Genomic DNA, 113,080 nt, shown 5'->3' on the forward strand with positions numbered 1-113,080 from the left:
CCCAGAGTTAAGTCTCAAATCCAGAAATTGGCCACTGGAGATGTGCGGCTCTGCCCACACCACATTGTGTCGCCTGGTGAATGGAGTTGAAAGAGGATTTCTTTTTTTTCTGTACTTTGAAAAAAAAAATACAAGTCAAAGTCTTTGATGGGAAACAAAGGAGGGGGGGAATTGGAAAACTTTGATTAATGAGGTTTATCTTTTGAATTTCAACGTTTCTTATAGCAGATAATTAATCCGACACATTCATTTGGGATAATTAAAATATGAAGTCTATTTATTAAACCCTAAAACCCGTCAATTTGCCAAAGTTATTGGCTATTACAGTTTGGGTCGTGGGTTATTTTTCCTCGTGAGGAATCGTTCTGTAGATTTTAATAAAGTGCCTCATCTTCCGGATTTTCCACAGAGTGATTAATTTGGTCACAGCTCATAGAGAAGTTGAATCATTTAGGCTGGTATATAACATTTTAATGGATTCTTTATATTCTCTGGAAGCTGAAGATTTATTTTGTCTTCACATCATGTGACATCTATGTTCCTACATCAGCTCTTTCAGGGTGTAGTAGAGAAGTGTGAGCACAAGGGGGAGCTATTAGATTGAATATGAAAACGACAAATATTGCCAGTGAAACATTTGTGACTTTATTTTACTTGGTGGAAATACAAGAGTTGTAAAATGTCCATATTCAAATATGATTTTTCGCAAATTGAGCGTATTTATTTTAACACAGCTTTATCCCTATAGGAGCTTTTCCTTTTGAGGACTTTTAGAAGCTTGAAAATAGTCAAAATGTCCAACTCTTCAAATGAGAAATCATTAGAGTAAAGGAGAAAGGAAAGAAGATAGAAGCGATTCACAATATTACTTATTATTTAAATGTAACAGGAATATAAATATTTTAAGGCTATTTGCTGAAGAACGTGAAGAAGAGCAAACATCAAGTTGACAGGGAATCAAATAAGAACATGAAAACGAATGTGAATGACAGGAAGCTACAGAATAGGTTCAGGTCCACGTCACATGATAGTTAATATCTTTGGAAAAGGATTTAAAAAAGCAGCAGGTACATTCTGCTCATCATTATCCAGATTTTAGATATATGGACAAATAGATATTAGAATTCAACAGCTAGAATGTTAAAATATTAATATTAATGAATCCCTTGGGGGGTAAATTAATCTGTCAATGCAGCAGCCGGCAAAGAAAGTAGAAAAGCGTTATTAAAAATGAGGCCTTCAAAGAAGTCATGTAAAAATATCTGTGGGAATCCCAGCAGCTGGGTGAGAGTCGGACAAAAGCTTAAAGCTGGTACGACTTTTATTCTTTCCAAATCTTAGTGTGTTGAAAATGAGAAGATTTTATAATCATGAAACATTCGTAATGTGAATGAAAGATAAACAGACGGCACAACTTTTACTAAAAGACGTAACAGTTTGAGCCTCAAAATGAACTTTAACTTCCCGTAGCAAAAACCTGCCTGACTGTACTTTGCACAATCCAGATTCTAGTGTTTACTTACAACATATTGCACAGTCCCTCCCCTGCTGCTTATAGTATTCAGTTTGTGTCCTATTTCCCGATTTTGTATATTTATACTTGCACAAATACACCACAGCAAATTCATATGGTGCATGAGATGCATTAAAAATACAAAGTCTACTAAAGGATATAAAAGATGCAATATATAGTGTGATCGTGTTTTAACTCAAGCTTCAACTTCTGACTCGTTTCTGAGCAGCCTGAACCCGAGAATCAAAACTGTAGAGACAGATAAACCCATTATGAAGATTAATAAATTCATTCATTCTTTAAATTCAACCCTTGAATTCTGTGGTGGCTCAGAGCTGAGCTCTCAGTACGAGTCTGGGTCATAGTAGAAAAGCCTTTGTAGAGGTCAAAGGTCCAGAGTCTGAGATGATTGTGTTAAAGGAGCAGGAACATAAACCTGTTCAACTCTCTCGCTCTTTTCTTCCTATTCTTAGTTCCCCTCATCTTCATTCCTCCTCTGGCCCACGTCAGTGAGTAGAAAGGCTTTGTGAGGAATGCGCTGTAAGGAGTTGGTGGAGTTGTTCCGTGGATGAAAGACAAAAGAGCATCTTGTAAAAGATCGTCACGGATGTTTCCCTCCTGCTCTTTACTACCTGCTGTTTGACTTGGCTGATGAAGGTGTGATCACATGATCACCTCCCTGCAGTGACTGATGACATGTGTCAGATGACTGTTTTTCTCTCAGACACTAAAGAGCTTTTATAAGAGTAATTATAAGTTTGTGCCAAGACTCTGCATCAATATATGACCTAGTTTGACGGCGTACATGTTGTGTAATATCACGCAAGAATATTGTCCTTCATATGCAGCTTTTGAACAAATAGAAAGTAAAAACACGTGAAGTTTAACTAAAAACTTTTAAATAAGCTGAATTTCCTGACTTCTACGACACATGTGAAAGTGTTGAAGTGATCACAACAAAGTGTCATTAGATAAGTTTAATCAAACAGCAACAAGTGCCACAGCAGCATCTAAAGTCTGATTCCTCAGGTGACGCACTGTAGAATCCAAACTTAGGTGTGACTTTCTTTTTTTAACCTCTTATGACTGATCCCTTTTTAAACTGTTTCTTTGTTAAACAAGTCCGACTTGTTAGAACCAAGCTCTTATTTGACCACACGACACAAACAGGCTCTGAGAGTTTTCAGTTCATAAGTGGAAACAGCAAACGCACCAATAATTATCTTTGCAGCCAAATGAATCACCTCTAGGCCAAAGAGAACCTCGTGGGATTTGTTTCCCACGTGTATTTCCAAGCAGACTTTTCTTATATGTTCCGTTAAAAACAGCTTTTAAATGTGAGTAGGACACAAAACTTTGAGATTAAATCAATGATATAACTGCATTGAAAAGAACAGTTTTCCCTTAAATTCTTCACAGAAGAATAGAAACACTGTTGTTTCAGGGATATTATCATATTTGACCATGTTATTAAGTTAACTGCTCCACTTAATGTCATAAACACTCTCCTGACTGGCAACAACTGAGTCAGTAACTTCCCTAAAGTCGAAGCTATCAAACATACTTTGATCGTATTGCTTTACATAATTTGACCTGATTCAAGTTTTTATTATATTAACGCGGGTCCTGCTTATATTTTTTGAGTTTTTATTCTTTTATTCTTATTTATTCTTTTATTACAGTTTTTTTACATTTTTTTTACGTAAATTGTTTTAGTATTCTAACTTGTTGTATTTGTGAAGCTCTCGGTATCTCAGCCTGGATGTGATTCTTATTTAAATGTGTGTCTTGCTCTCTCTCTCTTCTCCCATCTAGGAGGAGGTAACATCAGAGGGCAACAAGTGTGTTATCCCCCCACACACCCCACCCCCCCCTCATCATGTGACCTGCATGACCTGAGACAGAGGCTCTAAAACGGCAACAATACAAACAAGCGCAGCAACGAGATGTGGTATGCAGCCTGGTGGAGACATTATCTGCTGTGGAATGTGGAGCCGAGGGGGGCGGGGGGGTTTAGTTTATTGGGGGGCGGAGGTGAGGTCAGATTTGTGTTATATAATGTGTTGTACATGTGGTGTGCATATGTGAAACTAATGCATATTCCCTTGTGTTGTAGTGTGATGTCATCGATGGCTCTGATAGAAATGTTTTGTCTGCAGAGGTGTGAAGGGAGCGAGCGGTGAGCCGGGTGCTGTGGAGGCTCCTCAGTGTGTGTGTGTGTGTGTGTTTCGCCATCGAGGTGACCAAAACACATCCTCACAACACATTTCACAAAGTTATAGGAAACAGACACACATTTAAATGGTCATCAGGGATTCGCTGCAATAAATACACACACATCAAATACACAAGATGGATTGAGTTTGCTGCCATTGTAAGATATTTTCAAATGATGTATTTCCACAGAGTTTCAGTACAAACTAAGAGGACACGTCGGTCCCGTAAACAAGTCTGATTATTTCCCATCTAGATCCATGATTTTTCTCTTGATCTCACCAAGTTTCATGGACATCTGTCTCGTAGTCTGTGCGTAACCCTGTGAACAATCAGGCACCGACAGACACACACAGCCTCCCTGGTGGAGATAATAAAAGAGAATAGCTTCTGTGATTCTATTCAACTCCTCCTCCTCCCCTGAAACTAAAAGCCTGACCATAATGACGGCTCCCAGCAAACCGTCAATTAGAGGTGAAGCCGACTTCAAACCAGACTCCAGACCCTGTGACCACGCCCCTGCCGGTCAGAAACGAGGGGGGATACATCCTTCCTGTGCTCGGAGCAGATGAGTGAAGGTGTAATGACAGGGAGGTGGCTGATAGATAACACTGGAGGAGAGTGAGGCTGGTTTAAAGGGTCAGTGGGCAGCGTCGGGCTCGGCTGCAGGTTTCTCTCTGTGTTCTTAACCAGGACAGTTTGTGGAGGCGACTCTCTCTGAGGCTCAGAGATGAATCGAACCACAGCCCACTTGGGTGGGACAGGGTGGGGGTGGGGGGTCTGGAATTCCTGAGTATGTTTAGGGGAAAGATGTATCGAGGCAGAGGGCTCAAAAAAACATTTGTTGGAGTTTTCCTAGCGGCTGTACGAGAGAACGCTTTCAGACATTTCGGAAACTTTTCTTGCCAGGCCCTTATAAAATTTCTGGAAAATATCAGAGTGAGCTCATGAGAGATTACAGCAGGAAAATGTGACTATGTTGGTAAAGGTTCTGACGTGACGGACAGAAAAATAGGAATAAAGATATCTCAGGATGAAAAAGAGGAGCGGTACACGTAGAAGACAAGGACGTTGACTTGGAAAGACGTGAGATTCGAGAGCTTTTGGTGAAAGCAGAGTTTATTCGTCATGTCCTTCCTCCTCTTGCTGATCTTCTCAGCTTGTTGTGTGAACTGAATAACCTCCTGCTGCATTCTTCATATGTGAAAGAAAAAAAAAGTCTCCAATTTTACTGACATTTTTCCACAGCTCATCTCTGAAAACAGCTGCAGAGATAAATATATCGTTATTTGAAAAATGTAAGTTAAACCCAACCGGTTTTTGAAGACATAAAGTTAAGTTATATAATTTCATTGTTGGCTGAAATGGAAAGTGAATAATAAGTTTACAGGTTTTGTCCTCATGAGCTCGTGGTTCACACACGTGTCCAGAAAAGGGACGAACACACAGAGATGCAGACAAACAACAAGAAGGAGATAAGAAGTAAAACTGGTGAAAAGCTTTCACTCCTCCTCTTTGTGAGGAGAAGCTGCAGAGAGGTGGAACAAAGAGCTTCCAGGTGTCCTCCTGTCCTCCTCTCCTATTGTCCTCCTCTCCTCCTGTCCTCCTGTCCTCCTGTCTGACAATGTGTTTCTAACGCCCTGAACACCCTGTTTTTATGTTTTATTTCATTATCTATTTGCTAATCATGCAAACAACCTAGTTCTTGTCTCATTGTGGAAAACCCTGCAGATGTTACCAGATGTGAAATTCACTGCGGACCCCCCCGTCCTGTCTGTTTCCTGTCTGGACTCTGTGATTAGAACAAGGCACTTCTCAGAAGAGGTGAGGTTGAAGTACACACAGTGTCGCACACAGTGTCGCACAAAGCTGCTAAACACACTTGTATTTGTAGCAGGTTTCACTTTGGAAAGAAAACAGCTGCTTCATGTCGACTGTGACTCGCTAGAGACGTGAAGACGATTTCATTAAATAAGATAAAAAGTGCTTTAGTAACAAATTACCAACCCTGCCTATAAAATAACTACAGCTTTCCAAATGTACATCTTTAAATATGCACATACGTGATATATATATATATAAATATATATGCAGTGGTATGATGGATAAACAATGTTGTTCACCAGCACTCAGACAAACTCTTATATTAACCTTTAACCTCCGATGGACATGACCTTCAGCTCCCTGCTGCTGGGTTCACTTTTTACAGCCTCCCTCTGTTTTTCCTGCAGGAATTGAAAGTAAATAAGTCTCTTGTTGTTGAAGTGCATTTTTAAACAGTAAAGAATAAAATTGTTTCATTAAAAGAAACATACATTTTGGCAAAAGCTGCATGAATGTGTTTTTGAAAAAAGAACTTCTAGTCCCTTCTATTCTTACTTATCCGTTTATGATAAGATGTACTGTGTATTTTCCATGTGAGACAGGGCTGTGTGTGTCTGTGTCTATGTGTGTGTGTGTCGGCAGTGTGTGTGTGTGTGTGTCTGCAGTGTGTGTGTATGTCTGGTTGAGGCTGCTGGCAGTGGTGGAGCAGCAGTGGAATGAAAGGGGATAGTTTCTTCTTCCCTGGAAGAGTGGGGGTGGGATCGGGAACTGCAGTGAGCTAACACACATTTCAAGAATGCCACGCAGTCTGGGAAATGAGCTCAGCCCACCCCCACCCACACACACACTGCAGACACACACACACTCATACACTCACTTTAGCCCTGCAGGGAGATGGGGGGGTGCAGGGCGGCACAGGCAAACATGAAGGGGGGAACAAACATTCATTCATTCATTTGAACTTCAGGTTTTACAGCTCCTGCCTCAGGGATCGAACTCCTGACCAAATAAAGTGGCGGATAGCAGTTAGCAAAAAGTGCTGATCAAATATCTTCAAGTCAGTGGATTTAAACAAGTGTCATTCTGCACGTTAGAAAAACATGTAACTGGGTTTTGCTGCAGAAAACAAGTTAGTTGCACGTGAGCAAGTTGGTGTAAAGAGAAGCAGTGACTTTCTAAAAGGTGCTTCAGTCGACTCGTGTTTTATTTACAAGCGGGTTATGATTCCCAGTTGCAAGCCAAAAGTTTAAGATAGCATGTTTTAGTGTCACCATCCGAGGAGCAGGTATTTGAAACCCAATCTAAAACATTGAAGGAACACGCCATTCATTTCACATATGAGGATCTGCACTTCTATTTGAATGCACACGGCTATTTGTGGCACAACCGAGTGCAGCACGATGAAAGTCTTCCTTCCTGAGATTTCAGAAAAGTATGGAAACGGCACAGGCTCCATTTTGGTTTGAAATCGTCTGGGATGATCTGGACAGGAAATCGTGGAGACTTCTAGGAAACCATAGTGAATATCCACTTACTCCAGGTATCCAGATCTGAAGCCAGATCATACCAGATGCAAACGCTGCCAAATTTTTCGCCATTCGGAGCCAGAGTCTGAGCAGTGGTGACCGGGGGGGGGCGGTGCTACGGTATCGAGGTCCTGCTGATACAGACTCTTGACCAATCACAAGTCAGTCTCAGCTTTGATATTCCACCTTGTTTTCAAATCATCAATCGATAAGAACTACCTAAAACGACAAAAATCGATCTATCCATGGAATATAATTATTTAACGTGTACTTCTACTAGTTAGCCATGGAGGAGGTGTGGTGTGTTGCCTTCACTGCAGCCAGCCACCATCTTTATTTACAGTCTGTGATGGAAACAATAACAGAGACGTTCCTGAAGCGTCGAGTGATGTTCATTTTCAGTCACGTTAGCATCAACACAGATTATTTCTGATGTGGAGCTAAAATGTTTTTCTCTACTGAGGCTGTTTTTTGAAACAGTTTAAAAACATGTTGGTGTGGACGTGGCCCAAATGTTTGGATTCACTGAATTCTGCTGCTTTCCATTCAGACCACAAAAAGCCCCAAAGTTCATGAAACTCACGTATAACTTTAGATATGAAGAAATTACACCTCTTGTTTTTCTACATCTTTGTCTCTAAGTGTGTGTGGAGCTCATGTGGTGAAACCGCTGTGAATGACGACAGATGTCTGCAACAACTGGACTCACGCTGAGTCATAGCTGTGTGTGGGGGGGGAAAGGGTTCAAAAACAGCTGCTGTTGCACGGCCGGTCTGCTGGGGGCGCCGTGGAGTGTGGCTTGGGCCCATGGTGTGGGCCGACCCAGATACACTGTGACTGTTGTGAGTCAGGAACCTAAATCTGAATGTACTGTCTTAAAAAGCAGATCCTTTCACAGTAGAAGGAGAAGAGCCCGGGAGGAAAACTCCAGTTTGAGCTGGATCCTCAAATTATTACATCAAAAGTAGTGGAAATTAACTAAAACCAATTATGAAGAGATGAGTTTAAGACAAGAAAATGCAGCTCAAGAACAAAAAAGAACAATTCCAATTGTTTAGTAGTAGTAGTTGACATCTTCATCACTGTCTAGTAAATGCTTGGCTCCTCTTCTCATCCTGACATATTTGTATTCTTACATAGGAAACATGTTTTAAAAACAGATGAGATGTTTCAGACGAGGACGAGGTCGTGTCAGTGACTTCATCTCGCAGCTTTGTCTTCTTTTCCACCACATCACTTCATCTGGAGCAAAACAAATGAGCCGACGGCAGGAAAATTCAATATTTACTCTGCAGTTCACGGGCTGCAGCTCGAGCAGTTACCAGAGGGAGTTTGGCTGAAGAGGAACAGAGAAGTGTTTGCTGGTGAAAGGTTGTGAAATGATTACGTAAAATAAAACGTTGAGTTGTGGTGAAATAAACTTAAGACTAACACGTTAGCGGTTGTGAAATATAAATTATCACGGTGCCAAACACTCCAGATGATTGTTCATTTGTTCTTCTTGTTGAAAAACAGGAGATGAGTCTTGTATTGTAGTTGTGAGGCGACGGTTGTGTGTCTGGAATTTGAAATGTAAAAACTGTGACAGCCACACGAGACCTTATCAGCTCTTTTATTGTGTTTTCCTGCTCCTGCATGTTTCCTCTGTTCGCCCTTTGTCCCGGTGATAAGTCCCTCACAGCTGGCTCGTTCCACATGTACACTCACTCTTATCGCTGCTCAAACAGCAGGGGGGGGGGGGGGGGACCTACGCTCTCATCAAGGTCACGCACACACTCAAACCTTCTCCCCGTTACACTTGTTGACGAGAGGTGACGGCAAACGGGAGTTTTTAATGTCACAGCGTCAAATGTCAGTGGGTCCAAGTTCAAAGTGACTTGTCACATCGTCAGACCAGCTGAGGATGAAAGGATCGAATCACCCGCCGACCCAAATACACGTGAAGTGTAGAAGTACACACTGGTTTTACAGGAGAGGCCTCGGAGGGAAACAACAGGAACTGTTTGACTGGACAGAATGTATCCCAGGAGCACCGCTCCTGGGATTTGAAGTCATGTCGGTAGTTGCATCAATTTTTCTGTGATTGTCACGAAGCTAAACTGACTTCATGGCTTTTTATAGTTTATGAATCATTTAAAAGTTGTTCAAAGAGCAGCAATATTTATACTATGTAGATAACTGCTCCTCACAAGTTTTCCCCCCATATCCTAATTTCATTGGTTGGCCTCTAAAGTTATACATCATTGTTTATGGATGTTAGTATAAACTCTTGAGGCTCTGGACTTTACCGGCACTTTTCCTTTCACACATGCACAGAGGCATTCACAACCGACAGAGACAGGAAGTGACACATTCACTCAGAAGCTGCAGGTCGTCCTCCAGGGAAAACACAGAATATCTGTGGAGTTCAGTGTGTCTGAGAGCAGCTTCAGTTCAGCTTCACTGAGCAGCAGCTGCAGACCTTTAGTTTAAAGTGTACAATTATATATCTGAACAGTTGTTCCTTCTGTCAGTCTCTGTACAGTTTAAAGTTTCCACCTGATAGTGGCTCTATTGATCTGTGACTCGTCCACCTGGTCACTGCAGGAATGTCCCACGTTAACACACAACAAGCTGGGACAGCTCAGGGCTGTTTGTTGCTTCACAAGCAGTCAGGTCTGATGAAAACACTTGAAAGATGTAATTCCACAGAGGAATTATTGGACTTAGACACGTGCACGTCTGTCTGTCAGTGCACTGTGACCGTGAAACTGCCTTTAAACTTAGTGACCCAGCTGAGCAGAGACCAGAGGCTGTGCTTCGTACTGAAGCTGAACTGCAAGAGAAACTTTACCAGAACGTTCCGACCTCCGAATTTGAATTAAAGTGCAGTTCCAGTAAATTCCAAAGCCGAGTCGATTGAATGATATGAGGAGAGATTCAGGACGAGCACTTTAAATCCCTCTGATCTGCTCCCAAACAGAGTTTTCTGCCTTCAAAGGGAGAATCGGCCACGTAGGAGAAATCCGAGTGATTCATGTTTCTCCTCCAGCCGACAGGCTGCCTCTCGCCGACCTGCCACATGTACAGGAAGGGAAACCATGGCAATGGAGCCCTGGGTCATGTGTGACGCCAGCAGCCTGCGTTAGCTTCTACCTATTAAATGTCACCGCAGGACGCCTCTGGTAACCTGCCGCCACACAAGGGCTCAGTGTTTCTTATTAGATTTGAATGAATGTGTATTTTCATTACTTAGTTTTGTTGCTTTGTTTGGCCATTCATCAAATAAAGTATTTTGGAAAAACTATAATTTATATGTTTCCCCACTCTGAAGTGATTTAGACTTTTTGAAATGTTATTTTCACAAATATTTAATTCGACCCTACATCTGACTTTGAGATTTGAGCAAACAAACATGATTTTATCATTATTGTTTGAAAGATGCTATTTAAATTAAGTTTAACTGATTGGTTTTGTGACATCACAGCTCATTTAAGTGATCTAATATGTACGTTATACACTAAAGTTGTTTTTTGACATGTGCCAGACCTTTTCTCTCCCTGAAGGACGCAGCAGGACATTGTCCAGGTGAGTCGTGTTCAGGAACATGACGTAAACATTTAGCTGAAGTAAACATGTTTACAGAACATTGACTCCTGCGTCGGTTCCTTATCGCCGAACGCTCTTGAATGTTGCCGTCTTTTCAAGTTGACATCTTCATGTGTGTGTATTTGTAGATTATCATGAGGTAGCAGACATCTTCTGTCCAGACGTTAAACATTTGAAATACATAACATTTACGTATTTGTGAATTCCGACACCTGACCTATTAGTGAGAATGAAACTTGATGTACTTCTTAATGTATAAGTTGTTTGTCTCTAAACACCCAGAGGCCTCTCCTGTTGTACACCTTTACTTTTGGACTGCACGCTCCTGTCTTTCAGGAACACATCTGACTCCCATCAGCTGCTCCCTCCGCTGGCTCTGGCTCGGTGCTTCATCACCACACCCTGGACCGACTGACCTTCGTTGCCGGTGGTAACCAAGGATAGCCATCTCTCTCCCTCTCTCTCTCTCTCTCTCTAGCTGCCACCTTGACTATGGATGGTGTGCGTCTGTGTTTGGGCACACAGCGGCATGTGTGCGTCATGGATCACATCACGGCTCGTCTCTTGTTCGCACACACATTAAAGTTGTGATGCAGCTAAGAAACGCCTGACGTGATTCCGACAGGATGTTTGTGATCATTGTTTTCTTTCCGTTGTCCTGAAAAGAAGGAGAGGAGGAGGAGGAGGCGGCTGAAGATGAACAGCCTGTTGATGGATATCTGTTTCTCCTGTATAATGATCTGCTGCTTGTTAATGAGCGTTTGGAACGTTGGACATCCAGAAAAACAAGTTGGTCACAATGATTCAGCTGAGAGTGGAAACACACCTTCCTCCTCTCTCTTTAACATGCATGTCACCGACAGACGTCAGGACAGATGTTGTTTTGTGGCAAATAAAAGGATGATGACTCACTTTTCCAGAGCTGAATCATTCATAAAGTGTCCTAAATACCAAGGCTAGCCCCCCCCCCCACCCCCTCTTTCACAGCTCAGCCAATCGTTAGCCTCTTAATAAAGAGGGCCCCATGGGGAAGGGGGTAATTTTCATTCCTCACTTGGGTCAGGTGACCGAACGGCCCTCGAGGCTCTTTCAACTGCAGCTTGTGTGTGACCCCCAACTCCCCCCCCCCCCCCGGCCGACCCAACAACACCATTAGCATTCCCCCCCACATGAGAAACCTGTCACATGAGCCACGTTTTGCGTCTCTCGCTGCCTTGGCCTCTTGTTTGCGTTTACACCTGACTCACTTTGTCCTGAACTCCTGTTTGATCAGCTGCTGGAGTCACACCCGTAAAGATGAGTTCGATGGTTGAACACTTTGATGTTTCTGATAAATCCGATTCTCCTTTTTGTTTTTTACTTTAAATGTACGTTGTGAGCGCAGGGTTTGTCCGAGCAGCTCGAAGGTTCCAGCTCTGAACCTGGATTTGCGTTGAAGCGGCAGCTGCCAGTGTAGGTTTAGCAATCCTCTTTATAATACTGCTGAGTGTGGTAACCTGAGACCTGCAGTCGGGTTTATCCAAATCCATGCATAGGCGACGACAGTGTCATATTAGCGTGACAAATCTGCCTCTAATTTGAGCTTGAACCTTGACATCCACCACCACGCTGGTGTCGCACTGGTTTACAGTAACATGCTGATCTGGAGCCTGTCTTCATTAAGTGTGAGGCCACAATAATCAATACAAAATACAATCATAAGGTCACAAAATATCTCACATGTCAGATTTGGAAATTGAAGTAGAGCAGCTCATAACTGTCGGATGATTTAAGCCCAGAGAAGATGGTAAAGAGCATTTCCAGATTCCAATCATCACCGGATTGCACAAAATCCAAACTGTGGCACTTCCACATCCTTCAGCTCATGATGCATCCCAGCACCAAGCTGTCTGAAGTGGGTTTTGAGTAAAAGTCGTTAGGCTCTCTCACACGATGTCAGTACATGACCAGGTCGCTTATGGCAGGTCCAGGGTCAGTTTTCTGTACCTGAAAACACAACGTTATTATACATTCAGTTTTTTTGGTATATAATTATCAATTCAGAGGCAGAGAGCGAAGCTACTGCACAGATGAAAGTATCTTACATGCAGAGAAGGGAGAGTTCGATTCCCAATCTGATCAATGTGGAGAAAGTTCAGTTTGAAGACCTGTCACTCACTAGCTGCTGTAAAGTCCGGGCAATTTCCTCAAATGTTCCTGAGAAGCTGTATGTGGGTTAGTCAGCTGCTTCGGACATTTTCCAGATCTTTTCCTGCCATGTTTTTGGTTAAAAAAGACGAATTCTAACCAATGGCAAGTTCACCTTATTTAACATGTGGTGTCCATAGATGACGTCTCGTTGGTGCACAGCTCAGCATGAGTCACTTTTGTTTTTCCAATGACAGTATTATTGAATATACATCTTAAAGGTGCCTTCCAGAAGAGAGGAAATCTTTCGGGTACTTCACTGTCAACATTAGCAGCTACGTGTAAAATCCCCTCTGATGATTTCCCCTGGGTTTCACGTCAGAGTTCTACAATAACTTTTCTGTTAATCTCGTATCAGCAGGAAACACTTATTGTGAAGAACTTGGTGAGAAGGTAACATAAGAAGTAGAAGTGAAATGGCGGCAAAGAGGATGTAAGGATTGAAGCACACACACACTCACAGACACACACAAACACTCACAGACTCACACAGACACACACACACACACACACACACACACTGAGCAGTAACAGAAGTGAATCAGTTGTCCTGAAATGACCCAGAATCTACCACCTGAAATTGAAAGCGCCGGCTCAGCAGATATTTCTCAGTTTTGGCTCCACAGCTGTCAGGAGGTTTGAGTCTTTGCTGTGGTTTCGCTGCTACGAGACAGGAAGCTGCAAATTTCTCTCTTGTTTTTCAGGTCGGTTGAAGTGAAACTACGTCAAAGTTTGCTGTGGTTTCATTCAACCTACCACAGGAACACAAAACTGTGAAGTTACAATTCCCCTCCAGCCTCTTCTAGGTAATTTCTGCAGTAGTGACACCAACCCCCGAAAACTCAAATGCCCACAACACCTCGGAGGTTTGTAACCAGTCACCGGGACCTGCAGCTGAAAGACATGAAGACGAAACCCTGCTGAGTTAAGACCACTTGAATCAGAGCTGCATCTTAAACCTGATCTAATCAGCTCTCATGACGACAAGAGCTCGGGGGGGCTTTTGTCCACTGGGGGGGGTCGAACCAATCCCAGCTTTGTGAACCTTAAAAGCAACTTGTCTCCTGTAACAGGCCGAGTGAAACCTCTTTGTCATGAAAAGGACAGTCCTCCGGGGAAAGGTATACCCCCCCCCCCCCCCTCTGTCCTCTTTTCACAATACATACACTGACCTATTTCTGTTGGGGAGCTGAAGGCTGGACTGGTCTCAGGTTCGAGTCCCAGGAAACTCCCCAGTTCCAGTGGAGGTGTTGTGTGACTGCTTCCCAGAAAGGCAGCGCTGGGCTGGCAGAGGGACGATGAAGGAAATAAACACTACACATGTACGAGCTCAGATCACCAACCAGGAAAGTTGACGATGTTGTTAAAAAGGAATGATGTAATGAGACAAATACATTTCTTGTACTCACCTGTTTTGGGGGAGATTCTTCTAATAAACTGACCTTTGACCCTTCAAACTGAACCGAGAGCTCAGTAGACACTCAACATTCAAATTACAGTCGTTTGAATATTTAAAACTGCCGATATCTCTCACATCAGGAGGAAACTGGTAATTTTGTTGACGTTTTTAAATTGTGAGATTACAGTGATTTGACTAACGGTAAAAACTGAGGTGTTTCTCGTAAGTGTTGTTTGTTTTTGTCCCGAAACCGACGAGTGCCGGGTAGCTAGATTAGAACATGTTTTCATAACGGATTCACGGTTATGTAGACGTTAACTTAATCTAGTCTGTAATTTATCAGGTAATATTATCCATTCAAGGGATTTTTCTACATAAATGTTTTCGTGTGCATTTATTTTACAACTTCTCAGATTTCTTCAGTCTTGGTGGAGGGAAGGAGCCTGAGAATAATCCATTAAACTTTGGTGTGGTTGTAGTTTAAGGGGCAAATCTTGGATTCTTTTTACTTTTCAATATTTGGTGCACAGATCTGGATTATTCACCATCTGGGGATAATGCTGTACGATTAATTCTGGTTATCAGAAGTTTTTACATCAAGTGTAAGATCAAGAAAATAATATGTTGATTTCAGCGATGTTCATGTTGTTGAGCCCATTGGAGAACAAACCTAAAAATGAGTGGCACAAGGAGACGAGATGCAATGCAAAAAGTTTTTTAATGCAGTAAATAGACTACAAAGAGAGCGGCAAACAAATTAGAAGATAGCGTTTGTATATGCAGACAATACAATGACTCCGAAGCTGAGTATACAAATAAATAATATATATTTAAATGATCGGTCCCCACCCCCCCCCTTACAAATTTACAGGAATACTGAAATCCACCCACATGTCATCTTTGAGTGACAAGATTTGTAATAAAAACCTTAAAGATTCTCTGCGGTAATTAAGTGGAGGCTAAACTAAGCAGTCATAAACTCCATATCCCACAATTCAATGCAGTATCAGTGGTACAGACCTGCTGTAATACAAGGAGATTATGTGCTTAACTGTAGCCTGGATGTATATGTGTGAGCAGGTTGAGCTGCGTCCATGTTACAATGAAGCCTGGTTTGCTTTAGCTGTAGTGGATGAACACTACATGATAGGCAGGTATATTCTAAGTTGTTGGGCTGACGGGTGGATTCAGACACTGATAAGTTGGGGGAAAAGTTCATTGGCGAACATGTCTTCCCAGGAGCTTTCTGAGCACAAGGGCGAGGACATGTCGCTGAAGGGGGACGGGGGACCCTCGTATCCGGAGTCACTGTAGGTGTCCGCGAGGCAGGGCTCCTTCTCCAGGCCGCCGAGCGCCGGGGGGGAGCACGTGGAGAAGAACTCATCCAACACACTGTGATCGTCACAGCTGGGGATGACCACTTCCTCCGGCTCGTCTTTGATGGAAACTGTCTCCTCCTCGACCTGGACATCAGGGAACGCCGCCTCCTGTTGGACATCGATCTTCTCCTCTTCGTCCATCTCCTCCTCTTCGTCGTCGTATTCGTCGCTCTCCGAGTCGTTGCCCAGCCCGTCGCTCACCTCCTCCACGGGCTTGGTGTAGATGTGGTCAAAGTGGATCAGTTCATTAAGGGCCTCCAGCTTAACTGGTGCGGCCCCCAGAGGCGCAGGTGAGGCGGCAGGTACTGGGTGCCCCCCTCCGACCAGCAGCACCTGCGGCTCCTGGCACTCCTGCTCACAAGACTTGAGGAAGAGCTCTGGGTCAAGGATGTCCAGAAAGCCCATGAGCAAATCAGACTGAGAGGGGAGGAGGGGAGGAGAAAAAAAAGGAGATTAGCCAGGTAACCCAATGACCTGACTGGTGTTATAGCAGCTTGGAAACGGGATTAAACCATTTTTTGGGGTCAGACACTCACCTCAGTGTCTGTAGTGTCAGGAACATGTGTATCCATTGTGAAGTCTTCAGATTTAGGGAGTGCTGGGCCTGCACCTGCTGCGGAGGCACACGTAGCCTGAGTGCTGCGGACTCAGAAGACCCGACCCCTAAACCTGCGTCGTTCACAGTGGACAACTGGACCTGAACCTGGGAGAGGAGGAAGAACAACGGAAGTTAGGCTCACTTCAAAAACTAAAAAACTCAAAGTTCCAACCCCCCCACCCCTGCAGCTCCATCTCACCTTTTCTTTGGAGTCGAGGGTGTCCAGCCCAAGTCTCTGTCTCAGCTCCTCGTTTTCTGTCAGGAGGCCGCTGGACTTTTCCCGGAGCAGCCGGTTCTCGATGTGAAGTTTCTGATTCTGCAGGAGGGGGGAAAAAAATGAACAGATGTTTAAAAAAAAACAACTCTTAACTGCAGATGAAACTGCACTGTGGGAGGGAAAGAAAAAGAGAAGTCCATCACGGGACAACCCCGACAGAGAAAGACATTTTCCACGTGCACACACATGTCCTCAAGGAGAAGATTCCTTGCTTACGTGTCATATCCTCTACACTCCCTGCTTTTCCAGTCAATACTTTCACAATCAAAAGGCAAAATGCCAAAACAAGCACATTAAAATGATCTTAGAGACCAAACTAGTGAACATCCTGTTTACAGATGACTGTAAAGATAATCACCTCCAGCTCCATCTCCAGGACCTGCTGCTCCAGTTCCCCCATCTTGGCCTTTTTCCTGTCTCTGGCTGTCTGAGCTGCGACCCTGTTCTTCAGCTTCCTGCAGGGACAGACACACAGACGAAGGGTTAAAAGACAGACAGCAGAAAGAGGAATTCAAACCCACACCCCGGGAGCCATGTTGGTGCCACGCAGGCAGTCCCGCAGAGGCTGCTGGGCCGGGCGGGTTCACCCGGTGCACCCGGTCCTGATAGCGGGTCCACGGGATCAAGGTACACGGACCCGGAGACATTATCGGGACATTAACACGAACTCAAAGGTCGTTTTTAACAGATAAGATAACACGGGATCATTGTTAGATGTGATATTAATACAAATGTGTGGTGATTTAATCTAAAGGGCAGATTCGATCCACATTGTCCCCGGAGAGGATCGATGTCTTAGGGCGTGTCCCCCGGAGCTGATTCCCGGAACAATGGCGGTATCCCTTCCCCCTGATATGTCCCCGGTAAAGACGTCGTGTTTTTGGGACTCAAACTGACCTGCGAAGCGCCTTCTCCTCCGGGGACAGGTGGGTGAGTCTCTGCCTCTTCCGGACCGGAGGCCCCGCGGACGAGTTGGACTCCGAGTCCGAGGAGGACGCGGGGCTGGAGGCCGGGAGGACGAGGGACAGCGGCCGGCTGTAGCTCGGCTTCCCGGAGATCAGGAGCACTTTGTGGGTCGCCCCGGCTGCCACGACCACCATGATGGATCCGGTAGAGAAGCTGCGTGGAGAAGAAGTGACCGGTGATCCGGGTTTAGTTCAGCCGGATCCTGTGTGTGTTTCTCCGGGTGCGATGATCCTCGGGTCCCGGTGACTCTCAGCTGCCGGACGAGGGGCGGAGGCCAGCGTTTTCTACTATCGTGGGAAAGCCTGATTGGCTGGTGGTGGCTCTGACGTCAAAGCTTTGCTGCCTGTGATTGGTCGACCTGCTGATGTAATTTGCATTTAAAGTTGCACTTGGTTCCTGGTAAACTTCATTTCCCATCATCACCAGTTTGTAGTTTGTTTACTTTCCTGTTGCACATATTTCACTGCAGCCTTTTTCTCTTTATCAGGTCATCAATCAATTTCTTATTTTCATAGCCAATGTTCACAAATCACAATTTGTCTCATAGATGCAACATCAAGTTTCAAGTTGTATTTGTCATATTGCAAGAAAACACAGGGTCACACAGCTGGATGAAGAAGTAAAAAAAAAAAATAATAATAATAATAAATATAAGCTAAAAAAGTAGACTATAAAGAAAAGTCAAATACAAGACAATACAAACTATATACATTCAATCAATCAATCAAGTTAAACCCTATTATCGGGGGGGGGGGTAGAATCCTCAGAGAGAGCCACGGCAAAATAACCGAGGATATACTTTGAAAGCTGCAGTGGTTGACATTGGTTGAAAGTTTAGTTACAACTTGAACTGCATGGAGTGTGTGTGAATAGTTATTGCACCGTGTGTGTATCAGTTGTTTCACATATTTCCGAATCAAGTGCAAACCGGCAGGAAACCAGATGTGCAGAGGCTTGTTGGTCATGACTGCAAGTTTAGGAGTTGATGGTAGAAACGGGCCCTCTGCCCTCAAACCTCAGGAACTATCAAATAAAACACTACAGAGAAACCCAGGAAGAACTGCATGTACTATAAGGTTGCAGAATGGGTTAGGTGGATACAGGAATATTTAACATTGTGAGGTTGGGTGGTTTTTTGTAAACATTTTCCTTGATTCCATCAGACAAGTTTAGGAAACTGATATTCATGAGTGTGTGCTATAAGGTGCAGATCAAACTTAAAATCTGGATGTAGTGAATTTAATGTTTTCTTGTTAAGGGACTGCCCTGGGGAAGTTTGACATTCTACAGTTGACCTCTTTTGGGGGAATGTCATACTCCCTGTTCTCGATCTGTTATGTATTATTTCCTCATTCTTAACTGTACCTGTCCACTCAAACAAAACCAGCTGGGCCACTCTGAAAGCTTTCCCTGAAACGATCATTTCCTTTTTCCAGTAAAGAAGTGTTGATGAAGTATTTGACAGCTTCTCCTTTGTCAAATGAGGCCTTTCAAATTTCCATTCCTCTTCAAAGAAGGTTTTCACACCTTTAAGAAGCAATCAAAGCAACAGGGAGCAGCTGACAAAATCACAGATTATTATAAACGATCCATTGATGCACATATGATGGAAAATGATCATTTTTGTTTCTCTCAGTCATTAAAAAAACTCACTAAACATGGTAAAAAATACAGTTTTATTCATTTTTGATATGAAAAACTAAAGAGTGAGTTTTTAATACACTAAGAAATCAAACAAAAAGAACATAACATATACCAAATAAAAGTTATAGAAATAAGGAGAAAAAAAGATATGTTTACATTGAAATCAATTTAAAGAGACTATATGGTTTATTGGACCCACAATGAATTACACATAACGTACTTATGTCAAAGTACTTGACATATAACAAAATACCAATGGATATGCAGATAGCAGCGGTCATAAACCACTCCTATGTGAACTTTGAACACAGCAGGGGACTGCTTCAGCTTACAGGAGACCCTCAATATAAGTTTATGGACATGTATGCCATCGCACAAAAACTGTTTGCTTTGAGGACTTAGTCCACAAACCGTCTCTTTGGTCTCAGGTGAAGGTGTCATCCGAAAGTAAACAGGCCTCAGTCGCAAACTGTTGAGAAATGAACGTATCAAGCACGTTGCCAGTCTCCTCTGTGCCTTCAACTCCTCTTTGTCCTCAAACAGGAATCCAGTCACAGTCTCCGGTCACCGTGGTTGTTTACAGCTTTGTAACCATGTTCCCCCTGTGGTCCGTCACCTCAGGAGCAGTAACTGCCGCAGCCAGAACAAACACCGGCCTGTTTGCAGAGCTTTGCTGAAGAATCAACATCTGAGAAAGTGAGAGCAGGGGTTTACGACAGTGTCACAGTGGAGTGTAGCACTGAAGAACAGGATTTGAATACAGGATGTACTTTATTTCCAGGAATACGTCTAACGGGTCAAACTCTGAAACGACCCAGTTTTAATCCCTGTCCAAACTAACGCTGCTGAAAACTCATATCACTTTGATACCAATGAACACAGGAAGCATTCGTGTCTCCACAAGCCCGGCAATAAAAAAGGAAATACCGGCACCACTGCACTTCCTCATGACTACTTTCTAATGTCAGGTTTCTTTATGTCTTTATGAGAGAGAGAGAAAACAGGCAATGAAACATTTATTTGACACTCTACCCTTTAGCCATATTATGAAACAAAGTTATTTTTGCCTTGGAATGTCACATGGGGGGGGATGTCACGTCGCGGTGAGACAAGTGTCATACTTGCTGTCGGGGAAGTGACCTCCCACATTTGAATAGCTCTCATGGTTTGTGGGATAAAGGTTTTGACAACTCGAAAGAATTCAAAAACTCTCTGTAGAACAGCCAGAGGGTTTTTTCCTCTGGTCTTTCTGCTCACTGTCACTGTTGAAATGTGCAGGGTGACGGCCAAAAGTCAAATAACTGCCTTTGTTCAGCTAAAATGCAAATCCAGTGCCCCACAGACTCATGATCCACCTGTAGTTGAAAGAACAAAAGGTCGTGACTTCAGAGTTATGCTCTGTAAGTGCTTAATGGAATTGTGCTTACAGGTGGAACAACACAATGTACGAGAAAACTCTTAACGCTCTCTGAATACAAGTGTCACAGGAGGTGATTGAAGACACTGGGATGGTTTTGCTGCTTGACTGGTTTAAAAGTCTCTGAGCACACTCGAACTCACCCTGGAACAACACAGACGAGAGCCGGGCGCTTCCTGGAACGTCTTATTTATTCAAACCAACTGTTCCGAAGAAGAAGAGACAGAGTCGGCAAATAACCACACGCAAAAACATCATCAAATATGCCAGCGAGCTATAGGACATATTAATATGTGGCCAGTTACCATAGTTTAGTCAATTTAGCTTACTCCAAGGTTGTATAATTTTAGTTCAATGCTCCTCAGGGCCAATAATTTCCCAGTGCTTCTAATATGAATTCTAAACAATGCTAACACAATGTTTAGCTGATGTGTAAGTGCCAGATACCTCGGTTCTCTCAAATGACCAGCAGGGGGCGACACCACTGATTGCAAAAATAAGTCAGTTTCTATTTGAAAAATCACTTGATTTATCACGTCATTAAATTATTGAAGATAATAATGCCCAGTATGCGTTGGTGTGGATACTGTGTGATGGACAGATCGTACGGCTCCACCCCCTAGTCCTCCATATATGGTTACTTTTTTTTTAAACAAGATGGAGCCGATGCCAAACTCGAGGCTTCAAAATGTCGGTTCACAAACCAACGCGTGTCACCTTAGGGTTCAAGACATTAGAATATATATCTTTTCAGAGAAAATCCTTTAACTTTGTGTTCTTTCTCCCTGACATGTGGAAGCTTGAGTAGTTTGGGATTGATTTAAGTTTTAGCATAGAGAGTCGTGTGATTTTTTTTAGGGATATAAAGCTGCAGCACAACTTAGCTAAATGACAACTAAAGTTAAGCATTTAAGCATCTGGCCTCAAAATGAACCCCAACTGCTCTTTTATTGCTGTAGGGAAGGAAGGAAGATTTCTATTTAAGCTTCACCACCATCACCGGGGTCATCAGACCGGGGCCGGATTTAAAGTCATATAACGGATATTATAAAGGATAATTTATGCTGCATTTTAGTTTCTGACAACAAAGGAGGCTACAGTGGAGGAGGCTATAATAATGTGTCTCTTAAGAACAGGGCAAACTGTAAACAGGGGAACAACTTAACAACATGCAAACTGATGAAATTTCTTCCTTGAGTTCTTTGGTCTTCACACTCAAACTATTGACTACACTGGCCCCCCCACGATTTTCGGTGGTACTTCTGCGTGTGATCTATTGTCTTTATCTGTTCCAAAATATGCACGTAATGAAAACAGAGTGTAGACACGTCCGTACGATTCTTTATATACATATAGTATCTAATAAAATCCTTTAGCAATAGGCAGTGCCCGTGTGTGATACAATGCATTCTGGGTCTGGTAACTTATGGTGGTTACAGTTTGCATATATTAGCAAACTGAATATTGCTTTACCAGTTGCCATGGTGTCAGTTCATCTACTATAAAACTGCTGTGGACTGCTGAGACTGTTACGCCGTGTTTCATGATCCATTGTTAACAGGAGCCCGACCAATTGGCATCCTGGCAGTCCCCCTTTAATCAATGGTTACACATCCTGGTTTCAGATAATCTTCCTCGTGGGCGCAGAGAGCGACCGTGTGCAAATCTATGTATAGTCTGTCCCGGCTGCTAGACTCTGCCTAACCAGTACTTAGACACACACACACACGCACACACACAAACACACACACACACACACACACACACACACACACACACACACACACACACACACACACACACACACACACACACACACACACACACACACCACACATCCTAGAATGCAGAAGTGAGGATCCTGCCTGCAGCTCTAAGTTGGAGCCTGTGATTAAAGAGGGTGGATCCCAAAAGCCACAGTTTAAAATGGACCAGACCCAAACGCAGCAGAGGAACATCTCAGGGTGTGTTTCATTGCACTTCATCATCATGATGGTGACATAGTTAGATTGAATCAGGCCCTCCAGATTAGAGCTGCACCCTGTGGTATACAGACTAAAGTGCTAAATCCAAGCGTACTTACTTTTCTCTCCCAAATACAAAGGTAAATATTGGCCAATGGCACCTTTACTCGGTGTAACTACTGCGACTCACATGCATCATCAATCATCTGCACTCGGCAGTAATCTCATTTAATTATAACTTGATTAAAAACATAGCATTAGATTAAAGCGCGTCTCAGCTGCAGCTATCATGATTTAATCAGGAACTAAATACCAGTGCATGTGTAACTAAAGGCTACTGGTTGCCTCACACGGTCTGTATTTCCTTAAAGAGGCTTTGTTTCTACTGTGGCATTCTGGGTAAACAGCAACGCCCGTGTGTGCTCATCGGCGTTGGCACGGGTGTTATGGGTGGTGTAACAGGGAAAAGCCCGGATGGACAATGGAGGTGATTGGGGGTCACACCCTGGGACAGCAGCCAGCTGCAGGGGGGGCGGTGGGTCGATGTGTTTGTCTGTTTGTCTGTTTGCCTCTACCTCCTCCCCCCCGATCGCACATCTCGCTCCCTACCCACGATCCACTGGGGTGTTTATTTGGCCTGGAGCCTTCCCACACCCTCCATCTCTATCTCCTGCTCCCTTCTTTCTCTTTGTTGTTTTCTGCAATTTTTACATCAACACACAAACAAACACACACGTATACGTTTACCTTCATTGTGCTATTATTATTATGCTGGAAAATGGTTTTGGTTATGTTCAGTCTTGTCATTTAACACATCAAGTCTTTCATTAGCTTGACCAGTCGGAGGTTTTGCTTTTCACCTCCGTTCATTTGTTGGTCGGTTTGTGTTTTTCTATGATTATGAACAAGATTACACAAAGAGTATTAGACAGATTTCCACGAGACGTAGTGGAATGAAACTGTTTGGGTCTGGACAGAAAACATCGAATTTTGATGCAGATCAAGATCGGGAGGGGGGATTTTACTTTATTATTGTTTTACATTTTCACTGTTTTCCCATTAATAGTTTATGGGCTTTAATGGGGAAAAAAACAATTAGTTGCAGCTTGAATTAGTTGCAGCTTGAATGGATTTAAAGGGCTGTTAATGGAGGTACCATCTCTACTGATGCCATTCAATCATTTCCACTCTGCATCCCAGTGCTGTGCAGGAGTGAGAGCCCTGTTATTCACTTCACTTCACTCCATATCTCCTGGCTCATTCCCTCACTTCATTCTGAATTCTCCACAACAGCTCGTCTACAACCGGCTGTCTCTTTATCTGAGTGCATGTACGTGCGTTCCAGCCTATCTGGAGATAAGGGGTGCACCTCTTTGCATGTACATATCAGGCAGTAAAGAAGATCAGAGAAACACCAGTGGAGCTCAGTCACACTCACATGTCCCTGCTGTAAGATTAAAGAAACTCCTCTTGTCTTTTTACATGCTTTGAAAGGTTTTTAACGAAACCATCCATTCCACAGTTTCTGCTGCAAATGACACATCCACCATTAATCAAGAGACATCATAGGAAAGAAAAGCACCAGACCAAATATGTCCTCCGGTATAAATTGACCTATATCCGACCAGTGGAACAGTGCTTGTTGTCTGTCCTCTCTGTAATTGTCTTAGGGTCTCTGCAAGCACTTTGTCCGCCCTGATAAGCCGAGCTTTGTTACTGCAGAGAGCTGACATCTCGCTCTTGTTGTTGGACAGGCCACATTTATGCAGCTCTCACTGTTACTGGCAGAGGAACAACAACAAGTCCGTCTGCCAGCAGCAGCAGCAGAGTGGTGTTGGGAGAGGGGGGGGGGGTGATGCAGGAGCCGCGTCACGACCTGTTGATGCTTGGTGCTCACTCGATCGTTGGTCACGTGGTCTTAATTTGTGTACTCAGGAATCTTTAAGATACATCACTTAAATCAGATCCTAATTCTAGTGATTAACATCAGAGGAAACATGTCACTGCTCTGTGTGTCCTGCACCAGATCGGTTAAAAGCAGAGGTTAAATTTCCCTCCTTGCATCAGTGTGCTTGTGCATGTCTGTGCATGTGTTTGGGACAAATAAATGTATCTTAATCTTAATCTTAGTCAAATAGAACAGTTAATATAAATAAACGTAGATAAGAACAAGGTGTGTTGTTGTGGTTTTGCATTGCTTTGTCTATGTTATAGTATAGGAGACATTTTACCAACATATTTGTCCTTTTGTATTCATGTACAAATTATTATTATCACCTCCGCCAAGGACATAATGTTTTCATGCCTGTCCCTTTATTAGTTGGTTAGTTTGTAAAGATTATGTAAAACTGAAAGATGGACGACCATGAAACTTGGTGGGAGGAGGTTTTATGGATCTGGACAGAATCTGGACAGAATTGGATTTGGATCAGGTGCCGGATTTAGGATCTTCTTCTTACTTTGATTTCACAGGGATAATTTGTGGAGCTTGTTGAACAATATTTAGAAGGCTTATATGTATCAGTGTGTGAAATAAGTTGCAGCTTCATTGAATGTACAGGACTGTTGGACCTTGGAGGATGTATCAGCTCTACTGAGTCTAGTTTAGTATGTTACAGGATGGTAAGTTATACTATAGGAGACTTTTTACAGGCATATCTATACCTTTGTATTATGTTTTTATCCTGTTTTCAAGCTAAGTGTCCCACCTGGAATAACAAATTATAAACTTTAAGGCACAAAAACAAGTGAAAATGTATAGAAGAAATATTTTGTGCCAAATTAGAGTGATTCATAATCAGCAAATATGCAGGAAATGGTTATAACTGCATTGTGTTACCAATATGATGCAACATTGATCTGATGCAACACAGCTGCAAAGAGGAAGACATCAAAGCCACATTCAACTGATACTCATCACAATATGTCATGCTGGTGACTGTCACTTCCTTTAATCTAATCCCACAAGTTTATCTTATAGATATCACACATGTTTTAACTTCTTTTATGTCAAGCACTTTGTGTTTCAGCATGAATTATTATTATAATTATAATTATTCATATTATTATTATTAGTATTAATAGTAGTAGTAGTTGTAGCAGTAGTATAAGTAGTAGGAGTAGTTGTAGTAGTAGTAGTAGTAGTAGTATTGACATAATATAAAATCTTTCCTGACCCCATTACAGTAATGATGAGCCTGTCAGGGGTCGATGCACAAGTCATGGGTCTTACTGCCCCCTAGTGTCTGTAACAGAACATTACAAATAACAAATAAAAACCTTACTTTAAAAAGGTTATTTAAATTACAGAAGGAATTCAAATGTAAAAAAATGTTAATTTGTATGAAAAGAATAAAAGAATGAAAAGTAATGGTTGATTTCTTATTCAGGTTAATATTGACAGATCCTTGTGTGAGCTCATCAGCATCAGCTTCTTTCTGCCTCCTAGTGGAGAGTTGATGAACCTATTCTCTCGTTTTATTTTTTGTTCTTAATTATACAGCCTCATTTCTGTCTTAAGATATTATATGTTTTAATATATATTTGCAGGGGGAAGATGAAATGAAAATTATTTCCTTAGCTTCTGTTTCCAAGGTCAAAGATTTACTTAACATGAAAACTACAGCAAAAAGAAATATGCTCGTCTTACAGGACTTTAGAGGTTTGTTCTCAATCTGAGCTGAAAATCGACTTAAGGTCAAACTCAGTGAAATAATAAGTGGATGAACCACCGCTTCAAACAAAGATCTGATTCTCCTGGGAAACTGAATTTGTGTCCACCAGCTACTGGCTTAGAAGTCCCTTTGATATCCACTTTAATTAGATCCTACACTGTGAGTTTCAGTGTGTGTGTGTGTGTGTGTGTGTTTGTGTGTGTGTGTGTGTGTGTGTGTGTGTGTGTGTGTGTGTGTGTGTGTTTGTGTGTGTGTGTGTGTGTGTGTGTGTGTGTTTGTGTGTGTGTGTGTGTGTTTGTCTGTGTGTCTGTGTGCGTGTGTCTGTCTGTCTTTGTGTGTGTCTATGTGAACCCACCACCACAAAATCAGCCTTAAACAAAATAAGTCCCTCAGACGTCACAGCCCAGGAGGAGAGGCGATCTGTTTTCAGTCATGGTTGAACCACATTTCTCTCCCTGACCCCCCCATCCTTACATCCCTACTGCTACCCGACCACTGGGTGGCACTTGTGGCAAAGACTCGTACTGTGTCAGCAGGTTCTCGCACGCAAACCAAACATCCCCTCTCTGAGAGCAGGGTGATGTGCAGACCTGACTTTTCATATGGGTATCTAGATGTTTTGGGGATTTGCTGCTGTGACGCATTGTTTTCCTCCTCGAGGGAGGCAGAGGCAATAAGGGAGCCATCAAATGGGAGGTTAGGGAAGATGATTGGACCATCAGAGAGAGAGTGATGGGGAGTTAGTGAGAGAGAAGAGTCAGGGGGGACGAAGAGGAGGGAACCGGGGCTGAATGAGGATGAGACTGAACGTGTGAGATCAAATAAGAATCCCACTGAGCTTCTGTTCCTGTAAAATTAACTTTAACGTTAAGGGAGTTAGTTGTGAACTTTTCAAACCCAAACTTCTTCCTATTTAAGTAAAGAGACAAATCCTTGCTTCACAATTTTAGTAACTATCGCTCAGTCGTGCTCACTTTCTGTTGAGACGATTTATTCACCAACAAAGTCACAGGCCTTCATGCAATTTAGCATTTCAATCATACAGTACATTTTCCCATTCCAACTAATGGGACAAAACACATACATGTTTGTGTGCATATAGAAGAAATAGCCTCAAAAGTAATCAGATGACTTTTGATTTTGCTTCATATGCCATATTCAAAATATCTACCTTGCTTTGTATATCTTTTCAGTATTTCCTATATGTGGTATGCACAGTATATTTAAGATATTGGACCTGAAAACCCACATGGCGTGATTTTCAGACTCCAGAGGGTTAATGTAAAAAGATTGAACATGAAACATAATGAAAACTTTAATATTTAGCTCTTAAGTTAAAGGAATTTGATATTTTTGACCGATAAACACTTGCAGATGTAAGACTGGTATTGATCCTCTCCTCCAGCTCCTGGCACGAAAGTGAGTGAGTGCATTGGATCGTACTGTCGTATGAAAGTTTCCCTTTAAAACTGCAGGACCCAGTAGTTCAGTTAAACTTCTGGTGCATCGATATTTTCCAACCAATCACCACAGAAACAGACCCCTATAATTTATGTTGGTGATATATGCAAGATAAATACGTGTAGCTTTAATAGTTGAGATTTGTAAAGAGGAGGATGTCACTAAACATGAAAAAAGACATGCTATTGTGCACACACACACACAGAAACACACACACACACACACACACACACACACACACACACACATACGCACACACACTGTCCCTAAAAGTCGTCATCACTCTCCTGTTTCTTCATCCACTTTCACGTCATGTCGCCATTTTCACTCTTTGATCGCTGATGAGGACGTCAGCCTCCAAAGTTTATCTCCTTTTCTCTCTCTCTGTTTTTCATGTATCATTTTTTTTCTTTTTTATTCAGAATAAAGTTCCCAAACTGATCACAGCCTGATCCTGAGAAAAGAGGATTTCTGCACCTGGGAAGTTTATGTTTATTTTAAGGAATGGAGGCAAAGTGAGACACCATGTTTGTTTAAATAACTTTCCTTTTGCTTTGCTTTGCTGTGAGTGTGTGAGTGTGAGTGTGCGTGTGTGTGTGTGTGTGTGTGTGTGTGTGTGTGTGTGTGTGTGTGTGTGTGTGTGTGTGTGTGTGTGTGTATGTGTGTGTGTGTGTGTGTGTGTGTGTGTGTATGTGTGTGCGCGTATGTGTGTGTGTTTGTGTGTGTGTGTGAGCACAGATTCCATCCATCCATCCATCCAGTCTTTTGAGAACATGTTCACGCCTGTGTGAGTGTATCAACATCATATCCCCCCCGATCCTCCTCGCTCCTCAGAGCAGATTAGCAGAACTGGAGCTGACTGAAATGGCTTTGAATTCTCCAAACCCCCCAAACTTACCTCTGGGAACATACCTGTTCTTGCAGGCCTCAAACGTACAGGTGCCTCATTTCAAAAGACTGCAGCTCTCGTCTCTTTTACTCTCGCTCGCTCCTTCTCCTCTCTCATTTTCTCTCTCCCTCCCCTTACGGCTGCAACTTTACCCCTTGACTGAACCAGGGGGCCTATTGAAATACCTCCCCCTGGTTCAGTCTGCACTTCAAAGTCCACTTTCACCCTGGAGCCAGATCCGAAGGGAAAGCAAAGGGCCCGGCCCCTGAGTACTTTGGCCTTCAAAGCCTGTAACGTTTGGTTAGGAGCTGTTTGAACACCTTTAAAAAGAAGAAGAAGGTGATTGATGCTCTCGTTTGTCCACTGTGTAGTTGATACTGTAATTATAAATGTCTGACCACAACGTCAGACGGACAAAATGACTTTCATAAAGCACTGACTTAGCTTTTAAGATATTGAGCAGAGGAAGCTGCTTTTCTTGAGTTTTCTTAATATAATATGTCCCGTTTGTTTTGTCCGATTATTCTGCACAAGGGTTTTATAATAATGATATAAATTTAGGCAAAGATTTGGACACATTGTCATTAAATAAATTGATTTTGTAGTTTTGATGTAAGAGAATTATTACAAAATCATTGAAAGTAAAAAATTGACCCAAACAAAGTCACTCATTGGCTTTTTCAGAGCATTTAAATTCATCTTATTGTCTCAATCAGCATATAACTGTTAAAACACCTGGTTTCAGCTATTTAATGTAGAAAAGTGGCATAAACAATGCAACACAAGTTGTATTGTGTTACTTTAAACTTGCATTAACTGACTTTTGGCCTCTTGGAGACAAGGTGTGAACACAATAGCTGTTGCGGTTTATTAGGTACAACTCAATGCTAAAATGAATGGAGTCCAATACAACATCCCTGTGGTAAATTCTATTTTCATAAAGGCAATAATGTTGAGTTTGTTTTTAAATAGTTTGAGAGGTGTCAGCTCAACTTTACCAAACTTTTTAAAACTTTTGTGGAGGCAGCTATTTGTGGTTCTGTTGGATTTGATCCCATTATATGCACAAATTTTTCTATCGTTTCATCCACTCCTTATATATATAAGTGAGGGTAGACTAAATAAAAGACCTCTGTATAGTACAATACAGTTAAACCTCGGGCCTTCCCTGCAGACAATTCAAAAATAAAACCAAAGAATTCTCGTGACAATGACAGGAATTCACTTTCTCTTAGATAAAAGAATCGGAGACGTGTTCGTCAGCGTGCTCCCTTCTGGTGGTACGACTTGTTGGATCATGATCCGAGTCGACAAAACACACAAGTAGCTGTGAAAGATCCGAAATGGGAGAGAAATCTGTTTAAATCTGATTTATTTTGGGTTAAAGTGGTTTGGATCCATACTCAAGGTGATGAAGCCCGATGTCGAGTGTCATGTGCAGCTGAACTGTGATAATTGCTCGGTGGAGTTTGGATGCTCAACAAAAAGCTTTCACCCACATTCTGAAAGAGACAGTGTTGTACAGACAAGTTCTGTGGTGAGCGAGCTAACTGCTAAGAAGCTGAAACCTCATTCCGAGGGAGGCTCTGTGACTGAGCGCCTTGTTGCCGCCGCAAACACAAAGTGAAAAAGCTGCATTTTCCTACTCGGCAAGAACAAAAGCCTGTTATGAATATCTGAAGAAGTGTGAAAAGGCCCTTTAGGCAAATTGCAAAGAGGTCTCACGACATGAAAAATAAATGAATGGGACTAAACATATTTGTTATGCAGTTTATTGTGGACTTGCTTAAGTGCCTGACAACACACAACACAAAATCATTGAGCTGCAAACTAAGGACAAGCGCAGACCTTCCTCCAACAACCTCGCTTTGTGCGATTGTTCTGGAAACTTCACGTGTGTCCAGAGGATTTTACCAATCAGGGGAAACATGAGCTGAAGTTTGCATCATCATCTGCACCATCTGCCATCACATGCCCCATGAAGGAGAAGCACTTCCAGCCATCGCATCACAAGGTTAGTGTGATGTATGTGTTCATGGCCCTCGGGGATGTTATTTAAACTTAAATACCCTTCATGAGGACATATCTTTCCCTTCCTGTGTTCTATCATTTTGTGCCTGTCGTATTGGACAGTACTAGTGTTTAGAAGGTGTACCTAATAATCTGCACTTAGAAGAAACGTGGGTTCAAAGCTAAAGGGAACTATCTATCCTCAATATCTTTGAGGCTCTATAGTGAACAGTTGCTTATTCACACATCCAGCAGCTGTGGAGCAACATTAGCTTGGATTTGAAGTTCTCTAAAGTTATGAGCTGAACATCTCAGATGAACTGAAACTTGTTGGGCGCCGTGAAGTCGGGAGGAGCTGCTGATAACAGACGACCCCTTTCACATTATCACATGCTGCCAATTCATACATTGCTTTTTTAAACTATATTGCTAAAAACCACTTAAATCTATTATTATATAGAAGTGTTATTATGCAGAACACTCCACACTCAACACTCCACTTCTCTCTGAGCTGGTATTTTTCCCCAACGTCCTCTCAACTTCTAATCCTCTGCCAAACACTTCATGAGAGTTTTCCCACTGGGGTTTGTGCAATGACATCATTGCAAACATGCAACATACTCTGAGCCGACTGGAGTCAATAGTCATGGGGAAAGCATCCCCCCATAATCTGGGGGCTGCGGGGCCCCCTAATTGCTTTATGTAATAATATGCTGCAGTGATGCGCTCTTCTGGGAGCCATGAATGTAAACGCTCCCCCTCCTCATCATCTCCTTCCTTCATTAAAACATAACGTCAGCACCGTGCCAACAAAGGGACAATTCACGGAGGCTGAGAGCTGGTTGGTGCACATGGTGCTGCAGTGAGGGGCCGATCACACACACTTCAACCTTCCCTTTGGGTATTATTAGTAACCTGTGATCGGGGGTTTATTTCATACTTATTTATTTATCCAGGCAAGTTATTTAGGGACAAACCCTAATACACAGTGACACGCCGGACGGACGCTTTACAGGAACTACGAGCATCATCGCAGTCGTACGATAACGACGCGTGTAAATCTGTAAAAGAACGAAGTAGCTTGAGGAAAAGCTGGAGAGACACAGTGAACAACGGATAAACTTCCAGAAACCATTAAATTAATAAAAGACAGTTGTATTTTCATACAAGTATTTACGTGATTGTTGCCACATTTGAGATTCGGCCTTAAGAAAAAAGGCATCAATGTCATGCATCAAAAAACTTTGCTATGTACAGATAGACGACATGACTGCTCCCCAAAAGTGAAGCCAAAGCAGCTTAATTGCCTAAATCCCGCTTCCTCCACGTTAGTGAATGGGACACAGACCAAAAGGTCACATTTATTTTCGTCAAGGATGGTTTCTGTTCAGTTTGGATATTTCTAATCACACTGATGTTTATTAGTGTTCATGTTTATTTGGAGCCATAACAACAAGGTGAAAAGTCATGATTGACAGTTGAGTTTTACTCATGATTGGTGCGTGTATTGGAAAGACTTCGCAGCTGCAGCTCCGCCCCCTTATCGCTATTTCTCAGTCTCTTGCTCTAAATGTGCAAGATGGCAGCGTTTATCTCTGAGATATTTTGGCTTCATTTCTGGATCGTGGGCGGAAGTTGAGACTTGTCATCCATCTTTATACGCACAGTGCTCTAGCTAGGTTCATACTCCAGGGCTGGAATAGAAAGACTGTGTTTAACTACAAACACAGAAAAAAAAACTTTGTAATATCATGTGAAACTTCTCAAAGAAGTAAAAACCCGACAGACTTCCCTCCTCACTGAACAGCCTGTTGGAAGAGTCGCTCTTATCCTCAGCCTAAACAAGCGGCACAGCTGATTCTTCTCAGGGAGTTTAAACACCGGAGTGTCAGGAGAGGATCCACAGCTGCTAACATCAGGAGAGCAGGGGGGGGGGGACAGTTTGTCTGGAAAGAAGTGAGAAATTAGACGTATTATAATCATCATATGTCTTTTTTCTAAACGATTCACAAGGGCCAGAAAGTCACCAAAGGATCAGCAAACTCTTGTAAACACTGGATTTAAGTTGAAGGAAAGTAGAAATATGAAGTTGCAGGTCACGTGGATTGAAAAGCAGCAGTGACCAGCAGAGGGCAGACTTGCAATAAAAGAGGAAGTGAGTGTGCCTCACTGTGACCTGATGCATTTCTTGGTCCATTAGTGAACTGATGAAGTAAATCTAATTCAATTTCATCATCGAGCTTCGTGCCTTTAAAGTCCCGTCGGATTCACTCATTCCTGTCGTATGTGTTTCCTGCGTGTGTGAGAGAAACCGAAGCAGAGAGAGTTCAGTGTCACGAGACAGATCTGGGCCATGTGGTGTGGATCAGGATTCATAAAACAAAGAGGGACGTCCAGTGTGATCTGTAGATTATTGTCACGCTGCTGAGGAACTTCTAGAGTTTCGTCTTTGAGTTGTTTTCCACGCTGCTGCTGTTTCTTCTTCTTCTCCTTTTTCTTTTTTTCTCCTTCTGAGTCCGAACACATGTTGACCATCATGCTTTCTTCCAGAGGCGGCTGCATTCTTGACCTAAAAAGTCCTCACAGTTGGTTTTCATAATCACACTGCCACACAGCTGACAGCAAGATGAGACCTGGTGGTTTCCTGGGCTGTTTTTGAGTGTTTTCTTTGCAGCACACGAGTTTGGTGGAATCATTGTGGTTCCACTCAAGACCCAGAACGGAGAGATTGAACCCAACGTGGTACGCTCACCCTTGGGTGGACAGAACCGGGCATGGTACGGTGCTGTGAGCTCTTTCCACCGATTGTTGGGTTGCACAACGATTCAAATTGTCTCCTTTTGTAGGAATACAACAATGATCGGTGTGTTTGTTTCGATGTCCGCTCGGGACACAGTGTGCTTATTTGCTGACACATAATGAACTATCTCACAGTCTGAAAGAAAGAAATGGCAGAAGAAGTTCTCCGGGGACTCGGCGTCCATGTTTTTACACAATACACTGGTTTATTTGATTCAATATTTGGTTTATTCTGAACAGAGACTGATTGAGAAATAACTGCAGTAAATCACAGCAACACTTCAAAGAAAAATACTTTAACGAGGATACTAATAAAACTGGTGTTCATCGAGAAATAAATGATGAATCACGAGCTTGTTCTCTATCGTAACCCTCAGATTCAGACAGCTACTGCAGAGGGACTTTGTGTAGAATGACATGCTAACATTTTCGAGGTTTGTACAAATGAAATGATCTACGATTCTCTCATCGGGCCTGTCTGGATGAAAACGCCTTTGAAGATCAAAGGCAGCAGTTAATCTGAGCAAAAGAGATCTGCCTTGAACTAGAATGACCTTGTACCTCCAACAGTCGCCTGAAATTCCAGGCTAATGCCACATTACGTCATCTCAGCTACACATTAGTGGTGGTTACAGATTTGTAGTTTCATTTGTTATCCTACAGCGGCCCCCCCCCCTCCACATGACACCACATCTAAATCCCCCGGGATCCAGACTTTTATTGGGTTCACCGAAATATCTCGGATTCTTTCATCAAGATCCACAAATCATTCTCTGGGAAATTGATAAAAATGTTGAAGAAATACAGGCCTGATCTCGCAATGTTGCGTAAAGTGATAAATGATTCCATGGTTTTGCAATCTGCGCCAAACTTTATTGGGTTCCTCCCCCCCCCCCCATGTCCCATCCTTCCAAGCTTCGGTACCCGGGTGTTTGTGGGATCTTGTTGACGGACAACATGTTGCTGAAAACACTTTGTCCCTGGTGGAGGTAACAACATCTTGTGTCTTAATATTTACATGAAGGTGATTGAAACAAAATTTCCTCAGGTACTGTTATGGATATAAAGGAATGTATAGATATAAATTGTAGCACCTAGTTATATGTATATATATTAATTTCTATTTCAATTGAAAAATTAACTTGGTCAAGACCTGAAGCGTCACGAAGATTAAATAAAATGTACACAAACTTAACGTTTCCACAAACATTGAGATTTAATAGAGTTTAAAAAAGATAGAAATATAGATTTATAGATGGCTGTATAAATGTATCGATATATAGATGTATAGATGTATAGATATATAGATGTATAGATAGACAGATTGCCAGAAAGATAGATGGATCAAAATGCTACAACATATATAAATATGATTTTGTTTTATTATTTTATTCGATCTGAGATGTTTCAAACGTGTACCTTTTCTGATAGAGGAATTAGCCCGGTGAGGTCCCGCAGCGTCCTGAGGAGGCTGGTGTTTGTTTTAAGGTGGTATGACAGCCTGAAGCATGTCAACCCCACACAGAGAGAGAGAGAGAGGGGGGGGGGGGGGGCACGGACAGGCGAGGGGCCCCGGCGGAAAAAATTAAACTGAATTAACTCAAACTTGAAGATTTCTGGAACAACACAACCCCCCTCTCTCCACCACCACCACACCCCCCTCTCTCCGGTTCCCACCATGCACCCCCCCCCCCTCCCAACCACACCCCCCCCCCTGAGTCTCCGCGGTGCCTCCTTAACTGAGCGCTGCCACTTTAGAATGAGAGAGCGGGTCAGGGGGACCGGTGGGTGGGGATTGAACCCTTTTCACAGAGAGACAGAGAGAAAAAAACTCAAAATCACGTGTCTGGAGATCAAAGGAGATCCGCTTTGTAGAGGAGGAGGAGGAGGAGGGTGAGAAAGAGAGAGAGAGGGGGAGAGAGAGAGAGGGAGAGAGAGAGAGAGAGGAAGGGAGAGAGGGGGGAAGAGAGAGAGAGAGAGAGAGAGAGAGAGAGGAAGGGAGAGAGGGGGGAAGAGAGAGAGAGAGAGAGAGAGAGAGAGAGAGAGAGAGAGAGAGAGAGAGAGAGAGAGAGAGAGACGGAGAGAGGGGGGGAGAGAGAGAGAGAGGGAGGGAGGGAGGGAGAGAGAGAGCGAGAGAGAGAGAGAGAGGGAGAGAGGGAGGGAGCAGCCTGTGTGATTGACATCAGGCTCACTGGTGAAATAAACACGCGTCGGACCGGGCGCAGATTTTTCTCGCGCAAAATCGCGAACATTTCTCCCGTTGTTTTTTTTTTTTTTGCGTGATTCTTTCTGACGCATCGCAGCAGCAGCAGCAGCAGCAGCAGCAGTACGTGCCTGTGCGCAGCTCCGACTCCTTCGTGACAGTATGACCCGCTCCGCGCAGAACCAGCCGGCGACATGATGCTTCCCCCGGGTGGAGGCTCGCCTCGCGGCCGGCCCGGCCCGGGGCTCCCGGGGCTCCGGCTGCTCCTGCTGGCCGCCGTGGCCCTCGCGAGCCTCGGTCCCGTCTCCGCCAAGGACACCGCCTTCGTGGAAGTGGTCCTGTTCGAGTCCAGCCCCAATGGAGATTACACCACGTACACCACCGGCTTGCAGGGACGCTTCTCCAAGGCTGGAGCCACGATCAGCGCGGAGGGGGAGATCGTGCAAGTACGTGGAGAAAGTCTTTTATTTCGAAAGGGTTGGTGGGTGGTGGTGGGGGGGGGGCTGACAGGGCTGCAGGGTCCCGGGCAACGCTGCCTGGACCCCCGGTGTAATCTCACCGAGCTGCCCCTGCGTAAAACTTTTTTTACCACGGGGGCTCTGGTGTGTGTGTGCATGTGTGTGTCTGTTTGCGTGTGTGTGTGTGTGTGTGTGTGTGTGTGTGTGTGTGTGTGTGTGTCTGTGTGTGTGTGTGTGTGTGTGTGTGAGGATGGTACCGAGCATGCAGCCTATGCGGTCACAAGATGGCTCCTATCTGGTGGAATTCATTCCCAGTGGAAACATGCTCTTGCAGGTTAGTTTGTTGATGTGTGCGGATCCGAGCTCCTCTTCTCCCTGTGTGCATCAACGTGAAGCTCCTCCTGTTGAAAAAAAAACATGCAAACAAACAAACAAAAATATAAAGTTTACTTCCACCGCCTCCTGTAAAAAAAAGTTTGCAAACTCCGGGCTGCAGGCCCCTGTGTCCGGGCTCGGGTCGGTCGCTTTACCCGCTTCTATGGCGACTTTGTTTTGGGGCAAAAACTTTCTGTGAAATGCAGAAACAAGTTTGATTTAATGAAGTTTTGTTTTTGTTCAGTGAAGCAGAGGAAACGGATCCAGAGCCTGTGATCTCTGCTGCTGCTTGTTTGTGATGGTGCATGTTTTTACTTTACTGGTTTTTAAAAAAATAAATATGACTGAACAAGCAGTTCAGCCATGTTTTATCTCCTGCCCCCCCCCCCCTTCCAACATGACAAGTGCACTGGACTGGAGCTGCTCACACAAACCATTGGATTGACTCACTCAAATATTCAGCTTTTTTCTGCAGCGTCAAAGTGTTTTATTTGAAGTTTTTATAATTCTTGCTTAATCTGCTTGAGAGGCTGCGAAGAAAAGAAGTAAAAAGGAAAAAAAAAAAAAATCATGTGCCACAGATTGAACGATTCATTTCCTGACCTGTGACTCACTTACTGTGTGATTTGAAGTGTGTGATGGGGGCACAATGGAGGTGGAGAAAGTGTTGGTGTGGTGCTTATGGCTTTGATTTGGACTTATGGGAAAGAAGTTGGGAAACTGAATGTGAAGGTGGGTGCATGGTGGTGAGGAGATGAAAGTCGAGGTGTCGGTGTGCGAGATCAAAGCCCAAGTGAAGATAGCTGAATTTTTTGAAAGGGAGTTTTCATCTTTTCTGTGAAACTATTGAACTCCATCAGATCACTGGTTCATGGTGGGAGGACTGGTTTCAATGAGAGGCAGATTTGAAGGGGGGGTGGTGTTTACAGGCTGCACATACACAATTGTGAGTTTTGTTGTGCGTGGTGCTTGCAGGAAACGACTTCACTGTAGCACCTCAGCAGCTCTCCACCACGAGGCGTCATGTGCAGCGTGTGAAGTCGGTGACTCCTTTGCATGTTTTGTATTCTCTGACTTCCCTCGGCGAGCAGCATCCCTCGCCGCTCGGCATCAGCTGCATCTTTTCCACACACAACCGCTGTTTCTTTTCCGTCCCCCCCCCCCCCCCTAAAAAGTCTTGATTTGACAGAGAGATAATTCGTGGGGATGAAATAAGGGGAAACTCGGCACAAAAGCGCTCCCTGTTTATACACAGTGACGGGCATTCGGCGCCACTTGCTAACCGCACAGAAATGTCGGACCTCAGCTTTACATCGAAAAACCACATCTATTTAGGTTTGCTTTCTTTGCTAACATAGCGTCTGACCACTTAGAGGCAGCTTATATTTTGTCAGAGCTATAATGACGGGCCGTCTGTCCGGCGCAGCGTGCTATCTGGAATTTCTTACATGCGTATATTCCACCAAAGATTTATGAAAGCAGAAGCTGACAACAAACGTAAAACCAATACAACCTGAGGAGTATAATTTTAATCCGGTATCACATTCCCTCCACTTGCAAATTCTATCCTTGTGAAATAACATGGCAGTAATGTGTTGGGAAATTGCTGCGGTGTTGTAACGGATATAGTTTGACTCTGGATTTGGGTTGAGGATGAATATTGAGGTCCTGGTGCGTTGAGCTGTCCGCACTGACCTCGGCCAGCGCTGCACTCGTCCACTTTCTGCTCTCTGTGAATGGAGCCCTTGATTTGGTCTGTCTGAGGTTTATGGGGCCTTCTAGTTCTCACCTCTGCTGTTTGGACAGAGCCCTGAGGGGTTTGCGTTACCATGTGTGTACAGTAGTGACCAGACCTCAGCAGGTACAGGTTCAAATACAGGGGAAGCGGGGGGGACCTGGCAGTGTTCCTGAGCAAAGACCCCCGACCGCAATCGCTGCTCATAACACTCCCAGCTCGCTTTTGCTAATTCCCCAAAGCTAACACCCGCTCAGCGCTGCCTGAAGAGTGCAAAAAGTGGCACATGCTGTCGGGGCCAAAAATAATAAATTAAGTTAATTTGCTTCTCGCTCTGCTGTAAGAGGGAGAGTGAGCGGGGTTGGGGGGGGGGGGGTGACGAAGATGTGGCCACTGTGCCAAACCCAAGGCTTCCCAAGCGTGTTCTCCTATTGCTCCAGTTTGACTTTGTGGCAGCAGAGCAATCAACGTGTCCTTAAATCAATCTGTCAACAAATAAGTTGGAGTGTGCATCGAGAGACGTTTCCCTAAGTCGACTTAAAGCGTGTATTTATAGCAGCGGCGCTCGTTTGCCTCCTGGCGGTCGGAGCTCTGCAGGTCGACCGTCCTATCTATCTATCTAATTGTATTCACCTCTTGCTCCAGATGCAAATACTTACTGATTAGCCCGGGATAATGAAAATGTCACGGTAAAATGAAAAGGCCCAGATCAGTGTTAAAACCCTTAGAGAGAACTCTCCACTGAACAAGCTTTGTTTTCATATTTCACGCTGCGTGAAAGGTGATGATTGTCCTGCGTTCCCGCGCCACACATGAGCAGCGTTAGACTGGCGTTAAGCCTGTTAGCCGGGGCAAGACCACATCAGCCCCTGATTGAGTCGCTCAGGTGTAAACACGGACACCGGCTTTGGCATTGGTTGACGAGCTGATGCTTAACAGAGTGAAAGCTCTCTACCTCCAGATGAACTGATAATCTCATTTCGCCAATGGTCTAATTGGGCAGTCGGACCACTCGTCGACCTGTTTCTTCACATCGTTGTTGATGATGCTCGCTAGCGCTCGCCACATCCGAACGCAAACGACGTGAAGCGGTAAACGCCATCTGCTGTGCATCATTCTCCATTATCTCTCCGACGCCAAATGGTCTTTCCTGTAGCGAGATGAGCTGCGATGCGCCGCGTGACCGCACATCTGCCTCTGGTTTCCAGCGGGCCCACGCTGTCAGCATGTGAGTGAGGAGCGGAGGCCGGGACGTGGCAGGGGCACCGACCGGACCAGATGGAACTCATAGCGCAGCCGGCCAGAACCAGAGGGAATATAATGTGGCTTTCACCTACTTCCTGTCCATAGAGACACGGAGCTTTCCCCTTGAATCCAGCATCGGGAAGAAGACACTACAGAGGAGCTGGTTCACCTCTGAACTCCGTCTCCATGTGCATGACGTTCCAGTAACCGTAGAAGAGGAGACTTCATGGTGTGGTGGTTGGAGGAGCTGTTTTTTTCCCTGACTGGATGTTCAGGGGGAAAGTGGCGGTTTTGAGCTAAGACAACGATGAGCTTAAATACTGGAGCTCGTACCTTGGTGCTGGCAGGAGTTGTGTCGCGCTGCATTTAGACTATAATGAGAGCTTTAGTGGTTGAAGGCATCCAGCGCGCTTTCTCACCACAGGCTGGAAACCCCAAGAGGCCATAATGGGCCGGTCCCAGACGGGAGGTGCCAGGGACCGGGCCACTCCCAGCGCCAAAGCAACAGTAGCAGTACACAAACGCTGGTTTAAAAGGTTAAAAGTGCTGCTCCCTACTTTTTTCCAGTTATTGGCTTGGCGGTTGCAGCTGTATTTTAAGTGCTATCGTCTCTTAACCGCCACCCTGTTTCACTTTCATGTCCCAGCCAAAGTAATTTGAGGCTACGTTTCTCCCCTTTTTCGGAATAGAACAGACTAAACTGTTTTTCTCTTTCTCTTGCTTAACACCCCCCCCCTCCCACCCACCCACACACTGTCACCCCCCCCCCCCACCACCACCACCAGTCTGCGCAGCCAGAATTTGTCATGCCTGCTTTACTGCATGAGAATGACTTCAAATGATGATTAGACTATTTCATAAAACAACATGCACTGATGAAGTGTGCACTGAGCTCCCTGGCAAACTGTGTTGGGTATTGTTCTTCCCTTTTTGTTCTCGTTATTTCTTTGTCAATCTGCCGATAAAGGTTTGAAATGTCCACAAACTCCATCTAGGGTTGTGATTCTTTAATCAGTAATCTAGTGTGTGTGCTTTTTTTTTTTTTTACGATTTGTTTATCCTTTCACACAGAAATAGTAAAAAGGCACATTTCCAGATCAGTTCTTGAAATTTCCTTTTTTTCATTTAAACAATTGAAAAACCCAAATGCAGTGATCACAAAATCCATATCGGCCTTTCCTACTTGCAATGATGATGCATTTCAGTCGATGAACTGATCGATTATTTTGAACTTCAATAGTTATAGACACGGTGTCACAGCAGATATGTGAAAACCTGAAAATGTGAATCTATGGCTATAATTCAGGATTCTATTTTTAGCCGTTCTCTAAAACACTGATTGCATGCAGTGAGCATTCAGGTGCGAGTTAATCGTAAAGCAGCTAACTCGCTCTTCGATCTCCTGGTTCCTGTCCAGACTTCTTTTAATTGTCCCACTCCGTCTCCTGAGCCAGCAGCCCCTGCTTCCTCTCCTGCCCCTGGCTCTTTCACGCTTGTCTCCCCCCTGTGTGATTCGCCTCTCATTCCTACCCGCTGCACAGCTCCACCTGGAACAAGTGCATGTTGGTACTGGTGGCCCCAGTAGCTATGTTAGTTTCCACTGGGCTGAGTGGCTGAGCCGATCTTTGATGTTCCACTCGGAGAGAGATTATCAGTCAGCGCCGGGGCTCGGAGCTGCTGTCTCTTCAGTATGCCGACCTCTCCCAGAGGAACCCTATCCCCCCGTGTCGCTCTCCTCCTGATCTGCTATTGATTATGTGTCCGAACCCATTTGTATGAATGTCTTTTGTTTGTCCTCTGCTTTACGCTCCATCGATGGGGAAATGTTAATTCAGCTCTGCCCCGGGGCCGGGATCTTTCTGTGATGAGCTCTGGGAAATGCACGATAACAGGATATCACTTCTTCACAGGTGAACATTTCATTTTTGAGGCATATTCGTCACAAGTCAAAGATGAAAAAGGGTCCGGAGGGGCTGATTTAACTTTGTGAATAGCCGCTGGTGTTCCAGTCTGCGTTTGATGAGACAGCGCTGAAAGGCCCGGTCCATCCCGTCAGCCCACATTTTTATCCACTGACACAGAGGGTCTGCAAAACAAAGGCCAAGGGGTCGAGGGTTATGAAATGACAATGCTCACAGTGGCTCGTCCAGGGAGAGGCATGCTTTGTTGTTTTCCAGGAATGTGCTGACTAACCGTGGAAGGCCACAACGCCAGCCTCCCCCTTTTGTTGTACTTTTTGGCCCAATAGACTCGGAAAGTAGCTGCGCAGGGAGTCCATCTTTCTTTGAGGACTGCAATCCATCTGCCTCCTTCTCCTACCACTCAATGTACTCATGTCTTTGTGTTGTCGATCCTCTGAACTCCCTGCGTTTTGTGTTGTTGAAATCCGATGTCTCATCACCGATCTGTCCCACTCACCCATGTGCAAGAACACAGGGTTCAGAGATCTTTGTCTTGTGCTCACCAGCAGGTCACGATCAGCCTCAGTTGTTCGGGAAAAACAAAATGTTGTTGTCAGTAAGGATCCTGCCCTCTTGTCATTTTGATTCATACTAATATGTTTCAGGCCTAGTTTCAGTTTCTCTGGCTATTGTTCAAGGAAGCCATTACTGGTTTTGTGCACATGATCACCCCCGACCTAATGCATCATATTAATGTGGCGAGGGTTCCTCTGACAGATCCTCTGTCAGAAAACCTTTCCATTTTTCTTTTCTGCTGCTTTTGTTTCCCTTAATGGATTCCTACACAACCGTGGCAAAGGTCACTTACAGCGGTGCCAGATGGGGACAAATCAGTTTCAGGTGGAAGCTCTGACCCTATCGTGTTCATCCCTGCCCTCACCCTCCCATCCCAGACCAGTTTTTGGAGGCTGCTTATGTGTGGGCAGATAGTTCGGCTCCAGTAAGGAGGACAATCCAGGCTGGAACACAATGGGGCCGGAGGTATGATGGATTGGGCTTGCTTGGTCAGATGGGAACAAGCTGGGTTATCTGTGGATTCTCTTGTTTCTGGCAGTGCTGCATGTCTTCTGGCTCTGCAGTACAGATATATCACTGCATCTTCCCACCTCCTACTCGTCCTGCTGCTAAAGATGCGCCCTAGATTTCTGAAATGAAAAATTGGCTTCCCTCTCATGCCTCCCAAGCAACAGAGGTGGACTGAATATATTGGGGACACAGTTTTTCTTTTGTTCTCTGTTCTGTCTCGTTTGTTAAGCGACTGTTCTCACAATGTTAAATATTTATCTTTGAAGGATAGCTCATGTTGTGCAGTGTAGTTGCAACAAAGGCTACGATGAGTCACTAACATTCACCAACACATTCTGATTGGAAAAAACGTGTTGTTTGCCCCCTGGTGGCTGCCTGCAATATAGGTCAAAAAACATAAGGATTGTTCTTTTATTCATATTTGTTTTGTCAGTTATTTGATGCAAGTGGCGATGGCTGAGATTGACTCGTGATTTGTTGGTTTATTGGTACCACGATACAACTGCTTCAAATGACATCACAATAGCAAGATGTCCGTGCCCATAACTGGAATATTTTGGCTTCACTTTATGGACATTGGAAGACGCATCGTCCATTTTTATATTCAGTCATTGCACAAATCCCACGGGGTCAGGTGTAAATTTTTCTTTTACGACTCTACAAATATAGTACAGTCACGGACACACCACGGCAATAAAAACTCTGTAGTAAAGCCCAGGGCTTTGATAAAACCTCCACAGCTCCTCCTGTCCTTCCCCTGGACCCCTGTCGACAGCTTAGGCCACGCTGCCTCCCTCTCCAGGCCCTGGACCCTGAACTGGGAGGGGCCTGCCGGGCTGGGTGAATAGCTGCCGGGAGTCGTGCTGCGGGTGTAAACCACATGAATGTGCCGCCTGAGCAGATAGGATCAGGCGATGCAGGGAGGCCAGGGAGGCCTCGACGCGCAGCTCAGCTCCACGCGCTCACATCAAAGCCAGCGCCGAAGGGGGTGGAGGAGGGGAGAGAGAGTGAGTGAGCGAGGGCTGGGCCAAACTCTTCAAAGGCCTCTCTGACTAATGCCGGCCCTGATATGCAGCGCTGCAAAACTCACTGATGATGTAATTGTAGACCTTCGAGCTAAATCCGCTCCCATACAAATAAAGGTGGAGGTGTTGCCTTGCACAAGCACTGAGAGAAAAAGAGAAAATACTCCGAGTGTTTGATCGAACCCGGAGTGTTTAGAGGCGGCAAAAGTGTTAGGTCACCTCCCCACGCTCTGCTCCGAGCCAGAAACCTTTTTATTTACATTTTTGATGGAAGTCTTGGAACAAGAAACAATTTTTATCTGATTCCAGCAGATATTCTAATCTGCTGGGCGTTGGTAGAGTACACAACAGGTGGAACAGAGTTGACTCTGTTATTTGTAAAGTTTATACAAGGCCTGTGTGTCTGTGTGTGTCTGTGTGTGTCTGTGTGTGTCTGTGTGTGTGTGTGTGAGAGAGAGAGGACTGTGCACATGCACTTGTAATGTGTGTGTTAAACCAAGCGTGACCACGGATCCTTTCAAAGTGCCCCCATGATCATCGGGCTGATAACTCATTGACAGCTCCCATGACAGCTGAAAGACGCTCACTTCAGGAGTCTACCTCGTTTTGCGAGCGCACATCACTAATTCCCTATTGTTGAGTTTCCGCGCCGAAAGGTTATTTGCGTGCCTCTGATTGAAGTTCTCCTCGCCCTTGTTTTTGTAATGGCGCGTCCCATTGATGTTAAATTAGCAGTAAACAGCTGCACTTTTATTTATTTGGAGTTCATGCAGAGGTCGGGCTCTTAACTCCTGCATCCTGGGTCGGACTCGGAAGTCGGCGCTGCGGCACAAAGCCTTTGTTGCTGCTTGTAAAGAAGAGACCTGCTTGTTTCCAGCTTGTAGACGATAGTAATTCAGGACTATCACACACCAATCCGGACTAATTGCTGAACTTTAATGGATCGAGACAAAACGGAATTAATACCAAAGTCTTTATCCATGCAAATAATTCTTATCTTCCTCATTTCACCTGTTGACTCGGTTTTCAGAATCGCTTTGTCTGTTGAATGTCAAACAAAAAGGCCTCAAAGAAATTTCAATTAATTCATGTTCTTAGTTATTAAGTGATTATCAGAGCAACGAGTTACTTCATCTTCCAAATCATTCAGAAACCATTGACTTACTTCAGTGGAACGACGTAGCATGGAGCATTGTCCATGTTCTAGGGTTAGCAATTATTTTGAATTGCTAACCCTAGCAATTCAAAATAATTGCTAGGGTTAGACTTAATCCTTTTAATACTTTTAAAAGGATTAAGTGTTTTCATTTTTGTCCTGTTTTTGTATTGTGATCTGTTTGCTCTGGAATAATCCAGCCATCTCAAAAAACATTTAATTACACTGCATTAAAACCCAGGAACCTGTTCCTGGCGCAGAGATTCATCACTGAATGTTCTGCAAATCAATGTGAACACACAGAATCACAGACGGCAGTTTCATACTGGTCCACTGCGAGGTAACAATTGCATCGCCTCTATTTCCGTCCGTGTGCAGGTGCACTGCACCTCTGAAGTGCTGCCGTCGGGTGGAAACTGTAATTAGACTTCATGCTGGGGAAACGATGCCTTCCAGAGCTTCCAGCCACAGATATTCTACAAAACACAGTGGGAGACCGTTCACAATGTACCAAAACCACTGAAGGACAGCAGTGGTACAAGCTGTTCTCTCTTTATGTGGAACTATTTAAAGTATCTACATTTGCTTTTTCTAATTTCAATGTCACAAGTTTTTTTTACAACACTTATCACCTTGCAGCTGTAATACTGTGAACTAGATTGGCACTCAGTAGAGCGCACACCTCCGCACAGGCCCAATAGTTCCATTCAATTCAATCAAGCTGCGCCAGATTGCAAACACATACTTAATAGGTCAGATGATTTTTTGTTTTCATCAAGATCCATAAATTATTCCCTGGTTTGGTGGAACTGTCAAAAGAAAAGGAAAAAGAAAGTCCTATCTCACAATGTTAACGAAAGTGGAAATGTCTTCTGTGTTGGTCCCTCTCACGTCCAAAGTTTCCAGGTGATCCGATCGGTAGTTTATCGTAATCCTGCTAACACGCATGTATATGGACAGGAAGGTAAATCTAGATATAGGAGTGGGACTCTGTCTATATTTTCGCTATGTAAAGGACTCCGAACTGTTCCCAATCCTATTCCAAAAACGAAAACAATATTTTATACACGGTAAATGTCTCGGATCTAAAAGTGTAGCTGGCTTAGCGACGTCTGGACGGTACCTGTGAAGACTTTGGTCAATTAGGTGAATGGATATGACATTTTCTTTCATGCAAATTGTGTGCAAAGCTTTTAAGTCCTGGTACCACCCCCCCACCCAGCCCCCTCCCTGGCTCAATGTGAACCTGACTGTGCATGAAAAGGTCAGGACAATTACTCCTGGCCAGCTGTGTCCGTCTCTGTCCCCTTGCGATCCATCTGTTGACCTCTCGTTGCCCCTGCATGTTGCTGTTATAAGAAGAATGTCAAGGTATCTTCTTTTTCCCAGCATACATTATTCTACAGCTTCGACTACAGGTCATAATATTAGGGAAACAAGGAACCATCAGTTTTCATCCGAGTGTCAGATGGAGCGCATCACTATTTGGGTCAATGTGCTTCCTCCATCTCGCCCCCTCTCGCGTGTTTATCCTGATTTGTCCCTCTGTCTCTGCAAAAGCTGCACTTTAGATTTTTAGCTATTTTAAAAAGGGCGCTGAGGAGATCTGGGCTATTCTTTGCTTGGCACTTGTTGGTGCAGTTTGTCTAAACACACTTGGCTCGCTAATGATAACTTGTCCTAGGACATGTCAAGAAGTCTCGCTTCTTCGGATGCTGTTTTAAGAGAAACGAGAGATCGAGTGGGAGAAGTCAAGAAGGACAGAAAAAGAGGGGCCAATGCAGCCTTTTGCTTTTCTGTCCTCCTCCCACAGGCATGTGACAAAGTCAAATTGTCAACCCCGGGGGGGGCATGCATCCCGCAGGCATTTCGAAGACGTGCGAGGATATGTGGCTCCGAGATTTGATTGGTGGCCCCGACCATCCAGGTCTAGCCTCTGTTCTTTCACATAGAACAGATGAAGGAGGATTTGTACATTGAACATTTATTCATACAAAAGATGAAGCTCCAAACAGATCTTTGATTGAAGCATCATGAAAGGAATACTTTGTAATTTGGAGAAATCAGCTTTTTTATCTTTGTTGCAAAAAATTGCCGGTATCTGGTCATTAATTATGACGCTACGGCCATTAGACCATCCTAATTGTTTCTGTTCAGTCATGACTCAACTCCCAGCGGTGAAGGTCAAGCATCAGTAAGAGTTGTTCCTGGTTCTAAGTGTTTTCTAGTATGATCTACGTAACCAATCCGCTTCTTACACCTTGTGATTTCAGGTTGCTAGTATGGACGTGGATTATCACGCCCCTGTGGACAGAGGTCGTTTTTTAGTTGTAAACCATTTCAAATCAAAAACCTAGTTTTGAGGATGTAGCCAAAGGCCGTCGAACAGAAGGTTCATCCCCAGACTTTGCAGGGAAGGGACGTAACAGCCTCACTTGCATGTGGCGCAGGTATGAGCTTCAGCTAAAAGTTTTATTGTGAAGCTTTGTTTCCTTGACACGTGGCTGCAAGCTGCACATACTTCTGTTAGCGTTCAACACTCGGCTACGGGCAGATCAGTAATTAAAATCAGAGGCAATATAATATTAAAGTATTGACCAATCTGAATCTAAACCCCCTTCTCTCACTAATCGGAACCCGGCTGCTCTAATGGTTCCCAGTAAAGAATCTGCAGTAGATCTGCTCAGAAACGCAGCTAATTGGATTTTATAGTAATGGCTGTAAAACACTTCTCTGATAAACCCAAATGCTGAAAAAACACTTTTACAATAACTTTTCTTTCTCTGCTGCAGCCCTTATGAAAATTGTTTGATTCGATTCTACACCAGACCGTCCTTTCGCCTTTTACCCATTTCCTATTGGCAACCACATGTAGCATATTTGGGTCAGCGTTTCTGCAGCATGGCCCCGAGCTAATCTCACGGACAGAGGATTTGGTAAGCTACTGATGCGTACATACGTCGTAATTATTGTTTTGCAGAAGCCGGAGTTAGAATTGTCCGGGCAACGGCAAAGCTTCAGGATTCAAATTAGAGTGTTGGATTGAGCTTTAAGGACAAGGGCTGTTTTCTGTTTTTCAGTTATTGCATCTAAAAAGGACTTCCTTGGTTTTGCCCCTTGTTGACTGGTCTGGATTTGCAGATCTATTATTAGCTGGAGTTGTCATGGTGCATGTGTTCTCTCCTGAGTTGAGGTGACATGGGAGAAAGGTGAGGAAACCCCCCCGAGCACACACCGTGTTCTGTTCTCCGACACGAAAACAAGACGACACACAAAGCGTTCCAGTCGCCGATAACTGCAGCTCAGCCGATCACAATACGCTGAATGCAAGTACATCTCTCTCTCTCCCTCTCCCTCTCTCTCTCTCGTCGTCCCTTCCCTCCCTTTCATAAATTCTTTCTCTCTGTTTTCCTGCTCTCGTTCTTTCTCTGTCTTCTCTCTAAGCATGTGAGGGGGGGAGGGTATAAATGTGAGACCACACATGCTGTGTCAATGTTTGCTGGAATAATTAGAGACAATGTGGGCCAATAACGGGAGGAGTGCAGTAACCTGAACTCACTTTGTTCTGCCCCCCCCCCCCCCCCCCCCCCCCCGGCAGCAGCAGCACAAAGCCATTCACAGATCCGTGGATCCTCGGAGGAGCAGCAGCGACTCGCTCTCAGCTCCGAGGATCCACAGGAGCAAACGTGCAGCTCTCTGTGGAACCTGGACAGTCTCGGCTCAGAGTGATGTCCATGTCAGTCTGAAGGCCGTAAAGTGCTGCCTGTACATCCCTGCTGCCACCACCCCCCCCTACCCCTACCCCCTTGTCACCTTCCGCAGTCGACCGACACATGGCCCTGGCTTTGAGGACCCTCTTTAACGAGAGGATATCCGGCCGCTCGGTATGCAAAGAGCCCGTGGATTCCTGACACGAGTGCTGCAGCTCGACTCAGAGGTGACTTTCAGTGTAGACAGACAACTGTTGGATTAGCGAAGGCACTTTGCGTTGACTCCGAGCCAATGAGTGGACACCCGGGCCAGGAGCAGGGCGTGCTTGGTCAAATGCGGGCTAATAGATTCTTTTGAGCTATATATATGTATTAGATTACATTTTAAGTATTCGGATGATGCTTGGGCCCAGCATGACTTCAAGAAAGCAGAGCAGAGCAGAAGGCTGCAGGGTTGTTTGGTCCAAAGAGTAGTTCTGACTCTGATTCCTGCATTTCATCATAAGATAAGAATTACCGTCTCTAATGGAGGGACAGAAATCTGAGCACACGCCTGAAGATCCTCGAACAATGCACGCTAAATGTCGGCTAAGCTGCGGGTGTTTTCCCTGGCCGTGGCAGAGTGACCCGCGCTCACACCCCTGGGCGGACCAACTGGTTTGTCGCCCCCCCCCCCCGGTGTCCATCTTGAAAGGGGACACCGCTATGGGATGCATACATCCCCCTGGAGGTCGCTGGAGTCTTTGTGGCACCTGTCCCTTCCACTCTCGGCCCCGTGTCAACAGCTCAGATTTATTTACATTCACTCTTGTTTTCCAGAGAACTGAACTGGAAACAGCAGACGCTCGGTTTTGTGTGTTTCTGTCAGTCGACGCCGGGGTTTGTGATTTGCTGCAGGATCATCGTCTGTTGTCTATTGTGACAAGTTCCATGATTTCACAAGATACTGTCACTGCCCTGATTTCAACATGTTTAAGTGGAGCAGAATTTTTGGAGCCAGCAGCAGCTTGAAAGTCTTCAATATTAACCTCTCGCAGAGGAAAATCTTTTTTATGTTGTCAATGGAACTTCTTTTTTTAACAAAACCACATGCATCCTATATCTCCCTTATATTATATATATAATACATATATATTTTAAAGTTTATTCAGTGAATGGATGTATTTTCCCCCAGGAATAACTCGTCCTTGAACTCTTTGGATATTTATATTTATTGTTCAGTTTTGTTTGACAGAGACTCCTCCTCTTCTCCACATTTCTTTTGCCCGGGGGTAAACAGCAGTTTTCATTTTCTTTAATCATTTTCAGATTCTCTCTCTCTCTCTCTCTCTGCCTTCTCATCTCTCACCCCTTCCTCTCTCTTGTCTCCTCTACCACCACCACCCCTCCTCTATCTCTCTCCCTCTCCTCCCTCTCCACCGGGCCGATGTTCTGTTCTGCTCTGGCTCCTCGCCGCAGCGCGTTCCTCGCCGCAGCTTGTGTTTCCTCTTATCTGCTGTTCTTTTTATCAGTGGCCGCCACACAAGCCCAAGAGCGGAGGAGGGGAGGGGGTGGGTAGGCTGGCAGGTGAGGGTGGGGGGGGGGTTGTGGGGGCAGCTGATGCTATCAGCAGGTGGAGATTTCACCACCAAGTTCAGGGGCCCAGTGCGGCCAGAGGAGGGTCCGACCGGAAGGGTCCGACATGGGAGCAGCAACGTGAACCCCACTGTCTTCTACACACATGTGTTTAGTTTAACTTTTTCTGCATCACACTTCAGAGTTTTATGGTCAAAGCTGTTCTCATGCTTTTCGCCCTGAGCCACATTAAACAGCTGGCTGTTGTGTCCCAGTGTTTTGGAACAATGTGGTCCTGGTTGTCTCAGTGCATTTGTGTTGTAACGGTGCTAAATGAGTTCCATGATGTGCTGATGGCTGTTTTGAATGTTATCACTTTGAATATGAGCACTTAGCATATTCCCCATGGATGCAATGATCTTCAGCCCAGAGACAGGAAACCACTGAAAAACGTTTCAGCAAAACTTTTAAAAAGTCCATAGTTAACAGGTCTTAAAATGTCTTCACGCTGTTGTTGTACTGGTTATTCCAAAGAAGCTGTTGTTACCGCTTTCATGAATTTTTTTTACATTTATAGATGTGTAATTCTTCTTCAGTGTCTCTGCAGAATACATAAGCAAAGTGTTGATAGATATTGAATCTTTGCTTTGTTAATAAGATTATATTGCTAATTATTGTTATCGTAGCATCGCTCAGACTTAGTTTATGTCACTACGTAGAAATCAATTTCAAAAAGTGCTTGCTTGTAGCAGAGCGATGTCATGTGACGTCCCTGCAGCGCAGACGAGTCCCCGACTTGAAGGGGCCGAGGAGCTGAGGAGATGCTGCTGGTGAGCGGACGCAGGGTAAACCAAAAGCACGGGCTCACAAAAGCCTAAAACGATATCGCTGGTGGATATCTGGATGCCTGGGATGCCTCGGATGGCTGCTGTACACTTTTGGCTTTGTCTCTGCAGGGATGAATAGAGGCCTCTGTGGTAGTGATGACAGGCCTCTCCGGGCTGGGCCCTGGCAGGCTGGCAGATTAGGTGCAGGAGGTCGGGAGACTTCAGGTCTCTCATAGGGGCAGAGGCCCGGCAGGAGATGCTGGTCGTCCTCCTTCTGTCTACAAAAGACGCTCTGTTCTCTCCGCCTGTATGACCGGGCTCTTGTTGTTGTGACACGGCAGGTAGACTCCAAAACACACAGGTTGGGATGGAGGCCGAGGGGCCGCAGCACCAACTGGTTCCTCCTCCTCCTCCTGTGTTTGGAGGTTTTGTCACAGGGTGAGATGGGTAATTGGTTTGCAGATGGAGGGTTTTCTGTGGATTTGAATTTTGACCAGTATTTCTTGATGCTCATACGATGGAGGCCTTAACAATAACAGTGAAGTAGAAGAACCCCAACCGGCACACTCAAGTATTTAGACCGGTTGACGTTGCAGTCCCCTGAACACGCTGATCATAGGATTTAAGGGGGGTCTCTCAAAAACTGTTGTTGCTGTGGACTAAAATAATCAGGTGGGGCCTCCTCTCAGCTGGGGCCCCCTCTCAGCTGGGGCCCCCAGGCGTTTGTGTGGTTTGCCCTCCCTGTTGAAGCACCCCTGTTTTAAGGTTGTATCCACCATATTAATGAAAAACACTCTAACCCTCTAACACTGGAGGATATTTGGAAGAAATAATCCAAAAAACAGTAAAAGAATCCAAAAATGTATTTCCATCACATAGTATTGTATCAGATGGTAAGTGCTCACGACACTTGAACAAACATTTGATTGATGTAAGGTTTATTTTGCCTTTTTATGAGATGATTTTAAGCCTTTACTTGGCACAGATTTCATGTAATTGAAGATTATATGTTGGAGCTAAGATGTTTCCTGCGTTCGCTGTCTTCACGTGTCACACTCCAGAGAGATTTCATTATCCCGTATTCTGCTCTAACACAGAACCACAAAGCTGGCCAAGACAAACGTGAGGTAAACGCACAACTCACTGGCCTGTGTGACTCACGCCTGCGAGCAGTTCGCCCCTGGGACTTTGATGGCAGAGGCGAGATGTGGTCTTTCCATGTTTTCTGAATTATTAAACGAAACAAGGAGGAAGTGGTAAATGATCCAAGGCCGAGATGGGGCTTCCACACGCGATGCCCGAGGAGCAGGAGATCTCCCGGCCTCTTCACATGCCCTCCGAGTTTATCCCGATCAACCTCTTGAAGATTCACAGAGCCTCTTTGATCCGGTGCTGTCCTCCCAGCTGGGGGGCCGGGGGACGCGAGCAGCCCCCTTCGGTCTCTCATTTCAAGTCACACATTCTTTCCTTAAGGACCCAGAGGTCTCGACCCTCCGTTGCGATGGAATTTCATATGCAAAAATAGGCCAGACTTGCCCCGGCTATTTGAATATGCACTCATCCGCTTTTAGCATTCATCATCCTCGGATCCTCAGAATTCGGTATTCATCTTCAAGGAGTCATGGTGAGACATGTTAATTTTGGCTGAAGCTGCAACAGACAGACCTTCCCTGACCCTTCATCTTCCTCTGTCCTTTTGATATCTTCACCACGCTGATTATGAGTTTCAAAAGGGTCTGTGTTGCCTATCAAAGAGACAAAGTCCTTTGCTGTTTCAATACAAACATGGTGGACGAGGCCTCCAGTAAAATGCTCTGGCAGACGGGGTTTTAAAAATAAAGCACATAATCACACTGCAGTATAAATCAGCTCACAGCCACATTATTAATACGCGGCTCTTAAATAGCTTGTGAGTTCTGCTACATCGCATGACTCATATTTATTGTCCTACAATTTGCCAAATCTGCAAATTCCTGCACGCTCAATTCTTTAGCTTTGGGAGAAAACTGTAGTTTGCATTTCTGTGACATCCTGTCTCAATTACAGTAACTTTGCATCGTATTCCCAGCTTCTCTTTGTCTCCAGAGGCTGCGTTTACCACGGCTGTCCTTTTTTATTTTTATTTCAGAGGAAGGCTTGCAACCTGCAATCCTCTTAGATACGGAGCCAAACGGCCCAGAGGTTACAGCCAGCTAAGTGGTTCCTTGTTTCTAATAAAAAACAAATCAAATAACATGGAACCCTGGAGGTTTATAACACTTGAGTCATGAACTCTTGGGCAGATAAGTCTTTTCCAAATAACCCCATACAAAGGCATGGATGTGGGAGGAACTTGTTGGCTTTGATCGTATAATTTATAAGCCACAACATGCTGAAGAGAGGTGGAGGAGGAGGAGGGGGGGGCTCTGGCCACTCAGCGAGGTAACGGTCCTCTCGGCTGTGAGATGACCTCATCTTTAGAAGTTGGCCATTACCTTTTCAGATTGGCCACGGTAACGCTGATGGCAGGAAGTGCTTGTGTGTGTGAAGCCAGTTTGCTGTTTAACTCCTTCAGGGGCCGTTGCCCCCCCCCCCACCCCCCCCCACCCAAGGGTCTGTTTATTCCCTCCTCCTGCACCTCCTCTCAGCTCCTACCTCTGGCAGCATGACCAACGACAGCAGGAGGAACAATACTGCGTCTGTGCGCCGCTGATAAACAAATGTTGGGAGGAATCCTGGTGGCCGGCCTCATAGATATAGATATAAAGACTAGATGTCTCGTCTGCGTTGCCGGCCAACGGAGACGAACGTCCGCACATGGCGGCCATCTTGCTAGGGGGCAGCTCGCTCACCCATAGCATTGTGTTGGTAGTGGTAAATAACCATAACTTGCTCAATTTTCAACCGATTTTTCAACGGTTTGGTTTGTTATAAACGTCAGAGATGTAGATATGACACTGCATACTTATGAATATTTATATTATTTTCTAAAAAATTCAATGATTTATGCAGTGTCATAACTACATCTCTGACGTTTATAACAAACCAGACCGTTTAAAAATCGGTTGAAAATTGAGCAAGTTATGGTTATTTAAAAAGTAAGTACCACTACAACACAATGTTATGGGTGACAGGCTCACTCTAGCAATACGGCCGCCATGTGCGGACGTCCGGCTCCGTCGTACAAGACATCTAGTCTTTATATATATCTATGGCCGGCCTTGCCGATCCCACCGTGACTTCACAAACACTCATCACAAGAACAGATCACCCTTTATAGGGACCTGTGTGTTAATGGGCTTATTTCCACCCCAATTAAAGTTTACTTTCTCTCTCCCTCGTGGAGACTTTTTAATTTTGCTGTTGCGACAGAAGAGGAAATGTTCTGTTGCCCAGGGCACAAGCACATGTTCGGGGGGGAGTAATGAAGGGATGACAGTCTAGTTTATGCCACTTTCTCCATCAGTAATTGCCGTTGATGTTGTGGTAATATTTACAGGGTGGTTTACACACACTCTATCCTAAATGAGTTGTATTCATAGTTGGTGGGGGTGTTTAATTTTAGATGTTTTTATTATTTTGATTCCATTTTCTCAGAGGCAGTTTTAGCTAAATCGTAGGAAGTCCTGGAAATTAAGAACATTTCACACGCTTGAGTAGGAGAATCTGAAGCGTATCCCAGTCCCACAGTGGAATGTCTGAAATCCACAGACACCCCCCCCCATCCTCAGGCGATGGTGTGGTGTGATGGGGTTTAGAGATGAGGGGGATTGGATGGCCCGGGTGACATTAATCCAGACCTCTAGTCCATGTGGCCCAGGGGTGAATAGTAAAAGGATCCACATGCCAGATAACCCTTCTGGTCCCGTTTTTAAGGAGTAGAGGAGTTAAAATGATGAAACAATTTTCCTATAACATCATAAAAGTAATATATCGAACCATTTTTGATGATTTTAAGCTTGTTAGCTATATTTGACCTTATTCCCTCAGACTAATCTGGATCCAGTATCAAATTGGCTCATTCCTGAATGTTTTTAAATTCATTTTTAAATCTATTCAGGTTTAGTTTTAAACACAAGTCAAAACAAAATCATTAATAAGTGAATATCTATGGACGATAAGGCACAATTATAAATGCGTTCTAAAGTTCTAAATAGTTATTAGATTTGTCTTGATTTGAACAGATGTGCGTCTCTGGATCCAAACTTGCAGAGAACACACAAACACACAAACACACAGACACACAGACACACAAACACACAAACACACAGACACACACCTCTCCTCCCTGACCTGCCACCACCTGCCACTGGGAGTCCATCATTTTCCACCTCACCGGCCCGGCCTCAACTTGGCCCGGCACCTTTCTGCCTTGTATCTCCACCCACTGATGGACCCAGCCATTGAAGCAACCCTCAGCGCCACCCCCCCACCCCCCTGCCCCTCCCTAACCTTTCTCTCTGTCTCTTTGCCGCGGGCCCTGCACAATGGCCTCGCTAGGCAGAGTTCCAATAACAGTGTTTGTCCGATCACCGCTGCAGCCCCACCCCCCTTTTATAGCTGTGTGTGAGGGGACAGTGAGTGAGTGAGTGTTGAGGTCTGTGTGTGTGTGTGTGTGTGTGCACTCTGTTTTTCAAACAGCCAGTGGGAGGTGTGGCCGGATCGTTATGGTAACTTAAATTGCAAAAAAAAAAAAGGGTTTACCGAGCTGGATATCTGCGTTACAGACGATCCAGGAAGGAAAAGCCTGTGTTAGATGAGTTTCTGTTGGAGCACGTCCAGGCCTTTGATGGGAAATTACTCCTCTGGATGAGTCATCAGCACAAAAGATGAGGAACCGTGATAGAAAATATCAGGAGCTTGAATTAAACAGACAAAGCTGAAACCTTTGTGTGTAACGATGAGAGAAAAACACAAATCTGCAACTCCCAAGGTGCATTTCAGTAAACACCCATTAACACATTGAAAGAAAACTTTCAAGAGACTTGATGAAGAGTTCAAATCCAGTCCTTTAAGCTTATTGATGAATCCTCTGACTAAAGTTTCCACAAAAGGTTTGCACAAAAATATGCAACAGCTCTGAGTCGTGCACGTGAATAACTTTTGAAGCTCATAGGTAGAACTTTGTGAGGAGTCAACCAAACTTATGGAGAAAGAAAACATGATTGTTCTGTTCTCAGGTTGTAGTCAACAGAACATAAACATGTAAATATCTTTGAAACATTCAGGAAACGTCAGTGTTGTTTAAGATTCAGAGGTAAATTTAAATAAAATATTGAAATGTGAATTTACAGCCAGGAAGTAAAACATTTCTGGATCAAGCTTCCCGATTCAGAGATTTTGGATTTGTCGAGAGAATTGAAAGTGCAGATCATCCTGCACTAGCTCTCTCTCGTGTGGCCCTTGTGCAGACCCCTCTTCTGAAGTCCTAAGCTCCTCTCCACCCTGAGCCCAGCGGCTCTGCAGGGGTAAGCCCGCTCCGTTCCCTTTTGTCCGAGCCACTGACCTCACAGTACACAGGGAGAGCACCTCTGCAGGGCCTGGCCCGGAGCCGGACACTTGATGTGGACATTGTTGAAGCAGCGGGTCTCCCTCTCCCGGGCAACCAGGCCCCTTTGAGCCCTTACCCCTCACTGTTTGCCCAGCCACTCTTTCCTCCTCTGCCCACTCTTCTTCTTTCTACCCCCCCCCCCCCTTTGCCGTGGGACTGGAAGGAGACTTGGAGAGACTGCATGGTGTTTTGTGCTCAGTGCTTGGTTGTGCTGCTGGTGGCCAGTTTCCTACGGTGCACCAAAACGGATGTGCCACTTTGACAGCCTCTTTTGTGGTGATCCAATCGGAGGTAGTTTCGATATTTCGGCCAAGCGCACAAAGTAGAAAATGCACGAACTGCACGCTTGGTGAAAAGAGTTATAGGTTCTTCAAAAGCTGAATCAAAGTACGGAGGGTTGAGCAATTACTCACTTTCATTATAACTTCTCAGAATCACTCTGGCGCTCTCTCTTTTGATCTGTAGGGTCTGAGCATATTTCAGAAAGCTCACGTGGTTTCGGGGATGGGTGCCTTACATTCATCGGAGGCTTACAAAGAAGTAGAATTTTCCAAAAGGGTTAAAGATGAAGAGCCTCGGGAATATTGTTTTATTTATGCCCAAAATGCCCCGGCCACAATTAACCAACCACAACCGCTCTGAATGTCAATTTAGGTCATTTTCTAGCCTCACAAAAGCACCGGACTTGGAGCCCGTGAAGCAGAAAAAAGCTGATGTAATGGGTTTAAGAAAATCTCCAAGGGGAGTCAAACCTCACCCACACCGCCCCCCCCCCCTCACAACTACCACCCGCCCCTCCCTCCTTATCCGAAATCCCACCCTTTATCCACCCTTGAAACTCATCTGAAGTGGTCAGCGCCCAGATACGGCGACTTTGAACGTGAGCGTGCAGCAGGAATGAAACGCTGAAACTGCAGGGTGAGGTTTAGATAACAGTTTTCGATGGTAAAACCCACCCCTCCAAAAAAAAAATTATAAAAAGGAGAAAAGGTTTATGATTCACTGACTTAGTGTTTAGGGTGGGGGGAGGGGAGGAGGAGATGAAGGCAAAGGGAAGAGGGAGTAAAAGAAAAGAGGAGGAGGTTGGGTTTGGGGGGGGGGGGGTTTAGAGAAAAGAAATCCCAGCCTTGGCACTCACACACACAGACTCTCTGTGCATTGCAAAGCACAAAAGAAACCTGTAACGCCTCCAGATTCCTTCTAGTCGAGTATCAAAGACCTGCTTTGCTTTAGAACAAGAGACGAGTGGGCAGGATCGGAGCGAGTGAGCCAGTGAACCCAGCACTGGCTCGGTTGGGTGCTGCGAGTTAATCTCTCAGATAGGATTTTTTTTCACCCCCCTCTTCTTCTTCTCCTCCACCTCCTCCCTCTCTTTGGGGATATCGGTATTACTGTGCAGCTCTGAATAAAGGCACTTGTCTAACCTGATCACCGGTCAGAAGGAGCCGAGGGGAGCGGCTCTGAAAACACATGCGGAGATGGACCCAGCTTTCATGTTGGTGTTGGGATAAACCTGCCCACTGGTCCATCCTGGTGCCTTCACTCACCTCCCAGACTTCCCAGTACTGTGAAGGATTCTCTTTACTTGCAAACATGCGAGGAGCATCCGAGTGATTTTATAAAATATATCACGGTTTGTCGATGATGGTCAACTATTTATTCAAGACCTCAAAGTTAAATAACTTAAATCAAAGCTTTGAAAGTCTGTTCTATACAGTAATTAAGCAACTCATGATCTTACTATTGAACAATATCTCTCAATCAGTCATTTAGTTTCTTCTCGAACAGAGTGCTTGGTGTTTTGCTTGGTAAAGGATTTAAATTACACATTTTTTCATAAATAGTGTCAAGCCTGACTTCATATTCAAGGGTTCAAAAGATGAAATCATCAAATTTGCTGATTTACAACTGTTATGAGTTCTCTATGACATGTTCTTATGTCATGGTCCTGCTTGAAATATGCTCCTGGACTAGAAATACCAATTGCAATGGTTATTCTCCAATCTGATATTTTACGGAGTCAAAGCATGTTACTGCTTTCTCTGCATATCTTGTTAAAAGATTAATAACAACTTGATCACAAAATGAGAAATGTCAAGGATGATTAAAGATTATTTCTGCCTTGACTCTACTGCAGTTAATTATTACTTATTGAGAGAAAGATATGTCTTGCACTCTATATACATTGGATTGGTGTGACGACCTTAGCATGTGTCTTGTACTTTTAAGATTCAACAAAGAAAGCGGTTAGTGGTTTTGAGAGAATCCCAGCAGCTTCTGATTCTCCTGATCTCGCCATCGAAGGTCTGCGTTCATGGGACAGAAGAAGGAAGCTGAATCCTGACTCCCCTGTTACCGTCTAACCACCTCTAATCCCCCCCCCCAATCCACGTTTCTCCACCGCATTATTCCTGGAAATGACTCTGGCTTTGTTTATTCACATTCTCATTTCCTCTGGAATATCATTAGCTCCTCGGAGGGCCTGGAGCTCCTGGATGGAGCTTTCCTCCTGTTCCCCCCCCCCCCCCCCTCCAGGTTGACGTGAAAGGTGATCGTGCAGCCATTCACAGAAACGAGAGTGAGCGAGAGAAAGGGGGGGCAGACAGAAGCCGGCCAAGAAAAGTCTTGGGAAAGTGTCATAGGCTGATTCTATGTGCGCCAGTTTTCACAAGGAAAATCAATCTCTCAAATCCCTCCCCGCCACTTATCCCTCCGTGTTTTCTTTATAAGGTCGATACATTTGAGGTAGAATCATGAGGTTAATCGCTGCTGACACTAAACGCATTCCACATGTGCTTTAACGGTGCCCCCCCCCCCCACTTCCCATCTCCTTCCCCACGAGTGCGGTGTGACCTTAGCCTTTCGACCCGGAAGTGATGCAGGTGAGCGCTTCCCCTGGTGGAGCCGGAGTCCCAGTAAGTGTTTCCTAAAGAAAACAAGTCGGAGGCGGCCGAAATCTGAAACCAGTGCTAATGCTGGCTGCCTCTCCACCTTGGATCCCTCCCTCCCTCAACCCTGCGGCCAGGGTGAAAGCAGAGGTAAGGAGGGAGGGAGGGAGGGAGGAAGGGAGGGAGCAGCTCTTACAACACCAAACCCACCGTCTGTGCACACAGTCGTTTAAGTGCGTGAACATGTACTGTAAGTCCTGCTCGCATTCCTCCCGGCTCTGGCTGGCGGGAGCTCCAGTCCTCCGCAAACACACGGAGCAGCTTCAGCCAAACGCTCGGGTCGTCCAGCCGAGCGCCGGCGGACACGAGCATCCACGGCCCGAGCTGGCTTGTTTGTGCAGTTGTTGTGTGGAAGGTCAATCTCTATGTGAAGTGTGTGTGTGTGTGTGTGTGTGTGTGTGTGAGGACAAAACGTACCTGACCTTTGCAGAATGCCTTGTTGCTCTACCCGCGGTCACATACTGTACATACATGTATATCAGGATGAGCGTCTGCAGCAGCACAGTTCAGTCACATGGTCGTTTGAAAAAGTCTTTTCATTCCCTTCCTCTGATATCTCCGAGCTTCAGGGTTTAGCCGGTGCAGCTTTGGAGAATAGCTGCACGCCTCCGAGATGTTTGATCTCCGCGGGAAGTCTTCCCACACGCTGTGAGCGTACACAGCATTTGTATTCTTTTTTTGTTATGTGTTGTTCCAGGTGAAAAGTCCCTAGGCTGAAGAAAGAGAAGCTGCTGACACCACTTGTCTTTATGTCGTGGTAAACTGGATAGTTGAATGTTTAAAGACTGGGTTTGGGGATTTAGATTTTTGATAAAACATTGGTTGAATATTGAATGAAGCGACTCAAGTGTTTAGCTGAATGAAAACGTCTTCAGGGTTAATCTGAAACAGGCAAAAGTGTAGAGGAGAGTACAAATTTTAGAATGTATTCCCGTCTTCTTCCTGAGAAGGTTAGCGGCATATAGAGATATTTAAAGACGGGGTTTGGGGATTTTGATGTTTATAGAGAATTGATAAAACACTTGTTGCACCACCAATATGAGGCTGTGCAAATGAGTGAAAGAAGCTAATCTAGTGTTTAGCTGAATAAAAACGTCCTCAGGGTTAATCTGAATCAGACAGAAGTTGGAGGAGAGTACGAAGCACAATTTCGTGAATATATTCCCGTCTTCTTCCTGAGAAGGTAAGCGCCATGTTGCCCAGTCCAGGGCGCAGGCTTGGAGCGAGATGAGGGTGGGGGGGGGGAGAAAGGGCAACACGGGCCTATGCTCTAATCCCATTCCAGCGGGCCGAGCAGCAGCAGCTTGCTCTGCATTCCACAACCCCGGGGGCTTTGGAGGCGGGGAGGGGAGGGCGAGCTGCATTCCTCCATCGCCGGGGCCATCAAAGCCGCCGCGCAGCATCAAAGGACGCTCAGAGCCGAGGTGTTGATGACTGCAATCCTCCCCTCAGTCCACTTTTAGCCGCCTCCACCCCTCAGCCCTCTACGCTCACATACACAGCGAGCCGGCTGCGGCAGGTATGCGCGGCGCCCTGCAGCCGCCCTCCTTCCTGCCCGGGCTCACCAGCCGCTCGGCAGCGGCATTAATCATAGCTCATTAAGAAGTGACTTTGACTTTTGTTTTATGGTGAGGGGTTGAAGAGGGGCGAGGCCGAGCGGGGGGGGAAGGACTCTGATAGTTGGGGCGGGGCTGGCACTGGACGGAAGAGCTGCACAAACGTCGACTGTGGGGTCGGACGGCGACAGGAAACAGATTATTTGATGAACTGCGATGCTGGAGTTCTCAGTCGATGATTCAAATAGTCAATGTGGATTGATTGAATATTAATTTAAGCCTCGGAAAACACATTGAGAGATAAGACCCTCATTTACAATGGTGCCGAGGCTACAATAAAGAGTTGATACATTGAAGAGTTAATACATTGAATAAGTAAGAATGAAATAAATTTGCATATATATATATATATATATATATACAGTAATACAAGGTATAAAAAAATTCCTCAGTATAAAATACTATGGCCAAGTCAACTAGCAGTTACAATCACTGCAGGAGAAGTCAGCTGTACACGAGACCAGACTGGAGAACTCCCTCAATGATCATGAAGTTTGCAAATTTCTGAAATATGACGATTTGCTGCTTTTCTCTGTTTCATCTAATGAAAAACCAAATATCTCAACCTGAGCTCTGGAAACTTGATTTAAGCATTTTTCTGTTTTCTCATATTTTAATAAATAAAACCAAGTCATTATTAGTTGATTGTTTGTTTGTAGAATGTGTAAAGTTGTGGTTTCCTGTGTTAAGTTGAACTGTTGTGTGACGGGGAGACAGAACTCTGCAGTTGTTTGTATCGAGTCGTTTATGAATGAACCCCACGTCCCCGTTAGTCCCGCTAATTTATTGACAGTGGCACCTTGATGACAAATTATTTATGCACGTGTGTTTACCTACCTCCCTGACGGTGCTCGTGGCGACAGCAGCCCCTCCCTCGTGGAAACTATATGTTTGCTCTGCTGCAGGGGAGCGTGGGCGGCGTCCCCCTTCTCTTTCCAAAATGGTGGCATCCAGCCCGATGTTGACCCCTGAACTTTGTCGGCCCGTCCTTTGTTCTTGTCACCCTGTGTTTTAAAGACTGAAGAGCTGCAAGTGACGCCAGGGAGACTTCTGAGTGGGCACACACACACACACACACACACACACACACACACACACACACACACACACACACACACACACACACACACACACACACACACACACACACACCATTGACAGTTTGGGGATGCACTTGCTGAGACTTAATAGAGTCACAAGCTCGGCGTCCTGCTCAGTGTTAAAGCTGTCAACCCCAGAGCCTTGTGCCACATATCAGGACATTTACATGATATTAGGTGTCTTCTGCCAGCGTCCCCTGCTCCCACTGAAACCAGGACACTTGTTTGCTTTGCCCGTTGCTATGAAGATGGAGTGGAGGTGATTTTCTGGGGGGGGGGTGGGGTGGGGGGGGTCTGTCGGTTGGGAGACAAACAGACAAATGACTGTACGACCGAGGCTCAGATCACAAAGCAGCTCCGTGTTTGCCCTTGACTTGAGTTTTCTTTCAACTGACTCCTTGAGCTTTTATTCAACTACACAAATACACATTTTTGTGTGTTTTTTTTTGTAGTACAGAAAATATAATCTAAGCTCAAGCTTTGACAAATCTCCCCTTCTTTTTTAAAAATGTATTTATCACCCTCCTCCTTTATGTTGGTTTGGAACACCAAAACAAAAGATGGCTGCCGGGGCTCGATTGGCTAATTGTTCCTTTGGTCCCAGCGGAGGAGACAAAGAGGAGGAAGTCTTCATTCTTTGAGCGGAGAAGCGGAGGGATCCCTTTACGGTGCTAGTGTTACAGGAGGAGGAGTGTCGGCCCCACCTGTAGGGCCCTCCCAGCTGCTCGGCTGTAACTGGATCCCGCTCCCTCGCTCCTCAAGGCTACCAGGCCGCTTTGAAGTTATTTCTAGTGCTGGGAAAGAGGGGGCAGCGAGCGACCGGGGGGGGCAGCGAGCGGCCGAGAGGGGGACGAGTGACTGAGCGAGCGGGAGGGAGGGAGGGGAGGCGTGTGTTCGTATAGCGTGTTAGTGAATGCATTTAAATTTATTATGAGTATATCTGTGCACACTATTCCTGGAAGATCGCAGTTCAGAACGTGTTTCTTGTTCCTGGACATGAAGTCGCTGAACCTCATCGTTTTGGTGGAAATGTCCTGACGTTATAAATTATTCCAGATCACAATAAGCCCGAAAAGATTGTTTATTTTTAGCCCAAAAATAATATAACATACACTCAGCAACTCAATTGTTTTTATGGGACAAATGGATAGAACAGGGCACTTTGCCGTAAATCCCTGGAATGGCACAAGAGGATTGATTTCTCTATGGAAATAAGACGACTGTGGCTGAGGGGCAAAGTGGTCGTCCTCCAACCAGAAGGTCAAAGGTTCAATCCTCAGTTTTCCCATCTGCATGCCAAAGTGTCCTTGGGCAAGATACCGAACCCATGAAATGGCCTCTCATAGATGTTGAATCCACTAATTGTAAGTCACTTTGTATAAAAGTGTCAGGAAATGACCCGTGATGTAAACATATTTCATATTTACCACATTACCTTCCTCCAAAAAAGGTTTATTGTGTAAACCAGGTGTATTTTTTTGTTTAATGTTCATACAGTTTCAATGTTTTGAATATTATTTGGACCCGAAGACAAATTTTTCTCATGAAACGGACAAAATGAAAACCTGAGCAGCCTTGTCACACCTTGAGATCGGCACTAACCCTCACCTGCCCTGAGCCGAGGATCCTCACCGTACATCCTCCTGCTCTCTGTGGGTTAAACACGCTTATCCCAACATGCACCTGGAGCTTTACCCCCCCCGAGCCTGAACTGAAATGACTCGTCGGCCTCGCTGAGTTCTTTTTTTTCTTGGGGTCATTGTGCGGTTTAAGTGTCAGACGTAGATTTCCTCCCTGTTCTCTTTAACATGACGTCTGAGCTCGACAGGATTCGGACAGATTGTCTCTGAGCCTGTGGCGAAGGTGTGATAATGAACCGGACGGGATGAAAGCTCGAAGCAGAATTCCACATGAACAGATGGCGACGAGACTTTGGGGGAAATTTGACCTTTGACTTATGAGTGTCAATCAAGCGTGAGTCTCCTTGAACAATACGTACGTGTATCATAACAGGGAGCATGCAGCTGTGAATGAAAACTACACATCATGCCGGTTGTTTGTGTGTTTGTTGTAAATCTGATCTGTGTGCAGCCATGTTGTTCCTGGGAGATCTTCAGATGAGATAGTGATAGGGTTGCAAAGGGGCGGAAAGTTAAGCTCGAGAATTTGGGGAATTTTGAAAAAAAAAAACTACGCAAATTAAACGCTGAGCAATAAAAACATCATTCAAAACAATATTTTAAAGATGTATGGAATGCAGCACACGCTGCACGTTGAGTTTCAACCCTCCACTGTGCATTCTTCCATCACATGCACAGATAACTCCCAGCATCCTTCACTCTATTGAGGCCTGCTGTAGTGTGCAGGACTAGTCAGGTAAGTTTCGATGATATTACTGGGGAAAATATATTAGCATGCTGATTGAGGATTGTTCATCTGTTCATCTAGCCTATTTCCATTCATTTATCCATCAATTATAAAATATGTTTACAGACGACTCCAATTGTTTGGCTAACAATCTCTGGCATTGCATTAGTGTTTTTTTACAAACTTTTTTCTCATCTTATTCTAAAGAACAATGCCACATGCACTATCTCATGTGTGGAGGCATTTCACCCCATCCAATGTAGAAGGAAAGGCTGTGTACATTTGCAAATACTGTGCAAACACCTATGTTAAGAATGACACAACGATGCAGAAGCGTATAGTCAAGTGCCCAAAGTTTCCTCAGGGCTCAAATCAGCCTATGACACAACAAAATGTTTATATTTATGTCTGTATATGACAAGGTAAATACAGTTAGTATAAATTACCCACAACATTTCCAGTTTATTCCCGTTAATTTCCGTATATTCCCGTTAATTCTTATGGAAAGTTTCCAACTTTGAATATTCCGGCAATTTTGCAACCCTAGATAGTGATGCATGTATGAGGCAGCTGGTTCGGCTACAGTGTAGACGAGACACCCAGGCACTCATTAGTATGTGTGTGTGTGAACATGTATTTTCCCACTTGGCTCTTTATCCCACCAGCACTGCAGCTCAAACCCTCTCACCTCATTTCCTCGACCTTCCACATGTGTGCTGGACGTCTGAGGAGCGTGCGCCGGCACAGGGACGTCATTTGTGTCCTTATTACTCAGACAAGTTGTGCGTTTGCGTGTGTGTTCGCACATCTGCAGCAGAGGGCTGAGGGCTGAGCAGCAGCCGGGCTGTGATTGGCTGGTCGTGCTCTCCTGTCTGCCCTGCAGGGCACGGAGGGGTGAAGTTTACTGCGTCCTGACCGCGCCACAGTTGTCAGGAAGGGGGGGGGGGGTGGGGGGTGCAGCACCGGTGGCTGGTGAGGCAGCTAGTGCTAACTTGTTGTTGACATGTTGCTAGTTTGTGTGTTTTGGCTGACGGTTTTATGCTTGTTTGCTGGAAGTTACACAACGGAGCACTCGTGTAATGATCTGTAAAACGCTGTGTGCTAATTACAGGCAGGAGTTTTTTGCCCAGTGTTTTTAATGTTTTGGTGGAATTGTTGGTGCTAATGATATTTTCTGGAGTAGTAGTGGGGGGGGGGTTAATGACCCTCCTTACACAGGACAGATGCAAAAATAAGAAACAAATTACTTGTGATGAGAAAGCAGTGCAACACACACACACACACACACTCGCAGAAGACACTGACGAAGATGTGCAGAGAGTTTGTTCCTCACCTGAACGCTCTGGAGAATTGTGTGTTGTTGTGAGCGCGTCTCCCGCTGCGTTGTGCACGGCAACCAGCCTCTCACACCAGCCTGCACCCAGTTTCCCTGGAGTTCCTCCCGGGGACGCGGAGGAAATCAGCGTACGACTGCACAAGAGAACAAGTCGTGCATCTGTGCAGCGATCCCACAACTTTGAAAGTGTAACGTAGTCAACGTTCATCAGAGGGAAACAGAAACTTCTCCAGAGCTTTAACCTGAAGCCACAATAACAAAATATGAACAATAAGAACCTTCCAATAAAAACATTTGAACAGAAACAAACAACAACAGTCTCTGTAAGGTGTGTGAGAATTAATTAACGAGCCAATCTACCAAAGGTTATGAAACGGTTATGAAACTGTTATGAAACTTCAATCAGGAAACGGGATTCGCTACAATAGTTCGTCATCGGTTTATATGAATGTCAAGCTAATCCTCTAACTGTCTGTGGCAGTTGCAGCCGTGTAATTAACCGTATTATCTGTGGGAGTGAAGAGTGTTGATTGAAAGGCGACAGGTGAAGTTGCCAAACGCTCACACGAGGCTGTTAAGTGTGTGTGTGTCACTGCTAGTTAGTGTGTGTGTGTGTGTGTGTGTGTGTCTAGGTCTAGTCCAGTCCTGAACATCCTATTACCACTTCATCCCGGCCTCAGTTTTTCCTCCTCCTTCCAAAACAGCTCAGACAAGTCGTGACTCTGCTGCACCGCCGGTCCCTGGGGAGGCGTGGTCTGTGGTCTGTGATCAGCCGACCCCCCCCCCCCCCCCCCCACCCCACGCCATCCCGTCCCCACTGCCCCTAAACACAACCACCTGCCACCTCCACTGGCAAGACTGGCGTGTTATTCCAGGAAGTTGACAATAAACCCCACCTCCTCCTCCTTCTCGCCACATTGAGGGAGCACAGTGCTGCAGAGGGGCTGGGGGGGGGGGGGGGTCGGAGGGGGTCGGAGGGGGTCGGAGGGGGTCTGTTGAATTAAAGGCCCCGGGATGCTCCTCCTCCAGCGGGGGGTGAACGAGTTCACGGCGAGCGACGTGAGACATGCCACCGAGTCACCCCCCCCCCTCCGGGTCACCCATGTTGTGTTTCAGACTCCAGACGACAAATAGCGAGATGCGTAAACACGTGTGCGGCGGCGGCGGCGCTGGGGGAGCGGACGGGTGCGAGGACTGGCGCCGTGCCCGGGGCTTTTTTCTTCTTCTACATTTTGTGTGCATGTGAAATAGGTGCCAGCTCTTCTTCCCAAACTCATAAAAGAGAAACCAGCGGACAACAGATCCGTCTGGTTAATCATTTAGTCGCTTCACAAAGAACAAGCTTGTAAAAAGTGTCTCTGGCTGGCACTCGCCTCAGACTACAAGGCAGCTTTGATGGTTATGACAGAGACTTGTCCTCGCCGTGACCTAGATGCCACGGTAGAGACGTGTTGGAACTGGCTTCTGAGGAAAGTATCGGTGTTTCACAGTTGATATCGTGAGGATGTATATGCCAGTGTGTGTGTGTGTGTGTCCGTGTGTGTGTGTGTGTCCGTGTGTGTGTCTGTCTGCATCCTGTGTGGATCGGTTCAGCTCAGGGATCATTCTTCTTTCCCGTCCGCCCACTTGCCTTTGATGTTTCGGAGCTCCTGCTGTGCCGCGGCATTAAAACGTCTCGTAGCAATGCACAGAACTTCGAAAGCACCGAATTTCGGCAATTTGCAACGACTTTAAAATAGAAACGCAATCCAAGCAACTTCTCCTCGGATTTGTTTCAGATCTCCGTTCCCTGTGAGCGCCGGCCTCGGGTTCACAGGGTTCTCCTGGCCGGTGGCGCTCGAAGCACCAGAGGAGAAAACTCTTTGAAATATCTGCTTTGTCACAGAGACGGGTTTTTCATGTTTTATCTGCAAATACAGACGAGTTAAAAAGTTACGCAGAACAAAACACAAACTTGCTGATTATCCCTTTTTCATGGCGACCCCAGTAACTTTAAATGCTGCAGGGCAACTGAGGATAAAATGTGTGAACCACTCATTCATACAGAGCTGAGCAGGGGGGGGGGGGGGGGGGGAGACTCTTTCGTGCAAGGGCGATATAGCATGGGGGGGGGGAATGTTTGGGACAGATGAGGGCGATTTGGGGGCTGTAACCGGGGCCACCAATAATTTAGAGGGAGAGGGTGAAAAAGGGGGTGCGGCAGCCGGGAGGAGGAGGGGCAGGAGAAGTGGGTGTTGTATGATCAAAGCCTCGGCGAATTGTGTCACAGACAGACGGAGAAGAATGGCGTTGGATGGTGTGACTTGCATTTTGATTTCCTTTGAGAGCCGGGGGGGTGGGGGGGGGTGTCAGGGGAGCCGGCGGTGGGAGTTTTGAGGGGGAGGGACCTGTTTTGATCCAACTGTTATCAGGGCACTTGTTTGTAAAAGAATGGGGAGGGACCGAGGAGTTGAAAGAGTTTTTTTTTTTTAAATTTATGGGAAGCTTTGTTTTATCTGTGTGGTTTTATGACGCCTTGCTTTGCAGTCGCCTCTCTGTATTTATAGGAGAGTGTTTTAAAAATATGTGGACAAAGATATGAAATAAAAACGCCATGACAACCTGACACTCGTAGCAACGGAGGGAGAAAAGTTACGATGAACTCAACTTTGGAATCAGACTGAAACAAAAGAAGTCACTGTTTCTTATCTAATAACAGCAATATTTTATTAGATAATATAGAGTTTAGAAGATCAAATTAAAAAGCATTTCCTCTACAGGTGATTTGATAGAAAAGCGTTGGGGGGGGGGGGTTGGCAGCGGGGGTGTGTCCATCCTGAGTGACAGGTGGAGTTCAAATCCCCGGCAGGACTTCATTGAGAGGGTGGCCTGTGTAACAGGATCTTCATGTGAAAGGCTGCCCCCCCCCCCCAGGGGCCGGACAGACAGGGCAGAACCAGAGCCGCCCCCTGGTGGCACATCGGGGGGGGGGGCACGGGATGCCCTTCACCTAAAACCCCGAGTCCGGAGGAGCAGCGCTAAGTGGAGCAGCCGGTGTTTCCAGTGGGCTGAGCTTGTGTGATTTGGGGCCTAGCAGGGAAACCTTAGAGCTGGAACACAAGAGGGAACAGTCTGTGTGTGTGTGTGTGTGTCTGTGTGTGTGTCTGTGTGTGTGTGAAGGCACGTTTGAATATGTGCTCATTACTATTTCGTGTGCACGGCCGGTAGCGTTGACCCACTTCACCGGATCACCGTCTCTCTTCCACACCGAGATCCTGCTCCTCTCCGCTCCTCATGCCCACGTCCATCAACGCCTACGACGTCAACATCTGACAAAAAAGGAAAAATCCCTGTGGTGGAGATAATGGTGCAATTGCCTGCCTCTAAAATAACAACATGGTCCACAACAACAACACTGCCCCCATTTGAAGTGCAGGACCCCGACACAATGGTCCAGTGTTCAGAACCCAGGGCGCAGGCAGGAGAGAGAGAGAGGTCACCATCACACAACAAGCAGCGCTCCACGTCCTGCTCCTCATTTAGATCCACTCAGACACCGGGACAGATCCAGGCTCTCGTTAGATCCTCCTACACCCACTCTCTGCCCAGAAGCCTGCTCACAGGGCGTCTCATGTGGAAGACAAACTGTTACCTCAGTTGACTGGGATGTGCTGGTATGCACTGGAGAGCTGTCACGGTTTACGGGTCGGGGAATGCAGGGTGAATAGAAACCTGACCAGGTTCTGCTCTTTTATCTTCGTCTCTCCCTTCAATTTTGGTGTCTTCCAGCGGCTGAGAGGGAGCCAGCGCTCTGAAATTATCATACCGAATGTGTATGTAATGTATACCTGCTCCTGTCAGCCCGAGGCGAGCATCCGTCTCCCCAACAGCCGTCCAGAGCACTGCTCCTCGGCTCATGTGTGTGTTTGTGCCGGAGAAGAAGCAGAACGCGTGCAGTGAATCTGTGAATGTAGGCGGACAAGGTCGCCACATCCTGTGGTCTTTAGAAAAGGTGTTGTGAGTCAGAGTGGCCTCGCTGTCTTTAACGACCTCGGCCATGTTGTTTCCTGCTCTTTCATGTCGAGGGGTTGTGGTCGACAAGCTGAACTTAGTCTCACATGTTTCATACTCACAGTTCTCTGTGTTCGAACGGCCTTCAAGTGAGGATTCAGAGATGAGCCTCGGTTTCTTTAGAGGTGTGTGGATGGTGTGTGTCTGCAGGAATGAATGTGTGTGTGTGTGTGTCTTGAATGGCAGATTCTTTCTTTCTCCACTTCAGCATCCACTGGCTCATCATCAGATTTCCTCCCTCTGACAGAAGAGTTACAGATTGACCCACGTTGTCCACATTCATTCCTTCAAGATTCAAGATTTTTATTGTCAAATGCACTGAGATAACATGAAGCAGAATTTGGTTGGGTCACAGGCTCTCTTTAAGCAATGCTCAGTAATTTAAAACAAAAACATAAAATTAGAAATAGTATAAAATGGAATAAAATAGAATATCAATAAAATAGAATATCAAAAATTTAAAATAGAAGATGAAATATATTTATCTAAATATATATCTTTACAGATGATTCATCCGCCGTCCACATGATTTGCATTTGACCCCCTGACTCTTAGCTGATTCCCCCCCAAAAACCCCTTCAGGTCGGGGGGGCTTGACCCTGCGGCACCGAAGTGAGTTAGGCGCCTTCTGTGTATCTCTCCAATTGGCCTGCTGCACGTCCAACCTGCTCCCAGCGTGATGAAGTGGGGTTCAGAGGTCGGGGGTCACCAGAGGGAGGAAGGTATCTCGGGTCATCAGCAGTGGCCCTGGGGGGCTCGGCGTCACAGTTCTGTCTGATTGGGGGTGTTGTGGCCCTTTGGTTAATGGGATAAGTGGTCAGTTTGGCCCAGTTCTAATGCTAATACAGGAGCTCGCACTGTTTCCGGGGGGGGGGGGTGGATCCAGAATTCTACAGTTTGAATCCTGCCTCGTTGGAGCAGATCATTATTTCATGCGCCGCTGCCACTGCTTGTTTTCTTCGGCCGGTGTTGCTTCACATGTTTTACTGCTCAGTGATCGGCGGCTGTGATTGTGAAGTGTTATCTGTGAACGTCCCTCACGATACGGAGCCAGCTCCGGCGTGCACACCAGCACATACACATTGATTATTAGATAACAGTAACCAACCTGTCTTACACCGAGCTGCTCTCTAAACCTCTTCCCACCGTCGAGACATTTCCAGCTAAGTAGCGGAAGTGCTTTGAGATAAATGCTTCAAGATTAATGTTTCTGTTGGTTTTTCTCTTTTTTTTTTGAGGGCGCAGTAAGTGAGTCAGAGCTTGTGATGTCTACCGTCCTTTAGCTTTAATCTTCTCTAAAGACATTGTCTAGCCTCTGGCTCTGCGGGGGGGGGGGGGGGGCTCTCAGAGAACTGGGCCAATTTAGAGGCCTTAAGTGTAATGAGAGGACGCGTCAAGATATTGTGATGGAGCCTAATCAGAGTGGAGTGCACAGTGATGTGAGGCATTTGTTTGAATAAAGCAGTGAAGATGAAAAGTGTCCTGTATAAATGCATGAGCACTAAGGAAATGGAAGCAACATTCATCATTCTCCGGAGCCAAGTCGACTTAATGCACTTAAGTCGGAGAAAATCTGCCTCTTTTGCAAATCCACGAAAGTCCTACTTTGCTTATTCTGCGTTATTTAAGAATTTTGTCAACTCGCAGCAAATTCTCCAGAGACATGTAAACCACCCAAAACTCTTTATATTTCATTTCACAGAAAGAGGAGACAAATGGATGATGATAAATTGTTGGTTGGTCACCTGGAGGAGAACAATAAGCCAGTGATCTCAGGTCCCTTCACGCTGCATCTTCATGACATGTATTTCTTAATATTAATACTTGTGTGTCTTCTTTGCAGATGCATCCTTTGGGACTATGTAATAATAATGATGAGGAGGACCTGTACGAGTACGGCTGGGTTGGAGTGGTGAAGCTGGAGCAACCCGAGCTGGACCCCAGCTGTCTCACCGTTCTGGGAAAGGTAAGGACGCGCTTGTTTGCTCTTCTCAAAGTGAAATGTGTTGATGCCAGTTGATCAATAACTTTGCTGCTTTAGCCAGAGGTTTCACATGCTCACGAGTTCATCTCAACACTGGAGCTCTGTGCTGGCTCATGAAAGGTTCTGTGCTCCGGGCCCGAGAGCAGACTGCACTGATAACTTTGTTAAGTTGATTGAGTCGTGCAGAGAAATTCAAAACCACCTTATCTTTAACGTCATGAATTGACCAAAGCTGAGACCATGTCTGTGGTATTAAAACTCTCAGGTGGTGAGTTCTGCTTCGTCTCTTTCTTCAGTCCTCTTGGCTGCGTTTCCCCTGTTTCTTAATTAAACCTTCTAAGAATTGTTCTTTTGTGGTCAAAGAGACAATTCACAGAAGGGTGATTCAGTTTTATTGTCTTGATGTCTGTCTTACGTCCCTTTGCTGGGAGAAGGAGGCCGGACTGAATCCCTCCCTCCCTCCTCCGGTGCCCAGACCTCCTGGAGTCTCCGAGTGGTATTTTATCATGCTTTAATTAAGTGTTCCTCTTAATGGAATGTACCAACATTCCCCAGAGGATGAGGGAGGGGGGGCGGGCCTGGCTATAGTCTCAGTTATCGTGTGCATGCCTGGTGACAGAAAGAGAGCAGCCATTCATAATTTAAGGAGCCCTTGTAGCGTATAGAGATGCTAATGGTGCACTTTCCGCGGTGACGCTTTCTGCTACCTAGCTGATGCGTACTTCTGCTGAGATCTGAAATCTGGCCTAATGCTCAGCACTCAGACGTCTCCTCTCCTGGAGCTCAGAACACGTCCCGGTTCTGGGTTCACTGACTTCTAAACGGTCTTCGCCGGAGTGATGCGGTTCCACAGGGAAACCAAGGAAACTGGTTAAACTTTTTTTTGTACCATTTATCGCTAGAGTAATTGTCATGGGAGCAGATGGCCTGTAGGTCAGTCAGGCTGAAGTGTTTTTTAAGTCGTGGGTAGTGAATGTTTAAAGGGGGACTCCACCAATTCTAAGAAACTGGTCTAAGATGCAGAGAACAATCCGCTTGGTTAAAACTGTTTTGTCCAAATGACCAGCGCGGGATAGCGACGCCCATATCCGTGATATTTTAAATACATTTTTGTGCAACAGGAGGAAGTGGAGACACGTCATCCATCTTAATTTACAATCTATGGTTTGAAAAGGAAGAATAATGTGTCTCTCAATTGGTTCCTTTCTGTTTTTTTAAAGCTGTTCACAGCAAAGTCACTGGAGGGCATAGTGAGGATAGCTGTATTACCCATGAGCCTCTTGGGTATTTGGGTATTTAACATCAGCACAGTTGATTGTTGAGACGGGACAGGCGACAGGTGGGTCAGACGGGTGACATGTGATCGGGCCACATTCAGATCCAGAATGTTGTGCCTCAACTAACCGAGCCACAAGGGGACCCCCCAAGAACCAGAAACCCAAACCCTCCTCCGAGTGGAACCCATCAAAGCAGGGCGCTAATGAGCTGGCCATTTTGATCCTTGTGGGTCTGATGTTTTGATAAGGGCCACTGCAGTGAGGATGGCAGGAACCTTGGCCTGTGACCCTTTGGCCTCCAGCCAGCCTCCCTAACCTCTACACCACTCGCTTTCCTCCGTGTTTATTCAGCCGGGACTATAATTAGAGAAGGGAAAGCCCATTGTTGCATCTTGACAGACCCTTGCCCGCGGCCCGAACACAGCTGGGGGCTTTGTGTTGGCACTGCCGCTTCTGCCAGTCCAGACAGTGCAGTGTTTACCCCCTGCCAGTCTGCTTACTCTGCCCAGCCAGTCAGGTCACCATGCCCAACCCTGGTCTGGATGCTATGCCCACTTGTACACACTCACCCCGCCTGGCCTGGCCTAATGCTGGGCCGCCCCCGCCCCCCCCTCCGCCCTATCCGACTGGCCCCTGACTGAACCCAAGAGCCCACTCCACTTTGCTGCCACTTTGCCACCAACAGTGTCAGGGCCTTGTCTGGTCAATTTAGATTCCATTCAATTACAGAATCCCAGCGAACGCACAAAACGGAATTGTAGGGGAGGAAAAAAAAAAATGCTGTTTACTCTGATTCATGTCTAAATATAAAGTGTCTGGGAACACAGGGCCCCCAGCTGTGCTCCGGAACCGGCCAACACGGACCAATGGGCATCACTTCCTCTATTTAGGCTGAATACTGGGAAGAGGCTCGTCTGTATTTTTAATAGTTCAATCCTAATTTGTTGATGCACAGGACCGTGTTGGAGATGGAGATACCGATACCATCTTTCCTTCCCGATATCGTTTCCACTACCTAGACATAACATATCTACTGATATGGATCCAATACCAGTGCATTTGAAAAATATCTCTTGTATTCTGTATTTTACCAGCTGTATGTTCCTAACCCTGTATGAGGTGATGATCATTTGTCCTGGCTCAGGTTAAACCCTTTGAAAAACAAATACATAGAACGTAGTACTTCTGATATTTTAGTTTCACAGTCATAACTGAGCAAATAAACATAAATATAGGAATACACAACATTAACCTCCTTCAAGTAGTTCAAAACTAATGTCTTGTATAAGTTACACATCACCGTTTTACTTCCAGATTGAAATATTGCCAAATTGCTCAGGTTGTAGCTCTGGCTAACACTACTGGAAATCTCTCCGTCTTTGCAGCTGTAAAAACAGATCTAGAAAGTGGCAGAGCAGCACAACTGCAGTTTTTGATGGGCGTAAAAGAAGTGAGATATGGGAAAAGAAAAATTGCAGTTTTATCTGGGTGAAAGTTATATACGTTTAAAGATGTGGTATCAGATTGGTCCATCCCGGCGCCCTGGCCTGGCGCACGGACAGTATCTGAGACATTTCCACAGCTGGTATCGGAACATCTCTGGCTCTAGTTTTTAAAACCCCCAAAAAGAAATTCAGAACGCAAATCTCCAGAGATGAGCTGTCGTCTCCCAGACACCGAGAGAAGAATCACTGTCGTTTTAGAGACTTTATTAAAACAATCTAGAGTTCAGCTGAGATTTCGGGTTTTGATATTTGTCTTTTGAATAGTTCCGTACTTGATTTACTTTTTGGATTCACCTCCTTCTCCACAGGCAATCGTTTTCGATAAACTTTTTCTGTCACCAGTGTGATTTTTAAATTTCTACTTAACTATTCCGCCGAGTGACTCACTAGATATCAGTCTGCTCTCGCTGTCGCAGAGAGACGCTCTGACATCAGCGAATCTCAGCAGCACAGGAAGCGGAGGAAGAGGGGGGGGGGGTCGGTCAAGCCGGCCTCTGAAGTCCACGTGCAATCCTCACCAAAGTGCTGGCGTGTCATATATATGTACACAGTTTTTTCCCGCACTTCCTGTCTGGTTCCTGCGAGAGCCGCAGGGCCGTTACACCTCTGACCTTCTGTGTGCCCAGCCGTCGCCCCCCCCCCCCCCCACCGCCCCCAGAGCAGGAAAACCAAGAGTAAATCCGTCCCCACTGTAGCCAGCGCTCGTTTGATGTGGTCCGGTCGTCTGAGTTATGGTGTCGTATCAGGATGACAGTGCAAGGTGCCCCGGTGCTCACGGAACACAGCTGCAAGCAGTCGCCTCTCTTCAGTTACAGCTTATCAAGTATCTGCTTTCTGCGAGGCGTTTGTAAATGTTGTAAATCATGCTCACACCTCCGCACACATCCGTTCTCAAGCTGAACTATTTATTGCAGTGAATAACGTGCAGTATTCTTGGTAGTGATTTCCTCGCCGCTGCTCGACTTTCTCGGAACTGACCCCCCCGCTCTCCCTTCATCTCGACTCTGACTTCCACATGCATGCGTCGCGTTTTTTGGCAGCTCCCCTGGAACATGAAATCATGCCACTGGCTTCCAGGCCGGTTGGGGTCTTTGTCGCCATGCCAGTGAGAAATCTCTTCTTTCAAGTCCCCCCAGTGTCGGTCCAGTGGCCACACGGGGCCTAAGCTCGCCGGCTTCTCTCCTTTTCATCCTGCCCGCGCTCTCATGACATCAGCCCCTAACCCGGGCAGCCGGGGGGGGTGGGGGGGAGAAACGACAGACGGGTGGCGTGGCGGATTGCAGGAAGAGTGGGAGTTGGATGGACGGGAAAGCGGTTGGGGGCTTGGCTTTTTCCAGGAAATGACGAAAGGCTAATATGTCTGGTTGGGTAAGTTGGCGGCTGGGGTTTGTTCCCTGCTTGGCACCACGTTTTTTTTTTCTTCTTCTTTTGTACAGAAAAATGCGACCTGTCCTCCCACACAGCCCTGCAGCTTGTGTAGAGCAAGCCTCTTGGCTGGCATAGCATGTAGAACTCCCTGGTATGTGCTTGTTGTGTGTGGCCTGGCGCTGCCCTTGACCAGCTCGTCTCTGAACTACGATCGGTTCCACCTTCAACGCCGGCCAAAGACAACATTTCATCGCAGCCGAGCGGCCGCTACAAGGCTCCTTCAAAATAACCAGCGCTACGAGAAAAACGCTCAACGTCTTTATTGACATATCCCTCCAGAAATAAAGCTCGCTGCTTTAAAGTTTTCGCCAGAGGCACATAAAACCACAAAAACTGTATCCTGTGTGTGGGAAGCTCTGTCTCTGACACACACACAAACACAATCCTACAAACCACAGTTGCCATGGAACAATGTGAGTGGGCAGAGGAGTGTGTCTCTGTGTCTTTCTCTTCCGTGGCGCTCAAGCTGGCACCGGAGGACAGCAGGCCAGAGCAAACAGCTGCTGCGTCTTAGTGCTAAGTGGCTTTTGGACTCCAACCGTGTCTGGCATGTCAGCCAGAGCTGCAAAGAGGGTGTTGCATGTGTGTGTGTGTGTCTGTGTGTGTGTGTGAGGGAGAGAGAGAGAGAGAGGAATGAAGGGGATGTATAAAGTACACAAGGCCTTCAAGGATGGTGTGTGTGTGTGTCTGAAGAAGAGAGAGATCCAGCTTTAAAAAAGAAAGAAATGGCAACAGACAGACGAGTGTGAGATTGCGGGTGACTGGCTCCGAGCCTGTGGCCAGGTTCCCTGTCCCACACACTCAGGTGTGTGTGAGAGTTCGCTGCGAGGCCACGGCAGCGCCAGTTAGGTGTCATGTGGCACGGCTTGTTGTCAAGAAAGTTCCAGTGCTGGATGGAACTGGCTGCGTTTTTTCAGACTCCTACTACAGCACATTGTCCCTCACTGTCTGATCGCTGTAGTCCTGGATGTGCGTACTTGTGTGTGCATGAGTTGATTCCCTGTTTAAACGCTGGATGGGAGGAAGAAGAAGAAGGCTGGCAGATCAACTTTTCAATTCCTTCTCTTCCTGCAAAGACCTCAGTGAAGGCGAGCGCCTCGATAACGGAGCGAGAGATGATTGCTGTAGTTTAACACCCCCCCCCCCGTCTCAGGACCGTTTTGTTAAATTGCAGCGAAGCCACGATACAGATTGATTTAGAACAGCGGCTTTGTTTAGATGAAGCTTGTTTTTCTTCCTTCTCAGCTCTAAGTTTTTAAAGGAAATCTTTTCATAGCGGAGCCATGAAGATGCAGGACATTGATAAAACAATTTCCCCCCCCGACACTCATTCCGAAAATGATAGGTCTTTCATCCTCTCGAAATGAAAGTCAGTTTCTGGTTGTTTACATCGAGCCGCCGACCGTCTGCGGCTCTAGCAGGAAGTATGATGGAGGCAAGTGTGGTGATATAAACTTCTCTGCTTTAAGGTGAGGGAGTTTTTTCAGTTCCACTTCCTTTCTGCTCCTCTGCTGTTATTATTCATCTGTCACATTTAAGGGTTCTAGAAACACTGTCCTCTGACATTTTAACTCCCAAAACATTGAAAAACTCTGATTTCAATATTCACTTCTGTCCCAACCCCTTGTGAAACCACTTTTAGATTGACCAGAATCATAAATATCAGTCCCCTAAACAAGCCAAGGTCCATTAATTATCCTCTGGGATATCAACTCATATGTTAAAAGACTGCAACGTTTTAGAAAGTGGGGAAAAAAGTAATTCACTATTCCTCAAAGCACCATAACTTCCTCTCTGAACAATAATTCATCCTCTCACTAAGTTTAGTGTTCAAGTAATCCTGCTAAATACCAAACGGACAAACAAACAACAGACAAAAGAATATAATTAATCACATAACCCATATTCATATATTATATACGCCCTTGCAATCAGATAAAAGAGTTAAAAAACAAGTATTGCAGGACTAAATCTGTGTAGCTCTCTGTGTGACGTGACGGGGGGGAAAAGCTTTGTCTTCCTTCCCACCTGCCCCCTTGCCCCAGACACCTCAGCATGGAGGGAGGGATAGAAGGAGAAATTGAAAAAGAGAGGAGGAGGAGCAAAGAGAGCAGAAGAAAAAAAAAAGAGTATAAAAAGTGCCTGGTACTCAGGGTTCTGCCTCTCGGGTTCTCCTTTCATGTTTGTGTACGCCTCAACTTGCTGATATTATCTTGGCCGCTCTTCCTGGCGGGGTGTCGGGAGAGGTTTCCACTGTGACCAGGCAGGGGCCTCTCTCTCTCTCCGTCTCTCTCTCTCCCTCTCACCTTCCTACTCTCCAACCACCCCCCCTCTAGAAAAGCCCATCTCCTAAATCACCGCTTCACCACGTTTCACGGCGCTGGGAGGCGCCCTGGGATCCCACTGCGCTGGTTGCCATGGTCACTGGGAAGCTCCTTGTGTCATGTGGCTCAAAGTGAGCCGTCCCTGGGCCGAATTACCCAGCTTTCAATGGGAGGCCAAATGACCATTATTAGACTTCACAGCCCAGGCCCCTATTTAAAGAGAGAAGAAAGGAGCCCCGGGGACTTAAGATGAGAGAGAGATGGAGGGAGAGCCAGAAGGCGAGGGGAGAAAGCAGAGGGAGGAAGGAGGGGAGACGTGCGGAAAGACAAGAAAGTGCAGCTACCACCACGGAGCGGTTGTTTCTGTTTCATTTTTCTCCGCCCGTACATCGATTTTTGTTCTTAAATCGCAGTTGTTATTTGAAAGTCAGACACCAGCCGCAGATAAAGCTCTCCTGTCTGTCAAGCAGCTTCCAGAAAAGACCGGGCGGCGCTGGATCAAAAGAAGAGCGGTGGAAAAAGTAAATCTCAGAGAAGATAGGAGCAGACATCCACCCACGTCAACCAAAGCCCTGTCTTTTCTCTCCTCGTCTCCGTCTAAGCCGGTTGCTTTGCAGGGGAATGTGCTGGTGTGCGTGAGAATCCTCGTGTCCTGCGCCCCGCTGTGTATGTCATGGCCATGTTGTCTTTAAGGCTCGGGCCCACGGCTTGGCACGGAAGCTGGAAACTGAAGCCCCCTGGTCCCCACACAGCTAATCTGATGCCTCTCCCAGCCACAGATGAGTCCTCGGCAGGAGGGTTAGTGGGGGTGCAAATGGCATCCTGCTCCTGCGGTTTAAACTTTCTTTTATGCTCCGCCAGGGTTAGACCCAGCACAAGGAGAAGAAGTGGTGTGTGTGTGTGTGTGTGTGTGTGTGTGTGTGTGTGTGTGTGTGTGTGTGTGTGTGTGTGTGTGTGTGTGTGTGTGTGTGTGTGTGTGTGTGTGTGTGTGTGTGTGTGTGTGTGTGTGTGTGTGTGTGTGTGTGTGTGTGTGTGTGTGTGTGTGTGTGTGTGTGTGTGTGTGTGTGTGTGACAGCGACACTGGAGCTGCCCATGCTCTGGGACAGTGAGGTAATGGAAGAAGAGAGACAGAAACATGGAGATAGGGAGGCTGAATGGGATTGAGCCAAACATTAGCTTTGTTTACGGGGGGGGGGGGGGGGGGGGTAACAATAAACATTTCAATGGGACATCTGGACGGCAGTTGTTCATGATTAAATGGTCTTACAAGATACGTTTAATTGGTATTTTTTATCATCCTCTAGATCCCGTTAGATAAATGTAGGGGAGTAAAAAATACAATATTTCCTTTTATGATTTATTCAAGTGCTTTAGTAGGGTGGCTGAGGGGGTGGAGCGGTGGTCCTCTAACCAGCAGGTTCGATCCCAGTCTTCCCCATCTGCTTAACAAATCAATCAATCAATCAAGTTTTATTTGTATAGCCCACATTCACAAATAACAATTCGTTTCATGGGGCTTTAACATTGTGTGACATCCTCTGTCCTTAACCCTCAACAAGAGTAAGGAAAAACTACTAAAAACCCTTTTCACAGGTAAAAATATGTAGAAACCTCAGAGAGACACAGGTGAGGGATCCCTCTCTCAGGACGGACAGAAGTGCAATAGATGTCTAGTGTAAGAAAACATCATCAGGATTTTTAGCAGCATCCATGAGGCTAAACAGACAAAGTGTCCTTGGGAAAAATAACAAACCCAGAGTTTCTCCTCTTTAAACCCTCCTGCAGGCGACCGGAGACACTGAACATGTTGGACTTGTTGAGATAAGACAACAAACAGTGAGGTGTGATATTGGAGTTGAAGGTGAATAAGTAAACGAACCTGAACGTTGCACTGTGCTCAAATCCCCTTAACAGCCACAGGCACGTCCTGCTTTCACCTTTTCTTTATCGGGACACAACAAAAGGAAAGTGTGTGTGTCTGATGAAGAAATGGACTCATGAAAAAGTTCTTAACTTAAACAATTTGGATTATTCCTTCACTGGCAGTTTGTCTTTGTCCTGTCCACCATCTCATGACCCTTCAGACTCACTGAAAGGGAAACACACATCAAAGTGTCTTACTCACAGGTCCTGAGAGTAAGACGTGTGAAGTCTGATCAATGTGGCCATCGATTTAGCCTCTGAAAATAAAAGGAAATCTGGAGGTGTGGAGTTGGAAAGAGTTGAGATTCACAGACCTCTGGAACTTGCTTCTTGCATCTGCTGCAGGCTACTTTAGCCACTACTAGCATAGCATGCTCGGATCTTACTGAACTGCTAGTGGACAAGTTGCATTGTGGGTAACGTAGGAACCAGGCTTTACAAGGAAAAAGAATGATTCTGCTTACATGCATCTACATGGAAGCAACTGACTACAGAGACAAGACAATCTGCTTCCTGTTCACACCGGCACGCACATGCCTAGTGCACATGACTGTTCACAGGATATTTACATTTTCAGGTGTGTCATGGACATGAAATGAAAACTTTAAGAAGTATGGGTGACCGCTTCTCCTCTAGTCATTCCCTCCTCAAAAGGCAAAGCTCTGCTCTCTATCTTTCAACTTTTGACCTCACTGGATATCGTCAAAGTCGTGTCGGTGCGGCTGTAAGGTCGTTCCAAAGAAATTCTGGTTCTACTCAGCTCCTTCCTCCCAACACTTTCCTTTTTACTCGTAGATTTGCTGAAATTACGTAAACAACCAAAGGTTAAGTCGCTCTCCTCAGCCGGCTGCACAGCTGGAGGCCAGAGGTACGGTAAGAAAAGAGGCATTATGGGGGTTATAGCAGTGAGTCCTGACCTGCTCTGCCTTGTTTGTCCAGGAAAAAGACGGCAGCAGCAGCAGCTCCCCCCCCCCCCCCGCCTCCCTCACCTCGCCTCCCCAGGAGCAGCAGGATAGAGAATTACAAGAGAGAGAGGCAACAACAGCAACTTCTCTTTCATGCAAGCAGGGACACGGTCGACTAAAGCAGCTTGAAGGCAGAGGGAGAGATTAGAGCCGAGCCGTACGACTGCAGACGATTTAAAGCAAAGAGCGAAGAGTCCGTTCAGCCAGATGCCTGCGCTCCACTGGAATCACTACATTAGGATTAGAGCTCATGTTCTCCGGAGTTAAGGGAACTATGAATTCTGCTGTGTGGCTGTTTTTTACTTTGTAGAAGTTAAAGTCACTTTCAGAAACGTCAGTTAACCCCTCAACGTGTCTGTGGCTGTGAATCAGTGGCGTCAGTAGCTGCAGGAGTATGAGTGAGTCTGGTCGTTGTCGTGGAACAAGCTATTTGACTTTTGGCCGTAAAAATATACCTTGTCCGCCTGTACATCCGTCGCCTAGCAACAGAGCTACGGAAGAAAACGTTGTTCGGTTAAATATAAACGTTGAAAAGATATTAAGCTGTTCGGTTAGTACTGACCTTTACAAATACATTCTTCTGATGTTTTCGCTTTGTGGCATCATTACCTTTTAAAAAAAAAGTTGGACTCGTCCCACGAATTGAGACACAGCTTCGGCCTTTTGTTATCTCTCTGATTGAGCGACCCCTAGTGGCCGGAGTCACATTGTACGTTTTAAAGCAAAGAACTTCTCTAATGCCACTTCAATCAATAAATCCATCTGCACAGCTCGTGTAACATTTTATTCATCAGCAACTGGATTGAACTGCCGCCTGGAGCATGTTTTTACACCTCAAGTCATTTACATGTGTAGCTGCAGTGATTGTGTGTTGGGCTCCAACTGCAGAGAAGCTACACGTGACCCACGCTGAATAATGTACTTGAACGCATCCTGTGATACATTCACTGCACAAGTTGAGCGATTCGACATGAAGGCCTGTGAGCTGACTGGTGTTTTCCAGTGTTTTGACTAAACACTGTTACATGTACATGAAAGTAACAAAGATAAACAATAGGAGCTAAATAAGAGTAGAATTCTCCTGTTTCACATCCAACACTGTCAGCGAGAGCCAGATATAAGCTCAAGAGTCAAAGACATAAAACTTCATATTTGATCTTTTATGTGCCGGGAGACTTGCGGCAGTCAGACGCAAATCTGGTGTTTCACTTGTCCCGACTTGCTCCCAACTTTATCGTCCTCCCCCCCTGCGTCTGACAACTCTCATCTCGGAGAAAATATGAAAATTCAGAAGTCAAAATGCCAGAAAACGTTTCTTCTGCGTTCGCACGTTCCTCTGAGAGCCCTGGAGCGTAAAAAATCCTATTTAAAACTTTTACAGTTTTATTTTTGTCACGTTATCGCTCACCTGTTATATCAAAAAGCAATAAAACGAGCATGCGACTTAAGGCGTTTTTTTTTTAACAATTAAAACATCAGAAGGATTTTGATTGACAGCAGGTCTGATCACCACAGATAATCAAATTAATTAATATTAGTATTGTGCTGCTTCAAAGTGTTCCATGGATTGAAAACCAGGTATGTTATCGTTAATCTATTTCTAAACCGCTGACGTTTGGACACGAGACGGAGGAGCAGCACTTAAGAAGCGGTTTTCTTGTCCCTCGCCAGAACAGCTTGTTTATTTTCCTGTGAATCACAAAAGGCCGGGAGCCCAAAACCGGTAAGAAAACAACATGGGAGGGACGGGGAGGAAAAGTGGAGGAAATTTAATTAGCGGTTTTGTCCATTCCTCCGGCCCTGGTCTCTGCAGGGCAGCGGGCAGCGGGCGGAGAGGAGACCGACCGGGCCTCTTGATTAGTCTGAGGTCCGAGTGTTTGCATCTGTCTCCGTGTGTGTTTGTGCGAGTGTGTGACGCCACACGACATCAAACCCGACGGAGAGAGACAGGAAATGCACAAGCGAGACAAACGTGTATTTTTAGAAAGGAAACTCAGGATTTTAACACAACCTTGAGTCGCGTTTGTCGTGTAGGAAAAACACACTTTTTCAAACGAACATCAAATAAAACTCTGAGCGTGATCAAGGTCCTGAAACGCTCTTTGTTCATTAAGTGTGTCACAGCGTTTCTTCAGAAGTCTTCATGACCACATGATGACAAGCGTCAGAACAATTATCCCTTTGTTTCCCCGACGAAGCCTTTCTACCAGAACTTTTCCTTTTTTTTCATAGTGTTTGGCCAACAGAAGGTGATCCGACCTTTTAGAAACTCTGCTCAAGTAACATGTCACTGACACATTATTATCCTACAGGTATAACAAGTGTAAGATAATAAGTTATTAAAACACAGTCTGTTTGGAAAACACTGTAATCACAGGTAGTTTAGATCTTAATGTTTCCTCCTAAAACATGTCAAACGTGTTATTTCAGGTCCAGATGCCAAAAAACAAGGTTTATGTTTATTTGACAAAAGAAAACCGTTGTAGTAATGTATGTGCAGACTCTAATATTGAATTAATGCTCCTAAAAAGTAGATTCATCACTATATTTAAATTATCATACCTCTAGACATTAAAATATTTAATTTCCATTGCATTAATTGATATGCAACTGAGGTTTTTGGACTGGATTCATGTATTTTGTCTTGTGAGGAACTTGTCGCACGTTTGGTTGCGGCCCGGAACTTGGGTGCACATCTTCTCCTGCTCTCTCACTCTCTCTCTCACTCTCTCTCTCACTCTCTCTACGCCTTTCATGCTCAAACACTGTTGGTAGAAAAATAAATAAAAAGCTAAGCATCCAAAAAACTATTTATAAAAAGTGTGAATCAAGTCGGATACAACCTCATGAGAGAGCAGGTGAAGACAAGCACTGAACCCGACCGCCAAATATGTGAAACCTGACAGTTTTTCAATGTTCGGTGCTATAAAAAGATTGCTTGTGAGAACATCGATCAACGATAGGCCGTGTTGGCAGTTTTAAGAAAAGCAGCTGTGATATATTTGGGTAAATCTGAGGGTTTCCGTGCAGCGAGTGAGGGAAACGTCATGTGAGAAGGAGACACTGTGTTTGGATCCGACAATGAGCGAGTGCGAGCGCTTCCCACCTCCCTCCCCTGTTTTCTCTCGACTCTTTAATGGGGGCCGGCTCTTTGCCAAGTTCCACTGGCAGTTCTCCTCAGAGGTGCCCCCTCACACACACACACACACACACACACACACACACAAACGAACACACACATACACACAAACGAACACACACACATTTCGATAGCACAATTCACTTGTATAATTCTGGTTATGCAATGGTGGGTGAATGGCCACCCCACAATGTGCAGCGAGGCAGAGACAGAAATGTAGGGGCGGCGGTGGTGGTGGGGGGGTTTGCTGGTTTGGGAAAGATGAGGTGAAGAAGAGGAAGAGAACAATCAGCGAGGGGAAGTGAAGATGGCAGACTTGTCAGGAACACTGGGAGAGAGGAGGAGTTGACTCTGAGAAGTTAACTAGATGAAGGTGGAAGCGTTGTTGTGGGAAACCTCAGGCTCTCATGTGTTGGTTTTCGGCCTCAGAGAGCGAGAGTCTGGTTTTTCTCCACAGCTGAAATTATCACCCACTAAAAGAAGCTTTTCACACAAACCCCAGACGACGGCCTGTAGGTGAAACTCCAGGAAGAGTAAAGCTCTGAACACAGGCGGCTTCTTGTCTTCTACATCCGGTTTGTTCGCCCATCTGGGGACTGAACCCTGTAGGACAGATTACTGAGATTACATAGTGTGTCCGTGTGTGCTCATGTGTGTGTTCATGTGTGTGTATGTGGTCATGTACAGGATGTATAGAGGAAGGGTATAGGATCTTGTCTCTGATAGTGAGGTTGTTACATCCACCCCAGATCTCTCGCTCATCGCTCATGGGCCGATGTCACCGTATTGAGACACTGACCTGTAGAGGAAAGATGGACTCACTGATACCTGAGTTTTAGTTTTATACCCAAACCAAATTCATCAGTTATCTATGCAGCTTCACTGAAGACGACCATTTCATGTGACAAGTGTAAACTGATCTGAGAACAGCCACCAGGACACAATAAGCCGCTCTGCCTTCACTTCCTGACCTGCCCTCCTGTCTGCAGCTGGATATTAATGGCCGTCCCTGAGCTCACTTGAGTGCTTCAAGTGATTCTTTCCCCGGCGAGTTTACACGTGCAAACGGCCGTTTACACGACGGAGAGGATCTCGAGGAGGAGGCTCGCCGGCCCCTGTCCCCAGGCGCTGTGACACACAAGTGGATTTTTTATGTGTTCTGTAAACGTCCTTTATGCAGAAGCACGGCCTCAGACGTCCCTGGACTCCTGTAACAGCAATCAAATTAATATTAAACAGCAACATGAGAGAGCTCAGAACAAAGGTGGAGGGAGAACCCGAACAATGACTTGTTAAGACTCGAGAATGTTTTCATCTTGTAATGTTGGAGTGATTTTCTTTGCATGAGTGAAAACCTTAAACACGAGTAAAGGGTTTGTTAAAAATAAAGGCAGGTTAAAGCAGAGCAGGGTTATCTGAGTTCACACGGTGTCCTTCGGTAATGGTTTCAGAACTTTCAGCATTTATGTGGTGGCAGGACAGCTGTGGTGACACATCAGGTGGCAGAGCCGGCGCGATGGGAGTCAAACCAGTTGATTGCATGTCACACCGCCAATATGAACACGTCAGGTATCTGTAAACAGAACGACATGTTGTGACAGAATGTCGTGTCAGCGAAGCGTTAACATCAAACGCTCGCGGATCAGGAAGACGGCCGCGTGATCCGGAGTGAAGAGCTGCTTCCAGCTGCAGAAGCTTCCAGTGGCACGAGGCCGTCGGCAGCCACGTTGAAAACTTGGAAGATTTTTTATTTTAGCCGAATGTAAATAATGTTTTGGAACACACGTCTCCTCTGAGAGCGAGAGCGAGGAGCGAAGGAGGGAGAGAAAAGAGAGAGGGGTGACCACATACAAGGAAATCAATGGGAGAAAACTATGCCTTTATCTTTTAATAAACCGTAAAGCCAGGAGGCAACATGAAATTACAGCATAATAGCAGTGGAGTCTTCTGAAGACTTAATTGCCTTAATTATAGCACTGCAGAGAGAGCGAGAGCGAGAGAGGAAGGCATGAAGAGGAGGAGGGAAGAGAAAGGAGGGAAGCAGAGGAGAAGAAAGTAGGAGAGAAAGAGGGAACGATGTGATAAAGGAGCTCGTGCATGATCCAGATGTTGCAGGTGTAAGTGTGTTTGTATGTGAGCACACAACCTTCTGCTTCTCACAGATCTCTGCCCACATCTACACTGGTTCTGTTCAGTCACTGTGCTGCTGCTCATGTGAGAATCCACGTGAATGGAGGAGCGAGCGCTTCGATGAGAGAAGTCTCTTTTCCAGACGAGTGAGAACGTCTCTCCCTCAGATCTTACAAGCTGGCAGGCTGACTTAGGGGATGCTAAACATAGCTTTCATTTTCCTCTGTGTCTAGACTGGATTCTCAGTACTTTCTGCTGCGGTTTCTGTTCGCTCGGGCTGAAGATTGTCCCCTAATTCTCGTGCCTCTGCGCCAGCGGGAAGTTGGTTTAGCCAGCAGTGTTGTGAAGTACCTGTGAAACCCAGGTTCAGAGTTTAGCTGCTTTTTGATTTGTCTGCGTGGACGAGTGATCAAGCGATGGCAGAGATCATGGTTCAGCTGTGAGGCAACTACTGGCAGTGACGGATTTCAAGAGGAGATGGTTGACTTTGCTTTTCCCCTCAAAGTTTGTGCCTTGACTTCAAATCAGAGGAAAGTTCGGATCTTATAAATTGCTACTTGCAGAAACTTCCTTTGCACTTTAATGGCTCTAAAAGGAGCAAAGCTTAAATTTGCACCTTTTGTATAATGTCCTGTTCCTATGGTTGAAGAATTCAGATTCATTAACATTTAAATTTTTTATCATATTTGTACATCTTCTATTAAATTTTGTTTTATGCTGCACCTCATTTAACCATTCCTTGGCTGCTAACTGTCATTATTAACATTTCCCCTCGGGAGGGTTCAAGTCATCAAACCATCCGTCTAAATATACTCAAGTAAAAATCCACAAAATAAGTGAGTGACATATTATTATAAATGACATAATTAGATTGTTGCATTGATGCTCAAGTAGTACTTTTGATAAACTATTTACTATGTAGTGCAATGTGGACGCCTGAAAAAGAATTAATACCTGGATTTTCTCAACTATTTCTCTTATTCTGACACTTAGAGCAAAAAACAGAGTACTGGCCGCTAAGATCGTGGATCTTATCATGATGACATCTGCAGGTACAGATCTAATAAGATGTTCAGATCACAAAACGTACCAACAATTAAGGAAATATTACACCAAAACAGGACATTAACTTTTAATGTTAACCAGGCCGACGGACAAACACTGACCTGCTCTGTCTCGGAGGAACTTGAGTCAATAAAGTTTACATCCCAGGATTAAACTCGGCCTCAAAGTGCTTTCACAACATCTCTTTACACAACATTTGAAGTTCTACCGCCAGCTTGACTCAGTGAAGTGTTTGGAGCAACATGGTAAAAGTCGTGGGGAAAAAAAACACACACAGCAATAAATATGAATCCTTCCTTTGGTGTCCGACGCTGTGCTGCTTTTTTTTTTTTATAGTGTCGGGAAGGAGATGTGTCATGTTATTTTTAAAAGAGCCAGTTTTGCCTGTGGCTGCATTTTTGTTGTCGTCAGGCAAGTCCCTGCACTGCAGCGTGTGGGCCTGCCCGGGTGGAGATTCTTTAGGAGGAAGATCTCTTTCTGCTCAGAGCGTCTTACCGAGAGCTATTAATTATTAACTGAGAGAGCGAACATCAAAGCAGCAGGCTTGTGCTGAATGAAATGGGGGCTGGAGCCTGGCAGTGTGGAGCTGGGAGAGAGAGCGGGAGGAGAAAAGAAACTGGGTGAGAGGGAAAGAGCCGAGTGAGATCTCGCTTTTGAACTTTCCAAGCACAAGAAGTGGAGGAAGAAAGCGGCAAAAAGTGCCATGTTGGTTTATGTAAAGGAGGCAGGAGGCATAACAAATTAGCAGAGAGGTTGTTTGTAATGTTTCCGTGTGCGATGAGGCTTTTGTTTCACCGCTGCTGGGAGATCGATCAGTTTTCAGGGTTAATTAGTCCTGAAGGAGCCACATTCACAAACAACTTGTCCGTGGATTAGACCAAAGAGGGAACTGAGATGTAGCTCGTTCCCATGTTCCTGGAGCTGATTCACACTCACAAGTTGTATCTGGTGCTTGTGCCACCTCTTATTTCAAAGACCTTTTGTTACTTTAGTCCTATTCTCCTCCTGCTGGGACTTGTCCACGCAGCCGTCGTCAAAGTCAACATCAAAGATCCACACACGTGCTCCGCTGCTTCTGAAAGTATTTTTTTATAGTAGTTTCCTTATTGATTCTGTTATTGACTCGACGCAAACACCTCTAGTTATCATTCTCTCCGTGGAAGAGGAAGAACTAAATAGCAGGACTACGACTGTTATTGATTTAGAACCAGTGCTGTATTGAATCCAAACTCACTTTAGCCGCACACGCTACTTCCTGGAGAGACCGATTTAATCATTAACCCCTTTTCTAAGCCGCAGAATACTCACAGGAAGTAGTAGGAGTACTGCAGGTACACAGTGGAGAAGTAGAATCTCAGATAACGTCACGGTCATAAAACTGGATCATATAAGATAAGATAATCCTTTATTAGCCAGCAAGAGAAATGGGCTTCAGTAAGTTAAGGATAATAATACTTAGGTGTAAGGAGATGTAATAAAATGATTACTAATACCTACAGTGAAACAACAAGAGAAACAGTTGCAGTGTGAGAATATGTAGAGTGACTGGATTACCCATTAACCACCTGATGACAGATGACAAAGCTGTAACTAGTAAACAGTCAGTGGAGCTGCACCCAGTTGAGTTTACACACGTTCATAAATATGTCACTCCTCTAGATGTTGCTGATTTCTTTCATCAAGTTCCGTTAATTATTCCCTGAAAAATCAGTGAAGATGTAAGAAAGAAAAAGCCGTTTGTGACAATATTAATGAAGCTGATAAAACATTGGTTGATCGCCCTGTTTTTGCAGATTCACATTAGAACTCAATGGGTTCTGTCTTGGTTCACGTCCCATCTTTTCTCCAAGTTTTGTGGAAATCGGTCAAACAAACACACAAACAAACAGTTGTGACCACATAAGAACACCTGCTGGAGTTTCCTCCGACCTGAACAATGTGTGTCACCATCAAACCTCCTGCAGGAACGAGTGGCGTCCATCACTCCAGTGAAGTTTTATACCGAGCTCCGAGGGTCCGACACCTGATGTCAGTGTTTCCCTTCGACTCGTCACCGTCTGTTTATACAGTTCGTTGACAAGCGTTTGCATTACACCCAGCTTTCATCTTCTGGGGCCGGAGCTGCTGAGACTGTGCTCCACATCCTCCTGTTGAGTGCTGTGACCTCAGGAAGCAACATGATGCGTTGGGAAAACAACACACACACCCACACACACACACACACCACTTGTCCCCGTCTCCGCTCCTCCTGCAGACCAGAGCGCTGACACTCTCCAGCCCTGTGCCCTGTCACTTTGATCCTCACCCCCCCCCCCCCCCCCCCTCCTCTTCCTCCGGTAATGAAGAGCGCTGGCAAAGGCCCAAGGGCTCTTGATAGAACCAGGATAGGAACCCGGCCGAGCTCTTTTAGATCATGTAGTGCAGACATCAAAACGCTGTCTAAATAGGGCACCGTGAATCAAGAGGGGTTGCAAGGGGGGGGGGGGAAGGCAGGAGTTAAGATAAAGGGAAGAGAATTTGGATTCTGGGTAGAGATACTTGAGTTTCTTGCAGATCCAAGCGTTTCCTTTCTCTCTTGCCCCAAAGCAAAGAAACTGTGCATTGACTTTCTCCATCTCCGATGAAAGAACTCACATCTTCAGCTGGTTGGGAGTCTTCCCTGAGAACTCAGCTGAGCTCAGAGTCGTGCAGATCTGCACCGGAGCTGCACACGGGAGAGAAGAGGTGCATGAAGGGAAACCGACCCTCGTGGCCTAATGTGAGGCAGATGTACTTTTCAGTGACGTCACGAGGAGCCGGGGAGATGAGCCACATGTCGTCGGCAGCTTGTTTACTTCTCGCCTGTCAGTTCTGTCTCTTCGCTTCCTCGTCTGCACATTCCTCAGGATTCACCCGGGCAGGGGGCGCCCTCTAGTGGGCTGGGTTTGCAGTGCAGGAAAGCTGAAGTTCAGAATAGAATGCACTTCTCTCTTTATTACGTTTGCTGAATGTGTTTTTAACGATTTCTCCTTTTCTTCTTGCTCTGTGTTCTGCAGGCGAGGCGAGCGGTGCAGCGCGGAGCCACGGCCGTCATCTTCGACGTGTCGGAGAATCCAGACGCCATCGATCAGGTTGGTACACAACTCATTCGCCAAAACCCGCCTGATCTGTGTGTGAAAGACTCCTTCGCTCTCCAGCCGCTGATCACAGCCTGCCCTGCCCTGCTGCCTGGCACCGTGTGTGTGTGTGTGTTTGTGTGTTTGTGTGTGTGGACAATGATCTTTCTATCTTTAGTCCTGTTCTTGTGGATCAGCCTGGCTCATTCAGCCTTTGAGCTCAGACTCCTGTGCAGCCGGGCACTGTGCTCCGAGCAGGACTGAAAATGGATATCCAGGGTTCAGCTTTCACTAGACCATGACCAAACTGCCTTGAGCTCATAATTGCTCAGGTAGCACACATTACCTCACCCCACCCCACCACCCCCCCGAGACTCTGGATGTGTCTCTGAGTGCACATTGGGGGGGGGCGCACTCAAGCTGCAGGAAGAACAAAGTGTATTTCCTCGTCACACACACCCAGACGCTTGCATTCCTCCTTCTTCCAGTCTTTCTGGCTCCTGCATCTTCGGGTGTTAGTAGGTAGAACACACCAGTTGCTCCTCCTGAGCGCCTTTGTCGCAAGAATTCTCTTGTGGTATTTATCCTCGCCACGCCAGGCCTAGACTTGCAGGTTTTTTCTTTTTTTCTCCTCCTCCTGCTCCTCTCCCTCCCTCCCTCGTCTCTTCTTCTCTGCCGCTGGGTCGTAAAGCGCGTAGCTGAGAGATAAAAGGGATTGCTCACAGACCACATCAAAGGCAGCGCTGGGCGGTTGTGTTAAATTCCCCCGAGAGGCATTTCCAGTCAGAGCGGCCCGATCAGCGGAGGGCCGGCCCCACAAGGCCGAGGGGCAGGGAGGAGGAGCTCCAGGAGAATTAAGGTCCTGGGGCCAAAATTAGGAGAGTTAATGTACTTGACCCGCTTTTTAATGTGAGGCCCAATGCACAGAGTGGCTCAGACACTTTGTGGTTTTGTGAAGAGAAGAGTTAAGTTTGTTTATTAAGTTTTTATTTGCCCTCCCTTCCACTTTAAGCTTGTCAGTGGCCGAGTGAAAGTCTCGGTGGAGTCGTTTCTCAAAGCGGCGGCAGAATCGAAACGCGACATCAAACGTTTTTCAGCGTCTATACTTTTTTAAAAACCCGAACATACAATAATTCACTGGGGAACATGACGACAGCAGAAGAAATAGAGATGCGAATATCCTCGGTATTTCCCCTGGGCTTTTTCAAAATTACAGATTCCAACCAGCAGACGCTAGAGAGAGAGGGAGAGAGAGAGAGAGAGCCAGGGGGAGGAGCGAAGGAGCATGTCAGCTGACTGAAGAGCCAGGACATACTATTCATCCTCCATTTCCTCCTGCTCCCCCCTCTGGCAAACTCCGACCACAGTTTCCATGTCTTGAGCCTATAGGTCATTTTCCCCAATTGGTAAAAGAAAGGCTTATGTGCTTCTCTCTGTTGTTTTTTTTCTAAACGTCCAGACGGTTCATATCCACATTAGGTCAGTGGTTCCTAAACTTTCTGCCTGATGCAACCGAGAAGTTGAGCAACGTCTGCTCGTGATCCCACGTTTCATACGTCAGGTTTTTCGCACATTTGAATAAGAAAGAAAAATTCTAAAGCAACGTCAGTCCTGTTTATGATTTAAAGATTTAAAGTTGCACAAAATCTAGAAGTCTTCTGTCACGTTGAAAGAATTAACTTTGTCTGCGTCGGCCATTCAATGATTTTTCATTTTACTTAGATGTCAGAGCACTTTGTATGTCTTCTTTCTAGTTTGTATTTGTAGTGATCGATGACTCCAAAGATCACATTTGTTCCATAAACGTATTTCGTTTTTACAGTACATATGGATACTTTCAGAAAAAATACAAAATATGAAGAAAATTAAATAATTTGAAACTCTAATCTTTCCAATTCAGTTAAATTACATTTTATATGAAAAGCACAAAACAGGTTATTTACATTATGAGATCAAGTGTTTACAGTTATTAAATAGAGAAACCAAAGCATTTGAACAACGAGCAATCAAACCTGATCCAGCCAGTCAGTATAATGATAATAATAATCATAATAATAATCATAATAATGATAACTTAGTATCATGCATGAGAAGAGTAGATGTGTTGGGTTGAGATGAGAGAAATGGAGGAGAAAGAGGTTGTGTACTCGTCTGGTTTTACTCGTTATTCTAATGACAATAATGATAATTGTGATATTTATTAACAATGACAATGGTCATATAACAATGGTCATAATGATAATAATAATGGTAATAATAATTATGATGATAGTAGTTGAGAGGAGGCAGATCTGGATCCTGCGGCTCTCGGGTCCCGAGGTTGAATGAGGACAGAGCGGAAAAGATCAAAGTAAAGGCGAGAGAAAACAAAGTTAATGACCTGTGGCCGTGAGAGAGAGATACATGATGGAGGGAACAGAGAGAGAAACAGAGAGAAAGAGAGAGAGAGATACTGATGGCTCATGTTTGTTTCGTGAGGTTGTGGTTTTGATCACAACAGATTAGGATTCAACTCATAAAAAAGTAACACAAACAAAATGAAACTCTATTGTATTTTTGACGTGATCCACACTGTTTCCAACAATGTTCAAACCCAGAGAAATCCACGATTCTATTCAGGGTGACGGTCGTTTCATTTCATCACGATTTGCCGCCTTCTGCTCGTTCTGTCGCCGAGTAAACCTGCAAACGCTCAGTGGAGCCGAGAGACCCAAGAGGATTGTGGGTGATGACAACACCTCCCATGATCCCTCGCTCCCTCTCAACATCAAACTACTTCTGTCATTGTTTTGATTGGGAGACCCCTGGTGGCCGAAACTAGATATTGTGCATTTAAATATGAAAACTGAAGAGTAAATAGAAGAAGATCATTTATAATTGGTGGAGTGGCGCTTTGATACAAGCCCAGTACTGACCAGATGAGTGTGTGTCATGTTGTTTATCAGTACATGTGTGTTTGATGTGTGTTTCCTCTCGTCCTCAGCTCAACCAGGTCGCCGAGGATCCTCTGAAGCGCCCGGTGGTTTACGTGAAGGGCAACGACGCCGTTAAGCTGATGAACATCGTCAACAAGCAGAAAGTGGCTCGTGCTCGGATTCAACATCGACCACCGAGGGTAAGAGCTCAAACCAAAACCCCAAACCGCCGCGGAGCAGATGACTTCCACGTGTTTGTGTGTGTGTGTGAGAGAGAGACACAACTGTGAACTGGTGTGAGCAGCTGAACGTGAAGCTCCTGCACCGACTTCTAGGATGTGAACACACAAACGAAAATTCCAGCTGTGAAATCCGACCCTTTCTTCTTTCTTCTCTTCTTCTGCGCCCGAGGCTGAGGACTTTTCTCCTAGCGCTGGCGAGAGATTAATATCAGCCATTCAAAGAGCTGCTTGTTTGCTCGGAATATTTGATAAGAGACCAACACACTTTGAGGTCAAATAACTTGACATAATGAAAGCCCCAGAGAAAGGACTGTGATAAGAGAGAAGCCAAACAACCTGGTCTTTGCTCTCCAGCACTTTGAGACATCAGCACGGGTTGGAAGTTGAGCTGAAGTCTGTGACCTGATTGTTTAATTTTTCAATTTATAAATCAATTAATTAGTGAAATGTGAAAAGTGGTCGTGGAGGAAAAAGCTTAAATACTGACATTTTTTTATTTGATTGAAATAAAACTGTGGAAAATAGCAAATTGATACTAAAACCACATGATTTTTTTTTTTTTTTTTTAAATATCTCAACTATAATATGAATTAATATATGAACTTTAGTTTAATAACACTTAATAACCCAAAAAATCCACACAAGGCAAATAAGAGTAAAAATGACAAACAAAAAGAAGACAAATCAATTCAATGTAATTAGAAGCAAATCAAACATCACCTGCAGTTTTCAAAAAAGAAAATTTTGAAACATCCATGATTTAATATGTGAATGGCTGCTTATATCCACCAAGTCCCAACAATCTCCTGATGAAACCACATTTAAAAACAAAATGAAAACATACATGTTAGTCGGAAAGGTCTGAAAATCAACTAAATCAAATATCCTGCAGCACAAATGGAGATGAAAACAGGGATTGTCTTCAGGGATTATTTCAATCAGCTGCATGTGAACATTATTTGACAAATTTGCGTTTCCCTTTGTGCTCTTCTCCCGCAGCAGCCCACGGAATACTTCGACATGGGCATCTTCCTGGCTTTCTTTGTGGTGGTGTCGCTGGTTTGCCTCATTCTGCTCATCAAGATCAAACTCAAGCAAAGGAGGAGCCAGGTCAGTGTCTGAAGACGCTCGTCACTTACTGTGGAAGGGATGGGAAGTCTGGGAACTATTTATTCTCCCAGTTCGACTCGAGTCAGATCAAACGCTTGCGTGTCTCTTACATGAAAACACACCCAGAATCCAGAATGTGTGTTTCCCGTCAGCGCGACCTCACTGGGAGTCGGGCGACAGCCGCTGATGTGGTGTGTTGACAAAAAGCTCCCGTGGAGACTTGCATCAGGCGCCCGAGTCGGGATTAGCATTTAATTAACGCTGATGAGAGGTCGGCTGCCGGAGACAAACACGGAGAGATGTCATGATGGAGCGGAAACCTGCCGCGGCATCCGCTAAAACAGGTGTAATCCTGCCACTAAACATGTTTGTGTGTGTGTGTGTGTGTGTGTGTGTGTGTGTGTGTGTGTGTGTGTGTGTGTGTGTGTGTGTGTGTGTGTGTGTGTGTGTGTGTGTGTGTGTGTGTGTGTGTGTGTGTGTAATGGTTGTGTGTGTGTGTAATGGTTGTGTGTGTGTGTAATGGTTGTGTGTCACTGCAGCGGATCACTTGGTCTTGACTTCCTTTGGTGGTTAATTAAAAGAGCAGCTCACACCCGGGGCAAATTCATCACATGGAGAAAAAAAAACCTCTTCCTTCCTCAAATGTGAAACAAAAACTAAATAACTGCTTATGAAGTAAATATTGTTTAATACATTAATATTTCATGAACACATTTGAAGGAAGAAGGAAGAAGGAAGGAAGAAACACTGAGCTGCTTTCAAACATATCCTAAAATTATCCGGAGGGGATAAATATGAGAGAAAAAAAAAACCTCTGGGATTAATAACCAGATAAATAAATGTCCAGAAAATTCCCAGCCAGCGAGTGGACGTGTTGATGATTTTCTAACAAATGACAAAGGCGAAACTTGAATAATACAAATATCTCAAGCATCTATTACAAATTTTGGTGAAAGCTTCTACGATGAGTTTAGTGTTCGTCGCCATCACAAGCAGCCGGTGAGTTAGGAACGTGTTCTGAAATCATTCCTGCTAAAAACATTCCCATTGTTGCGAAGGCGTTGGACCCGGGAAACTTCCTGCTGCAGAAAAATGTCTTCATGTCTGAAACCAGTTGAGCATAAACACATCTGTACACGAGTGATGCACCAGGACACGAGCAGTTGCTGCTGTGAATCAGTGGCTGATACACCTGTGGGTCATTAGGTCTAATACCAGTAAAGTGGTTCTGTGTGTGTCAACTGATCCGTCACCGGTTTTTAATAAGGAACAAGTTTAGGATGAAAGAAGCTGGAGAATTGGAGCCAGAGAGCGAGAGAGAGAGAGAGAGAGAGAGACGTCAAAATGAAAAGTCACAAATCACGACATCGACTGTGTCACATCAACAAGAGCAAAGAGGAACAAACCTAATCGAGTCGACTTTTAAAGTTTTATTAGTTTTCTTAAAGTCAAATATTTCCTGATTGAACGTGCAGATGTTTCCCGCTCTGACCCTGTCTCCCCCCCCCCCCCCACCACAGAGCTCCATGAACAGAATGGCCATCCAGGCTCTGGAGAAGATGGAGACTCGTAAGTTCAAGGCGAAAGGAAAGGGTCAGCGCGAGAGCAGCTGCGGAGCCTCTGATTCGCTGAGCAGCAGCTCCACCTCGGACTGCGCCATCTGTCTGGAGAAGTACATCGACGGGGAGGTGAGAGAAGTTCAACCTGTTGGGATTCATTCAGTTTTATACATATGTGCTAGTTTGGAGTGTTAGTCCGTGATGCCTCCACTTGGTGACGAACACAAAGACAGTGTATTGTTTTTATTTTACACAAGACTGAGGAGCAAGGAAACAACAATGAATTAAATCAAATGATATGTTTATTTGAAAAGCCCAATCAGACTCACTGTGGTTTGTGGATATGGGCTAAACACAAAATACGAAAACTACAGTTTTAACAACAAACAACTCAAAGAAATCTGAAAATATTGATCCGCATCGAATTGCACACAGTCATAAATATCCGAACTCTAAATATGCTTCATTTTCTAAATCAGCCTCCATGAATTAGCTTCTGAAAATGTGCAGAAATGTTGAAAAACACCCTGAAAAATCCTGGATCCGCTCTTTAAACTGCATCTGCACCAAAATGTAATGGTTGTTTCTTGGGCTCCATCATTACAGAGTTTAGTGGAAATCGGTTTAGTAGTTTTTCATAAAACCTGATGACAAACACACAAAGACACACAAAGGGACACAAGTGAAGTCACAAACTGTTTGACAGAGATAAGAAATCTGACTTTTTATTGTGATTATTTAAGGAATAATGCAAATTCAAGGGAGGAAATAGTATTTTTACTTTTATAAATAAGCTCTTATTGGACACAAAAACAATATATGACAGAAAAAGCAACAGAAGCGCCTGAGTTTGATGTTTTAAAGTCTCGATCGAACCGTACGAGGTGAATCATGTCGGAACCGATCCTCTGAACTTTGTGCTGATCGGTGTTTTCCCTCCACGCTCTGCACACATGAAACACTCTGCAGCTCTGTGGACAATAGAGTGGAAGTTCCCCCCCGATGTGCTCGGGGACCGCAGGTCTGCCGTCCTCGCTGACGTTCCGTCCGGCGCCTCTCAGATGTCTCGCTCGGCCTTTCAGAGCACCTGGAGAGATAACGTTACCCAGGGTGCACTGGGCTGTGATTACGCTTCCTGTTTTCCCAGTGTGGCTTTTTATTTAATTTTTTTGCACGAGTCATTGTGAAAACACGTCTCCTAATCTCGGGACTTTGAGTCTTTACTGTAACAGCAATTGCTCATCGTCATTCATGGCCACCGGGGTTTTTCTTGTGGTTGTGTGTCTGTTCGATGAGCAGAAGAAAACACAACAAAGCATGGCGCCAGGATCGCACAGAGGAAGTGGCGATATAAAAGACTGAATGGCATCAAAGCCTTTTCTTTTTTTGAACCAAGCAACAAAAGCTGGGGTGGAAAATGGCCCAAAGATGAGTCACATTAAACCACAGAGTCAAGTATTTATGGCAGAGCTGTTACTGGAAGAGAGAATATTACAATTCGTTTTCATTGTGACTTCTGAGTTCCTCCATCTCTCAGCAGAGTGATGCCTGTTGTTCTCAGCTTAACGTTCCTGTTGGTTCTGAGTTGTTGTCTCACGTGTAGACTTTTGTTTTTGGCATCGTGTTAAATTAAGTTTGCTTCTTTTAAAAAACGCTAACAGCTCCTTGTGGCTTTGCTGCCACCTGCTGGACGTTAGATCAGGCTCAACTACACATTTATTCACCCACTGAGGAATTGAACCGTTTTCGTTTGTCATTTTAAACTCAAGTCAGTGTCAAAGAAAAGGGAAAGAATTCCTCTGAAAGCACCAAAACTTAACGGGATCTTCTTTGAGTCTTTGCTCACACCGATTTCTGCTTAATGCTCGTCACAGACAAACAAACACAGACAAGAACAAAACCTCCTTGACTGAGATAATAATTTGTTATTTAGTCAAATCATATGATTCTACTTGTCGTTGCTGTATTTTCTGATATTTGACCTTAGACAGTTGATGCATTTGAACTCATAATTGTTGTTTTGTCCTCTGCAGGAGCTGCGGGTGATTCCCTGTGCTCACAGATTCCATAAGAAGTGCGTGGACCCCTGGCTGCTGCAGCATCACACCTGTCCCCACTGTCGACACAACATCATCGGTGAGGCACAACTCCAGCACTTTGCTTTGGTGTTAAGATAATAAATGTATTTCACTGAAGGAAAATGTGTTCCCTGCTCATTTAAAGATTCAACTTTTCATTTGCCAAATTCTGAATGTCTCATTATTTGTTTACACAGAGCAAAAGAAGGGAAATCCAGGTGCAGCGTGCATGGACCCTGGCAACCCGGTGCACGCCCGGCAGCGGGTGGTGCTGCCGGTCCACTACCCCGGCAGGGTGCACCGAGCCGGCCAGGTCACCGCCTTTCCAACCAGGACCAGCATGGACCCCCACGGCAACGCCATCACAGTGCTCACCGTGGACCAGCACCCCGACCCCCAGGGTCTGTACCCAGCCCAGTCCACGTCTGCCTTCCTGCGGAGCTACCACCCCACCCTCCACCTGGACCACTCACTCAACCCCCACCACTGCGGCTTGGAGCACCGCGGACCCCCGGCCTACCCAGCTCAGCCGCATCACGCTGCTTTTAAACGACCCAAGTTCCACGGTCGTAACTTTTCCCGAGCAGCCTGCTTCTCGCAGTACGAAACTATGTACCAGCACTACTACTTTCAGGGGTTGACTTTCCCTCAACAGCCCGAGGCCGGCCAGGTGCCTGCGGTGGGGGGGCACCTGGGGGGGGCCGGGGCCCACAAGGCTCACCACAGCAGGGCCTTTCAGCAGGGGCTGCTGTACCCCACAGTGGTTCACATGGCACCTGCCTCTTCGTCGAGGGTAGGCGACGCCGGCAGCACTTCTGGCCTGAGCTGTTACCATGGCCACCGCTCGGTGTGCAGCGGTTACCTTGCCGACTGCCCCGGCAGCGACAGCAGCAGCAGCAGCTCGGGCCAGTGCCACTGCTCCTCCAGCGACTCCATGTTGGACTGTACTGAGGTCAGCAACCAGGGGGTGTACGGCAGCTGCTCCACCTTCCGCAGCTCGCTGAGCAGTGACTACGATCCGTACGTCTACCGGAGTAAGAGTCCGTGTCGGGGCTCTGCCGGGGAGGGGGGGGCCGCAGCGTGCACCACCGTACCGTCAGAGGACTCGTCCCACGCTCCCTCGGGACACGACTGCCTCCAGCTCCCTCCTGGAGCGTCGGGATATAACTCGGGGGACCATCTCTCCAACTGCAGCTTGGAGCCCAACTACAGCAGTCACTCATCACTGGAACCCAGGGAGAACAACACCAGCACTACCTCAGCCGGCGCTGCCGAAGCCCCGGGAGCAGACCGGGGGAAGGGGGCCCAGGAGGACTCGGGGGAGATTGGGGCGGCGGCTTGTAGCTGCTGCTTTGAGGTGCTCCCTCCCAGTGTGGAGTGCAAGGGGCAGGACTCGGACCAAGCTGGGCCTCTGGCCTCAGGACGCTGTCACAGGGGGCTGGACTTTCAGAGCTCAGCCTCCAAGAACTACTTTGCTCCCGAGCACATGTGTCCTCCTTCAGAGCAGGTGAGCTACGAAGGGCTTCCCTGCTGCTTCTACAAAGAGATGAAGGTCCACAGGGCCACAGCAGGGTGCTACACTGAGGACTACGCTGTTAACGTGCAGTATGCACATGCAGACTCAGATGCCTGCACTGGACAGGGCTGCTGTGAACTCAACCAGAGGATACCCATAATTCCCGAGGACACAGATTGTGAATTGGGTCCAGGAGCAGAGACCAACAGCAGCTTACTGCCCATCAGTGTCACGCTGGATGCAGAGGTGAGGACAGGGGAGCGGCTCGAGCCCAGCGAGGGGGTCTTCACCTCAGGACAGTTCAGAGGTCAGCCGTGTCCTCAGGAGGAGGAGACCAGGGCTCTGTTCCACCCGCAGCTCTCTGCCAGTCCCGCTGCGTTTGGAAGCAGTACTTCAACAGACGAGGGCGGTCTGGGGATATGAACTTACACCCGGAGAGAAGGGACAGTTTAAAGTATGTGTTTGGTACCGTATCAGTCAGTCAATCATTGAAACCCTCAGTTGCCTTGTTCTAACCTTGCTCTCTGAGCACTGAATGTTATCATCTTAGATTGTGTGGATTTCTACTGAAATGGCCTGATGTTTCTATCCAGTTCATTCCTGTGGCCACAAACGTCTCGGCGCCCGGTGTCACCACAGCGCAGGGACCGAGTGGTGCTACTAACATGACTGGAGGTTGTTAACTGAGACTAGAAGTAGGTTGGTACTGGCGTCTGTCGGGCGACGTGTCTGCTGCCGTCGGGGGTGCGACCCCCTCAGAGATGCAGGCCCATTTCTTCAGATGTTGTCGAGAGCAAGTTGTGGAGAGACTTTATCTTTTGTGCAAGATCTTGGAATCTGAGATTTCTCTACTAAAAACAAGTACACTCTTAATTCACCGATATCTGCATCTACATGTATACATCGTGTATATGTGCGCACATGAACACTGACTGCCTATAAAAGCTTCAACCACCAACTCAAATAGGTTGTATGGACATAGCTATACCAAAACAGAAAGACATGATTGTTGTTCGTTTGTTTTAGTTTTTTTTTAAACTTTTTTCAAGAGCAGGGAAAAGGGTCTTCGAGCGTCGGTGGCCCACGTGTTTCTCTGTGGAGAAGAAGCTATATATTACACAAAATGCATAGAAATGTGAATGCAAGGCTGACACTGGTCTCTATTCGATTCAACACAGAATTTGTTTTATGCATTGCATTTCTGTCCAGTCGTGGCCTACCTGTACGGGATGTGCCAGAGCAACGTCCAAGCCTTATACGAGCTATTTGTAGCAATATCTAAAGACACCGCACTGCTTCTGGTTGAACTCCAGGTGGCAGTGTCGTGTGGGGGTGAAAGCATTTTTGTTTTTTCCTGGAGAGGGGTGTGTAGCGCTCCACGTCTCGTTCGGACGCCCTTAAAAGTGTATTTTTTTTTTTGCTGTCACTTACCCCGATTTCCTCAGTGAGGCTGATAAATATCTATAAAAACAAGGTTCTTGCATGTATCAACAGGCCAAAGGAAAGTAGCTGGAAAAGACTCATATTTCATAAGGGTTCCTTATTGTACTGTGACTTTTAAAAATAAGAAAACGATGCAGTTATACGTAACACAACGTATTCGTTTGGATTCATATCATGCCGTGCATAATACATACCCACGATATCAATGCTTGTCATTCATGCCTTTCTGTTTGTCCTGCAGACTGTTTTTTATACTGTTTCTATGAAATGTACACATTCTCAACACGGAGGAGAACCTTCTGAAATAACCCTATTTATAACCCAGTGCTGTAATCAAGTGAGAATCTAATCTTGCCTTTTGCATAGAGATATGTACCTACTGCAAATATAACATTTTGGGGGTACTTGAGTCACTATTTAATTTTTTTTTTGTTTTGTTATTGTTTCTAGCACTTAAGAAGATTAAAAATGTGTACAAAATTAATATTTTTTAATTTTTTAAGAATATAATTATTTTCTGTCATTACCATTACAAATGTTTAAAGGCTAGAAATCAATCTGTGTATATTTCTGTACCTGTATAGCAAAACACATTTCATAAATGGAAATATGTTCTCTGAATATTTATTTACTAATATATTTATCTTTAAGCCATGTCTTATGTTCAGAGTGTATAAAGGTTTGAGTTATTTGGTTGCTTTTTATTCTGAGAAAAAAAATCACTAACATGAGACTTTGTATATACATGGTAATTGCACACAAGACGATTAAATCTTCTCTGACCAAAAAACTGATTTTAAAACTTTAGTACCATACAGTTTTGTAATTAAAGTGTACAAAGATCTGTAAAATATACAGTTTTATTCAAGTAACCCATGTTGTGCTGTTCTCCTTTTCTTTGCACTCTACACAGAGGTCTTACATTTCTTTTTAAATTATTGTTTTATCTTCAGTAATGAATATCTCCCAGTAGAACACATGACTTATGAAAACACATTTAAATGAACAAGATCTGCATCAAGATCCGTGAATTATCTTCTGAGAAAAGAAGGAAATGTGCTGAACTCTCTCACAATGTTAAAGAAAACATTCCTGGATCCAGATCATCACCAGAATGTAATGGGTTCTTTGTTGGGTCACGAGTCACCCTTCCAGAAAATTCTATGTAAATCGGTTGAGTAGTTTTAGTAATCAGGTTAATGAACAGATGAAAACATAACCTCCTCTGCGAAGGCAATAACTGAGTCAAACACGCAGATATGATTTTGCAGGTTTTATTTTCCACAGTGAAAATGAAGATGTTACAAAAAATATTCAAACCCATTTGCTCTCACATGGTTCAACCCACTGGGACATTTGGTTTTTTTCTCTGCCAGGACTTGAACTGATAAATTATCCACAGCTTCATAAGCAGAATAAATACGTGCACTGACCTCAGAGTTTTTTAAAGTGCACGCTGGCGTCTGCAGAGACGATCGTCTTGAGTTCACGTTCTGTTCATGAACTCCATCGACAGTTTACCACACAGGCAGAAAAAGCCTGAAACACAGAGCCAGTCTTTTTGCTTTCATGTTTTTTTCTTCCACAGGATGTTCGGAGTTCATCTCACAGCTTGAAGCCGGAGTGAAGAGCCACGACTCCGCCGGTGAGGTTGTGGAACTGAGCGCAGTAGAATCCTGTGTCTTCAATCATACCTTTAAACTCCTCCTGCAAGAGGAAGACAGCAAGTGACTAAATCTCCTGAGTGACACGCAGGCTGGTTTCAAGAATTTAAATGGGCTTGAAGAGAACTTGAGTTTGAAAAGACAAGAATTAGTCAATTTATCGACAGAAAATAAATCAGCAGATGTTTTGATTAGTGATTATTTAAGTATTTATCAAGTAAACAAACTTCTGATTGCAGCTCTGAGGATTTTTATGAAACAAAATAAGAATCTAATTAATTTGAAAATGAAATGACAACTTTTATATACTTGAGTAAATCTGATTAATCCTAAATCATTAGCTGCATGTTTATTTACAAATACATTTTGTACAATTCGACATTAAACTTAACCCCCACAAGATAACATATTTAAGTTTAAATGGAGAATTAGAAATCAAATCCAAAGCAGCAAAGACAGACTGAGTTTGTGAGGATGTTTTTTCTTACCTGGTCGGGGAACTTGCGGATACTTTCCACCAGATACTGATACGACTTCCAGTCTCCAGCGATCACTTCTCCCAGAACCGGGATCATCTGGAAACTGTACGCGTCATAAAGCCTGAAAGAAAAACAAGAGCATGACACAGTTTACTGGTGAATCTTTAATGTATCCCATAAATATACTGGTCAGACTTTCAAACGGCATGTGTAAATAAATCTGCCTTTATTTACACATATAATAAACCATATTAATTTATGGTATTTAAAACCATTTACATGTTCCGGTTTCATAACTGCAAAACCTAAACAGCAGAAGTGTCTGAAGATCACATTTGACAAACATTACTATATGTTACAAAACCAGTAGAGGGCAGTGTTGCAAGCGGTTGTTGAGTTCCTCACAGAAATCTCACAGTTTACAGGACACAAAAGATCAACACAATAATATGAGAACGAACTGAGCCTCCAAAATCAAAAAAAAAAAATTATTCTCTGAAGATCAACAAACATTAGAACCTCCTTGAAAAGTTATTTATGACTGTATTAGCTATAGTTGCAGAGGCTGTACCTAATAAACTGACAACTGAGTGTAAATGTCTTCAGTCAGTTAATAAAGTTATCGAAGCAAAGTACTAATTTGTGTTTGTAGAACAAAGAGAAACTAAAAAATTCCCATTTTTTCCTGTTTGTATTGATCTTTTTTACAGATTTCCATAATGATTTCCTGAGTTAAGCTCGTCCTCACTTTGCCAACAAGGGATTCGTCACTTTGCTGAATTCCAAACACAGGAACCTGCCGCCGGGCTTCAGGACCCGCAGAGCCTCCTGAAGTGCCTGAAGAAAAGTATTAGCACTTTAATGGTTTACCATCAGTTGAACCTCCAGGAATATTAAAACATGAAATCACACTACAAGAAACTTCAAGTGCACGTCCTCAAAACGAGAGCTCAACAGATTGAGTTTTGGTGGCGATAATGTTTTATGTAAATTTGTTCACGTAAATAATAATGTTTTTTCTGAATTGTTTGAGTAAAATAAACTCATTAAGCAGGTGCATGAGATGAAAACAGTGGTAATGGATGACGTGAGGCATTTTGTTCATTAAAATCAACACATTTGACATTTTTTCCTCATGTACAGGTTCTATAAAGTAGATAAACAGTCAAATGTTCATTGTGTGAAGCATTTATCTGCTCAGAGTCTAAAGGAGAAGAAGTTTCTAATGGATGTTACTTATATTCAACTCTGTTTAGCTGATATCGCTGAACTCTGAGCTTCAGTATCAGCGTCTGTATTCACATCGCTCCTCTGGTCTCTCACCTGATCGATGTGAGTGACGTTGCGGATGCCAAAGGCGATGGTGTAAATGTCAAACTGGTCGTCGTCGAAGGGAAGTTCCTCTGCGTCCCCCACCACCCACGACAGCCCTGATTCACACACACACACACAGACACACACAGACACACACACACACAGCCTCATTAGATCCAGTCACAAACAGATAACTGGAGTCTCTTGAGGCAGATATTTACCAGCACTGGCGCCCGTGCTGTCAGCTTTCTGTTTGCCCACTTTCAGCATCTCCTTGTTGATGTCACACACCACCGCCCTGGACTCCGGGGGTCCGTCCTCGCCCTCCGTGCCGTAGCTGCTGGAGATGTCCGTCCACGACTGCGTCTGCATGGACCGAGCCGCACGCCGCTCTCGCCGCTGCTGCTGAGATCGAACGTACTCCAGGAAACGGAAGGCGATGTCCCCTGCAATAAAACGAGTGTGAAATCAGAAGGGGATTTTCAGATGTGTTGTGTTTTCTGTAGACTTGCACACACACACAGCGTTACCTGTTCCACCCGCCACATCCAGGAGGCGTGCCCCGGGCTGGGGGTGCATGGCGTGCAGCAGGGCGTCCTTCCACAGACGATGAACCCCGAGACTCATGGCGTCGTTCATGACGTCGTACTTCTGAGCCACATTCTCGAACACCTTATACACTGCAGAGGCAGAGAGAGGAATCTGTTTAACCTTTGTGTCGTGTTCGTTTCTCCCCCCTTACTTTGGTGCTCCCGGTCAAATTTGACCGGCCTGTTTTAACTGCCCTTACATTAACACAAAAACCATTGATCGTCACCAAATTGTATTTAACTCCCTTTTAACCTGTAAACAATGTCTCAGACTACTGGTTACATGAATAACTGCAGTGAATAGACACAGAAATTGAAAGTTGTATTCCAAAATCCCCTCTTGTTCTGCCTCCTCTGTCCTGGGGGGATGAATACCAGAGCAAGTTGCCATCCTTGGACTGGAATGTCACCTCAGGTGTGTCTTCCACAGGGGCCTCTTCCCCAGGTGCCTCTTCCTCAGGGGCCTCTTCCTCGCCATATGTTGACTGTTCGGTCTCATGATGGTCTGGATCAAAATCAGGATCGTTGTCTTCTATTTCTGAAACATCCTCCTCTATTTCTGGTTCAACTCCAATCCCGTCTTCATCAGTTTGAAAAAAAATGTCAAGAGCCTCTCTGACAGAAAAACGTCTGATCGGGCGCCGACTCATTGTGTTCAGAGTAAAATAAGAGCAATGCACAAGCAAGCTATATATAGGGGATCTGTGAGAAGAAATCATACGTTTTGTATCGAAAGTGTGGTTCACGTGGGGGGATGGACACATTAGCCCGGGAAAGAGCCAGGTTCCCATAACAAACACCTAATTGGTAACTTTGAAGTGTTACACGTTTAGTCTGGAAGGTGTGGTTCACGTAGGGGGACAGGCACATAAGCACGGGAAAGAGAGGACACATGGTCAGTCTGAAAGGGGTTCACGTGGGGTGGAGTGTGTGTGTGTGTGCGTGCGTGTATGTGCGTGCGTGCGTGTGTGTGTGTGTAGGTGTGTGTGTGTGCGTGTAGGTGTGTTTGTGTGTGTGTGTGTGTGCGTGTAGGTGTGTTTGTGTGTGCGTGTGGTGGTGGTGGTGGATTTGTGGTTGTGTACTATCTGATGAATGAACACAATCTAGGGTCACCCATTCATTTCCTATGGCGGTCATTTTTGACCGGGAACACCACAGGTGTTACAAAGTTGACTAAACAACTCAAAATTCAATGAAAGTAGTGATCAGCAATTGTAAATGTTCAAATGCCTAGTGTGGAGGATATCATAAGCCCTTGAGACAATAAAATGTAAAACACAATATTTATGATTGATCGAAATGGAAATCGGTCAGATTTGACCCGAACACGACACAAAGGTTAACACCTGTTCTCTCTGTTAGATGGACTTCATTTAAAGATATTAACATTTTACTGCACTGAAGTTTCATGCTCTGATCAATTTGTTCTGCAGTTTTAGTGTTTTGTGCGACACTTTGTCTGTTTTATTTACATTTTTATGTAAACTTTCTTTAACATTATGGGATTGAACGTTTCTCAACACTTTCAGGGGGGTCATGGATTATTGATCAACTGTTTTCAGATACAAAAACTTAATGAATTTGGTGCATGTTGCAACCTTACTGGTAAAACGTGATAAAAATCTTAATACAAATAAGTGCCTCATGCTTTTAAATTCGGCATCAATGAAAAACACCTGCACTCCACTGCATTCAGGTGAATTCCCGCTGAAATAGCGTTAACACACATTACAACACGGAAGACAGCGCATATTACACGTTTATATAGGTTTAATAAAACCAGAAAAGTCACAATCATGGTTTAACATAAGAGCCGAATTATCCATCAAATCCTCCAGATTCTGAAAATCACTTCACTTCTAGTCTCTTCGAGTGTTTTGATTCTCCTAGAAGCGTTTAAATGTTAAATGAGAGGATTCCTGAACAAGGTTCGGTGATTGGTCCGTCGAGCTGTCACTCACCTCGCTTCGCTTTCTCCTCTTCCGGAACCGTCTCGAAGCCGAAGTGAGTTTTTCCGTCTCCGCTGAAACTTCGAGCTGAAGCTGCGACTCCGGAGAATCTCCTGAAAGAAGCCCGGAGCAGCTGAGGGACTCTGCAGGGCGCCGCCATGTTGGATACTTACACAAGCGGGGCGCCGGTCTGACGTCATCCACAGGCGACGGCGTTTGTATTCTACAAGATCTTCATCTAAATAGAATAATATTATTTAAAGAGACTTAAATGAGATAAATTAAATTAAAATAGTATAAAATTAAACTCTAAGATATTTTTTTCATTATATCAGGTACAATTTAACAAGTAAATAGAATACAATATAATGAATCAAAATAATATTTGATTCATTTAATTTAATTCAAAGATCTTTATTGTGATTTTACTCAGGTACATTTAAACAATTATATAAAATGAAGTCAAATTAATTAAATTAAAGTAAAATAAAGTACAGTAAAGTAATGGAAAGTAAAGGAAAGTAAAGGGAAACAAAATAATTCAATGATCATTATTGTCTTTATTCTCAGGTACAATGAAACAATGGAATCAAATCAAATAAAACTTAAATAAAATTCAAAGATCTTTATTGTCATTATACTTGGGTACCATCAAACAATTAAATAGAATAGATTAAGATATAATAAAATAATTTGAAGGCAGTATTTGTAGTACAACACAGAAGGACCTGTGATATCCTGACGGTGGATATCACATTAACCAGCTCCACAACCCAAACTTTAATGACATTAAACAGAGAAAACTCTGACATTTAAAAAAAGCTGACAGTTGCACATTTTGAACATATTTGACGTGATCTCTTGATTATTTTCAGCCTGGATCGTGGACCCTGGGGGCAGATGTGTTAGGAGTCGTGTATATAAACAGTTTTCAGCGGCTTCAAGCTACAATAACAGCAGGAAAAGTCTGGAGAATTAAACAGGCCGACGCACGCACTGGAAACCACTGAAGGGCATAACACCGCCTTAATCACACCAGGGTCATAGACAGTATTGCAGATCAAGGCAGATCCAAACAGACAAGTTCGTGCACGGCCACTAAACCTCTTTGACGCACTTGGCTGTTTTTTTCACCTCCATCATCATGAGACCAGGTTCCTCTGTTTCTCTGTCATTCCTCTCTCCTAATCTTGGCTGCCTTCAGGAGCCTGAGTGCAGAGAGCTGCAGGTATTGTCTTCCTTTCCTCTCACTTTCTCGTTCTTACAGTAACAAGACCCTGAACCCGCATTGTCCCCATTGTCGCCTTAATTACTGGTCGACCTGGGTTCAGGGCGATCAGCTTACGCCGCTTTCTTTTCCTCGGCCTATGGGAAGGTCGACTGGGGAGGCCGAGGCTTTTCACAGTGACCCAGAGGAGTGGAGGTATGTCTGGGTGATGAGAGGAAAAACACTGAGGGGTCAGGGAGAGGCAGCATAAAAGCCCTCAAACACCCGTCTGTCCTATAAACCCATCTCACTGGGGTTGGGTCCATGAAAGAAGTTACACTGAGGACAAAACCTCAATGAAGAAATGGAGGAGTTGGGGATCATGAGTAGGTTTTGTCTGCGTTTGTTTGTTTGTTTGCATGATTACACAAAACCTTCTGGACGGTTTACCACAAAACTTTGTGGTAGGATGCTGTACGGGTTCAGGAAAGTTCCCATTTAATTTTGTTGTGGATCTGAATAAGGGTTCAGATCAAGGAATACGTTTTTACCTTTCTTAAACATTGTGATATGGATGTTTTTCCACATTTTTCTTAATTTCTCAAATAATAATGTATTTATATTGATAGAAAAAACAAGTTCAGACAGATTTAGAGGACTAATATTTATGAGTTTGTATAATTTGGTGCAGATCTAAGTAAATATTCAGATACAATGAATTTTAATGCAGTTTCATAAAGACACAGTTGGGCCTTGGTGGATGTAAAGACTCTTTTAGTGTCACTCTAGTTTAATTTATGTATTTTTACTTAAATATTATGAAGATTTTAGTCATATTTGTGGTTATGGTTGGCCAATAAAGATTATTTTATCAGCACAGCTATAAAAATAAGGATATCAGAGGTAATGTCCATGACTGAGCCTTGTTTTCATTATCACCAGCAGAGGGAGTGAGAGGATTGTTTATAATTCACTGTCTTGTCTCATGAAGTTGATTGACTGTGATTCTGATGAGAGATGAACCCAAAATCCTCTGCAGTTTTGTTTTCACTTATTCTCTCATGAAGTTTTGTGTTTGACAGCATCAGTAGGATAATGATATGATCAAACCATAGAATGAGACTCAGTAGATCCAACAGTCTCCTTATGAAACCACTTTTAATTTCAGGAGATCCAGATTTTTACTTGGATCTGCACTCAGATCTCAGTCCTCTAAACATGTCTGATTGCTTTTGAATCAAATCCATGAATCGTTCTCTGAGAAATCAAGGAAAATGTTTTAAAAAACCGCCAAAACTCGCAATGTTAAAGTGAGAAAGAAAGAAATGTGGATCCAGCCCCTGATCTGGATCCACACCATAATTTGATGGGCTCTTTCTTGGGTCATGCCCCTCCACATAATGTCATGGAAATCAGATGAGATGTTTTTGCATAATCCTCAGACAAACAAAATAGAGGTAACGAGTTCTGGATGAAGTTGGTAATTTGTGTTTCAGTCACAAGCTCCTGAGCTTCACAGGTAACCTGGTCAGGGATTTACTGCCAAAAGATATTTGTCCTCATTGTTCTGGATGCATCTCTATAGGAGCCTGTTTGTACGACCTTGAAAACATGGGATCATTCAGAGCTTCTCTGTGGAAGCTCCAACAAACAGCGAGCGCAGGAGTGGAACACCTTTCATGAATCAATAAATCATACGTCCAAACATCCCCCATGTGTTCCAGCTTAATACTAGTCCTATGTATGTTTTTTTTCATGGTGTTCCAGTTGTAAAGATGGCCTCCTGCTGTTCCCTCTCAAAATGTGCAGGTTGCATGCTTGACCTCATCTCGGGAGGGGGGAGAGAATGGGTTACACATGGCACGGCCAAAATCCTCCCTCCGTGTTTGTGCATCCGCTAAAACGTCTGGGAGTCATTTCAGGAATCTGATAAGTGTTTAGGTTCACGCAGAAAGGAGCTGCAGATGTGGAAACACTGAGAACCAAATCTCTTTAAGCCAAACAGATTTTTAACTAAATCACGTTGCACCGTTTCAAAAGGTTTCGAATGGCAGGAGGGAACGGGGTTAGCTTGATCCAGCGTTTGTGGCCCATGTGCTTCTCAGCAACTCTGGATTATTTAATGTGATGTTCAATGATGAACTGAATAGAAAGGACGCAGTGAAATGAAAGAACCAGCACCACACAGGCTTAAGAAACATGCATACAGTGTTTAATTTGCAACCAGGACACATTAAATAAAACTACAAAGGTACTTCACTTATACAAAAGATAGATTATATCCCATTCACATACAAAATAACAATAATTTACCGTATAAATTAAAAATTTCACTATTCTGCTATTTACAATTTCATGAAAACAAGGGTTCGGCCCCTCGGGGTCTTTTCCAACGGGACTTAAGGTGAATGTTTTCTTGTCATCGACCAACACAGGACGTTCACATCAACCACGGTTTGGGGGGAAAAGCCGGTTTCCACCGCTCGCTCGGCGGATGAGCGGTGGTATTTTCCAATTTGACTGGAGGACGGGACAGAAAATGGGACAGAAAATGGGAGTCTGCATAATTCGCCGGGCTATCCAAACAAATATGGCCCTGTTAGATTTAGACTGTCAGATTTCGTTAGCTTGTGTTAGATTTGAACGCACATTAATTTCCCGTCGCTCTCACATCCTCGCGCCCTCTCCACGCATGGGCGGCTCTGAACAGCACAGACCCACGGGCGTGTGCTCTTGTCTTGCAATAATTAACATGAGTTCCAGTCGAGCAGACAGGCAGAACACAGCAGGGTCGCATTTTGTTTTTTAACAAACATCTCATCCGGAGAGAGAGCGGCTGTTGATCTTTTCACCGGCTTTAGATTCCCTCGCATTCTGGAGAACTACACATGTTTTGACTTGACTGTAACTCTTTTGGTCTCAAGTGCTCCGGTTGCTGCTCTAAAGTTCTTTTTCTCTCTTTTCACCCAACTTGCAAAAAGTGAACAAGTTTCCTGTTGCAAGAAGAAGCCGAATCTAAGTGCGTTGCTGTTTCGGATCTCTTCAGTATTTTACGCTGACAGTTTGTTTTGAGGTTTCGGGGCCGACCGTCTGGAGGAGCCCACACAAGCTTCCAACCCGTGGTCAGGAACAAACTATTTACTATGCCGATGGCGAGCTAGTAGACTCTGACCTTTCACGAGTTGTTTAAATGTCACCGTGAATGCACAGAAAAGCCGTGGAGGCTGCAGATGCGCTGACAGCTTGTGCATAGAACCAATGAGTGCTTTTTTGGTTGTGTTGTTTAAAACCTTTTGGCCGGAGACCAAGGCGGTAAGTAAGAGCTTCAGGGTTCTGCAGCATCTTGTGATTTCATGTAATTTGCTGCTGCCTAAGGAGAAAGGACGAAGTTGAGTGAAGTTGATGAGAAAGTACTTTGACAGATCTCTGGAACGTGTTGCCTAGACACAAAATAAAAAAGAGCGGACATAAATATCATTCCCACACTGACTTACATAATGTACAAGAATATCCCCGCCCCCCTCCTCCCTCCCCCCTGTAATCAAAAGACAACTTAATATGAACAATATGTTCAGTAAATGTCAGAGACCGCACATAAGAGCATAGACAGAAATTAGAAACAAACATTTTTTTTTAAAGCCTCGTCTGTTACTACATGAAGAGCTGGATTCCAAAAGGCTGTGAGTTCAAAACAAAAAAACAAGTCATCAATTAATCAAGGAAAAGGAAGAAGATCCGGTCTGGAGAGGTTTTCGGTTGAGTGGACTATGATTTAAAAAAACAAAAAAAACATTTAATGCTTTTAATCACTGTACAAGATATGGCATCTTTTTAGTTGTTTTTGTTTTACTTTACATTGTTTTGGAAGGAAAGTGTTCAAACCTCCACACAGGTTTCGAGAGAAGTGCAGATGTTGAGTGAAGGACCTCGACTTTGCTCCGTGAAAGAAGCAGATGTGAGGAATCGGAGACGAGGGGAGAGGAGGAGGATCCTTAAGGCACTTGAACACCATCACACCGGAAAGACTCCCACCCACCAACCAGCCGAAGGAGACCCTCAGATCTTCACAAGTCTCCCTAAATGGCAGTTTGTCATCCAACTGCAACCCCCCCCCCCCCCCTTATCCCCACCACCCACTTCAACTTCTCCTCTCCACCCTGATCCACTGAGCGCCGAGCGAGTGGGCGAGCGCGCCCTCGTTCTCTCTGATCTCTTCCCTCTAACAGCGAGCGATTCTACGCTCTGCGTGACATCTCTCATGTCCTGGTTCCCTCTCCTCAGAAAAACTGGTGCATGTTAAAAACACAACGAAAAGAAACATCAGCACTTTGCAGACGGAATCAAACAACACAGATAAATACACGTCTCCGTGGTCGGGAGGGTTAGGGTTGTTTTGGTGGTAAGTGTTGGTCGTCCGTATGAGGCAGAGAGAAGAGTGTGTGAAGCTGTTGAGCTGTTACAGTGAACTGGAGGTGTGTGTGAGTGTCCTTGACTCCACGTCTTCATCCTCTCCTCCATGCTGACGATGCTGTGTTGACCTCTGTGACCCTGGAGCACCAGGAGAAGGAACACCCCCCCCAGGGTCGCTGACCAGAGGGAAACTTCCTGCGTATTGAAAGTCGTGTCTT

General features: G+C 45.0%; 3 protein-coding genes and 1 long non-coding RNA gene across 5 annotated transcripts; 2 read left to right on the forward strand and 2 right to left on the reverse strand.

Annotated features, from left to right (window-relative positions):
• Window positions 1–14,950: 14,950 nt before the first annotated feature.
• xbp1 (X-box binding protein 1) lies at window positions 14,951–17,737 on the reverse strand. Its single transcript, XM_061071320.1, is given in 6 exon segments — window positions 14,951–16,047; window positions 16,167–16,250; window positions 16,253–16,333; window positions 16,428–16,544; window positions 16,864–16,960; window positions 17,403–17,737. Coding segments are annotated over 6 exon segments (1,191 nt in total). The 5' UTR covers window positions 17,606–17,737; the 3' UTR covers window positions 14,951–15,438.
• On the forward strand, window positions 16,865–17,893 carry LOC133001684 (uncharacterized). The gene is made up of 2 exons (XR_009678234.1): window positions 16,865–17,179; window positions 17,265–17,893. It is a non-coding gene; the product is annotated as an uncharacterized LOC133001684 (long non-coding RNA).
• A 17,656-nt stretch (window positions 17,894–35,549) lies between these two features.
• Window positions 35,550–102,055, forward strand: znrf3 (zinc and ring finger 3). 2 transcript variants are annotated; one of them, XM_061071394.1, is made up of 8 exons: window positions 35,550–35,978; window positions 71,395–71,517; window positions 90,327–90,401; window positions 93,370–93,501; window positions 94,543–94,653; window positions 96,174–96,341; window positions 98,246–98,348; window positions 98,488–102,055. In XM_061071394.1, exons 1-8 carry the CDS (start codon window positions 35,727–35,729, stop codon window positions 100,227–100,229), a joined length of 2,706 nt encoding a protein of 901 aa, XP_060927377.1. In that variant the 5' UTR covers window positions 35,550–35,726; the 3' UTR covers window positions 100,230–102,055. The 2 variants fall into 2 exon arrangements, with proteins under 2 accessions (XP_060927377.1, XP_060927378.1); XM_061071395.1 differs by having other exon boundaries at window positions 94,546–94,653.
• A 467-nt stretch (window positions 102,056–102,522) lies between these two features.
• On the reverse strand, window positions 102,523–107,405 carry coq5 (coenzyme Q5, methyltransferase). The gene is made up of 7 exons (XM_061071948.1): window positions 107,258–107,405; window positions 105,237–105,386; window positions 104,928–105,152; window positions 104,716–104,822; window positions 104,141–104,229; window positions 103,402–103,513; window positions 102,523–102,956 (listed from the first exon to the last, which is right to left on the reverse strand). Exons 1-7 carry the CDS (start codon window positions 107,403–107,405, stop codon window positions 102,855–102,857), a joined length of 933 nt encoding a protein of 310 aa, XP_060927931.1. The 3' UTR covers window positions 102,523–102,854.
• Window positions 107,406–113,080: the final 5,675 nt, after the last annotated feature.

The sequence above is a fragment of the Limanda limanda genome, chromosome 5, assembly GCF_963576545.1.
Source record: "Limanda limanda chromosome 5, fLimLim1.1, whole genome shotgun sequence".
Lineage (NCBI taxonomy): Eukaryota > Metazoa > Chordata > Actinopteri > Pleuronectiformes > Pleuronectidae > Limanda > Limanda limanda.

Bases quoted from the DNA above. Each gene is read 5' to 3' on its own strand.
- znrf3 (XM_061071394.1), top strand. From the start codon at position 35,727: ATGATGCTTCCCCCGGGTGGAGGCTCGCCTCGCGGCCGGCCCGGCCCG. The intron at 90,402-93,369 runs GTTGGTACACAA...TCTCGTCCTCAG, and splicing joins ATCCAGACGCCATCGATCAG to CTCAACCAGGTCGCCGAGGA. The intron at 96,342-98,245 runs GTGAGAGAAGTT...TGTCCTCTGCAG, and splicing joins AGAAGTACATCGACGGGGAG to GAGCTGCGGGTGATTCCCTG.
- coq5 (XM_061071948.1), bottom strand. From the start codon at position 107,405: ATGGCGGCGCCCTGCAGAGTCCCTCAGCTGCTCCGGGCTTCTTTCAGG. The intron at 104,230-104,715 runs GTGAGAGACCAG...ACTTTTCTTCAG, and splicing joins ACGTCACTCACATCGATCAG to GCACTTCAGGAGGCTCTGCG. The intron at 102,957-103,401 runs GTAAGAAAAAAC...TTCCTCTTGCAG, and splicing joins TCCGCAAGTTCCCCGACCAG to GAGGAGTTTAAAGGTATGAT.